Source organism: Echiichthys vipera (assembly GCF_963691815.1).
Source record: "Echiichthys vipera genome assembly, chromosome: 4".
Classification (NCBI taxonomy): domain Eukaryota; kingdom Metazoa; phylum Chordata; class Actinopteri; order Perciformes; family Trachinidae; genus Echiichthys; species Echiichthys vipera.
Genome location: NC_139829.1, coordinates 7,568,813 through 7,712,991, shown reverse-complemented (window position 1 = coordinate 7,712,991; position 144,179 = coordinate 7,568,813). Strand labels below are relative to the sequence as shown.

At 40.3% G+C, this 144,179-nt stretch overlaps 3 protein-coding genes across 8 annotated transcripts; 1 reads left to right on the top strand and 2 right to left on the bottom strand.

Annotated features, from left to right (window-relative positions):
- Positions 1-65,908: 65,908 nt before the first annotated feature.
- Positions 65,909-108,282, top strand: rusc2 (RUN and SH3 domain containing 2). 4 transcript variants are annotated; one of them, XM_083912484.1, is made up of 13 exons: positions 65,909-66,026; positions 82,882-84,612; positions 86,443-87,019; positions 96,969-97,670; positions 98,754-98,969; positions 99,207-99,380; positions 100,720-100,796; positions 101,870-102,044; positions 102,395-102,500; positions 103,010-103,056; positions 103,150-104,215; positions 105,014-105,184; positions 105,551-108,282. In XM_083912484.1, the coding sequence occupies exons 2-13, from the start codon at positions 83,074-83,076 to the stop codon at positions 105,756-105,758; spliced, it is 5,058 nt and encodes a 1,685-aa protein (XP_083768610.1). In that variant the 5' UTR covers positions 65,909-66,026; positions 82,882-83,073; the 3' UTR covers positions 105,759-108,282. The 4 variants fall into 4 exon arrangements, with proteins under 4 accessions (XP_083768610.1, XP_083768609.1, XP_083768612.1 ...); XM_083912483.1 differs by having other exon boundaries at positions 99,204-99,380; XM_083912486.1 differs by lacking the exon at positions 98,754-98,969.
- A 5,773-nt stretch (positions 108,283-114,055) lies between these two features.
- Positions 114,056-117,916, bottom strand: LOC310946055 (eotaxin-like). Its single transcript, XM_083912340.1, has 4 exons — positions 117,777-117,916; positions 115,260-115,383; positions 115,048-115,162; positions 114,056-114,497 (listed from the first exon to the last, which is right to left on the bottom strand). The coding sequence occupies exons 1-4, from the start codon at positions 117,835-117,837 to the stop codon at positions 114,465-114,467; spliced, it is 333 nt and encodes a 110-aa protein (XP_083768466.1). The 5' UTR covers positions 117,838-117,916; the 3' UTR covers positions 114,056-114,464.
- Positions 117,917-124,747: 6,831 nt separating this feature from the next.
- On the bottom strand, positions 124,748-135,746 carry LOC310946180 (C-C motif chemokine 21-like). Of its 3 annotated transcripts, XM_083912557.1 has the most exons (5): positions 126,278-126,289; positions 126,015-126,152; positions 125,727-125,841; positions 125,431-125,538; positions 124,748-125,291 (listed from the first exon to the last, which is right to left on the bottom strand). In XM_083912557.1, the coding sequence occupies exons 2-4, from the start codon at positions 126,073-126,075 to the stop codon at positions 125,436-125,438; spliced, it is 279 nt and encodes a 92-aa protein (XP_083768683.1). In that variant the 5' UTR covers positions 126,076-126,152; positions 126,278-126,289; the 3' UTR covers positions 124,748-125,291; positions 125,431-125,435. The 3 variants fall into 3 exon arrangements, with proteins under 3 accessions (XP_083768683.1, XP_083768682.1, XP_083768681.1); XM_083912556.1 differs by lacking the exons at positions 124,748-125,291; positions 125,431-125,538; positions 125,727-125,841 and adding exons at positions 133,411-133,935; positions 135,484-135,746 and having other exon boundaries at positions 126,124-126,152; positions 126,278-126,353; XM_083912555.1 differs by lacking the exons at positions 124,748-125,291; positions 125,431-125,538; positions 125,727-125,841; positions 126,015-126,152; positions 126,278-126,289 and adding exons at positions 130,650-133,935; positions 135,484-135,746.
- Positions 135,747-144,179: the final 8,433 nt, after the last annotated feature.

Here is a 144,179-nt window from a genome sequence, read left to right as displayed (position 1 = left end):
GGTGGAATAACACCGTGCTCTGTAAAGTTATATAAAAGATCCTTGTAGCCATACTCATGTGCTGTCCCATACAAGAGACGTTGAATTTCCTCAAGATAAGATTGGGTTGGGGAGATTGTAGGGCCTTGATAAACTTGATTTTGCAGAGGTTGTTTATTGATATCAATGGCTGGAGTAGCTGTAACAACAGCAGCTGTGAGTGTTGCTGTACTTGACGTGATATCCTCCTTACTCTTTGGTAGTAAACGATCGAGAAGGCCTTTTTCAGTTTCCTTTCCAGGAGCAGAAGAGCTACTGTCACTGGAGCCTGTTTTGAAAATACTGGATAATAAACCAGGAGACGTGCTACTTGTGCTGGTTTTTGGTTCCTCCTTCCCAAGTTGAGGTGATGACAGCTGCTCTGTCTTTGACAATGGCTCCTCTGTGAGATTAAAAATACCTGAGAAGAAACCTTTTTGAGCTGGACCTTTCAAATTCTTATCTGTAGCCACATCTTGGGAGGAATGTATCTCTACTGGTTTGGTTCTCTGAATCTGTGGTCGCCCCTGTCCTGCACGTGGCTGATGTTGTTGCTGTGTTGTTTGGAGGTTTGCCTGACCAAGTGGTGATGATGACTGTTCCACAGTACCTGAAATCTTGTTCATCAGGCCAGAAAATAATCCCCCTGACTCAGACTGGGCTGGAGTTTGCCCCGATTTAACAGATGGTTGACCTGCCTGCACAGGCTGAGGTGACTGTTGTTCCTGTGTTACATTTTCACCAGATGCAAGCTTGAGAATACCCGAAAACAGGCCTCCACTGGGCTGTTGGGTTGCTGTATGTTGAGAACTTGCCATTTTTTCAGGCGGTTGTTGCGGTTGAGGTGTCTGACCAAACAGACCAGACAAGAATCCTCCTTGCTGATTGGGTTGAGACGATTGTTGACTTGCAGATGGATCAGGTCCAACAATGTTTGATTTATTACCCTGTTGAGAGCCAGTCTGTAGGTTTGGCTGTTGAGTTGCATTATCTGTGGGTGCTAACTTATTAAAAAGCCCTGACAATAGTCCACCCTGCTGTGGCTCTGGTGCAGAGGCAACAGGCTGTGGAGGTATCTGGTTTTGCCTCCGCAGAGGCTGTCTGTTACCTTGTTGGGGTGGCTGCTGGTTGGGGTGACTAACAGGTGGCTGCTGCTGAGTAGGACCTGCTGAAAACAGCCCAGAGAAGAAGCCTCCTTGTTGATTAGGGGGTTGCTGGGTCATCTTAGGGCCTGCTCTCTGTGCCTGTTGCTGCTCTGGCTGACTCCCCACTGTAGACTGTGGGGTGCCTGCATCTGCAATTTTGTTTAGAAACCCAGTGAGCATCCCTCCGGGACTACTGAGGGGCTGTTGTGGAGGCACTTGGTTCTGCTGTTGTAAGTTTGGTCTATTGCCCGGTTGCTGATTAGGTTGGTGTCTGGATGGGCCACTCTTTTGCTGGATTTGTGTGGGATGGCCTTGATTTGAAGGAGCAGAGTCTTGGCCCCCAATTCCAAAAAGACCAGAGAAGAAGCCTCCTTGCTGAGTAGGAGGTTGCTGCACTGGTTTTTGGGTTGTCTCTTGAGCACCAGAGTCTGATTGTAGCTGAGAAGGAGTAGGATTAGGTTCCACTATCTTGTTAAAAAGTCCTGACAACATGTTACCTGATTGTTGATTTGGTTGTGTAGATTGTGTGGCTAGAGGTCCTTTCGGTGGTTCGGAGGTGGTTTCTGTGAGTTTCAACAAACCCCCAAACAATCCACTAGGTTGAGGCATTGTTGCAGTTGCTTTCGGAGGTAGTTTTTCAGTTGTTTGGTCAGGCTGTTGCTGTTGGTTTGATTGTTGATCTGAGATTAGAGGTTGTTTTAGTTGCTGGTCAGGTTGATCTTTGTCAGAGGGAGGCCCTTCTCTTGAACCTAATTCAATAAATCCTGACAAATTCCCTGTTGACTGAATAGGAGGAGTGGTCCCTTGACTCAAGTTTTGTTCAGGTCCTTCTGTTTTTGCTGCATATGGTTGTGAATCTTGACTGGATTGAGTTGGTTGAGACCCAGTCACTGTGTCTGTAGCTTTTTTCAAGAGCCCTGATAAGAGTCCAGTAGGGGGCTGTGCAGCAGCAGGTTGTCCTTGCCTATGAGTTGGAATTTGGCCACCTGGTGATGTTGACAGTGACTGATTTGTAGGAGCAGAAACATTATCAGAGGCAAATTTTAAAAATCCAGACAAAAGCCCTCCTGACTGTTGTGTGGACGAATTCTGTTGTGTTTGGGGAGAAGACTGGGAAGGTGTTGAAAATAGGCCTGAAAATAGCCCACCTTGTTGAGGCTGACCCTCCCCTCCCTGGGCTTTCTTGTCAGAAGACACGTCCTCAGTTGATCCTAGTTTCAACAATCCAGAAAGAATTCCTTGAGTCTGTGATGCTTGTGGTTGTGATCTAACTTGTTCCACAGGCTTGGGAGGACCCTGATCTTTAGATGTGTCATCTGTTACGGATTGGTCATCTATTTTGTACTGGGGATCTTTTTCAGATAATGTTTGCTCTTTAGATACTTGTTCTGTTTTGCCAACAGTGCTCTCTGTGGTTTCATGGACCATTTCTTCAGCGTGTGGCTCAGTTTGACCACCAGGTTTGGTTAGCATCACAGTGGGAGTAATTTGCGGTTTTTCAGGTTCCTTAGCCGGTTCACTTGGAACCACCTTAAACAGGTTTGAAAACCAGCCAGTTTCTGTGTTTCCTTTTGGTAGACTTTCAAGAAGTGCAGCACGACTTGGAGAAGGAGTTCTTGTAGGGCTGGGGGATGGAGTTTTTGGTGGGGCATTGGCATCTTCACCAGATGCAAATTTAAGAATCCCTGAGAGCATGCCTCCTTCAGTTTTTGGTGGGGTTGTTGTGGAACAATTTTCAGAGGAGAGAAATGGGATTTTGAGTTTGCTGCCTAAAAATGATTCCTCTGCAGGCTTGGTGTCAGTCTGTGAGGAATGTTCAGGAGGAACTGTCGATATGAGGTTAGAAAGCGATTTCTTAAAGGGACTGAAGAATCCTGTTTCATCTGAACTGGTTTCAGGTTTTGGTTCAGATATTGCAGAGGTTCTTCTTTGTTGAATATCGGGTAGCTCACCAGATGACTCTGTCTCCGGAAGAAGTTCTACTGATCCACTTCCTTCAATTGATCCACTTGCTGTATCTGGCAAAAGATCAACTGAGCCACTTCCTGAACCTGGTCTTGTCTCACCTGCTAACTGTCGCTCTGTTTGCGAGCCCTCTCTATTAGGACTAGGAGATCTGTTTAATGACCCTTGTTGGGATTCATTGCTTGCAGCAGATGCACTTCTTTGCTCTGATGGCTGAGGTGACGGCGCTCTAGATGAAGGTGCACTTGAAAAAAGTCTCAAAGGACTAAGCCTTCCTAACATGGATTCAAACCCAGATGTGGATTGATTAGCAGTGGTTGCACTGCTTTGTGCCTCTGTGTTATCAGCTGAGGCCTGACCAGCCTCAGCTTGCCGACTGGATTCAGAGGATTGAAATGGCAAAAGAGACTGAAGGGAAAACTTTTTTTCTGTTGTGGGCTCCTGGGAGCCAGGGGGGCCTAGGTCTACTGGGGTTGAAGTACCACCACTTTTGGGGATGAATGAAAGCAGCTTTGAAATGCCAGACTCAGGTTGGGGTGATGATTGGGAGGTAGGTGGATCTGTTTCTGTGGTTCCAGAGGTCTCTGTGGCTTCAGTACTGGCTTTAGGGATCAAAGAGAGCAGCTTTAAAATACCTGAGTCTGCCTGTGATGGTTGGGGGGATGGCGTTGCAGCAGAGGTTTCTACCTCAGTGGGAGACTTTGATCCGGTGATTGTACTGAATAATGAACTCATGGCGTTCTTTACTCCAGCTATGCCCTGTTCAACAGCACTGTCCTCCTTAATTTCAGGTTTAACATCCTCGCTATTACTGTCTCCCAGTTTCACAACTTCAGCATCTGTTGGCAGTGCTGGGAGTTTTCTTCTAATTGGTTTAGGCATTGATTCATAGTTGTTGATTTCCTCCTCTTTTACAGCCAGGTATTTAGACACTGAGTGAACTAAGCTTTGTAGTTCACCCATTGCATCTACATATTCATCACTTGGCTCCTCTACAGGAGACAACATAGGATCTGGTTCATGACCTGTTCTCCCTTTAGTTGAATAGCCTTGCCCTTCAAAAGGTGATATATACTTGCTAGGGTAGTAGTAACTTTCATATTCATAACTAGCATTCCCCTCAGTGAATGTTGGGTAATCTAGTTCCTCCTCAGATCCAAAGGAGTACTGCATTTCATCTGAACCAACTGAGCCATATTCACTCCTCCCCCTGATTCTTGCAGCCTCTTCTCGAGCAGCCTCCTCCTCACGAAAAGCTGCATAGCTTTCAAGTGTGTCCTCTAAGGCAGTTTTTGCCCACAGTCGGGTCTTGTAAAGTAGACCTTCTCTGACTGTCTGCTGTCGTAGCTGTTTGACAGAGGGAATTATGTCAATTTCAGGAGGGGACGATTCATCCTCAAAGCTGCCGGCTTCCTTATAAACTAACCGTACTTCCCCACTGCCAAAGCCATGTCTTTGTCTATGTGGCCTGCCATTTGCCTCCTCCATATCATCAGGGGACAGTGCATCACATTCTACTGTCTGATAGAACCTGCTACCTTTGGACTCATTGTTGTCACTGATCCGATAGATGATGGTTTTATCTTCATCCTCCCACATTTTCTGCTCAGCGTCCAAGTAATCATCCAAGACACCTGAGTCAGGCACTTTATATTTATTCTCCCAGTCCTCCACACCCATACCTGAGTCAACAGGGATTATTCTCACTCCACCCTTACTGTTTGATCGTCTGGATTCAAGAAATAAAAAGGTGCCATGCAGGAAGCAGTGGAACACGATGCAAAGGAAAAGAAGAAAGACAGGAAGATAAAGGAAGATAATTTAAGCATTAGACAATCGAAAACAGCAGATCATGCAAAGAAAGTGGTCATGCAAGTAAAGAAATAGAATAGCAAATGAAAAAAAGCAAATCCACATGGAAGGAGACGTATGTTGATAATGTGGAAAATGTGATATTTCCTATTTTTTTCTTACAAAGTTATGCTGATGCTTTTGCGCATGAAAAATGTGAAAATCAGTCATATTCAATTGTTACATGAAAGTAACTTGCAGCTCTTTGCTGTTAGTATGTCCATATTTCGTTGGCTATTTTTACAGCTTTTTTTTTCTCTTTGTCAGAGCTCATTTTCACTCACATGAGAAAAACATCCATATTCAACAATCTGTAAACGGGCACAAGCAAAGAAAGGATTATCAATGTTTAGTTTAACAATTATCTAAGGCCGTGCCACTTCTGCTTTCAAATGGGGCATTTTTAATGACAGTGGTGGTATTTGTTAGATATAAGTATTTCAAAAACTCTCTCAATGGATTCTGCTACTCTTGTTAAAGAAGCAAAGAGCACACATTCATGAGGTTTGTGAGTGTGTTTACCTTGCCCCTCTCATTTCTCTATAGTCCAGCTCATAGCTTTGTATAGAGTCAGCCTCTCTGGACAAGGTTTGATGTTGGACCCTGCGTCCTATAGGGTACTGGTGCACTGATGAATTTGTCTGAGAAGCATTGTGGAACCGTGGAGGCCTATTCCCAGTTTCACTGCGGTAGTCACTATCGCGGTCATCCACTGCACTGTCATGGTCATCGAAAGCTGGGCAAAGAAAAGAGAAGCAGATTACTAAAACACAAACTAGGTTCTTTCTTTCTCTCTCTCTTCAATAATATTCAGTCCCTGTGTATTTAATGTGATAGAATAGGCCTCTGGTAGACATAAGAATGAGACATGAGTTACATCTGTTCCATTGTCATACAGTAATCTGAGAGGCAGGCTGCTAGGACATTGCTATGATGTAAGGAAAACTTCCAAACATAAAACATGTTTAAATAAAAAGCTCCCTCTTGTGGTAGCAGGCATGCATTACAAAAAGCATGAACACCGAGCTGACAATGATAGGAACAAGACACTGGAATAACAGAAACAATGTACTCAAAATGCCACTTAAAATATGAAAAATTAAAAAAAAAGTAAAATAAGATGACGACAAACAAAGAATACAGATCAAAACATGCAGCCGTTATTATTTAAAAGGAAACGCAAAGAGGAGTCCTTTGCCATGCAGAAGTGATGTGAATGACAAGTCACAAGGAAAAACAACAAGCACTATACGTACTCTGCTGGTCATTCCATCCGAAATAACTCCAACTGCCTGGAGGCAAGTATTAAAAGAAGTGAGGAACAAAAGTGAACTTTATTACTGAAGAATAAAGCCAGTAACTGTAACTGGTGATTGCCCATTGAGTATGAAACATGTAATGGGATTAAAAGCACCCAAATCTGTGATGCTTGATGAAAATTATGAATGTTTATATGAGATTAATAGGAACCAAGTGAAATAGTGTTAATAAAGTTAATTTCACGTAGCACAGTTATGTATGACAACACTGACACACAGTATTCTAAGAAGTATTTTCACAAGGGTTACATCGACGTTAAAAAGTCAGGAGACGCAGCTCTTTGTGATTGCCATTAACACTGCATCCAAAAATCCTCTTTAGTACACAAACAGCCAGCTTAATTTTTTTGATCTCAGTGGCACTGAAAATAGGTTTAAATCATAGGCAAAAAGCATCAGCACACTTAGAGACTGGCTGATATGAAATGTCTTTTCCTGCTCATTAAACAAGAAGAAATGAAGAGAAAAAATATTTTTTGTCCACATCAAAGTCATCTCTGTGGATGAACAAATAAAACACACATGTGGAAAGGTACATGTGAAAGTGCTGTGGCATGAATGTTACTATTATACTCACAGCACTGAGAGGGCAAAGATGCCATTCGTCTTCTTTGGACCTCTTCATGCATTGGATACTGCCACAAGAGGAAAATGGGAAACAAAAAAGAAGGAGAGAACGAGAAAAAGTGATAGGGTCAATGAAGCTGAATCAAAATTATTTAATATTAACAAGTTAGTACGGTATCTATGGATCCATGTTATGTAATAACTATTAAATTCCATAAGGTGGCAGCACAAACTGCAACATTACAAAGAAGACTGCACATTGTGACATACCATTTGGTAACACTAAATAAATAAGGAGAATGCTCTCAGAAGCATACAGAGTCAAAATCTGTGCGTAAAACCCAAGATAAATCCTGCAGACAGCACAGTTGTATAAGGCAAAGCATTTCTTTAATGCTAACTGACCCAAATGAAAACAAAACTTTAGAGATTCAGATGCATTGGAGATTCTTGCTCACATGAAACATACAAACATTTACTGTCTTGATCTTTCTGCTGCATGCTCACTGAACTGCTGCAGCACCTCAGTTCCAGAGGGGGGAATGGTTTGAAAATCGTGGACTACTTTTGCCTTTATTATTCCAGAGAAGTTACAGAGTGATCTGCTACAGTAACTTGTCAGTGTAAATTAACTTCTACTCTCACATGGCTTTCTGCAGTATGGATGGATGCAGGATAAAAGCTGTAAAAGCCACAGATGATTTATATTATGTATTTAGACACAAAACCAGCATGCTATTATCCTATACTGCTTGTAAAATTAAGTTTCAAGGGACACCAAGGGTCCCCATTACCATTCTGTAACTACTTCCACCAAGCAGGTAGCAGGTAGCCAACTACCAACTTTCAAGGTGAGGAAAAGGGAAGTCTGTCTGGGATTCCCTTCTGTTTTCTCAGCATTTAGATTCCCTTTGAGACTCCAGAATGAACAGAGATTTGACGTCTGTCATAGCTTAATAATGTATAACTTATTCACAGGAAATAGACTTTTTAGGACTCTTACCTCATCATGTATCTGCATGGTGTTGATCCGCTCCAGTTTACTGGTCCAGTACTGAGCCTCGTCTTCTGGGATATCTGGACAGACGGATTGGACAGAAGAAACAGACGGATTGAAAGTGAGAAGAATTAAAAAATATTGGGAGGAGAGTGCAAGAGAGGGTGGTGAAAGAGCAGAAGTAGAGGAAATACAGACACATGGGATGGAGAGATATGTGGAGGGATGGATGGGAGAATTGAGGAAGGGGTGACGAAAAGGGGAAGTAAATAATGGAGGAAGAAGGAGAGTGCAAAACACAGAATGTCAGGCCACAGGCACTGGAGCTCCACCCTTCCGTCCGTGCCCTCCGTGCTCCAGATCGTGTCTAATCCTTTTTTCCATTGTTTGATGTGCTCCCATCTTATATTCATGTGTGTTTAATATCTGATGAGGAGGTTTCCTTTTGGGGGCCCAGAAATAGAATAAACATCCACCTTTGGGACCGCACAGGACCTCCCCAAAGCCAGAGAACGACAAGAATTGGGAGAGAAGAAGGGAAAAGGCAAGATCAGGGAGAATTAAAAGTCTGACTTTACTCTCTGTAAAACATAAGTTAGTGTAATATATATATATATATACAGTACAGACCAAAAGTTTGGACACACCTTCTCATTCAATGAGTTTGCTTTCTTTTCATGACTATTGACATTGTAGATTCACACTGAAGGCATAAAAACTATGAAATAACACATGTGGAAATATGTACTTAACAAAAAAGTGTAAAACAACTGAAAATACGCCTTCTATTCTAGTTTCTTCACAGTAGCCACCTTTTGCTCAGATTACTGCTTTGCACACACTTTGCATTCTCTTGATGAGCTTCAAGAGGTCATCACCTGAAATGGTTTTCACTTCACAGGTGTGCCCTGTCAGGTTCAATAAGTGGGATTTCTTGCCTTATAAATGGGGTTGGGACCATCAGTTGTGTTTTGCAGAAGTCAGGTGGATACACAGCTGATAGTCCCACTGAATGGGCTGTTAGAATTTGTATTATGGCATGAAAAAAGCAGATAAGTAAAGAAAAACAAGTTGCCGTCATTACTTTAAGAAATGAAGGTCAGTCAGTCTGAAAAATTAGGAAAACTTTGAAAGTGTCCCCAAGTGCCGTCGCAAAAACCATCAAGCGCTACAAAGAAACTGGCTCACAAGAGGACCGCCCCAGGAAAGGAAGACCAAGAAACACCTCTGCTGCGGAGGATAAGTTCATCCGAGTCACCAGCCTCAGAAATCACAGGTTAACAGCAGCTCAGGTTAGAGACCAGGTCAATACCACAGAGAGTTCTAGCAGCAGACACATCTCTAGAACAACTGTTAAGAGGAGACTGTGTGAATCAGGCCTTCATGGTAGAATAGCTGCTAGGAAACCACTGCTAAGGACAGGCAACAAGAAGAGACTTGTTTGAGCTAAGGAACACAAGGAATGGACATTAGACCAGTGGAAATCTGTGCTTTGGTCTGAAGAGTCCAAATTTGAGATTTTTGGTTCCAACCTCCGTGTCTTTGTGCGACGCAGAAATGGTGAACGAATGGACTCTACATGCCTGGTTCCCACCGTGAAGCATGGAGGAGGAGGAGGAGTGATGGTTTGGGGGTTTATTCAAAATTGAAGGCATACTGAACCAGCATGGCAACCACAGCATCTTGCAGCGGCGTGCTATTCCATCCGGTTTGCGTTTAGTTGGACCATCATTTATTTTTCAACAGGACAATGACCCCAAACACACCTCCAGGCTGTGTAAGGGCTATTTGACCAAGAAGGAGAGTGATTGGGTGCTGCGCCAGATGATCTGGCCTCCACAGTCACCCTGAACCCAATCGAGATGGTTTGGGGTGAGCTGGACCGCAGAGTGTAGGCAAAAGGGCCAACAAGTGCTAAGCATCTCTGGGAACTCCTTCAAGACTGTTGGAAGACCATTTCAGGTGACTACCTCTTGAAGCTCATCAAGAGAATGCAAAGTGTGTGCGAAGCAGTAATCAAAGCAAAAGGTAGCTACTTTGAAGAACCTAAAATATAAGACATATTTTCAGTTGTTTCGCACTTTTTCGTTAAGTACATATTTCCACATGTGTTAATTCATAGTTTTAATTCCTTCAGTGTGAATCTACAATTTTCATAGTCATGAAAATAAAGAAAACTCTTTGAATGAGAAGGTGTGTCCAAACTTTTGGTCTGTATATATATATATATATATATATATATATATATATATATATATATATATATATATATATATGAAGTCACTATATAAAGTAGTGACTTCAGAATTGTCCTGAGATGTTTCTCCCAGCAACTCTTTGAATGAGAGTGTGTGTGAATGTGTGTGTGTGTGTGTGTGTGTGTGTGTGTGTGTGTGTGTGTGTGTGTGTGTGTGTGTGTGTGTGTGTGTGTGTGTGTGTGTGTGTGTGTGTGTGTGCGCGCGTGTGGATACTTAGTGTACTATTTTAGTTGCATTGAATGTACGGTATTACTTTATTTAAATGAAAAAGGAATAATTTCTTCCACATTTACAGGATATTTTAGTTTATGTAGTGAACTGAAATGGTCAAACTGAAATACTCAGCAATGTCACAGACTTAAAAAAATCAAAGCCAAAGACTGAACTCAGACAGCTTCACGATTCCGTGGAGGTGACAGAAAAGTATGCGGCTTAACCAATGACCAAGTGAGAGGCAGCCTGTCAAGAAAAGCAGATCTGACATCGGAAAGCAATCACTATCTGCCATCCAAGGGGGATTATATCCAGCCAAGTCAAAACACTGACAGAGGAAGAGGAAGTGAACAGAAAAAAGCAAACCCTGTAAGTCCTAAACAAAAGGAAAAGTTGCATAAAATGTCCTCCAATTGGCCAGAAATGTACATCATGAAAGAAATCACTTAGCAAAGATGTGCATATCACAGGGTCAGCGTCAACATGGAAAGAAAGTGCATGCAATTGAGCCGAGTGGGTGTGAAAATGACATCTTCATTGGGACAGTTATTATGGAGCATGAAAAATACATCAGGGTGAGGGAGTGTGCAGAGACAGAATGTGAGGAGGAAAAATGGAGTGGAAGCTTGAGAATAAATAAGAAAATTGTGACTTTTACACTGGACACTGTGCACAATACCACAGGTACAGGTTTCTGCATTTGTTGTGTGATTATATCGGCACCAGAGGTTTTTGAACATTTTAAAAGGATTTGTCAAAGTTTGCTAAAACAGGCAAACTACTATCTTATCTCCATCTTCAGGCCCTGGCTTTTTGTGTCAAGACGAGTAGATGGCAGAATGAACCAGGGCCATCTTGACATCAGATAAGTGTTGATAAATAGCTCAGGAGCCAACACTTCAGACAGATCCCCAAGATAAAGAGTTTGCTGAGGAAACACAAGGAGCCAAAGATGGAAAACTATCCGGGGTTTTTTTTCAGCTGCATCAACTCCTGGCTTAATGTGTTTGTGTGTGATTGTCTCCGAGCGACTGTGTCTCTGTGAACATGTGCAGTACCAAAGGGCAGCTCAAAGCGGGTGTCCAGCAGCACTTGGTGTGGAGTCGGGTTGGTGGTGCCACAGATCTCATCCTCCCTCATCAATACCTCAGAGTCAACGGATGTCCACTTTCCTGGTCCCTCCTGAAAAAGAAAGAGACAGAGAGAAAAAAAGAAATGTTTACTTATTGAGAATCAAAGTGTCAACAGGGTAATGGTGGGCATAGGAGGAGCGCCATTCAAAAAACCTGAGAAAAGAGGAAAAGATGAAGAAGCAACTTTAAACTCTCCGAAATATATAACAAAGTCTAAAGGCAAGACAAACCTGTGCTAAAAAGTTGGCAAACTGTGAGAGCAATTTTTAAGACTTAGCTGACAGTTTTGAATAAGTGAGCACTGGAAGGTGGAGTGTTTTTTGAGAATATAAAATGATTTTAGAATTCATGACAAACATAATGAGGGATGTCACTGTGGAAGAAGCACTGATATCTTTTACTGAAGTAAAATTAGCAATGCAACTGTTTTATTCAAGTAAAAGTACAAAAGTGTCAGCATACAAATACTTGTTATGCTAAAGTAATCATTATGCACAATGGCCCATTTCTGAATAATATATACAGTATTATATTGAAGGATTATAATTATTGACGTATTAACGGGTTTATCGCTGTAATGCTGCAGCTGGTAAAGGCAAAGTTTGAACCATTACAATACATAATAATTTATTAGTTCATATTATATTTTGTATCCATAATCTCAATCTGCAAAGTAACTAAAGTTTAAAAAATAATTGTAATGGAGTAAATAACACAATATTTTCCTCAGAGAAGTAGTGAAGTAGAATCATAAAGTAGAGGAAAATGGAAACTACTCAAGTAAAGTACAAGTCCCTTCAAAATTGAACTTAAGTGGAGTACTTGAGTATATGTACACCACTGGCAATGGCAAGGTTCAAGATGACGCTACATTCTTTTTCTGCCTCTCTGTTACCTGTTGCTAAGGTATCGTAATTATGAGGCAAGCTCTGACCTATTATTTGTGAAAATACAACTGCATGAGTGTGGAGCTTTGTTCTGCATACACGTCACATTAAAGGAGCAGCCAAGTGAGAAAAAACGTTCACAATCACCACAAGTAAGAGATATGGAGGAGTTCTAAAACAGGGTTGTACATTTGTACACTAAAACAGTTACTAGTTCCTGTCTGTCTGAAGCTAATATGAGGCTAAAGCAGTCGGAGTTATACGGATCAACTAAGTGTTTTTAGTGTGAAGTTCCCTCTTTGTGTTGCTTTTCCTCTGCTGCAGCTCAGCACAAAGGCACTGTCTGAAGAGGGAACCTCTGGTGTATAACTCCATAACAATATGTATGGTTCAATACACCTTTTCCAAGGTCAAATTCAAGCACTTTTAAGGTCAATTTTCAAGGTTTTCCAGCACCTTACAGCTGTGGTAAATTACATATTCGTACAAATATATACATATTGAAAATGATTATTTCACTTTTTTTTTTTTTAAATCCTGTTAAAAGAGACGGTATTACGTTATAAACAACTAAAATTGTGTCTTATGATACAAGAAGGATAAGAAATGGTATTAAATTCCTACTCTTTAGCTATTTGTTGTGAATAAATGCAGAAACAATTTCATGTACTTTCAAGCATTTTATCCAAAGTTCAAGCACTTTTCAAGGATTTCAAGCACCCATGAAAACCCTGAATATGCCATGTAATGACGAGGGTGTGTTACCTCGTCAGACTGTCGAATGGTGTCCAGAGGTATCAGTGCTGTGCCGATCATAGTGTCCCAGATCAAACCTTTATTCCACAGCTCCACCACCAGACCTGACTCCAGGTGATTGATCTCACTGTAGAAACAGAAGGACACACATTTATTTTTTACAGTATGTTGACACATAAACCTACAATTTTACAAATTTAGCTGACATGGAAACGTGGTGTGGCCGTTCTCACATATTGTTATTTCCTTTACCTTTTTCTGAACATGCAATGGCTATAATTTCCATTTGAAAGATTTGTGAATTCATAAACTGTGTCTGTGTTCACAATTAGTGTTCCTCTGAGCCTCTATGCACGATATCTGTACCCATCATTTGCTGACTCCCTCAACCACAGAATATAAAAAAGTGATGTGATGTGTTGACGGTGGCACTAACGAACTTTACAACTCTACAAACTGTACCTTTTGAACTGTTAATCTCAGAAATACTATTTGTTTTCTTGGATTTTCTGGGTCCAGATGAATCCATCCATAAAGCCATCTGGATTGTTTTCATGCTATTATGAGTTGTGTCCAAATCTGTTTTTTCTTTTGCTACTCCTCCTACAAAGTCTGACCAATCATCACGAAATTTGGTAAAGAAAAAATCTCTGGATCAATCCTGAAAGAGTGACTGTTTCACTTTTTTGAGGTTTCAGACAGATTTTCTACAGCTGACCCTTGGAAACCCTCGCAGTTTTACAAAACACTCTTGGTGCTATTGTAACTACATTTGGTGGACACGTGTATATATGATGTCTGAGTGGCCATGGGTAATTCGGTGGCAAATAGGTGGCGCTGAAGCAGCATCATCTAACTATAAAGGAATTATCTGTGTGTGTGTATGACTGTCGACTTCACACTTGGCAGGTGTATTGCCGAAGACCCAGGGGAGTGCAGTGTTAAATGATGTGAACAGTCCAAAGTAATAAACTCTCCATGTTTTATCTATGTTTTTATACACATGCATATATTTCATGCAGTGTATTGGCCGTCTGGCACTCTGATGCAACACAGTGCCCCTTCTCCTCCCATAAGGTCAGTATGTGGGCCAGTCAATCTAAAGCAGTGAGGGTGAAGGATGACAGCCGCCATTTTCTGACAGTTCTGTCCTAAAAAGAAGACAGCAGCCAAACTGTCTCCCCTCCTCATCTGCATATTCCTATTCACAGTCCCATTCATATTCATATCGCCTCAGATTGGCTGTCAGTCATCTCTGATGGCACTTCACAGCTGGGATGATGGAGAGAAGAGGGTGGGTGGGAATCTGTGTATGTGTGTGTGTGTGTGTGTGTGTGTGTGTGTGTGTGTGTGTGTGTGTGTGTGTGTGTGTGTGTGTGTGTGTGTGTGTGTGTGTGTGTGTGTGTGTGTGTGTGTGTTGGTTGTAGTTACTTGTCACACATTGAAGAAATCAGCCAGCTGAGCGACTAGTGGAATCAAAATGATGATGTTCCTACGTGTTAGCATGATTACTGTTAACCGTCTCCAATCCTGTGTCGGCTTGTTCACATGCTCGTGTGGTTGTGAAGTCTTTGTGAAGATTCAGCAACAATGGTTCTCGTTATTTGTCATAAATTTTTGTGGTATTTTCCTAAATTATATAAGCTTAGTTTTACATTTCTGTTCTCGTTTGCTTTTCTTCTTAAGTTGAAGGAAGGTCCCTTGTATAAGCTTACGTTTTCTTCATTCTACATTATTATTATTTGTCTTCATTATTATCTGGATTGTATGCAGTCATATTTCAAAATAAAAACATTTTTTAAATTGAGAGCGGTCCAGGTAGGTGAAGCATTCCAGCCGATTGTAATCAGTATTTCACCTGGGATAACACAAGATGTCTCGATCTATACCAAAATTAATCACTTGTTTTTCAACCCATAAACTAAATTTCTACCCCAAGATTTTCTAAATACTCCTTCCCTATCCTATATTCCTTTTGTCTTGTTTTTGGTACGGTTTGGTTTTTTGTCTCCTAGTTATTTATTCATTTAACATGACTCTGAAGTAAATCTTCCCATCAAAAGTAACAGTCCAACCTCGATCAGCAGTGTTTTATGATATACAGTCTGATTTTGGGCCATGAGATTATTTAATTGAAACCATGAAACATAAAACCACAAATAGGATTAGAAATAGGTCTGACGTTGTCCATCGCTGCAGTCTGACTCCAACCTGTCTCTGACTCACACATCGGAAATATGTGTGTATGTGTGTGATCTTGAAGTTTGACAACTGACTCTGGCATATGCCCTCCATCAAAGTCCATCCATTATTGAGGGAATGGTTTGTGTTGTTACAGGGAATGAAATGGTGTATTTTTATCACTCAGAAACCACACACACACACACACACACACACACACACACACACACACACACACACACACACACACACACACACACACACACACACACACACACACACACACACACACACACACACACACACACACACACACACACACACACACACACACACACACACACACACACACACACACACACACACACACACACACACACACACACACACACACACACACACACACACCTAGTGTTTAAGAGTAGAGAAAGAAAGTGAAAAAATAAGGATAAGACCGGGTGGGGGTGGGTGAACGCGTATGTGGTCATGCTGAGCATGAGGCTTAATGGAAATTACAGACTGAGAGGGAGGATTGGGGCACGTTTTTGAACAACAGGTGAGGTTACTGGTGAAATTCAGCTTTTTACACGTTACTGTGAGGAACCATTAACACAGCCAGGAACACTGCTCTCCCAGCTCATCAATCAATGCATCAAATTACCAAATTTCCACTCAAATTGTGCCATTAACAACACGTTTCATTTATATTTTCACACTCAGTATTGTCACCTAATGTTGTTTTTTTTGTCGTGCTGCATTAATTATGGATTGGATGCTCTTAAAATCTTGTCACACATGGATGGCCACTGTCGAGAATCAGGCTGGTGAATGTGATGCTTTATGGGTTTTTCTTGAATTTTCACCAGATGTTTTTAAAGGGAGAAAAATCAATTCAAACCGTTTTTCACCTTTTGACTTTTATGTTCCTTCAGAATAAAGCTTTGTTATGTTTCCTTTTGGGAGAAAGCATTTCCACCAAGTCAGAAAAATGATTCAGATGACAAAGAGTGAAGAGAAAAGTTAGGTGATAGGAAATGTACAACCCGTTCTACTCGTCAGATACAACAGCTTGGTCAGTGGCCACAGATATACAATTATTAGCAGTGCACAGTACTTCTAGCCTGGGTATACTCATGCGGCCTTGCGTACGATTTCATTTCGACTCAGCGAGGGAACCAATCATAGAACGGGGAGGGACGGCAGGACGATGACGATGTCTATGTGACAAGCTTGTAGTTTGTTAACATCTATCAAATCTCTGTTTTTTTTTAATAAAAACATGTCTGTAGAGCGTCCTGATATGGCGCTCTTCTTCCCTCACGTTTGTCTCGCACAAACAGCAATAGTCGCTCAACGCCATCGTACATGAATTTCTGACCCATCGTCTTCTTCCTCGTTGAATTTCTGTCGCTCTACATACGTCATCTGGTAGAATTGATACCATTGGTATTGGTATTGGCTATGAGCTAGGTACAGATGCATTTGACAGACATTTGTGGTGCCCAATAAACGGCTCTGGGCAATCGTTAACCAGGCTTTAAATACGAGAAAATGAATGGGTTGTTCCAAGACTAAATATTCTTGAGATTTGGGAGCGTTGGCGCCTGACAGTACTTCAATCCTCACATGAACAACTCTGTAATCATTAAAAACCTTCTTGATAAAGTGAACACTCACAGGTCCTTAACGTAAATCCCGTCTTTACCATCCTGAATGGGATATGACCCACTAGCTACTGTCCAGGGTGTAAATGAAAGAGTCTATGTTGCTCACGTGCGCTAGAAAACGCAAACAAATATCCATGTTATGGAAACAAGTGATAAACAGCAGCACTGAGAGTAAATAAATTGAGACCAAGAGAAAGGGCTGGGATCAAAAAGTAGTGAATCATTCCTGTTATTATAACTTGATAAAGTCATTGGGAGGGGAAAAGGTCACCATTTTTTGAAACTTTAATGACAGAGAACTGGAAAGAATGAGCAGACTATGACTTGAATCACCACAGAGGAAGTCAGACAGAAAAACAGCAGTGATGGGAGTCTCAAGAGAAAGTTTGAAATGTAACGAGATGAAAGTTGAAAGATGAAATTTGTGTGAGTTATATAGGTTTGGACATAGAGTTTTTGCTTGAAGTTGTTTGAAGTTTAGTGTTAAAGTGAAGAAAAACATGTTTAAGTGTCTAATTAATTACTTTATTTTTCTATTAAATGTATCTGGAATTTCCCAAAGTCCCTCATAATAACAAACATAAGACACAGATTTCCGATGCTGATAAGAGTTTTTTTTTTTAGCATGGTTGGAATTTAAAATTGTAGCATTAAGTCTAACTCTAAATTTGTTCATATTGTAAAATACAGCAAAATAATGGTTTTGTTTTAATGACAATTGTCTTTATGAACTTGCAATAATGCTGCATGGTCAACAATCTTACTAAACATACATATAATTATATATTAGTACACAGCATTAAAGGAATAGATATCTAGATTCAGTTACATGTTACCCTATATAGGAGATCCGTGTCAGTCAAGTGTCTGTTACAGCTACACAAAACCTACAACCTGTGTCACGATACTGTAAACCAGGTCAAAAGATTAAGACCTCCAGTGGCGTATGAGGACAGTTTTGAGAGGGAAGGATTAACCGAGACAGCATGAGAAAGTGAGCAGTAAAAAAAAAAGATAAGGCGTGTGGTGAAAGAAAAGCAAGAGAACGAGACATACGGAGAAAATGGATGAGGGTGAAAATAAACAACTGAGAAAGACAGAGATTGAATCCAAGGACGCACGCAGCAGAAACGAGCATGTGAGGCCTAGTGACCGAGAGTGTAGAGGGATCACATTCTCTCACACACACACACACACACACACACACACACACACACACACACACACACACACACACACACACACACACACACACACACACACACACACACACACACACACACACACACACACACACACACACACACACACACACACACACACACACACACACACACACACACACACACACACACACACACACACACACAGTATGTACAACAAATGATGAAAAAAAACGAATGCATATGTTTCAGTACTCTCATGAGCACTGTTCTATGTCAAAATTGCCAGAAAAAAACAAAGGCCGCACACACCTGCACCACTCCCTCCATTCTTACTTTTCAAGATAAAAGCCCTGGACTGCGTAACTAATGATGTAACTGACAGGACGAGTACATCAAAGATATGACTATTCTTTTATTGGTAAGCTCTATTTTAAGTGCTTTTTTCACACTGAATGATTTATTTCCAAGAAACTTATGAGCACATCTCTGGTAAACATTTCGAAAACATTTTGGTAAAGTTTTAAAAATGTGCTTTGGTATAATTCTTTGTGGAGAAACTCAGTACTCAGTAAATTAAACGATTAGTCAAGTGAGTGTTAGTCAATTGAGGTCAGAACTACATTTTTGCAGCATATTTTCTTGTCACTTTTCAATACCAGGTGTTTAAAACGATAGGATATCCACAGTCGATTGTATCTAAAGTACCAGAGCTATACAAAAAAAAAGCAGAGCTACAATCCGAAGAAAACAAAGTGTGCAATGATTTGTGTTCAGTGAAATTCTTTTTTTTTTTAAAGAAAAAAAATATAATATTATTCGTGTCTGGGACTTTTTTTGGGCCGATTTGATGCCTTGGCATGGACCAATCTGTTGGTCAAAGGAAACATTTACCTGACGGTGGCCTTAGACAAACGGTCAAAGGGAATAGTCTCATTTTGATCATTAATAACTACAATAAATTTCAAGGCAATCTTAAAACTAACTAATTAACTACTTAACACTGGACTAACCAGTGGACATTGAGTAAGGATCTGATAAATCTAAGTAAGATGTTAATGTCAACAGGAATGGAAATTGATTGGAAAGGACAGGAAACTCTTCCACTTTGGAAGACAAAATGACTACAGGTGTATATATATACACACACACACACACACACACACACACACACACACACACACACACACACACACACACACACACACACACACACACACACACACACACACACACACACACACACACACACACACACACACACACACACACACACACACACACACACACACACACACACACACACACACACACACACACACACACACACACACACACGTATAGAAAGTATTATTATAAAACTCTCAGTCTTTGTCATTTCACTATTTTTTGTGACTTTCTAAATTAAATAAAAGCATTGTCTCAAACAAAAAGCATTTTCATTATAAAGAGAAAGAGCGACCTTGGAGGACTGTGCGTGCGTGCGTGTGTGCGTGCGTGCGTGCGAGCGTGCGTGCGAGCGTGTCTCAGTCACCAACATCCTTGGCTGAGAAGAAACGAAGAGAGTATTTAATATGCAAAAGAAAATTAACCAGATTAATAGATTGTTTTAGCCTCAGCGGTATAAAAGCTTCTGTCCCATCATGTGGGATTCAAAATATTTATGGGAAAGACTCTCACAGTCAGGAGTTGCAAGTATTGTACGCCATCAGACACTTCAAGGTGGCAATTACCAACATTACCAACAATTAGTGTAATTTACACACTTAATGAGTTGTTATCTAGAGTTGAACTATGCATGTATAGTACCCAGGGTTGGTAATTTAGGGGGAAATAATAGTGTGCACTCTGCGTTTAATGAGGACGTTTGTTATATTAACTTCAAACTACACAACACTACAAACTTCTTTCAGATACTCCTGTGTTATCCAACACCAAGGCATTAGATTCCCAATATACTTTACCACTTGTCAATCTAAACAACTTCACAGGTAGAGAAACGGGTAAGTAGAGGAAACTTCACATTCAACATTAGAATCATTTAAGGTTTTATGATCTAACATGAGCACCCTGGTGGCCTTGGGGTTTAAGGTGCTTAGCAAGAACCATCAGTTGCAACAGAAGTCCTTTTATTTCATGTTGTTCCTTATTTTTCTCTTCCAAGTTTCATCAAAAAGGGACAATACAATGCCTGTTACAATGTAGCATCAGCAGGTTGTTTTAGTGTTAATATCAAAGAACTACGAGGGCGTATAAGGGCCAAGTATGAAAAAAAAATATGGACCTGGGGGAGGGGGGTAATATTTAAAAAAAAATGTTGCAGATTTATGAGATTAAAGTGTCAAATCTACGGGAAAAAACTGAAAGAATAATGGGATTAACAACTAGCAAATCTCCGAGAAAAAACTCACAGATTTACAAGATTAAAAACTAGCAAGGTTAGCCACTAGGTGGCCAATTTACATTTCTCTAACTTTGAAAAAATAACTTATCACAACACATCAATCATGGTTCTAGTGTGACTGTTGCTATTTGTAATAGGTTTTGTTCAGAAATGCCAGATTTCATAGTACTACTAGTTTCATAATAGTAATTGGAAGATTATAGCTAAGTTAATATAAGCTAAGGTAACGATACAGCTTCTGTGGCCTTATCTCTAACGTTAATTATAGCTCTTAGTATATCAATAAAGTAGTATGGGTTGTTGTTCAGTTTTTAATCCATATAATAATAATGCTACTACTACTAATAATAATGGTACTGTGTCACTGACGTTACCTGAATGTTTACGGTAGCTATGGCAACAACAACAAGCTAGCATTTTAACAACAATAAGCCATAAAGATAGAATTCAGCACTTTTGAACAAAACAGTAACAACTCCCAACAGTCAAACCCCTCAGAACCTGAACCATGTGTTGTTAAAAGTTCAAATATCAAAGAAGAAGCAGAAATCCCTCTTCGACAGCACCGTCCGCACAGCTGCTTTACTGTGGAAATGGGAACTTCTGGTTGGAGAATATTCTTTCTAATTTCTTTTATGCTTCTTATATTTTTTAGCGTCTATTCCTTTTTCTTATTTGACGGTTTTTATTCCCTCAGTTTTTAGCTTCTATACCTTTTATCTTATTTTACTGTTTTAGCCCCTAGGTTTTCCAGTGTTTCCTCCAGGGAGTTATTTCTGGTCCACCGATGGGGGTGCTGTCCCGTGGATGGCCCTGGCCCGGGTGGCTTGAGATCTCTGCACCGTGGTATGGAGCCTCCTGTCTGCCTGGGCTGGGGGGGTCCCTGTGGCGGCGCCTCCTGCAGTCATGGACTATGAATCCTCTCGGTGTGCGCAGCCCCCAAAAGTAGATTCTTCCTCACCTCAGAGCCAAGCCATGTGTGTGTGTGCGTGCGTGCGTGCGTGCGTGTGTGTGCGTGCGTGCGTGTGTGTACCTCTGTGTGTATATTTGTGGGGGGTGGGAGGTGGGGGTTTTCATGGTGTCTCTTTGTTGTTCATGTATGTTTTGTTTTTTGTTTTGCTTTCATTTCTGTAAGGCCATTTGTGCTACTGTAAAAGAATGAATAGTGCCATATAAATAAAGATTGTTTTGATTAGATAGTACACTTTAGTAGACAAATAAAAAAAATGTCCTGCTGGTGTCACTGATTACATGGCAATCCATCCAATATTTATTGAGATATAAATTCATTCAAGTCATTCGAGCCACGATGCTGAGGTTAAGACACACGCCTCACAAACGTCTGACTTGAAGTTTAATGTTGTCTATATATACTAAAATTTATGAATAAATGTTACTTTAGAAACATTTACACTGTGTTTAGTTTAAAGAAAGTCACATAACTTTCTCCAGTGAGCTTGTCAGTGGAGGTATGTGTCATCGGTTTAAAACGAGAAAGCGTTTGCTGGCTGTGAATATCTTAGATGAACCCATTATACATGTAATCATAAAATGCTTCATTACGCATCTTCTCTTACATTTGCCTAAAGATGTACTTCATGTTGAGAAGAGACACTTTAAAGCAGTGTGCTAAACACTCCAGCATTAATGGATGGCTTGTCGGTTAACACCAAGCTGCCTACAGTCAGAGAGAGAGAAGGAGTGCTATCAGCAGGGGGGAGATTGAGAGGAGCTCTAAATGCAGCCGGAATGCTGTAACTCTTCTCTACTTTTATTTTTATTTTGGGCTTGAGCGTAAGAGGGTGGCAGGATGAGTGAGCACAAGCCCGGCTCAGACTAAGCTCATCTCTGACTCGGACTGAAAATGAAAACACATTTCACTCTCCATCCAGCTCTCCTGCTCCCTCTGTAATCTGCAGTATATTCGCCCAGGCCACAGTGCAACTGCTAATCCTACAACCAGGAGGCATCTACCTGACCGATACATATATAGAGCAGGTCTCCACACACACATACACGCATATAGTACAGTAAATCTCCTCACACTCAAGCTTAAGCTTAAGCCTGGAACACTGACACACTCCCCTAGTTGATGTTGTGTTCACTGAAAAGAGGAGGTATTTAAAGACACTTGATGAATCCTCAGCTAGGATGTTTTTTGTCCCAATCCCACACTGTACTTCCAACAGGAGCATAGTTTGGGGGCTGCTTTTCTTTTTTTGAACACATTGAACATTAAACTGAACACAAAAAGGCAAAAGGAAAGGAAAATGAGAGTTAAATTTTGATGTTCTGATGTCTGGTTGGTGCAAAGGAAGCAGAGTTCTAGGTTTTAAAAATGGTAACTGCACTTTGTAAAGTAGCATGGGCAGTGATCAGTGGCTTAACAAAGAGAGAAAAGAGTGGCCACCTAGAGAGACTTGAGAAACCCAAGAAAAAGCACGGCAAAATTACACAGAAATGGGCACTTAGCGTCAAAGGTTATCAAACGACACTCTTCACAGTTACTCAACCTGCTACTGCCATAGCATTAAAATAATAGTTGCCTTCATTAGACAGACAGCGGCACTGTGACCCTCCAGTATACAGGAGATCTCTGAACTGTGTCAGTCCACATCTAAAACTAAAAGAGCCAGAAACAATTAGTGCTGCATTCACATGGATTCAGTCAGAAGGAGAGAGAGCAGGACAGTAAAACTAGGTGACAGTAACAGTAGATAGCATTGCCATCCAAAATTTAAAGATCTATCTTTTTACCATTCTCGAAAATGTATTTTACCATGTCCTTCCGCTGCTTTGTCCTTTTCTGTGGTGGTGTGCTTTTGTTTGGTCGGTTGACTCCTTCTCGCCACATAATGACCTATTTGCTAGCTTCTCTCACTATCTACATTGTCGCACACACACACACACACACACACACACACACACACACACACACACACACACACACACACACACACACACACACACACACACACACACACACACACACACACACACACACACACACACACACACACACACACACACACACACACACACACACACACACACACACACACACACACACACACACACACACACACACACACACACACACACACACACACACACACACACACACACACACACACACACACACACGTCATCAGCCACTCTGCTGCTGCAGCTGGTCACCTGCAGGCTAGCGTTAGCGAAGCGTTTTTTTATGATACGACTGTTTTGGTATATTTTTTACTTCTTCTTTTCCACATCATATTAAAAAAAATTTCAAATGCAATCACAGCGCAAACTTGAGCTGGCCCTGTGACCAAAAATGTCAGTCTCACTGTTTTTGTGGCGACCTTTTATTGTGGGAATCAAACTCAGTTGCAATTCCTTCTCAAAACCTCCGACAGCGCTTCAACGCAGCACGCCGCTGCTGCCCCCCCATCAAGCCTGACTGCTGCTAATGAGACTTTGGATCCAATTAGCCACTTAGCGTAGGAGGCCCTGGGGTTTCCTTTGTTTACATTCATCAACATCTTTTCAATCATTATGGTCATATTAAATGCGTTTTACTTGAGCTGAACTCTTGTTATAATTTGCCAGAATCACCTTCTTTTTCTTCAGCAGCGCACATACAGGAGAGAACAGACAAGTGTGATGTGTTCTTTGTCTGAAAGCAGTTATTGTTCAAAGAGAGACGGGACGAAAGTGGAAATAACAGTCTGAGTAGATCTGATAGACGATGGGATAATAGCAGAGATTATGAGTGGTATGGGAAGGAGAGGGGAGGATAGTCTTATGTAATCATGTGGATCCACAGTCAGTCTATCCAATCCCTCTAATCAAATCACTCTGCATGCAGGATAAATCTGGGTCTGTACAGTACAATACATAACTGACAGACAAACAGACAGTAAGGGAGGGATTAGTGTGAATGCTTCATGCTTGCATGTTTTTTGCACGTATAACTATTTTGTAATGAAGTCTCTCATGTAGGCAGGATTTCCAGCGGCCCCATCAGTCTAAATCATGAAGTGGAACTGTCGCCCTGAACCGTGACTCCTAAACTGCATGAGCTGAACTGTGACTTTTATGTACCGCAACACGCCTCTATTTGGGTCCCAAATACACAATGTTCAGTTTATAGCTTCTTCTTCATGATATTATTAGAATACTAAAGAAAAAACTGTTGAAATATGATCCCACTGTTGGTACCTGCAGCTCCATCCTAAAGAGATCCTGCAGTAACTACTGGTCTTTTCAATAAGCTGGATTCAAGAAGAATGGAGGACAGTGAGACACATTTTAGAATATCAAGATATTTTTGGATAGTACACAAAACTGAATTAATGTCCCTGTCTTCTGAGTGGGAATGCAGCAGGAAGAGAAGGTCAAACAATTACGTTTTAATATGTTATGGCATGCAGATTTACTTGTTTAAACCAAGTAAAATAACTCATTCTAACCTGTAATGAGTTAAAAATGCAGTATTGTTTTATATAATATAAATGCAAACTCAAGACCTACCTTTAATCTGACTTTTAATTATAGCAATTCTTACCTTTCTGGCATTTTTGCACTTTTCTTGTAATCTTAAAATGCTCCTAAAAAGCATACGGCACACTAAAATGGAAAAGAAATCCACCAGTTGTTGAAACTCATCAATATTCAATTCTCATATATTTCTTATAAAAGTTTGACCAATCATTTTATTTGGTCCCAATAAAATGATTTACCGAGCTTCTTGTCTGTCATCGGTCACTCTGTTTCACTTGGCTGCTCATGCTGCGTTCAAGTGCCATGGGAAGTCCAAAGTTTTGTGCACTGGAATGCCTGTCAAAGTGTTACCTCCTACAAGCAAATTTGGGGTAGGTCATTCTCCCCCGGAGCACATTTCCAATTGATAGATTGGAATGCATGTCGGTGGAAGGTTATATAAAATAACAATCAAGTAAATTAGCCAGGTGAGTTACTTTCTCTGAAGCACCATGCAAAGCCCTGTCAGTACTGAACAACACCACCAAAGAAAAATTTAGCAGACTGGATCAGACGTCAGGTTACAGACTTGACTTGACAAAGCAAAAAAGATGATATCACTGAGTAAAAACCACCTTCAAAAATCCAATATAAAAGAAAATGAATTTCTCTGCTCCACAGCCAGATTAAACCATGAGTCACGGAATCTGCGAGAAGGAGAAGAGCAGAAGTCTGAAGAGGGACTTCAGAAAAGAGACTGCTGTACAGAACACCTCGCTACAGGCAGCCATAAGAGCAGTCCGCCTTCATTGTGCATCCAACCACCCAGTAAGAATTATAATTCTGACCAAACATTCATGGTCTAATGTTCTGACAATCCGCTGAATTCCTCTGGTCCCACCAAGAGGTTGACGTTCGGAGTGAGATGGCTCACAGTGAGCAAGTGGGCGTGTTGACAAGATGATTTACATAAACCAATGAAAATGTTTTACTGTAAAGACAGTAAGGGCCGACGCTGAAATCATCGGAAAAATTCAAGGAGCAGCAAGAGACTATGTTGTTTGTGACCAAATTATAAACCAGCTACGTGACGGCGGTGTAAATGCAAGGAACTGTGGCTCAGTGGAAGAATGGGTCGTCCTCCATTCGAGAGATTGGCGGTTTGATATCCACCTCCCCCCGGTCCACATGTCGAAGAGTCCTTGGGCAAGACACTGAACCCTGAATTGCTCCTCGTGCTGCGCATGGGTGTGTAAATGTGGTGTGAATGACTAGATTAGAGGGTATGTAGATGTCCACTACCATCAGTGTGAATGGGTGAATGTGACAAACACTGTGAAAGCGCCTTGAGTAGTCAGTAGACTAGAAAGACACTATATAAGTACAAGTCCATTTACCATTTACCATCAAGTCCTGCCTTGTGTACGCTCTACCAGACGCCACCCCTAGCCTAAGCCAAACAAGTATTTCCAGACATGGAGAATCTCCGGTTGTGTGCTACATGTGTGAAAGAGAAACTTTGGACAATGGCAGCACCAGAATCATCAGACATGGTCCAGAATTGTAAGATAACGGCTTTATCTCACGTTTAATTTGTCGTAACATATAACCACTACAATGTCTTTATTTCAAGACATAGTTAGTAATTTAAATGTTATTGAAACAACAGTTATATTTAACCCGGTTTCAACCCAGATGTCTGGACAACCGACATACTGTTCATGTTTGATTTCTACAGTTTGTTCAATCCAAGCAGAGACACGTCACGTTAGACATTGGGGTTTCTGCAAATTTTCCATTTCAAAATTCCAAACTTTTTGGAGGATTTTTCAGTCAATATTAAAAATCTGAATACCAATTGTTAGATGCTTGTTATGTAAATAAATGGTTTTAAAATCAAACTTTTACACACATGTTAAAGTCGGACTATGTATGCCATTATGTTGCCATGTAATTACAAGACATTTCTACCTACTTATTGTAGCTCATATTAGTGAATGAACACCAAACCGCGACAAGCATTTTATTCAAGCAAATTGCTTAAAGAGTGAAATTAATAACTGTGAACCTGCAACACTACAGACAGTAACATAGGGATGGACAATTAACTACAAAAGAAAACATCAGTCTTAGCTTCATTTACTTTTAGATGGAGTAAACATACTTGTGAATAAATAAAATAGTTATAATCAAAATAAATCGTAAATAAAATGTAGATGACACGTCTGGAAAAAAATTCAATAAACGAGAATCGCAGTCGAAGGCGAATGGTAACCATGGTTATCCATTCTACAGTTTATTTTGATTTGAATATATTAATATATTTTATTTTAGGAAGTGAGATAATAGTCTGGAAACAACACAAACACTTTTCCATACTCTTTTCCCTTTTCCATACTTATCCAGACCTGAAAATTACTCAATTCCACACTTTTCCATTCTGACTAGGAACCCTGAGACAATACATGAATAACAGAATAATTTATAAGCCCGCCACTGGTTACATGTACTGACCAAACAATCCCTAAAACATTTTGCCCCAAAACATTTCCTCATGGATGTGGATACAAGGAGCAGCACTACTTCCACGAGCATAAAAAGTGAAGTGGGATTTCTACATCAGCTATACCTGCACTTTTTCTCCCCCCTGGAATCAGACCGGACTGGACAATTCATTAGATTTATCACGCACTCATCCACTTATCTGAGCTCGGCATGTAATTTCACTTTCCATCCATCCTACCTGCTCCAACCACAAATTCCCATTTAGTAGCCTGTGTCAGCCGGCCAGACTGGAGTCCCACAGGCGGCTGACGCTCCCTTTCAATTTCAGCAAGGCCTATTAAAGCCTGCTATAGCAAGTCAGCTGTAGCAGTGCATATGTGGCCTGTATTCATCTGAGGGCTGACACACGCTCCCTGAGCTTCAATTTCTCTCTGCATTTGTCTTAATACATCCCAAGAGGTTGGTCCAAACAAGCTGTTGCTGCTAATATGAGTGCCACTCAACAAGAAGAAAGCAACAGAAAAGAAACTGAAAACCAAGAAAAACATAACTGAAACTCATGTCTTCTCAGTTACACAAATGTGTTGCCACGGATCTGTATTATATTCAAATATGTTTCCTCCCACCATCCAAAAACATGCACGTGTTAGGTTAATTGATGACTCTAAAATTGCCCTTAGATGTGAATGGTTGTCTGTCTCTGTTCGTCTCTATGTGCCCTGTGATAGACTGGCGTCCTGTCCAGGGTGTACCCCGCCCTACGCCCGATGTCAGCTGGGATCGGCTCCAGCCCCCCGCGACCCCGACAGGGACAAGCGGTTGAAGATGAATGAATGATGAATATTGTTGCCACCTTTGAATATGCAAAGACAAGAGCTATAGACTATTCTGAACAGGAGGAACATGTCGTCATTAAGCTAACAAAGGCAACAAAGATGGATTTTATTTTATGGACTGAGTTGCCAAGAACACAGTGTCTCTGTGCTCCGGTGGTATTTGCGCATATTTAAATGAGGTAATATGCATACTTTGGCACAAACTCTTTCTATGCAAATGAGCCTCGTTGCAAAAAGCAGTCTGAGCCCGACACAGTTGAACAGTGAAACCATTAGCGTCTACAAAAGAGTTGGCAGTTACTGACACTTCAACACAGACCGCACACTTACAAACTGGGGTATTACATCTCTCTGTCACGGGGTGGCCGATGGAACAGTGGATAGAGCAGTCGCCCCATGTAAAGAGGCTGAATGGCCGCAGGTTCGGCTCCGACCTGTGGCCCTTTGATGCATGTCACCCCCCCCTCTCTCACCCCATTTCCTGTCTGTCCTATATAATAAAGGCTTGAAAACTGCCCAAAAAAAATTCTCTCTGTCACCTTTAAATTCTTCCCTGAAGTTTTGAGGAATACCTCTGCACTTCGTAAGTCAGGAAATACAGTTTGCCGTCTGAAACGTTTGGCTTTTTCTCTGCCATTGTTCTGCGTACTGCAGTGTTTCCCCTACCATTATATTAGGGGGGCTGAGTTTGCATTGTGGCTCTGTTTATTGCTGTATAATTGTGATCCTTCTGTCTGGTGATTTTTTTTTTAACACTTTATTTGTAATTTTCCAATTATCCTACAAAGCAGTCATAATCTCTATTTTACAAATAACCATACAAAAACAATCCCAACAAGAAAAAGACAAAGACAACCTGACAGACTTGTCACAGACAACAGACGGACATAAAATAAGATCAATAAATAAACAATGAAAAGAATAATAGTAAAACAAAAAATTAAAGAGTAAAATTAAATTGAAAGGAGAAAAATAAAAAATAAAAAAAGGGTGGAAGGTGCACCTCACTTTCCTTATTACAGGATGGACCAAAAGTCAGAGATCCGGTTCCAGACCCGGTAAATCGTTCCCATAAGATATCAGATTTGTAACACCTTTTAACACTAATTCCTTTATCCTTGTGGGGATTGACCTTTAATACGAACCTAAACATTAAATTGTCTGATTAAACACTGACTGGCCCGCTAAGAAAAGAACATTCAGGCAATCGGCTACAGTGGAAACACACGAAAACCATGATTCCTTTAATTTTGCTGTAAACCTGGGGGAAACACTGTACTGTGTTTAATAACATTCATATCATATAATGATAATTACAATCAGACGCAAAAAAGGGGCAAACGTCACAAAGCAGCAAAACTTTATAGGCGTGTTTGTGCTGTCATTTTTTCTAGTTTCTAATGCAAATCTTTGAACCAGGCATTAAAATACATTCATGGAAGCAATGAGATTCAAAGAAAGAAAAGTTTGAAACTCACAACATGAAGTCTTGTTCCCAACATGGCTGGTCCCCTCGCACTGTGATGGTGGTACTCTTCACATTTTGTACCTTTAAAGTGACGTAGGCGTTGAACTTGTCTGGAAAAGAGAAAAGATTAAAAAAAAAATAAGATTTAGCAGCTTGATTGAACAGCTGTTAATGCTTTATAAAGGACCTTTATCATGTGGGGAGGTCTTTTATTTTACAGAATCCTTTCACAGGAACAAAATGGTGTCATTTTTGTCGTGCATACATTTAAGATGTTATCTCATAACTGATTGAAACAAAAGTCCCATGTTACAAAACATAATTTTTCTTTCGTTCTGTCCTGCTCGTACCACCCCGAAGCTCCAGTGACCCGTCTCACTTATGGATTGAACTACAGGAAATATAAATTTCCTCTCTTGCATAACAACTCAGTAAACAGCCATTATTTTTTTTGGAGCGTTGAAGCATCTCTGCAGCTCATGAAAGGATGAAGGGGAGATAAACAAAGACGCCCATGAGGGATTTTCCAGACAGGGGAGAAATAATTAAAACTACCCACACAGGACAAAAACTAGCTAAAGCACGCACGCACGAACGCACGCACACGCACACACACACAATAAAGAGTCAAATATTAGGCCTAAATGCTAATATAAAGGAGATGAAGACTTTATCTCCTACTCAGCGGCAGGATATGATCACTAAACAAACAGCGTAGACTACTTTTGTCCTGTGCAATACATTAAGCTTTTTCCCTTTAAATCACCAACAGTGTGAAGACCATAAACCACAGGGGACAACATATTTGTGCAGAACTGTCAGACAACACTGATCAAGTGCAAGTCAAACAAATGCAGTCAACACCGCAGTCGTAACTCATCAAACACAGTCCTAAAGAATAAATAATTGTAAATATAAAAAGGATCGACAAACAGGTAGATCTGTCATTGATTGCTTCTTTAACATGTCTTCTCTGAAACTAGTGGAAAGAAATCATCCAAAAATCACATTTAGGCTTTTATTTTGCTGCTCTCTTCATCAGATAATGCCTCATTTGCATATTTAAACATAATATTTCAGAAAACTTGTAACACAAAACAATATTTGTCTTAATGTCAATAATCAACTGGGAGGTTTCCATGGTGATATCTCCGCGCCACAAATTGACTCCGCCAACGGTCGCAGTGTGTGTACGCACAGTTTCGCTCAAACTTCTGGTTGATGCTGAAATCTGAGCTAGGGATGTAAGGATGCATCTTGAGACAGTTATAATCGATTAAAATGTGTGATGATTCAAATGAGTCGCGGCAAGCACAACAGGTCGCTCAGTATAGTGAATCGAATCAAATCGTGAGTTGAGTCAGTGTGTCCTTACATCCCTGCTGATCGGGCTGGTCTAGCTGCAGTGTTATCGTTGTTACTGTTATTTATATTTGTTACTGGTTAAAGATCGTCCAAACAAACACGATAATAAAGTAAAAGAAAAGGTCTGTCATGTCCGTCATGGTGCCCAAAAAGTTATTTCAGTCAAATAAAAAGGTATTTCTGCAGATCAAAGGGACCGGTTGGCTCTAATGTGTCCCACATAAATATATACAAGTATAGCCTAATAGATGTCTTAATCACATAAATGTCAGCCCCATCATGCTATAAACTTCAAAACGGATGGTGAATATTCAGTTCCAAGAAACATTGAAGTTTACAAAAAGACATATCTTTGCAAAATGGCACCTATCTAATAAGATCGCAAATCTTTTATTTGTTAGTTTTAATTTTTTTCCTAATTCTGCTCTAAAGCAAATGTCATAATTTTAATGATTATTATTAACATTCTGTCATGTCGTAAGTGAAAAGATGCAGCGCAAATGTGTAGGTAGTTTTCAACCAGGACAAAAGTGCAAAAGAACAAGGACAGAAACGGACAACTGCACTTAAAGTGTGTAGTGTGCCTCTTTAATAATGCTCATTTGCAAAATGGTGTCATGATTAACGGTGAAGCTCTAAACAGGGAACATTTTGTACCAAGAAAAGGACAATTGAAAGTGAATCGGAGTCGTTACATTTTCTCATCACACACTGACTGCTGCACAGACAATTATATGACCCCTTCCCTACTTTCCTATGGCGCTGTTCCTTTTTCTGCAGTGATCCAGACTTAATCTATTCACATTCAGTCATGTTAAAGCTACTTTACATTTGGTTATTCTATGGTGTAAAAGTAATAACCCTCCCTTCTTCCATGGAAAGTCCCTCATTGTTCTCATGGAGGGTCTGAGATTATTATTTCATAATGAATTATGGATCATTTTGATGTTAATGGGTACTGGCTTCTGAATAGCGTCCTAATAGCTCTTGTGTTGATTTGAAATCCGTGAAAAACAAAAATTTGATTGATGCATACAATGATGTTACTGTTGCCTGGTTGTTGTTTCAGAGCAACAGTCGCAGCGGAGCAGAGATTGATAGACAGACAGGCAGACAGACAGGTCACTTGGTTTGCCTGCTTGCTTTTTGTTGTTGTAAAACATCTTTCAGCCCTTATTCAGTTCCTCTTTCCTACATACTGTATGCCCTCATGTATTTTGGCAAACTGTGCTGTATGTTTGCCTTTAAAGAAGGAACTCAACCCAGTGTGCTCCTAAGAGACAACACAGGTTAGTTTAGTTTAGTTGAATGTGTCATGTCCAGTCATATGCAACACTCGCAAAGTGTGCAAAAGACCTGCTACAAAAGTAGGCAATACGCAAAGAAAGGATCTAAGTGATCAGTATAATCAACATAAATACACGTAGCCCTCTGTGTGTGTGTGTGTGTGTGTGTGTGTGTGTGTGTGTGTGTGTGTGTGTGTGTGTGTGTGTGTGTGTGTGTGTGTGTGTGTGTGTGTGTGTGTGTAGATCTCTGTGTTCTCAATCTTACAACCACTTTTTTTTCTTTCTATCAACGCCAGAGTTTGGTTTTCACTACACTGTTTCCAATTTGGATGTTGTTCCAAGTTGGTCAAATACCTGGATTCAGTAAGCTGTTGCTTAAGTCTTAGCACCTTTCTGTTGTTATGCACCAACGGTTGGGAACAAAGCAAGATAAATGACAGGACGCCCTTAAAGAACAGTAAAAATGACAAATGAATACCTAACAGGGTAAGAAGACAATAAAAAGAGGACATCACATAAAATAAAGTCTATAAAAATGAGTTTTAAGAAGTGATTGTAAAGAAATCACTGAGGAGGCAGCAGCCTTATATCCATTGATACTGAATTGAAAGTAACAAACATATGCTTGCTCTGCTTTTTTTAGAAATTCTGATGGGAAATATTTTGAGTTTATATTTTGCACCAAAGTTCTTAATAAAATGAGAAAACACCAGAAAACATGCTATATTGAAATATATATATATATATATGTCATCATAGAGATATGAAATGTACAATATCGGGATAGAAGATGTCACATCGTCCATCCCTAACTTCTTATACTTATCTCACTTTTGTCTAAATATTTTTTATGGGATTTAACTATTGTATTGTTTTTGTTGTGTCCAGATTTTAACACCCGTGTTATTGCTTTTTTTATTTTATTTTGTACAGCACTCTGAGCTGCATTTTATATTATGAAATTTTTTATATAAAATCATTTATCATCATTATTATTAATAAATCTCTTAAATTGATGTCCTCTTTATCCACAACAATCATGTATATTATTTGAATTGGACTTCACTGGTTATGTTGGTCCCTTTCTCTCTACTGATACGTACTTCATGCATTGTGAACAGAAGAAAAATATCAAATCTTTTTAAAAAAATTGGTGTTTGATATGTTTTCTTGCTAGATGTTACATAATATTTTAAAGTACATCATCTTTATTGATCCCAGAAAAGGATTCTATATAATAAAGGAATGGTTTGACATTTTGGGAAATACCCTAATTCTCGTTCTTTAGATGAGACGATTGGTACCACTCTCATACCTTTACAATAAATAGCTTTAATTCGCTTTTTGTAGTCCACCTTCAGAACATTTTAGTTTCATCAAAAATAACATTTACTATTTGTCTGCAGCCCTGTTTTTTTTCCCTATTTTTCATTTTTTCCTTGTCAACTAAGGTGCACCACCACCACCATCTTCAGCCATGGATTTGGACCAGACCGTATCATGTGGGAAATCCAAGTTGGATGCAGTTGAATTTGTTAACGTTGTACCTACATTTCATCCTGATGTGAGACACGTGAAATGTCAACGGTGTGGCCTGTCTGTCACCCCACCCGGCAGACGGAGGCAAAAAGACGGGGGTAAAATGGTTAATCGAGAATAATCCATCATTCACTTAAGGGGGTTGCCAGGTTTGTGATTAAGGGGACAAGGGGACTGGCAGGGTGCAGACAGCCCTATTTACTGCCGGAGCTAATGCTGGTCAGGAAAAAAATTGAAAAGCACAAAAATTGGACAAGAAAGCAAGACAAACACACAGGAAAAATATAAAAGAATTGAGCCTGAGATCTATTTCCTTGGACACCAACAGGGTTGTCATAAAACAACGCGACGACACTCAGAAGACCTCCACACACACACACACACACACACACACACACACACACACACACACACACACACACACACACACACACACACACACACACACACACACACACACACACACACACACACACACACACACACACACACACACACACACACACACACACACACACACACACACACACACACACACACACACACACACACACACACACACACACACACACACACACACACACACACACACACACACACACACACACACACACACACACACACACACACACACACACACCTAACTGTGGTGGGGAGGACATATCCCAGCATGCAGCAGGACCCTCTTGGGGAGCAGCCGGCGTCATTTATAATTAAGTGGTGATGACTTATGAAAATAAATAAGTTATATTCAGTTACACTTGGATGTGCGCGGCCAGGCGAGATGACATTTACTAGGCTGTCTGCAGTAATGAATACTCTATTATGGGAGGGGATGGAGGAGGCTGCAGAGTGAGCGGAGGAGAGCTTTTGGCGGATGAAGGAAGTTGAAGGAGATATTGAACTCGGACTAAATGCTTTTGGTCTCACAAGTGCACACATACAGGATGTGCTCTTTTTAGTTCAGCTCCATTTCTTTCAACATCAACAGTATGTCCTGTTTAAATGATCATTATTAACTTCCTTAAGCTGCATTCAAACCAAACACGATAAGCTGCATTCACACCGAACGCGAATGACGCGAATTGAGCAAGGTGGCGGGAATAGAGCACCTGGTTGCAACAAGACGCGGCACAAATGAAGCGTCTGGTGCATCTGAGTGACGCGAATATAGTTAAAAATATTGAACTTTTCAGGCGCCATTGCACCGCGACAGCCAATCAGCGTTGAGATTGCCGTAAGTGTCATCAAAGTTCTCTGTGATACATCTAGGGGCTTGCCAAAGCCACTATTGTTTCAGTCCTTGGGAGTAACCAGTCTGTTCCTGTGGATATAATGGATATAACTATGAACTGTGGAAGGCAGCGACATGCCTTTAGGCATCTATTCTGCTGAAAATCCAGAAGAAGAAGAAAGTCATCAGTGCAGAGTGAAGCTGAGGAGGAGACCGGGCAGCAGCCTCTACAGCTACGGAGGTTAAATCACTGAAGGCCTGATCTCACTACAACACAACCGGTCTTTTAAGAGCCACACTGAGAGCTCATTTCTGTCCTTTTAGAAGCATTAAGACACCTGGTTAGCACTAACATAACTTCACATAACAGCAGAGTAGGCTGAGCCGGGGGTTAGCTTCAGTTAGTTAGACGCCTCGGCTGCTACTTGCTATAGCTGTAAATGAAGCAATGTGACAAATATGAGCAAGCGGCACAATGCGTCTGAAGTGATTGTATTCGCGTCATTCGTGTTTGGTGTGAACGCAACATTACACCTGCATAAATTCATAAATGTTTTTACTTGCGGCAACGCTATTTTGTTAGGTGTTAATGTGTTAATTTTGTCACTGTGATAGCGTTGCAACCATATATTACAAACATGGATGGATTACTTAATGGGCCTAACGGGCACATGCCAAGGGCGCCATAAGGTCAATAATGTTTCTGAAAAATGATCACAAAGGGATGCAAAATGACCACAAGTATACACAAAAACACTAAAAATGACCACAAAGAGATTGAAAATAGACACAAAACGACCACAGAGACAAAAAATGATGACAAAGACACACATAGAAACATAAAATGTCTAAAACAGATGCAAAACCACAACCACAGAAAGATGCAAAATGACTTAAAATAGGCAGCATTTTATCTTTGGCAGAACACAGTAAAAGTGTTTTCTACAATGGTGAATAAATGAACATGACTCAGGAGGGAATTGTTTCAGTCTGCAATAAGCAACACACAGCATACAGGTCGGATAGCACAGCAGTTCAGGAGGCCTGTCTCTTTTCATCAACACCATTATCTTATTATTGTCAGTGATTCCTCTGCATTCAATAGGCTACAGTGGGCCATCGCAGGCAGGACAGGTTTATTATAACAAGACCAAGTTCTTTACATTCTCCCAGCAGAACCAGTCATCTACTAATACAACTTCAGCTCACCTTTGCTGCCCTTTGTGTTTTTTAATTCACGTTTTCTGTCAGGATTGTTTTATCCACAGCAGCTTGAGATTCAAACTAGTTTCCCTCTGATTAAAATCCCACTTCACAAAGCTCTTATCCAGAGATTTGAAGTATGGTAAGTGGTGGCATGACCCTAATGCTGAAATCACTGAGTTGTATCCCTCAAAGCAGAGAAAACAGTGGAAATACAAAATTAAATGAGCTACTAGCATTGCAACGGAACGGATCACCAACCTCCAACATCCAAAGTGGCCTGACTCCTACATATCCTGGCACAGACCTTTTCCCTTTGAGTGAAAGTGGACACGAACAGTGCGCTGCAACTGAAATATGTGCAACATTTGGCCCAAAGTAGACTAATATTGGGAAAAATCAATGATTTGTGTTGATTAACAACCTTAGGATCATTTGGGGATCTCGATGTCGACTTAAAGGGTCGGTAAAGCCATACATAGAACTTAAAGCCAATCCTTTTCACGGAGAATCTTTCTTTGGTGCAAATGTTTTTTAAGTCCTCCAGATATGTTTTGGACATAGACTGTATAATAAAATGGACATAGTTTCTCTGTTGAGGTCCGTTCTCTCAACTTGATCCAATCGTACTCACTTACGGGAGTCGCCATCTTGTCAGACTATGACTCCGCCTCATCTTACCAAAAAAGGGCATTGATGTGACGTTGTGGGGAGGGAGATACTTCCATCTGGCTGACATATACCTCCGAGGTGAAGTGAGGGCCAGCAGCTAACTGTCACTCAAGAGGCCGCACCCCTAATTATTCTTAAACCTTAACCTCCAATAAAATAAAAACTAGCCTGGTGCAAAAAAAAAATCACCACCCTCAGTGTTGTCATGGAGATATGCTAAACATACAGACTAGAATGTCTTTTGTACCAGGCCTTAAATAGATTTAATTATTAGGGCTGCCCCCAAATAGTCGACCGAGCACTGGTCGACCAAAAAATCATTAGCAAACCAAAATTACATTGGTCCATTGGTCGCAGGAAGAAAACTCAGTGTCAGTGGCAGGTCCCTTGGCTGTACATCACAGTCAGACAGTTAATATTTAATATCAAATCATGTTGGGAAAGACATCTAAAATATGGGATCACTTTGAAAAGAACAAGGATGACCCCAAGAAGGTCACATGCAAACTTTACAATTAAAACTTCACCTATCACTCATCCACAACAAACATGACCTTCCACCTTAACATGTAAGTAACGTTAGCCTAGCTACCTGCCCATGGTCCCACAGTCTCCTTGCTGATTTTTTCAGACAATTCACATTAATTCTGAAATAATTTGTTGGTGTCATCATCAGGCGGCAGACTTATAGCACATTGATGTGCACACTTAAAATATTGGTTATTAATTATGTTTAATTATGTTATTCAGTCGCTGAAGCTATACTGGGGGGGGGGGGTGTATACATTGATCGCTATAAACGATGACCACTGGTGGATCAAGAAAATCCTTGGTCAGGGGCAGCCCTATAAATTATGCTGTGAAAACGGCCTATTTAACATGTAGGTCAATGAGAAACTGCTCTATTATGAAACCTACCCTAGTGGCCACTCAGAGAACTGCAATTTTTGGTGCTTCTGTATTGAATCAACCAGGAAGTGGCTTTGGTTGGGGCTTGGTTTCGAAGTATGTTAAAATACTAAAATAGCTGAACGTTCCAAAAAAATCTTAAAAGGGGCTGGAAACACATCAACTCTTTCTTCCTCATTGATAAATTCTGGATCTGGCCTCGGCCCATGACCATCTATTCCAAATATCACGGCACTCCATCCAACAGAGGTTTTGCTCACAGCTTCGGACTGACAGACTACCTAACATCAACGTCTCTAGAGCCACAGTTATAGCATGGCTAAAAACAGAATAATGTGCCTTGAATCGTCTAATAAAGTGACATATATATCAGCCTACATCCCTCGGGGTCGTCCACCACTGGGGCTTCAAGAGGGCTTTGGGACAGCAGCGAGCTCCCCCAGGCTATGAATCTATTGCTTTTATCTATTAAGATAAATCAGATCATGTTTCCCAAACTGGGGCATTAGAGTGGGACAAACTCTACTAGTTGTGTCTGACCTGAGAGAGATAATCATCACAGAACTGCATTCAGGGTACACTCTCTGTCACAAACAAGAACCTACCGTAGCAAGTAGCTATTGCTCGAGATAAACTCACTCAAGGTCTCCTGATTCTGAAAACCAGTTTCCCTTTACAGTCTGAGCAGTTTGTTTGGGATTATAAATTAGTTAAATGACATAACATCCAAAGAGAGTAACTACAGACACTACAGAGTAAATTAGTTAAAGGGCATTTCTACAGTAGCTCTGACTGTACGGTAGCAACTCCATCACTCATGTCCTGTTTTATGAACCCCAGGGAGGCCAATCAAATCTCTTTCTTCCGCTCTAAAAATCTGCTCTGCCATCGGAGGCCAGAGGCACCCACTGACAAATCATCTCCTGTATCTGGAGTCTGTCTCTGTCTTCCAAAAGACACTCAGGGATTTGTCTCCATCTTCTCCTTTATGCGGAGATGACACGTTGTCATTTCAGACTAGCAGGTGGCCCTTTGTCTATGATGATCTATTGATTTTCTTCTCTCTTCCTCTGGCTTGACTTTTCATTTTCCCACTCGCCGCTGTTGTTCTCCCCTCGTCATCGCCTGGAGAGAAGATGTGCCGAACAGCTGCAGCCAGCAAAGAGGTAAAAAAGAAAAAAAGAAAGATGGACGGGAGGACAGAGTTCCACATTTGACTGGCTGCTGTGTTGCTGATTCTTCTTCCCTGAAGAGGAACTCTTTTCAGCTCCCCTTCTTCTCTGTGACAAATCTACTAAGGACATCCAAGTACATGAGCGAGGAGCACTGCACAAAACAGGACTTGCGTAGAAACAATAACATCTGCAACTGCATTCACTGACCAGTGGAAAGCTCAACTCAATACCATGCTCAAAGGAAGCTCAGCTAAATTGTATGCAACAAGTCCTCACACCTTAATGATAAAACAAATAAAGGTTTAGGCCTTCCCCCAAATAGTCGACCAAGCACTGGTCCACCAAAAAATCATTAGCAAACCAAAATTTCATTGGTCAATTGGTTGCAGGAAAAAAACAAACATTCATAGCATTGTCTTGTCAAAATTAAGTAAAAATATATGTGACTGGCGGCCGGCCTAAAAGGCTGGAGGGCTTTTCATTTGAAGGGCCAGATACAGGAGGTCGTGAGACTCACTCGCTGTCAGGGTTTTTTTTAAGACGGCAGGTCCCTTGGCTGTACATCACAGTTAGACAGTTAAGAATTAATATCCAATCATGTCCTCACTCGTCCACGAATATATATATAGATATACATATCTATATATATATCTATACATATATATATATATATATCTATACATATCTCTATATCTATATATATGTATATATATATATATATATATATATATATATATATATATATATATATAGATATAGATATATACAGTGCATCCGGAAAGTATTCACACGTTTCCCTTTTTCCATATTTTATTACGTTACAGCCTTATTCCAAATTGTATTAAATGAATCTCTGTCCTCAAAATTCTACACATAATGCCCCATTATGAAAAAAGTTTTCTTGAGTTTTGAAAATGTATTAAAATTAAAAAACAAAGAAATCTTATTTACATAAGTATTCACAGCCTTTGCTTAATACTTTGTAGAACCACCTTTGGCAGCCTCTACAGCCTCAAGTCTCTTTGAATATGATGCCACAAGCTTGGCACACCTCTCTTTAGGCAGTTTTGGCCATTCTTCTTTGCAGTACCTTTCAAGCTCTATCAGGTTGGATGGGAGACGTCTGTGCACAGCCATTTTCAGATCTCTCCAGAGATGTTCAATCGGATTCAAGTCTGGGCTCTAGCTGGGCCACTCCAAGACATTCAGAGAATGGTCCTGAAGCCACTCCTTTGAGATCTTGGCTGTGTGCTTGGGGTCGTTGTCCTGCTGAAAATGAACCGTCGCCCTAGTCTGAGGTCAAGAGCACTCTGGAGCAGGTTTTCATCCAGGATGTCTCTGTACATTGCTGCATTCATCTTTCCCTCTATCCTTACTAGTCTGCCAGTTCCTGCTGCTGAAAAACATCCCCATAGCATGATGCTGCCACCACCATGCTTGACTGTAGGGATGGTGTTGGCCTCGTGATGAGCAGTGCCTGGTTTCCTCCAAACATGACGCCGGGCATTCACACCAAAGAGTTCAATCTTTGTCTCATCAGACCAGATAATTTTATTTCTCATGGTCTGAGAGTCCTTCAGGTGCCTTTTGGCAAATTTCAGATGGGCTCCCTTGTGCCTTTTACTAAGGAGTGGCTTTCGCCTGGCCACTCTGCCATACAGGCCTGATTGGTGGATTGCTGCAGAGATGGTTGTCCTTCTGCAAGGTTCTCCTCTCTCCACGGAGGAACGCTGGAGCTCTGACAGAGTGTTCTTGGTCACTTCCCTGACCAACGCCCTTCTCCCCCGATTGCTCAATTTAGACGGCCGGCCAGCTCTAGGAAGTGTCCTGGTGGTTCCAAACTTCTTCCATTTACGAATGATGGAGGCCACTGTGCTCATTGGGACATTCAAAGCAGCAGATATTTTTCTGTATCCTTCCCCAGATTTGTACCTCGAGACAATATTGTCTCTGAGGTCTACAGACAATTCCTTTGACTTCATGCTTGGTGTTTGCACTCTGACATGCAGTCAACTGTGGGACCTTATATAGACAGGTGTGTGCCTTTCCAAATCATGTCCAATCAACTGGATTTACCACAGGTGGACTCCATTTAAGCTGTAGAAACATCTCAAGGATGATCAGTGGAAACAGGATGCACCTGAGCTCAATTTTGAGCTTCATGGTAAAGGCTGTGAATACTTACGTAAATGTGATTTCTTTGTTTTTTAATTTTAATAAATTTTTCAAAACTCTCAAGAAAACTATTTTTACGTGTTTATAATGGGGCATTATGTGTAGAATTCTGAGGACATAGATTAATTTAATACAATTTGGAATAAGGCTGTAACGTAATAAAATGTGGAAAAAGTGAAACACACACACACACACACACACACACACACACGTATATATATATATATATATGTCATTCAGGAAATTAATATATATGGAATGAACCTTGAATATATGGAATGAAACTCTGAATATATTGAATGAACCTTGAATATATGAAATTAACCTTGAATATATGAAATTAACCTTGAATATATTGAATGAACCTTGAATATATTAAATTAACCTTGAATATATGAAATGAACCTTGAATATATTGAATGAGCCTTGAATATATTGAATGAGCCTTGAATATATGAAATGAACCTTGAATATATTGAATGAACCTTGAATATATTGAATGAGCCTTGAATATATTGAATGAACCTTGAATATATGGAATGAACCTTGAATATATTGAATGAACCTTGAATATATTGAATGAGCCTTGAATATATGGAATGAAACTCTGAATATATGAAATGAACCTTGTATATATGAAATGAACCTTGAATATATTAAATCAACCTTGAATATATGAAATTAACCTTGAATATATTGAATGAACCTTGAATATATTGAATGAACCTTGAATATATGAAATGAACCTTGAATATATGGAATCAAACTCTGAATATATTCAATGAAACTCTGAATATATTAAATGAACCTTGAATATATGAAATGAACCTTGAATATATTGAATGAACCTTGAATATATTGAATGAACCTTGAATATATGAAATGAACCTTGAATATATGAAATGAACCTTGAATATATGAAATGAACCTTGAATATATGAAATGAACCTTGAATATATGAAATGAACCTTGAATATATTGAATGAACCTTGAATATATGAAATGAACCTTGAATATATTGAATGAACCTTGAATATATTGAATGAACCTTGAATATATGAAATGAACCTTGAATATATTGAATAAACCTTGAATATATGAAATGAACCTTGAATATATTGAATGAACCTTGAATATATGAAATGAACCTTGAATATATTGAATGAACCTTGAATATATGGAATGAACCTTGAATATATTGAATGAACCTTGAATATATTGAATAAACCTTGAATATATGAAATGAACCTTGAATATATTGAATGAACCTTGAATATATTGAATGAACCTTGAATATATGGAATGAACCTTGAATATATGGAATGAAACTCTGAATATATTGCATGAACAAAAGTGTCCGGACTTCTTCGCCTGGAGAATTCAAGTGCGCAAAGGTTTCAGGTCTGGGACTTTGGTCTGAACAAGCACTTGCAAGTGTATTTATTTCTTCATTACTTAAAATAGCTGCAACCAAAGCATGCGCTGACCGCATCTGCATGGGTCAAAATACAAGATGGTTACAGTGCGTTGATGACATCAGTCAAGGTTCATTCCATATATTCAGAGCTTCATTTAGTATATTCAGAGTCTCATTCCATATATTCAGAGTTTCATTCAGTATATTCAGAGTCTCATTCCATATATTCAGAGTTTCATTCAGTATATTCAGAGTCTCATTCCATATATTCAGACTTTCATTCAGTATATTCAGAGTCTCATTCCATATATTCAGACTTTCATTCAGTATATTCAGAGTCTCATTCCATATATTCAAATATTCATTTCCTGAACGGCATGCCATAATATATCACACACACACACACACACACACACACACACACACACACACACACACACACACACACACACACACACACACACACACACACACACACACACACACACACACACACACACACACACACACACACACACACACACACACACACACACACACACACACACACACACACACACACACACACACACACACACACACACACACACACACACACACACACACACACACACACACACACACACACACACACACACACACACACTTGCTTTTCCAAATAAGTAATCTGTTACTTTTAAACTATTATAATATTATCCTGCAAAAACCACTGAACCACCTGCCTTCAGAGGAGACTCCCAGGGTGACTTTTATGCAGTTGAGACAGAGGACAGATGTCTCAGCGGGCACTGAAATGTCAAAGTATGTCTCTGTCTAGCTTGCTCTCAGATTGTTAGCAGCCAAAAGGTTACACAGACCTGTCAGGTACCCTCGAGGATTTCTATTTAGCCTACTTTCATATACACAGAACTACATGACAGCTGCGGCGCGCTCTCTGCAGACCTCCGCTGCTCCGACCTGTTGGGAGCTCCATTCATCTGCACACACCACCACGACAGAGCTGGATTTTAATCAGCTAAATATCTCCTCAACAAAGAGCTGTAAAGGGGAAATTACATCTGTCATTCATGTTATTAGCCTACAGAGTTACAGATTTTGAGCGGTAGATAATGCCTCCATACATTCAATGGAAGGAAGTACGTCCTGTGGGTAAATTAACCAACATGTGCGAGCAAAGGGGTTTGAACTTTTAGTGATGCAAAAGTGGGTCATCCCTATGTTCCCCGGGTCCTATGTTCCCCGGTCGAATAAGCCTCTGTCTTTGCTGATTTAATTCAGCATTTTGTTAGGGTTAGGGGTTACGGTTTTGGTGAGGGGCAGAGTTAGGGTCTATATACTGTGAGCCTATTGGCCGGGGAATTCGGCACTGATTGAAGAAAAAATACAGACATGGGATTATCCAACATATCCAATGTTCCCCGGTCACATACAAAGCGAGGACCATAAAACCTGAGGAACATAGGTACGCTCCCATGCAAAAGTACTCTCACAAGTTACTTTTCTCAGTAGGTAACGCTTTAACCTAACTAGTTACCTTTTAATGGCAGTAATCTTGTCATGCAACTGGTTACCCAACACTGACCTTTATCCATCTGCAAAAACAGGATTCTGTTTTGCACATGAGAACAATGTCACATTGTCATATTGGCTTGAGAAGTTAACTGTAGAAAAACATCTTTACTCTCACAACAGTTTCTCTTTAGTCAAGCTAGCTGCATGGCTTTTTGAATAGAATATATCAACAACTATATAAAGGAACTACTGTCGGCAGAGGAATAGGAGGAAGCATGGAGGCGTCTTTTGTGCACTTTGTCCGTCGCCTTGCTGCTCGAGAGAACTGAGGATTTAATTACTCCATATTTGTTTTATTTGTAAGTGATTCAATAACAATTCAATAACAACTAACATTTTCTCTTGACCTAGTCAAATGACCATGGCAAACTGTACAAAGTACTTTCTACTCTAATTCTATTTCTATGATGCCAATACACTAAACTAAGATGGTGAACGTTGAGAACATTATACCTGTCCCTAGCATCTCTGAGTTTCATTACCAAAAGCAAGACACTCTCAGTCACTGAACAAGGGAAGTCATAGTTTTTAAATAACTGAATTACACAGGCCTTTTTGTCAGATTTTTTGTTAAAGACAATATACAGTATATCCCCAATGAATAAATTCTCCAACATTCCACAAATTGGAAAGTCAACAATCTCTCCGTCTTGTCTTAATGCCACTACATCCTCCCAGCCACCTACTCAGATGGAGACTACTAATAAGAAAAGAAAATAAAAACATACAGCTGCCCCTCTTATTATGATGACCACGCCTCTTAATGTTCAAACATCAACAGATATTTTGTATGAAGCATAAGCTCTTACCTGGAGGCCCGTGGAGTTTGGCTTTCTTCACTGGAAAACAAAATGAGAAAACACAGATCAGTCTCAAGAAATACATATATTTGTTTTATTTCTCTTGCTTATCTCTTCATGTTGTTAATATGGTGCCATGCATCTCCTTAATTACATTTTAATATCTTTTGTGTAGTTTTTTGGGGTAGGATGGTTTATGAACATTATGGAAGAATCTTCTCCTCTGTCTTTTTTTGCAGGAATGTTTATCTTCTGTGCTAAACTTAACTGAGGTTATTTTAGATACCACAACACAGAATATCTCAAATGCTTTAAGTGAAATGCACAAGACATGATTTTAAGTTTTTGGTAAAATAACTTGCCAGAAGAGCTTAACACATTTGCATAACTGTATTCAGAGACCAATAACTAGACAGATGGAAAACAATATGCACAGGAGATCATTAATATATTTAATTTACATAAACACTTCTACTACAGTATGTGATAAATGTGAAATGTATAAAAAAGAAGGCTTGGCTGACTTAATTGTGACTGATGAATGCATAAGCAGAAATCATTTTAAGCAGTTATCCTTAATTAATTGTTGTAAATAGTCACAGCAGCACAGAGAAAACCTTCCATTCGAAGGGATTCTAACCACAATTGAAGACACATTTTATACTTATTATGCATAATTGTTTAAAGATCACTCGTTCTTCTTGGTATGCCGATGACTGAAAAATAAAACAAGGTGTCTGTATTTGCACAGTGTAGGAGTCCAAATCTATTCTGTGTGAATAAATAAGCAACATGGAAACAAGTGTTAGAAAGACAGTGGACACAGTCTGCTAAACATATAAATGACACTGATTTAAATGTCTGTATAATGTGAAATGGAAATGGTCGCCAACACTGCTGAACCCCTCAAGAGAATGATGCTAACACCAACTACTAATGCTAATGCTACACCATTTTTGGCCCCCAAATGTGGGCAAGACAAAACCAAAAAGTTTTGAAACCACTGCTAGAATAAATGTGTTTGAAGTGCTGTGTCTCAGAAACTGCAATGGGCAAAAAAACTCCACAATATTGTGAAAATTATGTACAATTTAAGAAGTCTTTAAAAGAAGAACTTCACTTAAACAACAGCAGAGAGATCTCACACACAATGGAGCACAAAAAATCTTTAAATGCCAGAGAGTCTTGAAATGTCAGTGTGGCCTGGGCTTCAGGCTAAAAAGTGAGTCACCGATGCAATTAAAAAAAAATTAATTAAGAACCCAGGAGATGTGTTAGAGTCGTTTTACTATGCAGCAGAATCAACGTTTATCGCCATTTTAAGGTAATTAAGTTATTTAAATTAGATTTAAATGTATATTCTCACTAAGGGAGATCAATAGGTTTATTCAATCACAGTCCAAAAGTGTGAGATGTGATGAGAGAGACATACACAGAGGAAGAGAGAGCGGGAGATGGTTAACAGGTCATTTGTCTAAGGCTGTCAGCACAGCTTGCTTTGTGTGTCACTCGTGCCAGCTTGGCAAAGGCTCACAGGAAGCCTGGTGGCCTCGTTGGTCGGGTGCCAATTGGGCTCCGACAATACCTGTGTGAATGGCCTGACACTGTGAAAGAGACTCACAGTGATGCTAGTCACAGAGAGAAAAGAAGAGTCTTGGAGAAAAAGATTGAAAATACACATAAAATCAGTAATAAAGTTGTGTACTGTCTGCCAACAAGCTGAACATCACTATGGGCAAACTCCTGTCTTCTGTAACTCAATAAATTCTTATATTAAGCATTTTCTTTCATTAGTCTCATTTCTTTCATTAGTCTCATATGTGTTTCTGGGGTTTACTTTTCATAGACCTAAGGTAAATGATTTGATGAGAAATCTACTGTAACACTTCCAATTCAAAGTTAGTCAATGGCCCCTGGAGAGGATTTATATTTATCTCATCAGCACAAGCACATACAAAATATAAGAATTGGTCTGAGAATCAACAACTTTCATTTACATTTTGATTCATAACTTTTAAGCCAAATGTTGAACTTGAAGCATGGCGGAGGCAAAGTGCTAATCTTGTCTCCGTTTCACGTTATTATTATTAAATTGTTCAAATGCAAAAAGACAACATGATATCAGTAATATACCATATATCAACTATCTGTCCCTAACGCGGTTGCAGGGGGCTATATTGAGCTTTATTAGTTAAAATGATTTGGCCTTGCCTGATGTTTTAGGTTGCAGATACTTGTCCGATTGCAAACCAGCTCTGTGTCATCTTAGTGTGGGCAGTGTGTGCAGATGAACCTTGTTTGGCTTCCCTCTGAGGAGCAGTGGAGGTCCGCTGCTCCCACACTGCCATAACATAGAGCTGGATTAAAATCATCAAAATATCCCTTTAATTGTGAACAAAACAATTCCATTTCATTTAGAAACAAAAAAAAAAAAATCGTAAATGAGCCACACTTATCTGTTGTGTCTGGTCAGATATCAAAAGGCATCCTAAGGAAATATTGCATTCATTCTGTTGCAGTAAATAATATAAGGGTCAGTGTCACATTTTAGTGTTAGCAGAGGTCACCATCCCTCTAGGCCACAGCGAGAGGAGCCTGATCAGAGGTAGTAAAGCAGGCCACATATCAGACACGTGTCCCTGCCACAGTGATTGTATGAGAGGATGCGTGCTGCTGGTGACCGAGCGTTTGGCCGGTGGGATAATCTCTTCAGGCTAATGCCTTAAGCAGGGCTGAAATCTACCAGACCCTGCTGTATTGTACTGTGGATGAATAACAAGGAGAAAGGAACATGTGGGAAGGCAGAAACATTTTTTTGACAAGCAAGAATTAAAACCAGCTAACCTTCGACTTTATGGTGCATCCAAAGCTCATTTGAGTGCAACATAAAGTGAAGATATTGAGGGTGGTGGCTGTTTTGGGGAAAACAACAGGCTGATAATGACGACATGATGCGTTATGGATTGAATGAACCCTGCTGCTGATGAGCTGTAATGTTTGAGAATTATAATGTCATATACAGATCTGTGAGGTCTTCGTATGGTACAGATGCAGATTTTTACATAAGAATATGTTTTAGCACACAGGTTGGAGTTAGCTTGGCTGTGTCATTGCATAATGGGACTGTAGCTGCAAAATTATCGCCACATCTGCTTCAGAATTTTATGAAATGACGTGAAGTCGCAATGACGTGTCTCTGCGTAGCTATCAATCACTCGCAAAGTCACGTAACAGTACGGGATACAGCATTTAATGCTCAGACAGAGTGGCAAATACGAAAGACTTGACGCCTGTGTTCCCGGGGAAACCTTGTCGTGCAGGACCCGAGTAAAGCAATAGCTTCAGTAGCTTGGAAATGGCGATACTGGGGCACTGAATTTAATGGCTTTACTGTTTCAGACCACATGAGACAGTTTAGCTGGTTAGTGCACCCTGTGGTTTTTTCTGCTTCATCCCCCGCTGCTCGGAGACTACTTCGCTAGAAGACAGACCTTCAATTAGTAGCTGAAGTAATTTGAATTCTGCCAGCTGTCGAAATGGGAATTGGCAAGATTTTAATTATACTAATGCCATCATTGATTCTGCTTATTAGTCCGATTCTTTATTGATTCCCTTAGGATTCCTGATCTGTGTTCAGTGGGGGCAAAAAGTCGGCCTACACTAGACAAAGCAATTGTTTTTTTATCAGAGTCTGAACACATGATCATCTGCAACTGCTTATCCCAGTCAGGGTTGTGGGGTGGGACCCTATCCCAGCCGATGCCAGGTGCCATATTTTGGAGCACTTCTTCCCCTCCCCCATAACTCTTTGTTTGAAGTCATTGTTTTGCAATTATCTGAAAAGCACAAAGACATTGATAAAAGGAATTAAAAAGCCGGATGCATGCCATTCTGGTTCAGATTCCAATCCGGTACCGGTTATCAGATAAAACCAGTTCTCAATTCCCATCCCAAGCCAGTGCAAACCCCAGGGTTACAGTGGGCTGGGGTCCCGCATCAGCTCTGGGTCTAGAGGGAGCATCGCTACCAGCCATCACTATAGACTGTAATTTTAGGCTGACTTTGAAGAAATAATCACAGTTGACTAATAATATGACAAAGCCATAATGATTACATGTCATTTCCACTGTGCATTGAGGACATTCTTCTATTCATTAGATTGAAGCTCTTAAGCACCGCTTAATGGCTGCTCTGCTGGCTCTGGTGTGATCTCTTTTGAAGTGACATGTGAAAGTGAGGCTTTGAAGCTCAGGAGTGGAAATAACCTCTCAGTAGTGAATTTAAGATGTTTTTTTTTTTTTATAACCTCTGAAGGCTTATGTCCTCGCAGAGAAATGCCACACCAGCTTGCTCGGCGGGAGATCACCTTGCTAAAACCAGGCCCCATACAGTGAGAGCCTTGGGAGGGAGCTGAGACATTATTAGTGCGTTTGTGTCCGTCATTTCACAGCTTTCTTCTGCCTAAAGCATTTGGATTAATGATCAAATATTTGTGTTTCGGCTACTAAACAAGGTCAAGTTTAAATCAAGTGAAAGACAAGGGGAAACCAGGTTTTCCCCCTTCTCTGTCTTAGTCATACAGTTGGTAGGAGCGACTAATTAATGAGCAGATATAATGTTTACCATTTTCACTGTCTTAGTTTAGCATGTACAGTAAATATGCTATCATAATTAGAACAAAACCCCCAGTGCACCATTTATTTGTGGTTTATATAAGGGACAGATACAGTATACATCAGATGTAAGTATTATGTTTATAGTGGATGCTAGTTTGCAACACCCGTCCCTCAAAGGGCTTTTATGTACTGCAGCCTTTAAACCCAGGAAAAGACAAACACTAATGTCCGGTATCCAAAAAACTCCTATTTAATTGAAAATAGCAGGGGGAAAAATCAAATGCGGAAACTGAGAAATTTCATTGTTTTTTGAAAATGAAATGTCCATTTTGAATTGAATTTTGAATAAAATCGTGACAGTGGGACCAAAAGACTGGAAAGTTGTGAAAAGCTAAAAAGAAACATCTGGTGGAACATCTCACAACTAATGAGGTTAACTGGCAACAGGTAACAGTAACATGATTAGGTAAAAAAAAAAGAGCATCAGAGTGTTTCTGAAGCAAAGAAAGACTGTGCTGGCAAATTGTTACACAATTTAGTAATATGAATATGAATATGAATGTTTATCAACTTAAAATTGCAAAGAATTCCATGGCCTGCAGCAGCAGTACGATTCTGTAGTGGACATCACTGCACGGGCTCAGGAACATTTCCAAAAACAACTGTCTGTGAACACAGTCCATCGCTGCATCCACAAATTGAAGTTGAAATTCGACCATGCAAAGTCGAGAAGAATCGATAAAGATTTTGCAGATGCCTTTATTACTGTGGTAAGTGGCAGCAAAAAAAACAACCAAAAGTAACTGAATCCCTACCAGCTGTCTGATGTTGACTCTTAATCACTTGATCAGGTACAGTATGCTTGCAAGAAGAATATCAATTCCCAGCAGTTCTTAATAAACTAAAGTAAAACTTTACTTATTAAGCAGCACTCTATTCCTGCGTTCTTCACTGATTCCTTTTTAACAGATGCGCTAAAACGTGAAAAGAAATTATCTGAATGGGGGCAGCAGATCCGACACGCTCAGCAGGCAGACAGGCGTGGACTTGAACAGTGTCATTACAAGCCAGACGGTCGATCTATTTTTAGCTCAAGTCCTTCGACTCATGGTGGGTTTGTGTGTGTGGAGGTTGGTAACCTGTTGGCCGTGTCATTAACACCATCTCACTTCCATTAAATGAGAGACCCTGCAGATCTCACCGAGCCAACTCATAATCGTGGGTCTGCCTGTGTCTGTGTGCGTTGGTCAATGAAAGCTGACTGAAGTGTGTTTAGGCATCTATCATATGTATCTATGCTACTGTCCATCCTTTGACCCTTTTTCTGACAGTGAAATTATTTTGAAGGTTGGATTCCTAATTGTGGAGTCATGCAGTTCACAAAATAAATAAATAATAATAATAATATTGATGCCACTGAGCATGTTAAAGCTTGAGACACCCAAAGTATCAGCTGAAATGATTATATTGGTTGACATACATGTTGATGGATAATTACTAGTTTTTTTCCAACTGTAAAATGTCCTGCTCAGTACATATATTCAATACATAGTCACAACTCAACAAAATTATTACTTGTGTTGTATGTTTTTTTTTAATATCAGTTGAAATATTGCCATTAGATTTCTATATCAATATTGGTATCTGCCTCAGGAATGTATTATCGTTCTAGCTTCTGTTGAATGCTTCGATGGTAAAAATATAAATGGTCGTCTGAAAAGTGAAGTCAACGGTGAACATTTTTTCTAATGTCCAGGAGAGGACGACTCCACTGGCTCCAAAAAGAAGTCAGTTTGGATAGAAGTCAATGAGAAAATGAGCCTCCTTCTCATTTGATTGATTACCTAAGTAAACATTTTGCTAATGAGTTTATGGTCTCCATCTCTAATTTGAAGTCTTCTTCAACACAGCATGATGTCCATCTAGTAAATTATGTTCCCATTTAGAGTCAAATAGACCAGAAAGCAGAGGATGCTTTGGGGCGGGGCTTAGAATGACCTGTCAATCAGGATAGAGGTTTAAAAATACTATCCACTGCACTGTGTATTCACATAGCTGTGAACTTTGTCTGGGTGTTATTTGTGTTAGAAAGCAAATATGGTTACTACTGTCTCCAAAATACCAAGATGGTGACAAACTCCTGGCTTCAAAACTGTAGTCCATTAACCGGTGGGTGAAGTCAAAGTGGCTACCTCTATTATTTTTTTCCAGTCTATGGTTGAAATATGTTGTAGCACCAGGACAAGACCAATCTCCACCAGCATTTGTTGATGGTCTTTTCTTACTCGCACCTGCCATTTTAACCATCTCATTGTTGTCATGGTCCTTGCTCCATTTGTTACCCTACTACTTTGCCAAACCCAATAAATCTTTTTTTTCCACTTACAATTTCTATTTTTTCTGAGCATGTTAAAGACCTAGTGTTTGTAAAATAATGATTGTTTATAGGGTTTTTTCCCCCAAAATTGTGGCCTCTGTATAATCTCTGCATAATCACAAATTAACAGATTTCTCCCCCTGTGGTGTCCCTGCTTCACTGCAATAATAGGCCAATTAGTGACATCTCAAGAGTGATCTATAGGAGGGAGGCACACACAGATAAACTCTTTTAATCGTTACCTTAACTCTTGTCACTGTTTGACTACTACCAACTCTAAAACAACAATGACATTTATGCTTCCACTGCATTTAGCGTAACCAAGATCGATTTGTTGTCCACTGCAAATATATGTGAGTGAGCTTCACTTCATCATTACCACAGCTGAAGATAGTCGACAAAATCAAACAGTGGATCCACAGAAAATTAATTAGCAACTAGAGGCCGTCTTGCAATGGGATCACACCAGCTGCGACATTAAATCAGGACATAGGCGCAAAGTGAGGGGGGAACCCCTTCCCTACTTCATACTCCCCTACTTCAAACTCCCTTGCTCGGACTGAACCCATCTTTGAACTCAACTACATACCAATACAGTTTCCTGACTTTGTCTTGCATGGTTAGTCTCACAAGGTGAAAATAATACGCTGTTGCGACTGGTAACAATTTTGAAAATCATTAGCTCATTTTTTAAGCAAAAAATGCCCAAATGCACTGGTTCCAGTGGGTCAGTTGTGAATAACAAAACAAAAACAAGCAATGTAAAAGTGTCCTACTGGGGCACTCTGGGGAAATCTAACAGGACCAATTGTATTATTTCCCAACACTTTTTAGACTAACTAGTCATGTGAGAAAATAGTCAGTAAATGAATCGATCCAGCAGCAATCGTTGACTTCCTTCTGTCTCACAAGGACAACTGAGTACAGCGCCTAGGATTAACCTGTGGTTGAGTTGCAGCACCTGCTGTGTCTGAACAGTCCAATTCTCTAGAGGCAGGCTCTGTTGCAGGTGTATTCCATGGATGGCTCTGCAGTGCTGGCCCAGCCTTCTGTCGTCTGCACTCTCCCCTTCTCTCACCTTTCTGGATGCCTGCCTTGAAGGCGAGCCTCCACCTGTGGAGGTCTGCAGCTTCAGCAGCCTGCTGGCTTGATGTTCCCCACCTTCAGGTCTCATTTACAAACAATTCTTGTATCGGAGAGCAGGCCTTCCTGCAGGTCTGGATCCAAGGTAAAGCTCACCATATTGCCTGTCTTTGGGAATCAAAGCCTCACTGTACTACACTGTAGCTGTACACTAAATTATTCCTATCTTTAACCAAACCAATGTCCTAATCCTTATTTAGTACCTTTGAAAAACTGAGTGAACCATCTCTAAAAGTAAAAAAAGCTTCTCCCAAAGACTAAAAACACACATCATCAAAACGCATCTGCTTCAGTGGCGCTACAGAGAATAAGGAAACTCTCAGGAGTGAGAGTGTAACTGTGGTAAACCAGGAAGCATGCCGCACACACACACACACACACACACACACACACACACACACACACACACACACACACACACACACACACACACACACACACACACACACACACACACACACACACACACACACACACACACACACACACACACACACACACACACACACACACACACACACACACACACACACACACACACACACACACACACACACACACACACACACACACACACAGTATTGGAACAACCTTAACACAAAGTCCATTGTCTGTTTTCATCACTAATATTTTCTTCTTTATCATCATTTCAAAGTTCCTTTCAGCAGTCAGAAAAGCGTCTAGCAGTGCAGATCAAGTGTAAGGAGCGGCTGTCAGAAGCAGGCGGGTCTGAGACCAGGAAGTAGCGTGATCATGAAAAGGAGGGAACGAGAAGACGGAAGTGAAGTCTCTGTCCCACATGAGTCCCAGCCACACAAACATAAACACACACACACACACACACACACACACACACAGGACAGTAAAAGCAGCAGATGGCCAGGGGATTATTCCCCCTCTATCCCCAACCCCCTCCCTCCCCAGACGGACCGCTGAAGCTTTACCAGTGTCGCTGTCATGCCAGCACAGAGCGACGGTGTGTTCACTGACCTCGTCTGTCCTCACCTGAAGTCCTTACCTGTGACGTCTGGTGGCCTACAAAATTCTTTCAGTTATTTCCTTTTTGCACACCGGACCTTTATCTTGCATTACAAAGTAACACAATCTCCAGTTATTTAAAGCGACTGAACCCCTGGTTGCTATCTCGATATATCAACCAACGGTCCACTTGCATGTATTTTTCCTTCCCATTATTACAGCATAATTTCTTCTAATGTAAATTCTTCACATAGCCTGACTCAAAAAAGTCTGCAAATTATTCACTAGCATAACTGTATGCATTTATTCCACTGCTAATTGCCATCTAGAAATAGCTGAGAGTGGGACTGACTGAGCTGTCAAGAGACTGTGTCCTGCCTTCCTCAGCTTTTCACTCAGTCTCTTCAAAGGACTGGCAGCCACCATGCAGGCTCTGAGGACCCTCCACACAACAAGGAACAAGGAACAAGGAACGAGGAAAATGGCCTTTGAAAAGCTCTTAAGGATCAAGGATGCCACTCTTCTAGTTTGACAGCATTTTCCCCTCAATGCAATGGAAAGTCTGGGTTCCTTTAATCAGGCAGAGTACATCTGCAGAAGCTCTGGCTTTGGTCAAACAGGTTTTTATCAGTTACCAGGGGGATGAGGGGATACAAAAATATCTCTCAATAAACTTCATATCAGGTAGATTGGCAAGGAAAAAAAAACTGGCATAAAGTCAGTATTGGTGGTTTAAGCGAGCTGCACAAAAATGACATTTACGTCAGAGGGACAAAGCCCTCCAGCTGTCGTAGTGATTATGATAGGAGCAAAGGAGGAAGTGAGGTCACGTTGTTACAGTATAATATCTGTGTGACAAATTCAGGCTTGATGGGTCAACATCAGGCTTTCACACTGTTTGTTTCCCATTAAAGCTGCAAATATTAGTCGTTTTTAAGCAACTCCACTCTTGTGCTCTGCAAGTCAAAACCGTCACACGCTGTTATAATGACTCCTCGGTTTGCATTGCTGACCACAGGAATTTGCATAATCAAGGTTGAACAAATGAATTCATAACGCCTCAATTTCACTTACCTGAACTGAAAGGGAGACTAGCAAATATTCTCAGAAATTGGTGCTACTGTGACCGCAATTCATGACATTTTGTGCCCTGAAGCAGGGTCATGGTTATTGTGTTCACAAAGAAATTATTGAGTGGTATTTTTCTAGCCTGTAAACCAGACGACTCTGCCAAACCCATGTTTCATTTGTTCTGGCAGATAGGTCTGGCCCCTCTCCCATTCAGACAGATTTACAACCGACCTGGCCCTGGGCGGACCAATCACATCCATTTACTCATGTAAGGCGGGTTTAAGACGATGACTCAGATCAAACCGTCAGCGCTGATCAAATATGATTCAATATTGTTACTGTTAAGACTATTTCTGTCATAAAAGGTTTTCAGAAACACATTTTAGAGTACTGTTTAGCTGTAATTTGTAAAGGTTTTCTGATTCAGCTGCCAATGTTTCCCACTGAGCATGCACTGCTGTTTCATTGCTATGATTGGGCCAAGATTAATACAATTTTATTTTATTTTATATATAGTGCCAAATCATTACAAACATTATCTCAAGACACTTTGCATATAGAGTAGGTCTAAACACCATTGTATGATCTAATTAACTAACGCATTTGATTTTAGCCTAGTGATGCCGGGCTACTATTCACCCATTTTTAGCAAAAATCTTCTCATAGCCCTGCTTCTAAGGGTTGTGAAGGACAATGTGTCTGTTTTTTAAAATATTGAGCCAATGAAAGTCACTTTAATGACCAACATTTTTCTTCTCCACATAGTCACACAGTGAGATATTTGAGATTCAGTAGCTGTGTTTGAAATCGTCCCCTATTACAGAAGTAGTGCACTATATAGTGTGTACGCCATTTTGTAGTGGTGTTCGAATTCTCCATGGTTAATTTCGTCAGAATCAGAAATACTTTGATAATCCCAGGGGGAAATTATTTTCGTTGCAAATTCCAGCAATACAAACAATATATTAACAACTACAATTTATACATACCATATATTTGATATCATTATTATTATTATTTATAGAGCCCACTATAAAATACCCACAATGCACAGCTAATTTGAGTGTACATACAACGTACACTACATTGTACTCCCGCATACCACAATGCAACACAGTCTTGTTTTACAGGAGGAGAAGAAGAAGCAGAATAGGTGCTAACGGTAGCCAGCGAGCTAACTGCAGTTATTAACAACCGTTATTCACGAGCTTACTGCTGTACTCGCTCGTGAAATAAATTAACCGTGGGCTATTACAGCTCAGTTTTGTTCACAAAACCAAACTTTAACACCATCAAAATTTCAACAATCTATTTGGGATTAAACATTGAAATTAACATCAACATAAAGACAACCCTTTACCACCCTCCTGAGTGCAGGTTTGTATTATAAACAGACTGAAAAATTAGTTCACCTCTCCGTTTGTTTACATGATGCTGGACGCACCCGCTTCTGTCACACATATATCCGGCGCATGTACTGACGCAACGGTTCGTTAGAAAATTACAGTGTAGTGTCTGAAATCTCATTTGGTCAATCCCTATATAGTGCACTATTTAATAAACACTATATAGGGAATAGTGAGTGAGTGAGTGAGTGAGTGAATGAATGAGGTAATAATTTCGAACACAGCTAATGTCTTGCTCAAGGACGCCTCAACATGTGGACAAATAGAGCTGCTGAATTGAATTAATGAGCAGCCCACTCAACCAATGAGCTCCAGCTGCCTTTTCTTGTTCCCTGTATAAGTCTTGAACTAGCAACAGCAATTTAACAACTTAAACCACTGTGTACTTAACTTTCTATATGAAAAATACAACCTCACAAAAAGTTGTGAAAAATCATCAGACTGATTCCTGGTTTGCAACTAAATTAAAACATACTGCAGGTTGTTTTAAACTGTTGAAACCACACCTTGCATGTACAGGAGAACAGAAAAAAAGTTATTTCAAAAACTGCTGTATAGTCCAATAGAGGGCATAATCTCAACTGAACTAAGGTTTACAGTGCAGAAAAGTTTCTTTTAAAGCAGCCATGAGGAGATAAATTGTATTGCTATAGATGCAACAAGACTCAAGAACAGCCTTCTGCGAAACACCCAAGTGTGTGTAGAAGATTCACAGAAGGTTTTACTGATACAGGTGAACACAAGCCACACTCTCTCCATCAATATCTGTGTAAGCCATGAAACAAAATGGTCTTTTTATAATTCCACTTGGCTGAGCCCGCTACTGCGACCCCAGCTGTGCCTCACCCCCCTCACCCCTCCCTCCAGCCGTCCGACCTCACCCCTCATCTCATCATTCTGTAATAGAGGAGTTTGGTGGTGGCTCCAGCCTCAGGCAGCGCTCTCACCAAAGATGAGAAATGGTCAGAAATTATCAGTGAGAAACAATACGCCATAGGCTGAGAGTTAGAGATAGGCAGACAACAGTTTGATGATGTAAAAATCAATCAGCATGTCTGTGAAAGAAGAGCAATTTGTAATCTGGAAAGAAGCCAAAATGTTAAATGAACTGGTGGCAGTGGTTTTTTGGTTGTTGTTTTTTTACACCTTTCACTAAACCTAATCGTTCTGTATACAAATACTTGTCGTCAGCAACAACTTGTTTCTCCAGTAAAACCACAGCCTCCTGCTCCAGGACAGCAACAAGCTTCACTGCAGATCAAGGGACCTGCTCGAGGGTAGCTCGGCAGTACTTGACAGGAGGAAGCAATATTTCATTTAATTTCACCTCACTTCCAAGTACGATCCACTATCTTTCCTCTACAACAAAAGCAGGTGCTGGGTTCCATTGATTGGCCTATGAATTTGTATAGGTAGATATTTATATTTCAGGAAGAAAGAAGTCAGTAAATTGTTTTAACCAATACACACTTTAAAAAAAAAAATACCAGTGCCAATACCAGTGAAATTAAGAAATTAAGTGTAAAAAAAGGGGGGGAAATAAGGATTTTCTAAAATCCCATTTACTTAAACATTTCTTTATTAGCAAATTTGCTATGTTAAAATACCATTTCTATAACAGAAATGTCACACACACACACACACACACACACACACACACACACACACACACACACACACACACACACACACACACACACACACACACACACACACACACACACACACACACACACACACACACACACACACACACACACACACACACACACACACACACACACACACACACACACACACACACTTGGACAAAAGGGCGGGAGAGGAGAACTAAGCAGCATCAAATTGCTTGCTAATAAGCTAACGTTAGCTTTTCTAGCAAGGTGCAACCGAACACTGATAAAGGCATTTTAAGGTGACCGCAACGTTCCAATGAAGAGTGATGAAGTGAAAACACACTGTGAAAGGATCAAAGTCCTGAGACTTTGACACAGATAAACAGCCCAACACTGTACACAATGGCGTCTATCCTGTCGCTAGCACAGGGCCCTCTCAATCACATGGTAGCCACGCCCCAAAGCATCCCCTGTGTGATTGAACATCATGCTGAGTTGAAGAAGACTTCAAACTAGAAATGAGACCTTAAACTCAATAGGAAAATGTTTACTGAAGTGGGCTCATTTTCTCATTGACTTCTATACAATCTGACTTCTTTTTGGCCAATTTTTTTCTGCCTCTTTACCTGCACGCAACTAAAGCCCTGTCAAATGAGATTGGTCGGTACTACTCAGACAACAAACCAAAATCTCGCCCCGTCACCCACAGATTGCAGATCTCTGTTTCCTTATTGGCCAACATAATAATAGAAACATTATACAGTATACTGTAATAAGAATATCGACTCATAAATCTGCCAGCTGATTCATCAATCTACTTTTTGTCTTGTCCATTTTTTAGTATTCAAGTCTAAAATTTTCAAAAACTCAGTGAAACTAACAATATCATATATTTAACAATTAACACACAAATAAAATACACACTCCAAATAATGTTATCCTGTGTTCTTTTATATGGAGGGCCCTTATGAAAGAAAACTAACTGATCACCACCAAGCGTTTGTCACTTCTGATGTTTGGTCTGTTTCTCATCAGCCACTTGTTCGAATGTCAGATGAGACTCTTTACACAATGATCCCATTCAGGAAAGTGACTGTAACACAGTGAAGAGGTAAATACACTGAAAGGGTTGCTGCCCACATGTTTGTGGTGGAATGAGGCAGATAAGACCCCATCAACATGCAGACATATCACATATCTCTAAGTTTTACACTTACATTATTTATCTAGAATATTCCTACAGGCAGCCGTGCTGTTTTTGCTATATTTGTACAAAACCCGAACATATCCCATAGGATTAACTTGTCCAGCAAATCATTAAATTCCAGCAGATCAGCTTATAATATGTCATATATTTTTATATTATTGTTTTTTTTTTCATTTAAAAGCAAACAAACAAAAACCTGCAGCTATGAAGTGAGACCTTACCTCTGACACACAGCAGGGACATCGCAGCGGGATTTTGTGCAACAGTTCCTCCAAATCCGATGAGCGTTCAGTGAGTTTGCAGCCCGGGTGCCTGTTGCACGGCACTCATTCAACTGCTCCTAAATGCCGCTGAATGTCCGCCTCATCGCTCCGTCTCATCAAACATGTACAGGTGAGAGGGCGAGGTGGACTACCCTGGGGTCCTGAGGGTTCAAGGGATGGCTGTCACTGTGCAAAGAGTGACTAACTACCGGCTGAAATCCGGTACAGCTGGGCGGCTCTTATGCTGCATTCAAGGACTGCAGTAAAGGTTGGATTTTTTAATACTCTTCACATAAAAAGGCCAGGGCCATTTTTTTTCTAGCCCTGAATGTGATAACATACATTTTAAACTACACAAAATGGGTAATGGTCAGTCTCGGATCATGATGTATTTTTTTGCATTGATTTTTTCTTGGCAAATTCCTCCTGAGTATGAGTATGAGTAACAGGACTATGTTTTTAGCTTACAATTAGCACCCATGTCCAAGCTAACTACACGAGAACACGTAGCACATCAGTGGCTTACCAAAACTGTCTTAAATTTTAAACACAATAACATATAAGAAATGATTTAGGTAACATGACTGGGAGTTGATATTGACCGTCTCAGTTATACTTACAATATGAGCAGAAACAGAAAACAGAGTGAGAGAAGTAAGTCTTGGTCTTCACACGGCCTCTAGGTGGTAACTCAAGATTTACAAAAGTCTCGCAAGATGGTTAAGGTAAAGCATTGACCTGGAATGGTTAACACCAACCCCATGTAGCCCCTGTATACTAGACAAAACTCAACATGTATTGATTAATATGAGCTTGATGGCGACGTGCATCTGACTAATGATGCAAACACATCCAAGGTCGGTACAATGTGGCTGCATAAAAAATGTGTTGGTGTAATGTTACAAAGACACAAAGTGGGAATCCTCATCTGTGTGGGCCCAGAGAAAACGCGTTTCCTGTAATAGAATACACCGTCCCAAACTGGACTTAACCTGAGCTAGTTGACTGTCAGAGAAGTAAGGTGCTTTATTCCCAACTTCTTTTCTTTGTAGCTGCTCAATTATCAAATCATGGGGGGGAAAACACGGAAAATAAATGTAAAAATGTTTTAAAAGCATCTTGTAAAAGTAATATTTAGTCTTAAAAGCGGCCCTACGTTCATGTGATGTCAGTGAGTCCAAAAATAGGTAATCTGAAGTTTAGTTGACTATGTGGGGGAAAAAACATGGCGCATTTGACCAAACTCTTTAACCATTAGTCAGTTATTTGATGTCACTACACAATAAAAAAAAAAGTGGAGCTACTGCGTGTATGCATCAGGTGGTTGATGAGGCTGTCATGAACTGGTGTGAGTCAATCTCAGGCAGTAAAGTGCTTGTGCAAGTTGAAGTGGTCAGAGGGGGAAACAGAATCTGGAGTTTAATGTCCATCATGACAGATCACGCAGTCAGAGTTTTTCAGTAAGTGCGAAACACAAGTGTTGCAGCCAGCCAGCTGAACCCTGCACAGTATATTCCCTGTACAGGTTCCCCCTGTACAGTTCTTGTAAAATGTAGCGATATCAAAGAGGTTGAACATGTTGAGTGAACTTCCTTCACTTGAAAAGCTGATTTTAATCCTGCATTGTGCAACTATGTTTAGTGGTCCATTTGGTGTAATCATTTACTCAATACCACCACCTGTTGCTCAGAGGAATATTGTGAATCTGTTGGCATGAGACACTCAGGGACCCACTCAAGACTGCTCGAGCCGGGAACCATGGACCGATAGTGGGGAACCTTGGGCTGAGTTTTAGACTTTACATGATTAGTGTAACTGCAGTCTCCCATTTAATGCTTCCCCGATGCTCTCCAATAAGCAGCAGTCATTGCAACACCACACTAAAAAGGAAAGCCTTTAGACAACAATCTCAGTCATTTTAGACAGTCTAAATTTAGTCGAAGTCTTCCTTCCACAGTTAAGCAGTGGAAGAAAATGCAATAATTTGACCTTGTGTTGACAGCCAATCACAGCTCTGGTTCGTTAAAGATTAATTGGAAACAGGTGCAAGTAATGAGGCTGAGATAATCATAATACAGGTTTAGAAGAAGCCTTTCATTTAAATGATGTCAGCTTTTCATCTTTTCAGCTAAAGTGCATTAGGAGAAAGTTATTTGCCCATGATTGCATGTTGCATTATGACTGAAAACAGCATATCATTTACAAATCTAATATTTGTTTCACTCTAATATCATTTTTCCAGTGCCTAAAGCATTTTGTTTACCACCTCTGCATTAAGTGTTCAGTTGAAACGGAAGGAGATTACATGTCTGTTTATGAAATGACGGAGACACTTGTCTCACACTCTGTCTGAAGGATTTTTAACCCAGATCTGCACTTACAATCAACCCAGGTATATCGATCATGTTAATCACACTTCACAATTTTATGATCATCAAAATGAAACCTTTAACTTTTAGCTGCTCAGCTGTTAGGGTTAATTCTCATGGCAGGTGGTGCCATCTAGTGGCAGAAAATTGATTCCTTGATAATACACAATGGTCTGTCTACAGCAGACAAATTAAAGAGACAACCTGAATAAACGAAGGATGATGTTTCTTCCTTCTTATCACAGCTGGGACAGAATTTATCTCAAATGACAAGAGAACTTCTTTTCAAAGCAGAATAAAACAAATTATTTTAAGTAATTTCTCATGTTTTCTCATCTCAAAGGCTCAAATCGCAGATGTACAGATGTCAAATATTTTTCCTTGTGTTTAAACTCATGATGCGAGGCACTGGGAGAGTATTTTCTATTGGATCATTGGCCTCTATTATGCAGCTAGAATACTCTACAGCAGTAACACAAAACAATTAATAAGAGTTTAGGTTGAAAACATGCTCTTTGGTAAATGCACTAACATTAGATAACCAGCAGATGGAACTTGGTCCATACAAAAGACATTTAAGTAGCTGAATGCTATGTATACCTGACCAGGCAGAGGTATTATCACCGTTGCTATAAGATTCAGTAAGTATTAACCTGTGATTTAAAGTGATCCAGTATACATTTTTAAGTGTCACTTAAAATTATAATTTTTTGCCCTTATTACTGAAATAGACTTAGTACACTACAATAGAGGCCAGTTAGTGATCTTTGGGGCAGATCCCTCGTTTTTCTTAAAGAAACCACACAGATACATAACAGCAGCAGCCTGTGTACTAATAAGGAGTGGATTAACTGCAGGTTGCTTCAAAAAATTGTCTTTTGGAAACAAAGCCAAAACAAATACATAAATAAATAGAACAAATTATAAATATATTTAAAAAATAATAAGTATAATAATACAATAAATAAATCATCAAATACAAAGGAAAAAAAACAATAATAATACTCATGTATGAGCCTCTTTATGGATTCTGGCCAGATAGGTTTCTGTAATTATAAGGTTAAAAATTCCTATTAATTAAATATTGCTAAGCCCCTATGAGATGTAGTTTGGTGGATGTAATCTTTTAGTAAAGTAGGTGGACTATTCTGTTCCGTTTAGCTGCTGTTTACATGTTAAATGACACTGATTTGGATGTTTGACACCTCTGAGGCTATGTCTTCCAGTTTAACATTGTTGAAATATTTCAGATAAGCCTCCGCTGCACCAGGACTGTCTGCCTCATCAGCTGCAGCTCCAGAGATCATAAGTGAGGTGTTGAAGTCATGGTTTGAAGCACACAGAAAGTCCCAAACAACAGACAAGAGACGAGAAGTAAAGAATAAACTGTTTAATCCCCAAAAACCAAGTAATCCAAGCAACATTGGCAGAGGACAATAGGATCCAAAAAGCTTCAAACATGGGGAAACAGCAACGGTGAGCAGGCAAGAAACAAAATGGGAAAAGCAAATAAATATACAGGATTCATCCTAGGACAAGACACAGCTGGAGTGGGCAGGCAACAGGAACAGAGAGAGACACACTGATTGGGTAACGAGAGACAAAGACACGCAATGCTGCTTAAGGTCAAACAGGTGTAGAAAGGAGGACCAGCAGGGCTACAGGAAACACAGACAGGAAGAGGAGAGAAACTACAAAATAAAACCGGAAACAACTAAACCAAAATCCAATACCATGACAACCACAGGCTTCCACATCCTCCTCTAGCATGAGATTGTGTGTGCAGAGCTCACAGCTGAGGCATCACAACCTTCAGACGACATACAGTATTTGACCACCATTTTCACCAGTTGTCGTTTTAAGAGGAAGACAAGGGAGTTTAGACCGAAGAGGATTGGAATATTGTGAGCTTTATGTAGGTCTGACCTGTGAATCTCTCTTTTATGTCTTTATCTGTTGGTTTTATTGCCCTCACTGACTGGTGTTTAATTATCTTTAATAATCTGTTATAGTGTTAACTCTAAAGCATTCACTGCTGCAGTATTAATACAGTCTTCCCATAGGGAACATAAAGGTTTGATCAAAATGAGACACTGCTCTGTTAAACTGCTGACTATCAGCAGGACTGAGGGGGAGCAGAGGCACATTAAGTGAGATAAATTGAGTCAAATCAAAATAGAAATGTGATGAATTGAACATTGCAGATGCTTAGATGACAATTTTATAGCACGCTGCTCTGGACAGAGTCAAAATTAATCATATTCTTAATATATTTTACCTATTTGTTTGTCTGCATCAGGACAATATTATTTCTTCTTATATCTTTTCAAGGTGGGATTTCTGTCCCTAAGTTCTGCTTTGCGACACATTTCAAAACATTTGTGTTCAAATGTCAATTAAAGCCTTCTTTTAATAGTTAAAATTTCGGCATTAATCATTTCTGTAGATATAGGTTTGTATTTATTATATCCTCTGCTATTAGGGGATTCCAAAGTTGAATCATGTTCCCATCATTTGTAATGACACTGGATCCTCAGCCCGTGCCTGACTCAATTGCCCAGAAAACATTTTATGAATCTGCAATTTTTGGTTCTTTTAAGCCCTGCTGCATAGTTTAGTAAGGGAGGGACACATGCACTGTAAAGTTATGTACATGAACGGATGGATTACTGAACAGATTACTGAAATAAAATCAGGGACCCAGACTCATAAAATGTTTCTGAAGAAAATCCCACAAAAAGATAATAAAGAGATGCTAAATGACACAAGTATACATCAAACGGCCGAAAAATGACCACAAAGATACAAAAACTTACTACAGGGATGAAAAAAAACACCCAAAAATGTCGATGGGAGGGATGCTAAATGGCTGAAAATAGGCAAAAAATGAGCGCATTAACAAAAAAATATGACAGGGCTGGTATTTAAAGCCCAATTTAGGCTAACACCCTCTGGACTGAAGGCTCCTGCAGGCAGACAGGGAGAGGGAAGGCCAAGGGAAATTCTGAGCCAGGGGTCCCCTGGGCACAGACATGTAAGAGACCCCCCACTCTGTCTACATAGGATCAAGACATCCACATTTAAAGAGTCGACTTTTAGTAACTTTGTGCTCATTTTGTTTGTCTTTGTGGTTATTTTGTGTCTCGTTGTGGTCATTTTACGTCCCTTTTTAGTTGTTTTGTTTGTCTTTGTAATTGTTTTGCAATTATTTTTAGTCAATAATGTTTCTAAGTCCTTGTTTTGTTTGTCTCTGTTGTCATTTAAATCATTTTCTTGTGTCTTTTTCGTCATTTTTTGTCAATATGTGGTCGTTTTGCGTCTATTTTCAGCCATTTAGCATATCCTTGTAGTCGTTTTGCATCCCCATATAATCATTGTCTCTGCATGGTCATTTTTTGTTGTTTTGAGTATATTTGTGGTCATTTATGGGCATCTCTTTGTGATGATTTTGTGGGGTTTTTTCATCCACATTTTACAGTCTGAATTCCCTGAATTAAATCTCTAGAATGCAGGCTACATCATTTCTGTTTTTCTTTTCAGTAAAGCAAAGGTGGCTCACTGGCCTAATACTGAGCCAGCGCGTCCCACCCAGGGTTAGATAATCCAGTCTGGGACCAAAGTGTGACCTCAGGATGACGCGCCGCTCCGGCCCAGCCCATCCCGCGATGCACCGCCGCTGTCTGCCCTGCAGTCTCTCTCTCACACACACACAGAGGGAGGGAGAGACAACAAGATTCCCACAAGTCAAGGACTAGCTGCACCACCAGCGAGGTTTATCTCCAGCTATTTACGCTTTTGTATCGACAACACACCCGCTGCTGACCAACTGCGTCAAGGTGAGTGCGTCAAATGCCGATGTCGGTGGAGTTATTTGGTCAAAGGGAGGAAACGGTAGGAAGCATCGCGTCGGAGGCTGAAAAAAAGATGCCTCGGTCATAACGGTGAAAGACGCAGCCTCGACTTGAAACCCGACATTTGAAGCGTCCAATTGCCGTGTCGTCTCTGAAAAGACTGTCGTTTAAGCGTTTTAAAGGAAATGCATTGGCAGCTTTGTTGGTGGGGTGGTGCGTTTTTAACGCAGTGGCACAAAGGCAGCAGCGATGTGGACACGGGCTGTTTTGTGCGGGTTAAAATGACGCGGAGGCTGCATGAAAATCCGTTATTAGTTATTATCAAACAGTCATTGTTGGTTCATGATTTACTGGAGTGGTTCGACGTTGCCACACAGCGGCCTGCACCCCGATGGCATCACCATACTGAGCCGATACCAGTGGAAACAACAGCGGCCAATACCCCAGAATAAAAGCCATGTGGTTTCCGCTTAAATGTAGCAAAAATAAAAGCCCGGGGGCAAGCATCACCACCAGGCTTCTATTTATTTTTTTTGGCAAACACTTTAAAAACTGAATTAAGTTGTGCATCATTTTGAAATATTAAAAAAAAAAAAAATTTAACAAATCACAAGCAGCGTATCAAAGAAATGTAAAAAGTAAGTTGTATAATAAAAGGAAACTTAAAGGAAAACAAGATTTAAACAGTCAAAATAATATTGACTTTGTAAATAACTGTTTTTTTATGTAGAAAATAAACAATATTTTGATGCTAATAAAATAAGGCATTCAAAACCAATCAAGGATGGAATCATAAAAAGGAGGCCTACAATATTCTGTTTTTTTTCCAAGCCCAGGCTTTTATTTTGTTGCCAGACTGACTGTACTTCCTGGTGTATTCTGGTTGATGTATGCATGTTGGTGTTTTGAGTTGCATTTCATGCAATATGATGGGGATACAGATCAGTCGACAGACACAAACAGCCTGAATACCATCATGTCATCATGTTTACAGCATTAACCTTTAAGTTTTGCTACTTTGAATGAATATGAAATCCATCCTCCCTGTGAATAATCACATAATTAGGGAGAATTTTAGCAGAGATCTCTCAGTGATATTTGTTATATAGTGATGTGTTTATAGGTTCTATTGTTTCCGGACATTTCTACTATATCTTTCATACAGTATCATTATTAGATGACTGCAGCTGTTTTTGCTTCATTTTACTCCCTGCTGGTACAACGTGTAGGAGGAAAACCGATGCTTTTCTACTTTGCTCCCAGGTCTGCACAACTTGTTCACAGACTGAATTAGCTTGTCAACATGTTGGCAACTTACTTGTACCAACCTTATTTCTTCTTATTATTTCTTATAATTACTTCCTGCAGAGACAAACTTGGTAGATGAATATAACAGAGGCGGCCTCTGGTTTATGTCCCCAAAAACCTTTGCACAACCATCTCCTGTATTCAATCAAGCAGAAATTCATTGAACTTGCAGATTAAAGACAGAAAGAGATCAAGGGAGAGATTTTAAGATCAGCAGGCTTAGAGTGACGTTCAAGGTCACAATATTACTCCAAATAAACACCAGCCATCCAAACAGTCACTGATTGTTAGAAGTCACACTGGGATTTAAATCTGTCACTAAATGACAACGATGTGTCAGCAGAACTGCAGTTATCAGTACAGTATACCTTTCCTAAGCTATACACAGATGTCTGTTTGCACCCCTCCTGGTTAGCTAAAACCTCTGTCACTAAATCTGAAAGATCTCACCAAAGGCGATACAGAAATCGAGAGTTGCCACCTTTTCTGCTTTTATGTCTCCCTTTTTAAGTCTAATCTTAACTGAAAAGTGCACTAGAGCTGAAACTACAAGTCAACTAATTGCTAATCTCAGAGCCCAATTAGTTGGGCTCAGTCGGACTGCAGCAGACATTTAGTGCATATACATGCAGTTTAAAATCCTGATTATATTCGTGCATATTCCAGTTTCTCAAACACCATGTAAACACCGTTATCCCGGTAACAGACCTAGAGAACTCCTTCAGTACCCAGATTATTCATGCATGTAAACGATCTTCCCGGATTATTATTGGGTCTCACGTCTGCGTTATATCTCCTCCTTCCCACTCTGCAGCAGTGGTTTCTGAACAGGAAATAGAATGAATCAGTAGAGCAACAGCGCCGAAACAAAGTGGAAAAAAACAACAACAACACGAGTGTTACCTTTAAACGGAGGGAGGACTTTGCCATGGCAAGTATCATCACTACCAAGAAGTCTCGTTTCTGTCGTTATTCTGTCCAAACGTCGGCCATTTCCCCCCCTTCATGTATACACGGGGAACTTCAATAATCTGATTATTCCCTTTTTCGGGTTACTGATGTGCATGTAAACGCACTGACTGTTTACAGTCCGATTGGCAACTTGAGACGTGAGAATGGAGTTGGAGTTGAGAGATTACGTTCAGAAACAAAATGCGGGGAAAAAAATCTGATTCAGCCGATGCGTTCTGCATCTTTTGCTCTCCACACGGGCTATTTACCTGCATGAAACCAAAGCCTGCTCAAACCTGATCGCTTGCTCAGTTGACATGAAATAAAGTAAATACAATTGTCATAATAGATTCATTGTTTTAGCTGTTTTTACACCATCCCTGACAGTTATTTCAATGAGGAGGAGGAGGCAGGGAGGAAGCGGTTTTGAGTGGTATGAAGCGGTTGCAGGCCACGTGAACGTGCACAGAGTTTGCTCTCGGCCCAGAGTTTAACGTCCAGAACTTTGGCGGCAGGTGCTTTTTAAAAAACGCTTTGTTTTTTGGGGGGGGAAAGCCTTTGAAGGTTGGCGGTTGACAGGGCGTTTGCTGCATGGCAGTGTGAAACATCGGCTAATCAGGATCTTATCCAAGATCTGCTGCCTTCAGGAGCAATTTAGAGTTCAGTATCTTATCTATAGACATTTTGTCATGCGGATAATGGTTAGTTGCGTCTTTACTGTGCACTAATATGACTTAATATTTGACCTGAAACAAACAATTATTTCTGTTATCATTTAATTTCTCTCTTAAGATCAGATCAGTTTGTATAAAGTAACAAACATACATTTCACAGATCCACAGAGCTCAGGTTGTCATCTTCAAATTGCCTAATTTGTCCAACTGTCCAATAGCCCAGTGTAGCAAATCCTCACAACTGAAAATTTGGAACAAAAATATTTTCAATTTTGCTTGGTAAATGACTTCAACATTACAGCTAAGTAGTGCATTTTTTCATAGTGAATTTACAGAACTGTATAAATGTTATGTTCTCTAATGAAACCAATGCTGGCTCCACCTGCGTCACCAGTCAGTGTGACGAGGCACCTGTGGGCAATGAGCTAATCATCATGGCATTACAAGTTTAAAGCCTCAACATCGTGCTCATGCACATGTTTTCTAACTAGATAGTGTGTGATGTGGCGTGCCTGTTCTCAGCTGCTCTTCCTGAACTTGGAATGTGTCTGAGTGAGTGTGTTATGTAACCGAGGAGCCTGCGGAGGCCGGATGTGCATAGTTTGTGTGTTTGCATGTGTGTGTTTGATATGTGCATGCTGTGATTGAATCTATATGATTTTTATCTCTGACTATTGTATAAGCACTGTATGCAGATATCAAACAGGTCCTATTGTGTGTTATCTGGTTTCCCTGAATAGACTTTTTCAACTCTCTTTGTTGTTCCTGTGGAAAAAAAGCGTCACCCCAATGCTTTGCTTGGCTTGTTTTGAAGGTTGTCCAATGTTGAAGGGTTACATTTCCTAATTATTTTGAGAACTTTTCAAGGCGTGCCAACATCCCAAAAGCCTTTATTTTGTCTAAACTCTATAATTGAGGTCCTTCAAACAAAATAAAATAACAAGCAGGCAACACAACATGTGCTTGTGTAACTCACTGGTGCCATTAATGCTATAAATATCTGCAACCATGACATTTAAAAAAGCTTTAAAAAAGGTTTGTGGGTTAACATATTCATTTAGAGGGAAAATGTGCAAATGGCACATTATATTTGCTGTCATAATGTTTAAATAAAATTCATTATTTCAATGTGAGTCATTCTGTGAGCAGAGTTCAACTCCTTTGTAAATAGCACGGACCTTTCCTTGAGCAAGGCATTTAACTTCCAATCGCTCCTGTGTTTGAACTGTAACATAAATGTCTCTTTACAGAAACTCATATTGGCTAATTTTGAAGTTTGTCCAAGTGTGGTCATATTGAAAACCATCAGCCTAATCTGCATTGATGATCATGAACTGACTTTTCAATAAAAATGATTTGACACTGCAGGGGATTCAAAAGAGTTGTTTAAGAGTAAAACCTGCAAGTTCCAAAACTCCTGAACCTTATATTGAGCCTTAGTTGTTGACTCTCCCAGTCAAAGAAACCACATTAGTCATGCAACAGTGTGTCTTTAATGCCAGCTGAGCCCACGTGTAGCCTCTGCAGGCCTGTGGTGGTTTGGCCTGGACATTAACCTCCTTGTGATGTTGATGCAACATTTCTTTTTGTTTTGTGTGTGTGAAAGTGTTGTCAAGGTTTTAGGATTTCCACAGGGGATCAGGGTCCTTTTACTTTTTTAAATTCTAGACACATTTACTAGGTTTATTAAGTGAAAGAACATAAAACATTCAGCTTGATGAAAGCTTGATTACCACTGTACCACTACTTTTGATATTTGAGTTCATTTTTAAGTTTATACTGCAGACCTTTTTACCTGTAATGGAGTAATTTCCCTTTGTGGTAGCTATACTTTTACTCTCTACTGAAAAAATTTGGCACATTTTTTTCCACTCCTGGCTTTGTGACTGAGCGAGGACATAATTTGAGCGTCTTATAGGAAAGGAAATATGTACACGTTGGATGTGCAGCTGCCCTTTTTTGAGACTTCTGAGTGAGTCACACTGACAGCTTTTGCCCTTTAGCTTATTACAGTAGTTCTGTTCCTTTTATGGCCCTCGGCCTGCAATGCTTCACTGATTTAAATGGAACCCAAAAAGAGCTGTGAGTGTGTGTCTGTGTGTTTCAGCAGATGAATGTCGTCCTGCTCTGTATTTTGTGCTCGTTTGTCTGACTGTGACACTGGCACTGACAGCTGCTGGGACACTATCAATATACTGTGGACATTTTCACTGTGCTGTCGGCTGGAATTGAACAACAGTCTGGTAATTACAGGATGACTGGTAGTTTCAGCAGCTGAATCTGGGTGGAAATATGGATTGAGAGGCTATAACTTTCTCACAGCACTAAAGTTCAGGATGATATTTCAATATTTAGAATTTTTTTTCAATTATACAAATATAAATCCTTAAAACATCAAGTTGAGCTGAATGCATCGCTGGTTCCTTGTGATTTAGCCTGCTGTCTTTGTTCTTCCAGAGTTACTGGCAGAAACATAGCTTGATGAGGAGATTAAAAGTAAGGCAAGACTCAGCTTTCCTACAGCAGACATTCAAACATGGAGTTGATTAATTCATGTGATTATTGATTCATTGTTTATTAAGCAAAATCGGCACTCAGTCTCTGGCTCTCCAATGTGAGACTTTGCTGCTTATTATTATTTGTATATTTGTAGATTATACTCTCAGTTTGACAACAGGGATATCAGGATTTACCAATTTTAAGAATTGTAGAAGCTAGGATATCTATGGTTTCCTGATTCCTGCGTTTAGAATCCTGAAGCGTTGAGAAGAAGAGCTGTAGAAATGTCAGAGAGAGCTGAAATTCAGCCTTATATCAACCAAAAATCACCTTCATTGACAGCGTTGAGCATTTAGTATCCAAAATGAGCAGGGAGACGGAGATCCAGTTTGCACCTTTTTGATATCCAGTTTGGACCTTTTTATAAAGAACATAGACTTAAATCGTCAGATTAAATGCCTTCTGGCACCCCAAAACATTTAGGCAATCGGCTACAATGCGACACAAAAATGGCGGTAAAAATATGCTTGGCCAGTGGATTCTTTCATCTACCTGCCATCTTGGAGGGTGAGTGAAAAAGTTAATTTGGGGCCCTAGTCATTTCCCCCAAATCATGTGTAAATAGCCTTTAGTTGCCCTTGAGCAAGGCATTCAACCTCCTAATTAATCTTGTGGTTCTATTGGGATGCCTCCTGATGTTGAAGTACTTAGAAAATGAATGAAGAGGTACAACAGTGGCAGTACTAGTGGGGTATCTTCTACAAACTCACTCTCAGGGACTGGGTTGTGAAAGCCACTAAATGTGCTTTGGGGATTGGGAGGCAAACTGGCTTAACCATCTGCAGTAAGTTGGATATTTGAGTGTGCGGCATCATGGGAGGAGAGATAGAGATGAAAGGAGGGAGGAAGAATATTTGAGAGGCAGAAGTGGGAAAGACACATTACACCGCAGTGCACACAGTGGATGGAAGAGAAGCAGAGAGAAAGTAGAGTAGAGGATTTAGTGAAGCTTAGAGGGGGGATGGGAGAGAAGAAGAGGGGTGATGGATCGAATGGGGTGAAGAGAGAGGTGTTTGGAAATGGACCAGTGAAAGAGGAGGAGACTGGGAAGGACAGAGTCAGCACCCGAGAGACATGTGATGGCTTGAAGAAGAGAACTGCAGCTTTGGAAACAAGATATTTGCCTCATGATGTTTTTTGTTGTAGCGTACCTTGTGTATTTGTGTAAATGTGGATCTAGAGCAGCGTCGAGTTATACCTAATTATTAATCTTTTGTCCTCTATGTTTGACCCGCCATAATGATTCAGATAAAACCAGAAACTAGTATGCTCTGAGGACTACAGAACACTGGAGAAAAGGTATACAACATTCAAGTTGTGTTAAGCATGCAAATGTAATACAACTCAATGTTTTTATGAATACATTCGATCAAATATTAACAGAAAATTAAACTGAATTCATTTCAGGAAGGAAAATTAGAAGAAAAAACAGATAATGCTTTCAAATTCAAACTTTAATGACTTGAAACTTGGTTTGCAGCAGAGAAACATGATATCTGCTCCATCAGTTGCTCGTAGGGCTGGGCGATAATTCAAAATGATCGTTTAGCATCTTTCAGCGGAATCATATGTTGAGATATCGTGTTATACAATAATGTCATTTGAACTGATAATAACAAGCACATTAACTTTAACTTGTCAGAAAATGCTATCGGAAATACCTGAAGGAATGTTATTTGACCTCATTACGCTGTGATCATTTCATGTTGTGTTCAAGTTCTTAATAAAATGAGAAAATACTTTTCATTTGTCAGGTATGTAATTCACACAGGAGTATAGAAAAATAGGCATTTACCATTTTATACTATTTATATATTGAATCACCAGAAAACATGCTATATCATGATATTTACATCGTCATGGAGATACTAAATGGCCAATATGGGGATAGAATATTTAATGCCCAGCCCTAGTGGCCCATGCAAAATACAAAAGCTATCATGTATGCATAACAGCTTTAAAAATGAAGCAAATCGGCTGTAAATGTCCTTATTACATTCTTAGCAAACAGCCGCTGCCTGCCACATTCCCCCTGCTGTGGATGTCAGCTAACACTAATACCTGTTAGTGGTGGCAGCGTGCTGAGATGCTATGACGCCAGCGTCTGTAAGCTCTTCAACTTCAAGCAGAGAAACTGGTTGAGGAAAGGAACCGTCACTAAGCCTTTGAGGAAGCTGGGATCAAGGTCATGCGTTCATCTCTAGCCAAAAAAAAACAGGTAGTTCAAAGGATTGACCCGTGGGTTCATGGTTGGAAGGTCACTTAAGTGTTTTTTTCATATAAGAAAATCGTCATCACCTTGTTTTGTGCAGCTAATCAATCAATACGCTCTCCACCAAAGCTAACAGGGAATCTCATCATGTGAAATGCAGCAAAGAGGTCAGTGGAGGACAGAGATCGATGGTGTAATTCCACTAATGACTCAACATCAGCGTGGTCGTTTACTGATGTTGATATTGCACTTTTCAAAGAAAGCGTTTTAATAAAGTGAATCTTAGTCATGTCTTATAGCTGGCTCAGACTTTTGAACCTGTGAAGGAGGCACAGGGATGGGAGCGTTTCTCTGAACGGATCGATAAGGTTTCACATTCCGCTGTATCAACGAGTACGGCAGTTCACACCCGCATAACTGGTGAAAAGGCTTTTCAGTAGAACCCAACACAATAACAATTAATAAGTAGTATTGAGAGCCACATATATCACACTTCTGATGCTACTAATCATATTTAAGCTTCAGGAGGCTTCCGTAGTTGCGTAGGGCTGGGAGATAATTCAGTATGATAATCTACGTCTTTGAGTGAGGAAATCGAGATATCATGATACACAATTACGTCGTCTAAATTGTCAATGACGAGCACATTAACTCCAACTTCTCATCCATCCTCAACCGCTTGGCCCTATCTGGGTCGCAGGGCGGCTGGAGCCGATCCCAGCTGACATCTGCCGTGATGCGGGGGACAGGAAGCCAGTCTATCACCGGGCACACAGAGACCGACAACCATTCACACTCACATTCACACCTACGGGCAATTTAGAGTCATCAATTAACCTAACGCATGCATGTCTTTGGAATGTGGGAGGAAACCGGAGAACCCGGAGAAAACCCACGCAGACACGGGGAGAACATGCAAACTCCACACAGAAGGGCCCCAGCCCGGATTCGAACCAGGAGGCAACAGTGCTAACCCCCACTCCACCGTGCCGCCCACTTCTCAGGCCATGTTATCAGAAAATACCTTCGAATATAATTTGAAAATTGCAGTTTTAGTTTTTTTTCTAATCAAAATCTTTTAATGGGCGCCCAGATATATATGGCAATATTTAGGTCCGTCTGTCAGCAGCGATGTTTTATGTTCTGGTCCATGTTTTGTTTATTTTGCACTAAATTTGTTATTAAAATGACGAAATTTACAAAAAAAATGGGCTTTACCACGTGGTTATCTCGTATAGACTATTGAATGTCCAGAAATGCCCTAAAGCGTTTTTCTTCATTTCATCCATCATTAGTTTTGTCTGACGGCCTCACAGGATTGCTACTGTGACTATAAACCATTCATTTTTTATCCTTGTGCAACACACAAAAACTATATTGTGTTATAAAAACATCTGCTAGAAATATGCTACAAAGCAGTAATGTATATAAGTAGATTTCTTTTTAAAAGAGCGGTGCCTTTAAATTGTGTATATTGTGTTTGTGGGAAGTTTCCACACTGCGTACATGGTTCAGTGCACCGTGACATGGGGTCATTTCCTGGTTGTTTCCTATGTTTCACTTTATCTGTCTTGATATTTTTGAAACTGTGTCCTCCTTTTTAGATACCTGCTTAACAAAGTGTGATTTGTTGAGCTGCAGGCAGTTTATCTGACACAAAAAAAAAACAAAGTCCAAAGAAACTCTCAAGGTCGTTCGGGTTCAGCATTCCTTTTAGCTCTGCCACTCTTTCTGTCAGGCTTCATTTGACACTGCTGTGAGATGCTGAATGTGTGCAACAAACAAAAGCTCTTTTCATTCAGCGCACACACACACACACACACACACACACACACACACACACACACACACACACACACACACACACACACACACACACACACACACACACACACACACACACACACACACACACACTCTGAGCCTGTAACTCAACAACCAGACAGCCATTGACAGTACCACTGGTGCAGGAGACGGGAGACAAACAGAGACTCTCTGAACAGAAAAGTTTTCTGCTGCATTCCTGCTCATGTAAATATCTGTAAGACTGGACTCTATTCACAGAGCATCTCCTAGAAGTAAAATAAAGGCTAAATAAAACAGTATCACCCCCACTCATAATTAAATCAACAAAGCACTGCTTTCCCTTTAGTGCCGTGGCGTCCCTGCTAAATTAATAATCTTTGCATCAAAATAAAACTTAAAATAAGGTTCTTCATTAGAATTCAGATTATCTCTTAGATGCAAAATATAAATAAAATTGTGCTCCACGTTGACTTTATGCAACCAAAGCATGCTCAAAGGTGGTCAATTCTACTCAGACTACAAATGTAAATCAGTGCTTCCTCTACTAACATCGTGTCTCATTACCTACAGATTCTACATTCCTATGTAGATTCTGGTATGGATATTAGTATTGATTAATTGTGCAGCGCCACTATAAACTTAACATACTGATACTTCAGATTGATCAGAACCTAGACATCTACTTTAGGTTGAACAGTTTTGTGTGATTAAGTTGATCTCTCTGATGCATCCATAGCAGTGCCGAGTTTTACAACCTAGGGTTTAGCTCGTAAGAAAGAGAAAATGAGAATTCTCGTTAACATCAGGATTAAGTTCATCATATGGACATAATAAACTGTTTAAAACAGATGGTAGAATACATGATTCATTATCTCGCTCCTCCCGTTCCCCTGAGTTACAGTGACTCAATTTAAGTTTTCTTTTTCCATGTTGTATTTTACAAATAGTCACAATTCAATAAACCTGAATCCCACTGTGAGCGTGGACTGCATCTGTCATCCTCATCTCCTCAGCTGTGTTGTCCGTCTCTGCGCGACTATAGGGTGTGTCTCCACACGGATGTCCTCCTCCCTCGCTGGCTCAGGCTAATTCCTGGAAGTGCAGCCTCGATGATATAAGAGGGAGGATGTCCTTTGTTACAGCTTTGCTCTCCTTTTTCCTCTCAGTGTGTGTTAGTTTCATAAATGGGTCAATTTCCCCACCCTGTATTCTCCAAAATGACGACATGCAGTAATGTGGGAAGAACCCATTGAAGACGGGTTTGTGAGAAAAATCAAAGCTAATTGGCTCTTAGGTGAGCCCTCACTGAATCCTCAGTTATCAAAGTATGGACTTCGATTAAAAACCTTGGTGGCATTTCTCTCTTTTCTCCTTTTCTATTCTTTAAACTGAAAAAAATCTGGGTATTTTTTCTGTGCATTAACAGATGTGGCTCAGAGGAGCAAACCTGAAAATGTCAAAATGATTTTGATTTTGACAAGTGTTTACAAGGTGTGTCACATTCAGAAATTGCATCAAAAACCAGTATCAGAGTAGAACAACAGCCAGCAGTTGTCAAAGCAGACTGACACGGATCTCAGTCTAAAGGCATTCATATGTAAATCTGTATTGTTTTTCCTCTTACTGGCTTTGCCATCTTGGTTGCCATGGTTACTTCAATTTCTTTTTTGGTGGGCATTCATCATTTTCTCCTCCCCTCAGTTCTTTTTAGATGGTTGTTTTTCTCCCACCGCATGGCTGCCCCCTGATTGGCTCGTTGTAGCTAGGGTTTCTGATGTTGCTCGGGAAATGAAACCTGATTGGCCAGACTCTGCTTCTTTTGTTCTTGTTAACCCGTTATCCGATCTGATCTTCAGTAATCTGCCAACAACAGAAAGATCTCAGAGCTGTTATTGTTGGCTTGAAGGGAGGAGGACATGTTTTGTTAAAGAAATCTCTGTATGTGAAAAGCTTGTCCTACTCTGTCAACAATATAATCTTTGAATTGCTCGACTTGATGCAGGGAGATGTGGTGACAAGTTGTATTTTTGACAATTTCCTGCCAAAAAAAAAGTGTGTGTGTGTGAGAGAGAGATGTTTCCTGTGGGAAAATGGCACATTTCTGAGGTCATCTTTCTGCTCAGATAACTTTAAGTAATGCCTTAAAGTTGAACTCCATAAGATGTTCATCAAGTTAATTCTGTCTATCAAAGTATGATGGATCATGCCGCACAGTTACTGGCGCTTTTTACGTTGTTCTGGTTCTGTCTTTGACCTCCTATCAGTCGGAAGCATGTGAAGGCATCACCGCAGCATCACTGCAGGTGAGAGCTGCCGATCGACTGTTCGGTCACCAAAGGAACTCTGGGAGATGAAGTCTCGCCTGAAGTTACATCTAACCGTCAAAGAGGCCGCTAGCAACAACGAATCTCAATTCTTATGGATTACAACTAAGTTTATTTTGACGATTATCGAGATAATATGGCAAATTGCAGTTGTTTTGGTCTTGAAATTGTCCCATGCCTACTTTCCAGTAAAGTTCTGGAAAGCATCCTAGCCAATTAAAAAAAACTCTGAAGGTGGATGCTATGGTTTACAGTATTGTGCTGAAACGTCCTTGTGGCTGTAGTCGACCTTTTGGAGAGTCAGTCTGGTTTGAGCTTGCTCTTCACAAAAAACCTGGGACTGTTGCTTTGTACTGACGGAGAATGAATGCAGCGTATTTCTCTGCATGTGTGCTTGTGTGGTCTGACTTGGTGCGTTTCTCTACGTATTTTGTCAGCAACAGCGCTCTTTCTTACAAAGCTCTGTACCAGCAAAGAGAGAGCAAACACTTTGATCCACACACATACATTCACCACAGAATCCTGTCAAACCAAATGAGTCATTTACTAACAATAAAGGATATCTACAACAGCAGTTGATAAAAAAAGACACAGAGCCAAAGAAAGTGAGAGGAAAGAAACCTCAGACAGTTTGTTTCAGTGTCCTCCTAACACCAACTGTCTTGTCTGAACTCTCGTTACACAACCGAGCCTGCCTGACCCTGCAGCTAATCTCTTAAACCAATTTTAGTCTCCCCTGTCTGGTGTTAACGTTGCCTGCACTCTTCATCCGAACCATTAAACTAATCCTATTAACGTCACTTTCCCCTGGCAGGAGCCATCAGACTTCACATCCATTAAAAGTTACCTATGTGTGCTGAGTATTTTCTGTATATTTACTTTCAATTGACATGCTGGCTTTAATAAGAAATTAAAAGTTGGATGCTGAGAAATAGTCCTGTGTAACGTCCTGTGTAACGTCCTTGCACTGAGATGAGGAGGCCGATACAATAGCAATTTTATAGCTGAAAAAGACCCCGACCGCTGATATACTGACTGATATATTGGCTATAGTGACTTTTTAAGCTGGAAAAATGTACCTTTTCTATGTGGATTTAACTCTACAAAGGTGCTCAGTAGGCTGATTTCTTAAATGAATAACTTGAAGAATATTTAACATCATTAAGCCTTATACACAATGCATTACATTGTCAACCAATTCTATAAATGAACACGGAGAAAATAAATAATAAATACATATAAAATAAATAGCTAAACAAACATCATGTTCAGTGTCAGTCAGTTGCTGAGCAAATTAAATAAAGAATAAATTATAACACATGAAATAACTAAATATTACTGTATGTTCAGTATAAGTCTGTTGTTGACAGTTTAAATAAAAAAATAAAATAAATTGCTAAAAAAACATCTTGTTCAGTGACACATATATAAGAATAAATAGAATAAAATAAAATGCCTAAATCTAAAACTAAATCAGCAAAATAAAAAATCTGTATGGCGAATTTGAATTTATAAAAGCTATGATGAGGTGCCATTGAACGATGCCTATGACCTCCATCTGCAGTGAAGGATGAAGTATCTTATTTAAGATTTATCAGAGGGCTGTTGTGACAAACAAGGTGTAAAAATGATCTTCGCCTTCCTGCAATAATTTATCAAGTCAATATTTGTCAAAGTTCGTATGTGTCTGCCTGCAGCAGGAGGTCCGTGGGAGCTGTGAGATAAAAAGGTTGAGCTCCCCTTCTGTGTAGGTGAAGCTGAAGCCTCCCTGACAGCACATACCATTTCATTCCTCCGTTTTAAAAAGGTCATTTGTCAAGAGTGGTGTCTCAGTTATTACCCTGCGCTCCTGAGTAAACCTGTCCCACCACAACGCTGCAGTCCGAGGCCTCAGCTGGCCTCTCTTCTCTTTATTTAGCCATAAAATCCTGAAGCAGTGCTCACTATACACCTGCTTGATATGTTGATTTTTTGTGCTTGAAAAGGTCTCATTAGAATTCACATTTGCATATTATTATCACCCATTTGAGTCGATATTTGTACACCTCTGTGTACTGTAGTGTCATTTTTTTAGTCCCTGAAATTTGGTTTTCTTTCTATTTCTAATCTGTACCCCCTCGTCCAGATGGCAAACGTCACGACAACGTTCATCGACACTAAAGCGACTGTTTATACCGGTTCCCTCTGGTCGGAGCATTTCAAATTCATCCAGGCTTTCTGTGCAGTTTTCCTTTTTCCCCTCATAATCCAAGTTTGAGAGATGAGAGAGGACCAAATAAAACAAAACGCTTCATGCATTAAGATAAGAATTACACAGGAGAAATTATGCCATCAGAAATAATATAATTAGAGATCAGATAATTAGAAAAAGAAAATATGTTAAAACCCTAAAATATGTAGTAAAAAAAGTAGTGTTTTATTTGGCATCAATCTCATCTTTACGCAGGTATTGTCGGAAAAATAGACTTGAAGCATAAATATTAATAAGATATATAGCATCTTTCATTACATAGAATGCAGCTCAAAGTACTTTCCGAAAAAAACCCATAAAATAACATGAGTGAAAAAAGAAGTAGGAATAATTTTATTAGTAAAACAAGTTAATAATGATAATATACTATTTTAAGACACAATCAAAAAACCAAGTATGGGAAATATTGAATGACAGTAAAAGGGAAAGTTTAAAAAAACATGTCTGACAAGCATGTGGTCTAGACGGGGTTTACTCTTTATTTATTTCTCTCTAGTCTCAACAACAAAAATATTGACATAAGAATCAAAATTGTCATTTCAACTTTGCTTTGAATCAACCTAGTGTGTCTGGGATTATGTTTTTCTATGCAGATATAATCGTGGGATTATTCTAAGTCTAGTTAGCACTCGTCTGGTCCAGGTCTTGCTCCGGTGAGCTGAGGATTTAGAGGACATTTTCATTCCTAATCCAGCTCATATTGTACCTTTCTATGATACTTAACTGGAGAAAATTTAAGACATTACAAAGGAATTATTAATTTACAGAAGTCCATTTTGATAAACCGTCCCATGGCAGGGTGGCTAATAGACACGGAGGCTGCCTCCATTTAAAAACAGTTGCACTGACACAGGATCTTATTTCCACATTCATTTAACAATAGTGAAACCACCACAAAGAAAGATTGTCAGGGTCTCGCACTGCATTTAAATCCGCATGTAATGATGCGTAACATCCAACCTAATGCAAAACAAAGCTCTAAGAGTTCCATGTAATTCTAGATAAGGGAGCGAGAGGAAAGACTGATGGAAAAATGACTTTCAACATGCTTTATCTCCTTCAGTTAGCCAAATAAGAAAACTGTTGACAGACAAAATGACATCCAGCTGCAACAATGCAGAATGCATCTTGGAAAATGTTTTCTTAACGATAAGAAACGCAAGTACTTAACACCACCAGCACGACACGTACGAATTATCAGTTGCACCAAAGTACTAAACCTAATTTAGTAGTTATATATACAGTATTGACATCTAAAACCACTACATGTCACACCTTTAACTTGGCAGAATCAAGTTTAATCGATATCGACTGATGTAATAATTCTGTTGCCCTGTAATTGAAAGATGATAGTCTCAAGGTGTGTCGGATCACAGGGTCCTAAGACTGTTCCAGGGTTTTAAATCTGTTTGAATGTAGATATGATCAGCTAAATACGTTACAAAGTGAATCTTAAAGGAGAAGGTAGGGTTTTTTTAATTAAAGGTGCGACATACAGTATGATGTTGAGGGAAACTGTTGCTGTGCCCTGTTGTGTCTATAGATGTATAGTGTGTGTGTGTGTGTGTGTGTGTGTGTGTGTGTGTGTGTGTGTGTGTGTGTGTGTGTGTGTGTGTGTGTGTGTGTGTGTGTGTGTGTGTGTGTGTGTGTGTGTGTGTGTGTGTGTGTGTGTGTGTGTGTGTGTGTGTGTGTGTGTGTGTGTGTGTGTGTGTGTGTGTGTGTGTGTGTGTGTGTGTGTGTGTGTGTGTGTGTGTGTGTGTGTGTGTGTGTGTGTGTGTGTGTGTGTGTGTGTGTGTGTGTGTGTGTGTGTCACTTAGGAGAGTAATATACGGATGGGGATGAGATCATAGCCCTGTTTAAGAGTCAGCTGCTTGGTGTGTATGTGGATCTTCCACTTCACATATGCTGACTCACGCTGCTCACTGCACTGACGAGACTAGAAGGACTGTAGCTATTTTAGATATCAAGAGACCAACACCAGAGTTGGTGGAGTGAGACTTAGGATTTCAATTTTATCACACATTTTAAAATAGAGAACAATTTACTATCATAGACAAGGGTGCGGAGTTGCACCTATGCTTAAAAATGACACAGAGGCTCTGTTGTCTGAACCAAGACGACATCTCCGGCATTGTCAACAGCAGCGCATTCCCTCCTGTTCTTACCTTTTACAATAAAAGCCCTAATAGGCAACACTAACATGCGCATGTACAACACAACACCACTCAAGTAAAACCAATGTGTCTTGAACTTTTATTGTAGGTCTACAGGATAATGCCTTAATTTGCTTACGGAAAAGTATGTTTGTCTTTAAAAAAAATACGCTTTAGCAGGGGAGACATTTTTTCCCCATTTTCTTTTGTATTCATTCCGTTGATATTTTCTTCTCTTGTCTTTATATGCAAATTTGGTATGGAGGTAATCCAAAAGTATCAGAAAGTAATCAAATTATGTTACTTTAACATTGTGATACTAGGATTACTTTATAAAGAGTACATTTTTTCAACAGGTAATTTAGTAAATGTATTGGAATACACCATACCAACCCTGTGATACACCAAAAAAATAATGAGGCACAAAAAAATTAATGAGATGATAAGCAGGGACTCATTTTTTTAATATAACACACAATGAGGACTATAATATAATCTATAATATAATCGCCACATGATGCAGCCCACCCTGTGTTCTTTTGTGCCTGTACTTGCCTGCTCCTGTAACCTCTTTCCTCTCTCTATGTCTCTTGTTTTTCCAGATGTACCACTCTGACCGCGGTGTTGATTTTCCCGACCTCTCCTTCCAAATCCCTGGCAGCCCTGCAGAGCGGGGCCAAGCCAACAGAGAGTGAACACAACCCTCAACAAACCACACATCATCTTTCCCCTTCACCTACACAGGGCATCCCTCTGCTCCAGTCCCCACCCCCTCCCTCCCTCCCTCCTGGACCATGGACAGCCCTCCTAAGCTGTCAGGCGAGACCCTGATTGTGCATCACATCCCCTTGGTGCACTGCCAGGTGTCGGGTAGGCGGCAGGGTGGCTGCGGGGTCTCTCTGAAGAGGAGCAACGCGTTTATCCCACCGGAGAACCTGGGCTTGAGTCGCACCACTTCCCTCCCCGAGAGAGATGTCCTCCAGAGAGAGGCGCTACTCTACAGCAGCCTGATACAGACCTCCAGCGGCGCCTTGGTCTCCCGAGAGAAGAAGGTGGGTAAAAGAGGAGGCAGCACAGCAAGTGAGGATTCATCGTTTACCTCAAGCAATTCAGAGGACCAGCTGATCACAGCTCACACGTTACCCAGAGCCAAACCGAGGAACAGGAATCCTCTGCGTCATAATCCATTCCTGCTGAATACTGAAGATGAAGAAGAAGAGGAGGAGGAGGATGGTGACAACCTCAGTGGTTACCTTGAAGACTCCTCTTTTCACCTCCACAGTGACACTAACTCTGCCCTCGACGACCGGATGGCTCCTTTCCACTTACACGATCTGGGCTTTGCTTCTGAGCCCTTTCTTTTGCACAGGTCAGTGGGTGGAAGCAGTCGGGAGTCCCTCAGGGCAATAGCCTCGGATCTCTCCACCCACCTGGAGGACCTGGATATTCTCGGACTGGACAGCCAGCTGCGCCACGGCAGTAGCGGCTCCAACACGTCCATGGATTGTGGAGAGCAAGACTGGGGCGATGACGACGGAGAAGATGAAGATCATCCTATGAGGTGTGGGCGAAGCTCCTCCAGCTCCTCCACACAGCACTGCTCCTGCTGCGCACTCTCCCAGAACTACCCTCAGCACTTCCCCGAAGCCTTCTCGGAGCCTTTCTCAGAGTGCCAGCAAGGCTACGGCAGCGACTCCTCTTGCAACAGCTCGGACGGCGTGCTCGTCAACTTCAGCGCCATTTACAACAAGATGAACAACAGTATTCCGGAGAAGCCGCTGGTGTCTGGGCACACCAACCTCAACAGCTCCAACCACCACTCCTGCACCTCGTCTGTTTCTGATACACCAGGAAGCAAGCGAGACTCAACTGGAGGGGCTTTCTATTTGGACCTGCACACTTCCCCAACTGAACCTCCCTCATTGCAGCAACAGCCGTCTTGCCTTGGCAGCACCTTCCCTCTCATCCGTGAACCACACCTGTCCACTTCCTCCACCTGCTCCTGTGCCGTGGAGCACCAGGGGGCTCTCGACCTTGACGCCAACTGCAACTCCTACCACCCTCCACATTCTGGGTCATCCGGAGACCTTGCGTCCTGTCTGCAGAGTCAGGCACGCCTGGTTGTCGCCACCCAGAATTACTACAAGCTGGTGACCTGTGACCTGTCGTCCCAGTCATCCCCGAGCCCCGCAGGCTCATCGGTCAACAGCTGCTCCGATGAGCACAGCAAAGGCAGCCCCACCCCGACCCAGCCCAACGAGTACTTCCTCTTCAGGCAGAGAGCTGCTGAGGAGGGCGTGGAAGAAGAAGACGAAGATGGAGAGGTATCGAGGGTGAGTGGAGGATCCTACACAGTGGGATGTTCATTAAATTGCTAATACATCATTTTACACAGGTCCACACTTAGTTTACTACAGGTATTTATTTTATTTAAAAGTTTGCATTTCAATTTTGCTTATTGATTGCATCATTTGTTATAAGGTAGACCTGAAAATTACTAATTTAAATGGAATAGTTCAGATGATTACATAATAATTACATAATTTTCTCCCTCTTTCTACTCCAGTTCTTTTGTATTTTAAAAACACAGCTTGCCGCAGGCGGTATGCATAATTAATCAAGTCAAGGCAGTACATTTAGTTAGGTTACAGTAATAAGTAAGTAATGCTTTGTTAGGTGATAGAAAATACAGTCTGAGAAGGTGAAGCAAGGAAATGGAGCAAGCAGAGCTCACATTCGACTTAACAAGGATGAGAATAATAACAAACGTGGCATAAATAGACACTAAATAACATTTATTTAGCTGACACTTGTATCCATCTTACAATATAACCAGTAACACGAAGTACATGAATTCAAGATCAAATATGCTGATGTACTTACGCTACATTTACATAAATGTGCTCCATTTAGAGACAATAAATATAATTCTATACTCTTGCACATCTTTTAGACCTTTGCATCCTCCGGATAATAATTTCCCCATTCCTGTTTAACTGTACACATTAAAAACAGACACTTAAATAACATATATTTGCTTATTCCTACTATTTGTCTTGTTTTTCATATTCTATTTTAAAGTTTTATTTCATATCTTGTCTTTATGCTCTTGCCCTGTGAGTATTTTATGCACCACATCACCATCATTCTGTGTATAGGAGCTAGATAAGAATAAAAAATAAATATTTTACTATTCTTTTATGGGTCAAGATGTGGTCTGAACAGAAGACTTTTCAGTGTGCAATGGAAAACGAGTCGAGTTTCTGCTGTTTCTGATCAGAGGGGAGATTGCTTCACTATTGTGGAGCCAGGACAACAAACAGTGGAGACTTTGTGGAGCGGTAGCTGGGCCCCCTCCATATGTAGAGGGAGTTGTAAGCTGATTGGCAGCAGCAGAGCGTAGTGGACAGGCTGAGGGTGTATGGTGACTGTGTCCTGGATGTAGGATGGGCCTGAGCCAGCCAAGAACCAACTAAACTGAATGACAATGACGATAATAACCCTGAACTTCAAATAGCCATGACACTGGTATTAGTGTGGCTCTGGCTCACTTTAGAACACAGCCCCTGTCTGATATCATGTCTGAGGATCATTTTAGTTTTGTAGAGCTGAAGGATATTAGTCGGTAACAGTGACCCTTGAGGGCAGTTCATTACTTTGGTTTTGCAGTGGTGTTATTCTCCTAAAGATTTTTTTTAAAACCCTCTTAAGTAATTTGACCCTTAGTCTAAACCATGGTTGGTAGAGATGGAACGATCAATCAGCTGAACACTGGTTTCGCCTGATATTTGCCATGTTTATCTGCTCTGCTTTTGTGTGTTAAAAGGTTAAAAAAGGCTTTTGAAGCAGTAATTTTTCATAGAAATAATCTTTTTCATGTGAAAGAAGGTTATATTAAAGGTTGTTTGTATGGCTGCATTTGTGCTTCTTAAAAGATCAGGAGAAGAAGATTCATGATGGGCTGAATTATTTTAAAAGAGTTCAGTAAAAATAATTCATCAAAGACAAAAAAGATAACAACAGTATGGGCCGGATTTTTATTTTGAATATAGTTGTACCAGTCCAGAATTTGAATTAATTAATTGATTTGAATCGGTGCACTGCTAATGGTTGATATTGTGTTTTGTCTAATAAATTGTTGTGTTCTTTCTTTCCTCATTCAGCGTGATGATAGTGATGATGATGAGGAAGAGGAGGAAGAGGAGGAGGAGAAGAAGAGTCAGCAGGCAGCTGTCGGCGCTGAGGCTGCTCCTGCCGTGATCGAAGGTCAGGTGTACGTCAACACCTCTCCTCCTCTGGCTGGCCGTGGCGTTATCGGATCCTCCTCAGGAAGCCGCCCCCGCTCTCGCAGCTACGACCGTAACCTGGACAAGTCTCCCTCTCCCCGGCTCGGATCTCTGGAGCGCATGTTGAGCTGCCCCGTCCGGCTCAGCGAGGGTGCCGCCCCGACCTCTACCCCGCCTCATCCTCCGCGGGTCACCTCCTTCGCGGAGATCGCCAGAAGCAAACGGAGAAACGGATCCTCGGGGGGTTCGCCGTCGCTGAAGGCAGCTGCAGACCCTTTCTCCTCCACTTACTCTACCCACTCCCACTCGTCTGTGGATTTCTCTCCCATCCCGGAGCAGCGCACAGAGGTCGACAGTCACAGCCTGTCACCTGTACCCTTCACCAGATGTTACAGTCAAGGCAGCATTGAGCGACACCTGGAAAGAGCAAGGGAGACCAGGGCCAAGGCTGAAGGTACGCCACCTCTAACTCGATTAATTATTAAGTTAGTTCATTTAACAGGACAGTACACATTGATATGCACCAGACTTAGCTAGGAGCCTTTTTTTCATCCCTAGATAGATGTTACAAAGTCACCCTTTATACAAAAGTAGTTCGTGCACCGCAGATACAACGTAGATGTTGAGACTCACAAGTCATCCCCTTTAGGCTGCAGTGGTGGGGGCCGCAGGGGGTTGACGAAAAAAAACTTCTGCGAAAAGTTGGGAAAGATTCCACTTTTGGAAAGCCGCAACCTGACGTCACACTGCGGTGGCTAATCCTGTAACAGGCGATCATACTTTTGACTTTTCACATCATTTTGAGGTTGTCTGAAAGTCTCCAGCACACTCTAGCACCATCTCCTTTATTTTTATTTTTATTTTTCTCTTTCTCCTTCTCCGTGAAATGAAGCTGCCTTCAAGTCTAGTCGGAAATGTTGAGATCATAACAATCTGACGGAAAACAATAATTGTAAACATAAAGTCTACTTGTGAGACATTAAGAAATTAAAGAACACAACAGTGCCATTTACAGTTAGTGAAACTCCACCGCCGCACAACCCTGCGGCGAATCACTGAAGCTGGCTGAGGGTGAGGGCTTATCAACATCAACATTGACATTAATCTGGAGTTGTGTTTCTGTCCACCTGATGAATGGAAGTCAAATATTAACTCTCTTTTTAGCTCTGGTCTGGTCTCCTCCTCTTAGGTGCTGGCCAAAAAAACATAACAATGAGCTAATAGACAGGTTAGGGTTAAGAAAACAAAACAACAACTGTAGAGCGACAGTCTTTAATATTATACACAATCCTTTAAATCTTTGATGATTTAAAAAAACTGATTGGTGGATCTTTAAACTTTACTTTGAAAAATACACCTCAAGCTGTACAGTCTGTTGGAAACCATCAATGCATTTTCTTGCTTCATCTGAGTTCAGCTTCATGTACTGATTCAGCTTCATGTACTCTTTAATTGACTTCTTCCCTTATGTGAAACATAACCTGCCTCGTGACTAAACTAATAATTGGTCCCTCCACCTCTTCTTCATTGAAATAATCCGTGTGGTCGCTGAACATTGTTGATTTTGCTGTTGGTTAAAAGTAGCAAAGATAAAGAGGATGTATTCTGAGGAACTTTCTACAGGGAGGATATTAAATGAGCTTCATCAATCAAAATCCTTCACAGAGTTAACTAAAACATGCTGCCATTAGCTCTGACATTATCATTTTAAATGTTTGTTTTATTTGTCTTTTTTTGGCCAATTTGACAACGAGCCCGAGGAACAACACTTGAGAACGAATTTGCAGTAATTTGTGCAGCAATGTTGAATAAAGCACATTCTGCATAGACCTTTCTAAATGCAGATCGTGGAATAAAAAGTAAAAACAGTATGTTGAATCATTACTTCATCACATCATCACTCAGCCTTACACAAACATTTCCACAATGAAGATATTTGTGGGAGCATTTGATCTCTTTTTGCACAGTAACATGCTAGGTCTGCGGTTGTATGGTTTTGTTTGGTTCTGTGAGAAAACGCTCTTGTTGCCAGCCTGTATGGATGTGATGCAGAGTGTGTGTTCCTCAGCTTTAGAGGGAATGAAGGGTTGAAGTGGGCCAAACGTGCTCTGAATACAAATCAGGTGAGAGAGGAGATAAAGGTGCAGAGAAACACCCCGCTGAGCAGCATTTCTGAGCTGTGTGTGGGTCGGCTGTGTGTTTGTTTGATTCTCGTCCGGAGAGCCCGTAGGTCCGCCTTGTCGCCAAAAACAAGTGACGGTCGGAAAAAATTTTCAGAGGCTTCTTCATGCTGACAGAAATAGAAATGGAGTCACCTCTTTTTGCTGTTGTCATTGACGGATGCTTTGACTTTCATCGTTTACTCAGAGAGGTGATGAACTTCTACACAATCTTTTTTGTTTGGTTAACAAACACGACAAGCATCCATTTATTTGATTTGATTGTTTACCAAAATCAAGAAGCCTGTAAAATGTGAGTCAGCATCTTACAGTGTAAAAATACAGCATGGGGCCAGAAGCAGCTGCCACAACAGAACAGCACTCAGTCATAACAAAGCAATATATCATTTTATTATGTATATACTTTATATATCTATGCAAATTGTATAAATTATGTAGGACATGTTAGTTATTATCATAGAAAAAAATGGACTTACTCTGTAAAGTCACCCATAGGTTTTTGAAGAGCCTGACTGAGGCAGTCTAAATGAAGCCTACAGTCTCCAGTGGCGGCAGCCACCTGTCACTCAATGCTGCACGCACTTAATTATGTAAAACTTTAAGCCTTAATACAATTTAATCAGGTGAATTATATAAAAAGTCACCATGTGGTCAGTTGTCAAGAACGGTAAACATGTTTTTCTCTCCACTGTAAAGTTAAGCATTTTATCTTGGAGGTCTGTGGGGAATGAGTTGCTTTTAGAGCCTCAAGTGGCTGTTTGGGAGAACTACAGTTTTTGGCACTTAGTTTTTCAGCACCGGAGGTTGGTTACTAGTTATTATGAGTACTCATTATAATTTTTAACTCAGTGTCTACTTTCTGACTGTATTATGGCCTGATGTGCAGGGACAGCGCTACACTGTGGCTAGTTCTCATGGGCACGTCAGCCCTCAACCCCAGACATGCCACATTCCTTAAAAAAGGAGAGCCTTGTGCCCATGGTGCAGTTTTTTGGGATCAAAAAGGACGACCTGCGGGCCGAGGTGCACCAAATGCGCCGGCTCTTGGAAAGATAAAAAGGTGAAACAGTCAGCAGCACACTAGAATTTCTGTCTATGCTTAAACCTTACAAAGACTTTGAGGACATCTATAAACTTCCGCTCATATGTGTAACACTGCCTGTGACCTCAGGTTCATGTAAGCACAGTTTTTCCTGCATGCGGCGCGTAAAAACCTACCTGAGAACCAGAATGGCAATAACAATGCCTGCCTATCCATACACGCAGAAAGAACCAAGGCCCTGGATGTCCAGAAGATTAAAGTCATTTGCACTTAACCACAACAATAGATGCATCGTCGTCCTCTAAAACAACTCTGGTGAGTTTTTTCCTGGCATTGCAATCATGGGCTGGTTGTGATACATTTAATGTGAGAAGTTTAATATATAAATCATGAAAAGAAGTAGTATTTAAGTAGATTATATACTGAAAATAAATAAAATACTGGAAATAGAGTTGTTAAGTTTATACAATAAATAAATATATGATGTTCTGCCACCAACAGAAACTCATTTATTTAAAGAACTCGAGAACTCAATGGTTGAAATAAAGAGTAAAATCAAAGGAATAAGATGTCCCAGTTTATTTTTAACCAGGGATCTCTGAGATGTGCTGGAACACCATAAATGATTGAGTATCAGAGATGTCACCGACATGAAAAAAAGAACATGTATCCTGTTGAGGAATATATATACATCCATGTGCAGGCGAGTGCATGAGGCCATGGGAATATCTGAACAAGCTTGACGTGTGAATGGAGCCAGAGGTAGCGTGTGAGGAAGACTGGGTTTGAAACAACAGCATACAAAGAAGCAGTGTCATGGTGACTAACACATTATCTTTGAAAGCCTAATTCGATTAGACGACAGAACGTTTTCCGCCCATACATCTTGCTCTCAACCCTTTGTAGGTACTTTGGGTTTAATTGGATCAATAGTGTGACTATCAAATTAAATATTTGATAAGGAAAATTAATAAAGAATAATTACTAAAAATGAATAACTTCAATTTATTAAAAAACGTCACACGGAGAACCAATCAAATATAGGGCCTTGACTCACGTTCAGATTATGAGATTGAGTATTCTCAATAAACTTATCGTTAATCAAGGAAATATTAGTTATCACCAATAATTATCAAAGATAATAATAAAAATTACTCTAGTTAAACCAGAGTTCCTCGGGGCACCACCGTCATAGACAGAGTGATAACTAATATAAAAGTCTCATTAAATATATTAAACTACTAATTAAGGGTTAAACACAGATAAATGTAATAGTTTAATTAGTTGAAGGATTTAAAAGTTCTTTTCTTAGTAGAAGCTGGCTCATTCATCTTTGTGTAATATTAAATAATCAGACAAATGGTAAACACAAACATTTATTAACAGATTAATAAATGCAACAAACAAGACACAATAAACTAACTAAAGCTAACAGCAAATGTGTGTGTGTGTGTGTGTGTGTGTGTGTGTGTGTGTGTGTGTGTGTGTGTGTGTGTGTGTGTGTGTGTGTGTGTGTGTGTGTGTGTGTGTGTGTGTGTGTGTGTGTGTGTGTGTGTGTGTGTGTGTGTGTGTGTGTGTGTGTGTGTGTGTGTGTGTGTGTGTGTGTGTGTGTGTGTGTGTGTGTGTGTGTGTGTGTGTGTGTGTCTGTGTGTCTGTGTGTGTGACAAAGAGAAGTGGTGGGGGCTCGGTCCCCTGCAGAGAAGGTTTTGAACAATTAAGTTACATGAAGCACCAAAAGCCTGATCTCTCGGTTCTTATGACAAAGTTACAATTGTTTCTAGCCGTTCATAAAGTCCTATAACATGTAGTAATGCCCAGTTGGTGATTAGTTACCAGTCCATGAGATGGGAGATGTTTTGCGTTGCTTGATGCCAGTGGCTGGGTTGAAGAAAGGAAGCTGGAAGCTTGTCTTAGTTGTTCTTAGGCAAAAGAGGACTCGGATCGCTCTGTGCTGTGCTCAGTTGAGGATAACCGGTTGGTTAACCTTCGTGGTGATCCCACGCCATAGGCCAGGTCCAGGGCAGAGGGGACAGCGGGCAGCTGGTCTCCTGGATCCGCAGGAGCACGTCGAGTTGAGTGAAGAGCAGGAGAAAGAGAGTGGGAGGAAGATCCTGGAGAAAGAGGGGAGGAAGAGATGGGGGGCTTCACTTTATATAGGCCCGGATGATGTCATTGCCCGGGGGTCAATTCAGCCAATGAACGGTTTGGGTGCCTTGGAGAATTCACACCTGGGTGTGACCTGTTGTGGGGAAGAAGGCATGGCAGCCAGGCTTTTGGGCCTAGTCTTTGAGGTCTTTGTTTCAGCAGGCTTTGGGCCTACTTTTAATCAAACTGACAGTTCGAGTTAATCCAGAAAATGAACAATCATCTTTGGGTGCCGGTTGCACCTACACCTTCATCCAGGTTCATGACACTGATCAAGTCTTGAGAACCAGGGGGGCCCTCTGAACTATCCATCATATAATTAAATTAAACAGGAAACAGTTTCTCTGAAAATACTTTTACTTAAGTGATCTGTTTACGTACGAGAACAGTCACCCTATGAAGCGACTGAGAGACTCAGACGATGACACAGATGTTCGCTTACTGATTGGTCTCATCAGTCACTATCAGTCAGTCTTATCAGTTATCAGGGCCAAGTTACAGTACATAACATACCTTTTAGTGATTTCATCCTTCTTTTTGTGGGTCCTTCTTTCCCTTTGCCATGGCTTCCTCCGGCGACAGATATTGCTCCCTGTGCCTCTCTAATGTATGTCCCCGTATTTGCTTTGCAGCCTTATACTTCAGTAACCGTTCCTCCGCCTCTGGTCGTGTTTTTTTCCCTTTGCCGTTCTTCCTCCATAGTATTTTCTTTAATTTCAACTGCAGAGTAATGTAAAACAATCTGTTTCCTGTTTACACCGACACGCCTGTGCTCAGTATACGTGGATGGTCGCATCATATGTGTTTTCAGGAGTGATACCATGGACCAGGGGTCAACAACTTGGGCATGTGGTAGCTGAACCTTAGCAATGAACGAAGAAAAATGAACAAAGACAATTCTAGAAAATAATGTAGTGCTTTCTCATCCACATGCCAAATTAGCTTTTTTCACAGCCACTGGCTGGTGCACACAGAAAAAAATGCTCAAGGACTGGTCATTCATTGTGTTTTCAACCCTTTATTGAACAGAGAGTGCGGACTAGTGGGCTCAGAAAATAGAGAAAATGCTTCATATAGCTTCATGAAGCTTTGTTTGGACTTCACTTCTCCCTTTACATTCACAAACACCCGCCCAACTGCCCAGGAAAAAACGCTCTGGGAGTGGACTTGATGTGGTATACTGATTTACAAGAAACACTTAAAATGGCACTTCGTATCCAACATGTTGCCAACCACTGCTATGCGTGTGTGAATGTAGATTCAGTGTCAGCTGCTTGCTGTGTGTGTGTGTCTGGTTGGATAAACACACACACGCAAACAGCGAGTGCTTGGAATTCCTTTGGAGTAAAACCAGGGACAGCGTGCACCATGAGAGGAATGTCCCAGAAAGCTCCAGCTGTCCCCCGTTACACTTCTATACTGTAAACCGCCTTTGAGACTAATCCATGATAATGTTGTATTATCCATTCAACAAACAACTCTCCCTTGGCTTCTTCAACTAATGACTGAAACAAATTGGTGGGAGAGTTCTGTGTGCACCTGTGAAAGGGAATAGACGTTGGTGTAACTTTGTCAGTTTCTGGACAGAAGTCATCAAGACGACCTTCTCACGTGGTCGTCATTTTAAAACAAGATTGAAAGAACAAGTTATTAATAAACATCATCCCTTCGTTTAAATGTATACAGTACGGACTATATGTATGTTAATATACAGGGATGTATGCATGCATTCCTAGGTTGCCTCCACCCGACTGTTAAGATTTAGGGTTGGAGAGGTTTTAAAAGTCAGTTTACTTCCAAAACAACAATGTTCAAACATTTAATTGGCTGTAATCTTGTAATATTGCAGTAGGAAATTCAGTCAGCAAATATTAGACAAATTATAAGGGAACTATTCTGCTTGGGGACTTTTTTATTTCCCATCTGGTGGAAAGCATTCAGAAAGGGAACGCAAACTCAATAACTGGACGCATACTTTTTTTCTCATCATGCAATTTAATGGAAACAAAACAAATATATAAACATCTTTATTAATATTTTTACAATATGGAAATCAATAATGACAATTGCCAGAAATTATCAACATCAGTATAAACCCAAAGCATTTTGTATGAAAAAAATCCTTCTAAACCACTGATTCTTAAATGTATGCAGTTTTCTATGATAGCAAAGTAAATACATATTTTTGGCTTTTGAAGATATTTGAAAAAAATATCAGAAATTTGGAATGTCTTTTTTAATTATTTTCTATTTTCTGACATTTATACCAAGACCAAACATTTAACTCATTAATGGAGTTAACATATTCATTTTATTTTAAGGTTGAATATGTAGAATCTTCATTAAAAGCTATTTGTTTTTAACTAATACACCCACGGGGCGTTTTGAGGGGTACAGAATGAAAGTATTGCTTTTCCATAAAAATAAAAAAATTAGACTGAATTTATATTTAAAGATTTTTTTTGACAGGTTTGACCATGACTTTCAGTCACATTCTGTTCACATTGTACCAGCTCGTAGCGGCCGGCATTGCTGGTTGTCTGTTGTTCGCAGCTACTGTTGGCTGGCTACGTTTCTCCTTGATGGGTAAGCTAACTTTCATGTTTACTTAGCTGTAACAGTAATGGCTAATGGTAACTGTCAGTCAAACTCTTCTACAATACTTGTTTTTATGGTGCAATTTGCTGGAGGGACAGACTTCCAGTTGAAGACTGGCTAACATTAAATACTGTTGTAAAGTGAATTGATTAGTTGTTACTCTGTATGATTCATTACTTGGCATGGAGCAGGCTGATCGTTTGACACACTCGGCAAAGAACCTGGCAACCCGACTGCTGGTATTATTTTTTTTGTTGTTGCGACTACGATTTTGAGACACTAGGTGGCGGTGTTCTTCTCATTCTCCACATTCAACCTTTAACCATTATTTAACCCCAAAAAATCCTGGTGTCCTGTTCAAGACAGGCCGAAACACAAATAACACAGTTTCAGATGTAACCATATAACAATTAAATGGAAACAACCTCTTCTAAGACATAAAAACATAATTCAAGATTCAAAACATCTACAGGCCTTCAAAGTCTTTTAGCATCATTTTGAAATGTTGCCCGCTGCTGCTGAATGCACACATTTGTCTTTCCCCAGTGTTAGCTGAGTGAAGCAGTGAGACAACAATGAAACTATGATAATATGGCAGGCAGGGTGATGGACTGATAGAGACATATGAGGAAATGGGTCATTCCTAAGAACAAGGTGTGTCTCACGGAGGCCTCAGAAACATCATCTTCAGTTTCGAACACAGTCTTGTAGGCTGCGATGATTTAAGATTATAATGAGAGGCTGTGCAGCATCTCAGCACATATATATTATTCGTCAGGCTTCACTTGAGTCAGCTGCGTTGTTTCACCGCAGCGTACAGGCCTCTTTTAAAAGCCTTTGGGAAGCGGCTCGCTCGCTAATGATGCTAACGTTGAGCTGCAATGGAAAAGCTTCGGCCCTCTAATGGATTCAAAATGTGAAAGAGGAGAGGAGCTGAAGAGAGAGAGGGGGGTAGGGAGGCAGGGAAGAAGCAGATGGAGAAGGGAGAGATGGGAAGAGAAAAAATAGCAATTAGAGGGTATGACGGAGCAGATACAAGAGTGACAGAGAGGGAGTGTTTCTGTCCTCCATTCCCCAGTGTGAGCTGAGGGCTGCTGGGTGTGAAGTATCCCTCTCCTCCTCCTGGTTTTACAGCAGCTCAATGTTGCCCTCTGTGGCAGAGAGACGTCACCGCACCCAGCTCAGGTGTCATCAGTGTGGGCTGGCCTTACGGCGACAAAACAGCTTGCGCAACACAGTCGACGTCACACACGCTTCTGTCTGTCCTACACCGCACTGGATACACACACACACACACACACACACACACACACACACACACACACACACACACACACACACACACACACACACACACACACACACACACACACACACACACAGTAAAGCACACACAGACAGACTCTGTGGCACAGAAGAAGTGCAGAAAAAGGCTTCCCTTCGCTGGTGTTCCCTCCTGACGCAGTGCCTTCAGGTTTTGTCTATGTGTGTGTGTGCGTGTGCGTGCGTCTGTCAGAGCAGTGTTGAACTGTGGCATGTCTGTCTGTGATAAGGACTCATGACTGGGCAGTTTTCTGTTTGTTTGTTTTTTTGGTTTCCGTCCTAAGCTTCCTGTTTATACAGTGACGTGCTGAAAGGACGAAGGACTAATCTGAATTATCTAATTGTTTGTTCTCTGGTTCTTCAGCTTCTGAAATGTGAGCATTTCTCGATTTTATACAATTTAGGGATGCATGGATTTATCAGCTGGACACTAGTGTCTGCTAGCATTCACCTTGTTGTCTGCCATCGGCCAATCAGATCATTTTCACCGATTGCAGTGGCCGCTGTTTATCTGCTTTGTATCAGTTTGGCTAAATGTCAAAAGGTTAAAAAGGCTCTTGAAACCGTTATTTTTTCAAAAATTATTCTTTTTCATGTGAAAATTGCTGTATTAAATGTTGTTCCTTTATGCATTGTTTCTCGAAAATATCTTTTGTTTTTGGACTGTTGGTTGAAAGTAAAAAATGTATCAATTCAAGATCATGCCATCTTGGATTTGAGGAAATTGTGATATATTTCATGATTTTATGGACACTAAATGATTATTTGCTGAATCAAAAATATTATCATCAAGAAATTGAAAATGACTTATTAGCTGTACCTGAAAATTAAAGCCCAAACATAAATCCAACATTGGTTATAATCCTCTGCTGTGGAAAATTCCCATTTAAACCTCAGCTGCCAGATTATTTGGTACAACTAAAGCATGCTTATACATCAGGCATGCAAAACATACTACCGTCATGAAGGTCATAATGTTCAGTTGTTGGTTAGAGAGCGAAGACATTTAATAAATGCTACTGTAAATACAAAACTAACCAGATATTTCTTCCTCTTTTCTCTCCATGTGACTCCATCTTTCCTCCATCCCCTCTGTCCTTCTCGTGCTCATCCAGGTGGCCTCTCAACATCCTCAGACAGCCGCCCGGCAGTGGTGCGCTACAGTAAGGACCAGCGGCCCACCACCCTGCCCATCCAGCCCTTCACCTTCCACCACCAGTTCGCCTCCAAACCGCCCCAGCCCAAACCTCTGCTGCCCCTGCTCTCAGGACACGTCTCTGGGATGCAGGCCCACTCTAGCTCCGGTTCTGGTTCTGGTTCTGGCTCAGGCTCCGGAGGTCTGGTGGGGGAGGACTGTGAAGATGCAGCTGAAGATGTGCATAGGTACCAGGGGACTGTGGCTGCAGCTGCCCCTCCACCTGGATCAGTTCGACCCTCACCTCTTGGGAGCTACTCCCCGGTGCGGTTCCAGGGTGCGCCCAGCTCTGGGACCTGCTCCACCTGCACCCCGAGCCCTCAGCCGCCACACAGCCTCTCCTGTCCGCTTTCAGCAGGCCTCAGCCCCCTGCACATCCCGCCCACAGGAAAGCAAGGGGGGGCTTCAGTGCAGCTAGCGTCTACCCCTCCACCTCCATCCCTGGGGGTAAAGAGAGGGACGGTGCCGCCAATGCTGCCTGCAGTGCAGGGACACTGTTTCCATCGTGGAGCTCTGCCCAGTTTACCAGCACTCCACAGTGACTCGCTGAGCCCGCTGGGCTGTCTGGACGATGGAAAGCAGGTGGAGGGAAGCAAAGGACCGGGAGCCAGGACACATAATGGTAGGTTCCAAAATATTTCCAGTGTGCCCTTAAATTATTATTCAGAAGATTTTCTCACAAGAAAATGCAGCTACTCTAAAAAAAAATAAAGGTTAAAATCTTTAACTTCAGGCACAAAGGAACACCAACATTGAGATAAGCCTGTATTAGTAACAAAGTTTTGCTTTATGTACACATCATACCAGGGACCCCACAGCAACAACACAGAAGTCGCTGTGTCTGATAAAGGGCTCATTTTGTGCGGAAATCCCATTATGACAAGCTTTTGAAAGTGTGAGAGCCTGTGGAACCCGTTTGAATTTTTTGTTGTCTAAAGACGAAGCTAAAGATGTCACCAATTTTGTTTCTCTTTCTCACCACGGCATGTTATCTTCTCAACATTTGTTTCTATTTATTAACATTTATTTAACCAGGAGAGTCCCAGTGAGATCCAAGAATCTTTTTTTCAAGGGAGACCGGGTCAAGAAAAACCTATAGCTACACACAGAAAACACAAAAACAAATGTACTGCGTAATGTGTTTTATGAATCTTTAAATCTTTCAGTTTGGATTTAAAATCATCTAACAAGATAAGCTCCCTGAGTTTAAAGTCTTTCTGCAACATATTTCATTCAGAGCGATGTATTCTACATCATATTTTTTTACTTTCAACTTTATTACTTTGTTCATCTTTCCTGTGTTCTTCTTTATCACTGTGTCACTCATTTGCTTTCTTGCAACTATCAGTCTATTGATGATTGAATCAGTCAGCATGTTTAGGAACTAGTTAAAAGTATTTGTAAACAGACAATCGATTACAAAAAACATATTTTGAAATGACTCGTGGTGCACATGAAAAGTTTCAGACCGGCCTTGCAAGTTATTAAGTTTTGTGTAATTGTTGTTCTCTTTAAAAGAAGCTAAGCTCTTTTTCTCTTTCTTCTCTCCCTTCATGCATGGATGTAAATCATCTCCTTCACCTTTTCCACTTGCCCTCCTCCTTCTTCTTTTTTCCCACATATTTCTTTTATCCTTTTACTCAATAATCCATCCTTTAACCGACCAACAATCCCTTCGATCATAACCCTAACACCTCCCCCTCAGCACACCACCTCTCCCCTCAGGCTCTCAAATGGAGGGAGTACCGTCGTCGAAACCCTCTGGGGTTGGAGAGAGTCTCGGGGGGCCACTCCTCTGCAGGATCAGGCCCCCTCTCTGGTAACGTGGAACCCAGGAGGGGCGGGGGACCAAGACCCGCCAGACGGAATGTGTTCGATTTCCCTTCAGTCCCCTCTGGACACGCGCTGGGACAGCTCAATGGTGCTCGTGATCTTACTGACGTTGTTAGAAGGAATGCAGGATTATGAAGATATTTGAAAAGTAGACTTGGGTGCTTAGTATTTTACTACATTTTTAGGGAGTTTAAGGTGCAAAGAAGGCCTTATCTGGGGGGTGGTAAAGATGTTCCTCAAAGTCTAGCTACAGTTACATTCTCAAGAATCCTAGTGTGTGTTTTTATACGTGTGTCTGATTATCTGTGCATGTGTGTCTCAGCAGCGGGCCAATCAGCTAAGCTGCAGCAGATCTACAGCGATTTCCTGCCGGACTACTTCTCCATGACCGAGAAGCCTCCGGAAGAGTTCTGTCTCTCCCCCGACGCGTCCACTTCCTCCTCCTCCTCTTGCTCTTCCTCACTGCCCCACATCTCTGTGGACCTGACGCAGAAGAGAGGTGTGTGTGTGTGTGTGTGTGTGTGTGTGTGTGTGTGTGTGTGTGTGTGTGTGTGTGTGTGTGTGTGTGTGTGTGTGTGTGTGTGTGTGTGTGTGTGTGTGTGTGTGTGTGTGTGTGTGTGTGTGTGTGTGTGTGTGTGTGTGTGTGTGTGTGTGTGTGTGTGTGTGTGTGTGTGTGTGTGTGTGTGTGTGTGTGTGTGTGTGTGTGCGTGCGTGTCTTCTGTTCACTGCTGTCTGTGATTATTGATGCAGTGTCTTGGTATCTTTTTGACAACATGAATTTTTCGGCAAAAAAAGCGACAAATTGCTGCAGGGTAAGACCTCTTCTTGCAGCTCACCCTCTCCCCGCATTGTCATGGAGATGATAATAGTTGATCATGTGATAACAGGTTATTAAGGGAGATTGTTCCAATGCAGCTTCTATATATACTAAGTCATAATGAAGCAGATTGTGTACTACCTCTGAGGCTTTAATTCCTTCTCATAGGCAGAGGAGCCTTTAACAGAATAGCATCTCTGTTATATACACATATACTGTCTGCCTATTATGTTTGTGTTAATAGATACAAGTCAGGTTTGTTCTGTGAGCTCAAAGGATGGCCCAGAATACTGCTGCACTGCAGACAGCATCAGATAAAAAAGCTGAGATTACAGTTTGGAAAAATAAAATTTCCAGAGCATGCATTGTCGTTGACATGCAGAACGGGGAGTGAAATGATGTCGTTGGCAGGTGCTTAAATCAAGTGCCTCTCGCTGCAGAAAGGCTACTTAACAGTGAGGAGGGTAATTGAAGGCCTCTTGAGGCGGCAGAAAGATCATCCTTCAGATGGATCCTCCAGCTTTACCTTCATGTACGGACCAGCAGCTACACTGCTGAAGCGTACCTGAGCAGGACCCCACGGGACAGATTTACAGAACCTTTTCCACCTTTGTTTTAGATACACGGCGTCATTTATCTAACAGATGCACAAGCCAAGAAGTACAGTTTGGCTATCATGCATGTTATTATAATTAAATAAGTAAAGCTAAAATCAGTGCTTAGTAGGCGTTGGATCATGGTCTTTGTCAATGTTTCAGTGCATTTTGTCTGATCAGGCTTACGGCCGGCAAATAGTAATTACTGCCTAAGTAAAACAAACAATGAATTGATGCAGATTGCAAACACAAAGACGGTGAAGGATACAGCAGCTGTTGTGCTAAACTTCCCTACAGAGGAAAGGAAAATAAAGGAAACAAATAGCAGACTATCACAAAGAAAATGACTTTTCATCATGTGACACTCACTCGCAAAGACTGTTATTTGTAACCAAAAATGAAAAATTGAACTCTGTCTTTCTAAGGTTTGGTGAAAGCCGTGAACACAGCAGTGGATCTGATCGTGGCACACTTTGGCACCAGTCGAGACCCAGATGTAAAGGTAGGAGGTTTTTTGATGACTGCTAATCACAAACTGACTGCACACTCGGATGGCGGCATCTGTTTTCTAGCATCACCGTTTATATATGTTTACTCAAGTATGACACTTTTGACCCGTCATACTTCTACTTCACCACATCTCAGAGTTTTTAGTCCTTTGAATTCAAGTCAATATTTTACTTAAATAAGCTTATAGAATATAATGTCTTGTTTCAGATTAAACCTGTGGTCTGCCTGACCCCTTGGTAGGAAAACTCTGAACTTTACTCAGTAAATTATTATTATTTTCTCCTTTTCTGTATTTGTAAGTTGAAATAATATAATCTGAAATGATTAATACAAAACATTGATTTTAAAAGAGATGCTGCTTTCACATTGATGAATCTGGAACATATGGCAGAACAAGTACTTTTGATTAGCTAATGATGCTTTTGTATTTGTAAAAAAGGATTTTAAATGCAGTACTGAACTAGTTTAACATTATTGTCTTTGTACTTTTACTCAAGTAAAGGATCTGAGTACTTCTTCCATAACAACAGCAACAGCAAAGACTGAGTTAGTCTATAAAATCCTAAAACTATGTTTGTCTTTTCAAGGTGTGTTTTTCTTGTGTATTCAACTTAGTGTCACATTAGGTTTAGGACTCACATGTCCTTATTAATCATACAGCACACGAGCCATAAACTCACCGCCACAAACATTTTCAGAAATTTAATTGGTCCCAAATTACTTTTGGACTTCAACCAGGAATCTGAATTTCTGGCACATAATGTGGATATTTACACAGAGTTCATAAAACAGTTAATGAAGTAAGGCTAAGAGAAGATGACAGGCAGGAAAATACAACCTAGCATCAGGAAGTGATTGAAAACAGATCATATATTTTACCTTCTGTTTCTTCATTCTGATGATGCACAGAAGCTTTTGTCCTTTTCTACACTCACAGGTAGAAAAAGGACAAAAGCTGCTTTGGCTAAAAATGGACCAGAAGAATTGCGTCATTGCACATCTTGTCTCTGAGTCTCATTTATTCACTTTCATTCCCTTTATCCCCTAATGTTTCTCTTCTGCCAGGCTAAACTGGGGAACAGCTGGGTGAGTCCCAACGTAGGTCACCTCATCCTGAAGTACCTGTGCCCGGCCCTGCACGAGGTGCTGCAGGATGGCCTGAAGGCCTACGTCCTGGACCTGATCATTGGACAACGGCGTTGTCAGCCCTGGAGCCTGGTGGAGGCCTCCACACATTTGGGTGAGAACGCCACATTTTGAATTAACATTTAGTTAAAGATGGGGCAGTTCAAGATGGCTGCAATTTCATCATATCAACGCATTTCAGCTTCATGCTTAATATGCCTTTAAATAACATCACAATCTGCAAATTCCAAAGCAGATTATTCTTATTTTACATAACCTGTCTTGTAGACGCCCTGAGCCACAACATGGAGGAAAACTGTTATTTAACCGTATTTGAAGATGGACTTTTATACTGAAATTATACTGTAGATACAGTGATAGCAGCCGTATGAGGTGATAGGTCAGAGAACAATGAGGCGCTTAACATGATATAGTGAAGATGTTTTATGTGTTTGTCTCTGTCAGGCCCGTCCACACGTGTTCTCCACAGCCTGTTCTCAAAGGTGAGCCAGTACTCTGAGCTCACCAGCCACAGCAGTAGACTCAACGCCTTCATATTCGGCCTGCTCAAGTAAGTCCTTTATCCCGCTTTATGTATTTTTCACAACGATGGCTCTCATCCTCGTGGTCAGGTTCTTTAAAGCGGCTACAAACTGCTTCTTTTTTAATCCTCTCCTCCTCCTCTCCTCCTGTCATCCCCCCTTTCCTACCCTCTTTTGTGAACTGGATTGATCCTCTGGGATAAATTAGGTTTTCTTGAATCTTGAATCTATATTTTTAAACAGAGCTAAAAGAGAGTGGATATTAAACTTTTATTATTATTTATCCCTTATTCAACCAGAAAGGCTATTTTGAATTCTTTGGCTGACTCATGTTGGTGTTTAAAAGGCGTTTTGATTCAGTAATGTAAGCGTACTGTGATTTGAGAGGACTTTGTTCCACCGGATTCATTTTAAACCATGGCATCGTTGCTTGAAAGACGCAGCTGTGAGTGTGATGATGCCTAAAATTGTCCTGAAGGATAGTGATGTTGCATTTATCCTGCTGTGATTTTAAAATGAGCCTCTCCTTATATTTCAGCCTAAAATCTTTGGAATTCTGGTTCAATCACCTCTACACACATGAAGGCAAGTCTCATCATCTGCCCTTTAGATTCCCAGATAGTGATTTAATGTCCATATGTGTAACGTCTCACTTCTTAATCTTTTTACTATCCATAGATATTGTAGCAGCACACTACAACCCGTGGGGTTTCCTTCCTCTGTCGCTGGGGGCGTGTCAGCCGCTCTTTGAGGAGCTCCTCCTCCTACTGCAGCCACTATCACTCCTCCCGTTTGACCTGGACCTGCTGTTTGAACCGCATCTCCTGCAAAAGGGCCAGGAGCATCTCCGTCGCAAAGAGCAGCTGTGCTCTGCAGGCCAGGGTGTCGACCAATCGACTCGCTCCACCTTCCAGCTCATGAGGGGATGGAGCACCACCGTAAGCGAGATGGTCAGAGACTCGAGCGCAGAGGTGAAGAAAGAGAGGGCTGGGCTGAGACGAGAGGGAACGTGGCCGAGGATGGAAGGGGTAGGGCAGAGAAGAGAGGGAGCGGTAGGGAAACAGAGGTTGAGGAGTGAGGGAGCAACAACTGAGAGCATGACAGCCGGGACCGTTAGCAGACCGGCAACGATGGAAGCAGGGTTTTCCAATCTTTGGAAGGAGAGGGGGATGAATGCGCAGAGAATGAAAGGCGTAGGACAAGAGAGCCAAGATGAAGGTGAGAAGGACAGGAGGAAGGAAAAAGAGAAGGATGTGACGGAGGAGGGGCGTCAGCGGCAAGAGAGACAGGCGGGCTGGTGGTACCAGCTCATGCAGTCCTCACAGGTTTACATCGACCAGTCCACAGAGGGGTCAAAGTTTGTTAAGACTGAGAAGAGGAGGAAGTCATCCGAGAGAAGACAAAACCAGCTGCCGCCCACCAGAGAGGGAGTGGTGGAGGGGGCCGAGTCAAGCCAAGAAGGGGAGGACTTTAGAAGCAGAAAAAGCAGCAGTAGCTCGAGCGGAGAGTCGGCTGGATCAAGGGGAAGGCCTTCGTGGATGGGCAGCCCACCAGACTCTGTTCTCAGCCATGAGAAAGAGACAAAACCTGCCAAGGTCACAGGGACCGGAGCTCAAGCTGCAGCCCAGGAGGAGAGCCCCTCACAGGGACAGAGTCTGCGCTGGAGCAGGCTCTTTGGATCGAGTGTTGGTTCTCCTTCCAGGGTGGAGGCAGCGGAGCAGAAGGCAAAAGCTCAAAAGAACAGGTAAGTTTGAGGATATTCAGTGTTTTTCTCGTTGTCAAGTATTTTGTGTGTATCCAAATCCTGATCACATTCTTCTGTTCTATAAAGCTCCGTTAAGGGGAGACACTACAGGCGAAACTAATAGATATCACCATTAAGCTTCCCCAGTCAGTTACTTACATTTGCACAAATATGTTTTCTCTAATTGTATGTTTAAATATGCATTATTCAGTGCTAACTTTTGGTGAATTTCAGGGAGATCTACAGACACAAACAGATAAAAATACACTGTTACACTGGGTGACACGTTCCTTCATTACCATGAACACGCGTGCGTGCGCACAAACACACACACACACACACACACACACTGGTGATGGAAATCCTTAAAACTCTTTTCACATTAAAACTCTCTTTAATGGGGTGTTTTCAAAGTTCGAGAAGCGCTTGGATTTTGAATGATGCACTTGCTGTTTGAAATGTAGGTCACTGAGGATGCCAAGTGTACTTGTGAACACATTTTGAAACATGAAACTTTCACATGTTTTCCCTTAATTTGTCACCCTTCTCCAGAACGCTGTCACAAAACATCATTTTGGTTGTTTAAAGCACAATAATATCTAATGTAATGTGACAAAGAAGTGCAATAATCAATATATTGAATGTAATATGTTGTGAGCTTCCTGAAAAGCTTCAGAATGCAGTGTGAATAACATCAGCCATATATTTAAAGTTTAAAACACGTCACCCTTTTTTTACAAGATGTTACTTTAGTGAAATACATTACACACTTTTCCATGCTGTGTTTCTCTCCCTCAGGCCACCATCAGGTTGGCTTTCTCTGGATCGCTCTGTTCTCGACCTTGTAGCTCAGACTATTGGAGCAGGCAGTGGGAAGAAGGCGGAGCCTCCAGCCACACCGACTCACACCCAAACCAAACCTGCACCATCATCAACACAACCAACTGAAGCCAGACAACAACCTCCGTGGTAAACAGAGAGCGAGAAAAATTAAAAAACAACTGCCTTTGAAGAACCAAGTGCCCTACTATCCGTTTACTCAATACAAACTCTTTGTAGATTTTAAACTTAAAATCATGTATAATTGGACAATAAAAATATATGATTATGATTTTTGTATATTTATGTTACCGGATCAATCGTTTCCACCATAATTTCATAAAGACCCCGGGGATATCTCCATATTATTTGTTTTGTCAGACTGACACCTCTAAAATGGGCTGCCACAAGTTTGGTATATTTGATTTTTAAAATGGCCTGAAATTATTCATTGTCACCAGTTATTTTTTGTCCATTGACTCATAGATTTTCTCCATGTCCTCTGTCATTCCTCAGTGAAGTACGAGCATTGTGCCACCACATAGCCACCGAGCCAGGCCAGCTGAGCTTCAACAAGGGCGACATCCTGCGGGTTCTGAGCAAGGCTGACTCAGACTGGCTGCTGTGCTCCCTGGGCTGCACCCGGGGCTTGGTCCCCATTATCTATGTTACCCTCGATAGCATGGAGGACAGCCAGGACGCCGCTGGACTCGGGCAGTGCTGAGCGGAAGCTGAGAGGAAAACTGCTTCAGAGACAGCCGCACACCTACTGAAGCAAAAACCTGCACATCGGGCATGATTCCCGAAAAAAACATTGTAGAAAATATGAAGATGATGAAGATTATGTACGGACACATGCAAGGGAAGCATGCAGGCCAGAACCTAAAAGGGTACATCCAGACAAGTATGCATGCATACATCCAAAAACCAAAAGACCAGACAAGAAACCCAAAGACACTCGGACCCACACTTCTCTGCGCGAAGCTGTGCTACTAGCTCAACTATGTGACTGTCCAGTGTATATATCATCCATCTCTAAGAGGAGGGAACTACTTACAGATGGTCAACTTCACAATATAATAATATAACATGCCTAGCTGCACTTTGCTGTACTGTCTGTATGTTCACCTCGCTGTGCCACACTCTGAACACAGTGCTCCGTCAAACGCCGGGGTCTGTTTGATGTCCTGTTGCTTACTTCTTGGTGGCGATTTTAAATTTGTGTAGAAACCAGTGAATCTTTGCTTTGTAAGATTTAAGGTGGTTGATGTAAAAGTTAAAGAAAATCCACATCTGATTGAGCATATTATTAATATTCATATTAGGAGAGAAGAAAACCACAAAGGAGGTTGTTTAGACGGCTGAAAGTTTAAATCTGCTTCCGTTCTCCATCCGTCTTATTTATGGCAGCCTTGAGATGCAGGAAAGATTTTTTTCACCAGAATTAAATAGTTTTTTTTTTCATCTGTGAAAATTAATAAAGCAAGCTAAGAAAAGCGTGTCGAAAAGTTAAAAAAAAAGCAGCAGATACAAGCCTTTACTATTAGAAACATGAAGAATTCATGCAGGGACATGACAGTAATGTTACATAACTTGCTTAAACATAATATATGTACCTCGTGTTTAGAGTGCATGGATAAATTCCAACTCACCTGGAAGAAAACAGGATGCTTTCAGTCCTGTTTAGAAGAGAACAATGGCCGAAATGAATATTACAACAACAAACACCTGGGAAAAAAACTGTTTTCATGGATTAAAAAAAAATCTGATCCTTCTTGGCTCTCAGGGCTTCCGTACTTATTTGATCACTGCTCGTCAAAGCCTGTTTAGATGGAGACGAAAGATTGGATGGATGAATCAATGGCTGACGTTCCTCAAGTGCATGTAACCTTGCAAAAAATGTTCCCTACAATCCTGTTTCCCCTCGGTCTCCCCCTCGATCTGTCAAACTTCAAACGGAGCGGCGCCAGTTTGAGCTATGCAGTTGCTCTAACGGTACATTCTGTAAATGCATATATGACTTACACTTGTGGTGAGTTCTGTTTATTTATTGACCAGTTCAGTTAGCAAAGGATTACAGGAAAGACAGGGAAGGATGTTCAATGAAAGCAAAGCATTGCGGAGGAGAATGTGTTGGGGATCCAGCCTTGGAAATGATTGCTAATTAGTTAAAAGCATTTAGAGAAGAAGTAAATGATCTTACCTATGCCTTAAAGCGCTTGAGAACAGGGTGAATTACCCTGTTGGACACTTAATGACTAATATTTGTCCTGATGTTATATTTTATATATGCTATGTGACATTTTCCCACATTTACGCCTCCAGAGACTTCAAAGAAAAGTATAGAGATGATATAAAGGTGATATTTTTTGATGTTTAAAAAGGGAAACCCCAGCACATTTTGTGATGGTGGGTAGTCCTGTGTTGGTATGAACATGCTACTTGTCAATGCCCGGGTGTAACATGTGGCTTTTAAAATGAGTTGACGAAGAACTAAAATTAAGGCTATATACAGAATACCTGGATTGATGTTGAGTGGACTGTATACAGATGCCCAATCCAAATAGTTCCCATTATAAAATGGTAAAATCAGAGTACATTTATTAAATAAATGAATGCTTGTGAATTTTTTTTGAAAAACATATATAATTTTACCATTTAAAATTTTATTTTTGTTGCATTATTGTACATTTTTTAATGTATTAAAACGTTTAATTTCGGCATTCATTGAGCTGTAAATATATTCAAAATCCTTTCTGCCATAGAGCTACAGGTATCAATGTTATTACTGATGATTTAATGATGCATTTTATGTTAAGTACAGGAAGCAGGTAGTTTCACATACAGCTACAGTGGAAGTGTGTGACGAGTGGTGTCCTTTTGGGTCCTCCAGGCAGTTTTGCTGTTCATTGACATCCTGCATAGTTCACAGTGGGCAGACAGAAACAAACACATAGTAGTAATAAAAGCAGAGACAGAGGCTCAGGGGCAAAGAGGCAAAAAGAGATTCACGTTGATTTGGTATTTGATTCGCTGAGATGTTGTGCGAGAGAAAGAAAAGAAAAAGCTTCTCTAATTTTTTGATCTGCTATTCTCCCCTCGGCTGCTGCTGCCTCCGCCTACCTGTAAATACCTTTAGCATCAGTGACACTGCTCTTTTCTCTGTCTCCAGGCTATATGATGTGTACGTATGACATTATCAAACTACTATGGATGTTCAATAACAAAGTGCTCATGTGATCACAGACTCAATGGCTCCTGTGTCTTTTTTCCTTAACAGTGCTTTTGTTGTGCATTGATTTGCCAAAAAATTGAGGGTTGTGGAGATTACCAGAGCGTAGGCAGAAAGGTTTCAAACTAACTGTGAACTTTCTACCGGCTGAATCATAGATGGTATATAAAAGGGCTAAACAGATTCTGCGCCCCCTCATTGGGTGATCTGACAAAACCAATTTGTTTGTAAGTGTCAATTCTTGTTTGAGGTTTGCTGATTTGTTTCCATATAATGTACATCATTCCATTACTTTCTCAAAATACCAGATAACAATTTCTCCTGTTGAATGAAAGAGCAAGAAGCTCATCCTCAAATGTGCACAAAGCCAACAAACACATGTGCGAGCTGAGACGTTAAAACAGCACATGGGTGAAAAGCAAAGACGTAGTTTGTTTCTGTGGATGTTTTCAGATGTTTTTCCTCACCTTAGCACAGCCACTGTTACTATTACAGTTGCTTTTGAGTATTGAGTGTTTTATCCTCAAAAGACTAACATATTTTGTATGCAAGGAGTTGCTCACTATCTCCCCTGAAAGATAATTTATTTTCAGCAGCATTTTTCTGTTTTGCTATGGCAGAACGGAAGTAGATAAATGAAAGAAAGCAAGATGCCCCGCCATGTATTACAGTTTTAATATAATCATACTGCCTTCATCGTGTCTGTTGGTGAGGATGCACTTCAGCCCCCAGATGGTGCTGATGTTTTAAAGATGATCTGGATCTGCTGAGTTCACTGAACTGCAATATTCAGGCTCTTTTGAACTGTGCCAACTCACATCAGTACAGTCACACTGTTAGTATATATTTCGTTTCCGTTTTATTTATTGTCTTATTATATTAGCCTGTAGTGTCTGACAGTCTGTACCCTCTCCTGTCAGACTGAATTGCCTCCAGAAGTCACCTTTGCGTTTACAGGATCACGGTGACTCGACATTATGTGCTATTGTAGCCAATAGGTTTATTTAAAATGCATTTTTCAATGAAGGAACTATTTCAAACTTGCAAAATCAAGCTTGCCTAAATAAGATTTGTACAATTTTTTTATAAAATGATGCACAAACAGCAGAATGGGGAATATGTTTAATTGGTGTTACCAATTGGTACCGCTGCAGCCAAAAGCAAATTTAAGCATTTGGTGTGCAAACATTTCACTGACTGTTAGCTTTGTATTACCAAAATCAGCAGGAACACCAGTTACATGAAAGTCTGTGTTGAGAAATCTGAGGTCTTGGCTGGGGTCAGGTAAGTCTGCCTGCTGTGTTGGCAGGTAACCAACCATCATTGAATCTTAACTCAACATTTTTTGACTTTGCTCTTGGAGAAGACCCTTTTCCTGTTTCACCATGACAATGTCCCCTTGCGTGCACAAAGCCACCTCCATGAAGAAATGGTTTTCCCAGTTTGGTGTGAAAGAACTTGTCTGGTCTGCATAGAGCCCCTGACCTCAGCCCCATCCAACACTTTAGGGATGAACTGAAACGCAGTCTGTCAGCCAGACCTGATCACCCAACATCAGTGTTGGACCTCACTAAAGCTCACGTGGTAGAGTGGTCTCTCACAATGTTGCCTCCTCTCTCTCCCCCATTCCATTTCAACAATCATCAACCTGACAATTAGAGGCATGAAAAGCCCATTTTTTTCCCGGAAACTATCACATATGGTTATTCAAGTTTCCACATACTTTTGGCTATGTAGTGTATCTGAAAATGATCAGACTTTCCAAGAAAAAAGCATCATATTTCTGATAATGTTTCTATGAATCTGTGCAGTAGCGCCTCGTCCAGACCTGCCTTAACCAACACACTATTCTGCGAATTGTATTAGCGTCACAGTTCATCATCTTTCATGCATTTGTCACAAGGAACAAAGAACTACATAAGATCTTTTGGAACAATTAAGTCATGTGGAAATCCATAAGGTGTGGTGGATCATTCAGATTGTGCACAGTCACAACTGAGAGCAAGCTCAGGAACTTGGCAACGTGGGGAGAATAGCGCTGCTTGCATCATCCTGACAATCCTTTATTCCAGTACTTTCCCTCACCTTTGTTATAGTGCTGTTCTGGTATTTGCCATTCAACGGTTTCCTTCAGTTTCTTGGCACTTATTTCATGGATTCTACTTGTGCACTTTAAATTTTGAATAAACAAGGATTTTAGACATTTATTTTTGTACAGTTACTGTAGACAAGGGGCTCTGCCCAACAACCTAATTGTGAAATGTACTCCTTTTTTATCCAAGTGGATAGCATGATTAAACAATGAGTGTGTGACACTACACAGCCTTTTAACTTCTCAGATTAAAGATGATCTGAATAAATAGGTCTGTTGTGGTGGTGGGAACTTAAATTTCAGGGGAATCAATCATCACTCATTATCTGAAAGTAACAGGTTCGACTCCTGAGCAAAATCTAGAGAAGAAAACGTTATTTCACTGAACAAACAAGTTTTCTCTCTGATGACACTTCCTGCAGATATCATGTGCACTTTACCCTGTTGGTTATGGATACAGAAGTCCCTCAACAGAGAAGCCTAATTAACGTCTCATGCACTTAAGGTTTTAAAGGTTTCAAGTTACTTTCGAAGTTGAGTTATGCAAACTCACAACTCAGCTTTTCAACAGCCACAAAAGCTCAAACACAATGGAGCTGAGGGATCTTTAACTAAGGGGAGCATGGGCTTCACTCACAGGCTCCTGCTACTGTATTCAAATCTGCAACATTAAGTACATCCGACAAAAATCTGACAAAAGTATGAACCCAAATTCATATATTAATTCATTCATCCATGATCTAAAGAAGCAGGTGTCCAAAGTCAAAGAAATGTAGCTTGAAAAAGTGTTATTGAAACCATATTTTATTTCAATTCAAATATTATTGTAAAAAAAAATAAATCTGGTGGTTTTTGGAAGTTCCTCAAAGATTCCAGAGAACCCTCAACCCTAAACCATCACGGACTTATCTGACTTCCCCTGCAAAGTGCTTGAGTGTGACAGGCTGCATGGCCTTAAATGGTATAAACAGGAATGGGACAGCAGTGTACAGCGACATATCATGTTACATTGACAATGACACAACATGGTGTGTAGAAATGTGAGTTTTGGACTTTTTGTTTTACCTTCTGTAGGAGCCATTTCTGTTCATTGCTGGCATGCCATTACTGAGTTTACAACCATCTTGCAATATTATTTTTGGACACTTGGTGGAGGTTATTGGGAGCCAGAGGTGTGTCACATGATTTTGACTCGGGTCAGACTCAAGTCATGAATTTGATGACTTTAGACTCGACTTGACAAAATATAAATATCAATCTTCCTTCAACATTTGAAGTTGAATGAAAAACGGTAAGTTTTGAATGTAAACTAATGTTGGCTAACGTTAAGTAGCTTTTCTTTGCTGTGTAGTTAAATCAATGCAGCTGTAAACTCACTGTAAACGTTACAGTGCAGAAGCGACTTCACTCCCTTATTCATACTTTTTAAGCATATAAGCATGGCGGCATCATACTACGTCCTCATCGTGCACAAATGACAGACAGACTTTTGGCCAATTTAGTCTTTTACAAATGCAACGCAGCGTAGGGCCCTGAAATATAAAAAGCACAACCATTTTCCTTGTTATGTTCATGTGTCTCACATGTACACACACACACACACACGAACGCACGCACGCACGCACGCACGCACACACACACACACACACACACACACACACACACAAACACACATACACATACACACAGGCAATATGAGATGCGATCAAGACAGGACAGAAACTGCTGTGGAACTAGTTAAATTGCAATATGTAATGGAAATACAATGTTAGCACTTTTGTACAAATAATTACAGTTAAGAATGTTAAAAATTACTGGTTAATAGTGTAATGTCCTGCAATTTCAATTTCACTTGTTTTAATAAATATATAAATAAATACAGATTTTAAAATTATGCATCTCATCTCATCTCATCATCTCATCTTTATCCGCTTATCCGAGGTTGGGTCGCGGGGGCAGCAGCTTTAGCAGGGGACCCCAAACTTCCCTTTTCCGGGCCACATTAACCAGCTCTAACTGGGGGATCCCGAGGCGTTCCCAGGCCAGTGTGGAGATATAATCTCTTCACCTGGTCCGCGGTCTTCCCCGAGGCCTCCTCCCAGCTGGACATGCCTGGAACACCTCCCTAGGGAGGCGCCCAGGGGGCATCCTTACTAGATGCCTGAACCACCTCAACTGGCTCCTTTCAACGCAAAGGACTCGAAACTCAAACTTTAGGACTCGGAATTTGACTTGAGACTCGTCAGTCTTGCTCGGGACTTGACTCGGACTTGAGGGAAAAGACTTGAGACTTACTTATGACTTGCAAGACAATGACTTGGTCCCACCTCTCTCAGGAGCACAGGCTGGTATGAGTAGGGGCAGAGGTGACATGAAAGGGCAGGCCCAGGTAAAGGATGCACAAACAGTTCTCACCAAACGGGCAACACACCACGGCTGCAGAATGGACAAAAAAAACTTGTGCTCGTACACGTGCGCTCGCTTGTGCCCGTACACATGCATCCATGCTTTACTAAAGTCCACCTCTCTCAACCGGGCCACGACAATAGACTTTTGCTGTGAAGCGTGCTTGGGCACGGTACGGATGGCCAGTATGAGTGTGCCCTTTTTTATCAAACAGCATCATTAAAAAAAGTAGAAGAAATGTTTGATTAATGAACTGTTTCATGTGTTTTTATGAACCATCTTAACCTTTTCTTTTTAATCTTCCCCTGTTAACCCTGTGTTTAATGTACAACTCTCTGAGTTGTAGGTAATTCCCTCAGGCAAAGCCAAACAAGCCACCATGACCTCGACTTTACCTTGACTCTGACACTGTACCTGCCTGTATATGTCTTTCTTCATTATAAATCATGGAATTGTATCAGTCTTTCTGCACATCTATACAAATTTAAACCCCATGCAGGTTACAATCCCCAAAAAGCTAAAGCAGCTATGTTTTTCATCCTTCAATCCTTACAGATTTATGGGTGTTACATTAATATTTAGTGCCTTATGTTCAAAAAGTAGACGCTTCTTTGTTATTTCTTAACAAGAAGGCACAGTCAGTACAGCAACTGAGACTTTGTCTAGTAAACACATTTGTTATGATTGCAGTGTGAACATAAACAGACCAAGACTACAAGCGAAACCAAGATTTTTTTGCAGCTGCTATGGGGTTCAACATAAACAAAAAGAAATTTTGCGATTTCACCCATAAGAGTGAAGAGTCATCGACAGAGAATACTAGTCATGCTCAGGATTTGGAAAAACAAGACTTTATTATGAATTATATTACAATTTATATTTTTTATTCCTTGACAGGGTTTAATGGAGTATTTTCTTATCTGGATTAGGGGAATAGCGGTTGTCAGACTACACCCTCTTTCAGAAACAGTCAAACTCTTAATGCAAATGCATTTTCAAGTGAAGGTAAAAAAACAAAACACAGATGTGTATTTAAACCTCAAACATAACCCCATTGAGAAATGTCCTTGAATTATAGTTGGTTCTTCTGAGACATGTCCGGTTAACATCATTGTTATGATTTCAGTACAAACCAAACAAACCAAAACTAGAAATGAAACCAAGATTTACTTTTGCAGCTGCATTGAGATTCAAAGTAAACAAAAAGAAAAACACGGATCCTTTACTCCTTTCACTCGTAACAGAGTGAAGAGAGTCATCGACAAAGAATGATAGTCACACAAGGGATTTTGGGACTTTTATTTTTTAAAATAAATCAAGTAAACCCATTCAACGAACAACCAAGTGCTGCCTGAGCAGTTCAGTTGCTCACAGTAACATTAATGAGCTGCATAACTCTTACAAACATTCCCATTTTACACTCTTTCTATTTCTTTTACAATTCAACAGAAATACCATAAAATATATATATATATTAAAAAAATCCTTCAATATGTTTTAATTGAATTGCGACTCCAACAATTTTATAAAATACAATGGTAAAATAGGGAAAGCTCTCTTTTTATAATAGAAATCAGTTTTTCATTCACTTATTAGGTTTGATCTAACCCTTCTCATCTCCGGCTCTGTTATTGTTGTTGTTGTTGTTGTTGTTGTTGTTGTTGTGGTGGTTTCTGAAGGGGTCCCAGGTCACTTTCAGTTTACCCATGCTTCACTCCATTGCAACGTTTTCCCTGTAGACGCACAAATAATTTAGAAACCAAGCCATTTATGTAATAATTCTTTTAAACTGACACTTCTGCCCCAAAGTGATGAGAGATGAAGACAGTTTAGAGTATGTATACTCTCATCATGACTCAAAGCCAGTGGCGGTGTTTGTGGTTTCACGGTTGACTTGCACCATACTTAACAACTCAATTAGGCTTGACGAGGACGGTTTTGGTAAAGATTTTGTGTGACACTTACAGGTTACACTCTACTAAAATTGATTCAATCTCATGTAGTGAGAGTATTCTCAAGTATTGTGTTGATTAAGATGGCTGGTGAGCATCATGGTTTAAAATGACTTCAGATTGTGTCCAACATTGCAGTAGGTGGGACAACATCAAACTTTCAGATCTTACCATGAACATTTAAAGTAGTAGTTTGATTGGAATTTTAGCATTGAGTTTATTTAACACCGTGCCCTTTGATTAAGTTGCAGAATCAGCCCTGCGGTTGACTCCCCCGACTTTTCGCATAATCCTTTGAACTGGTTGGTGAAAATATGTTGAGATAAGTTACCTTGTGGTGGAGTTTCTTGCAGAGTATCCTCAGGTTGTCCACATGCTTCACCACCTCTTGGACCCACAGTTCATCAGAAGGCACACAGAGTTTCTTGCCACGTCTAGCCACAAAACTGCAAGAACACCAAATCATCCAGGTCAGGGTACGAATGTGATAACCTGTAGTCTGTCCCATCTACTGATTAGAACCACCATTCACCTAAAACTTACATCATCGCATCAATAGAGCAGCCACGTCCACCGATCTGTCTACTGTAGTCTGCAACCCTGGACTTTTCAATTGTTCTGTTACTGACACTCAAGCAGCAGTCAATGGGTATCTCCGCCAATGCCACTGAAAGACAAAGAAGATCAAATTAGTTTAGCATAAACTGTCCCTCCTCATCATTCAGTACATAGGCTTCAAAGGCAGATATGAAATGTGCAAATATATTAGATTTATATTGCTTTCCATGACTTAAATATATCAGTAAACACCCAACTGATTTTTGATGGATGCAAACAAGTGGCTTAATGAGACTTCAAACGTTGTCACACCAAACGTGCACATATCAAAAATAAAAAGCACATACTGGAAGCTACAGGTGGTGACGTCGCAGGCATGCAACTGTGGTGTAGTTGGTTATATAGCCTTACATTCGCTTTTTACTCCTGGTCATTGCATTTATGCTTCCAAAATCATAAAAGTGGTCATTATTTGTGAAGATCATCTTGCAGAACAAAACGTATAAGTATCATAAACCGTTGATTTTCTGCAATAAAACAAAAATTCAATAGAAAAATCCCATTTGGCTTTTTGTCAAGGGAACTTGGGCGATGCTATCTAACTTCTGGGTCATCCTAGGCAAATGCGTCATCCCTGCAAAACTTGAAATCAACTGAAATCCACTGTAAGCAATAATACAAAACTGATTACTGCTTTATGATGACTGTAATTATACAGTCCAGTTCAAGCTATAACTTGATTTACACACAAACAAACCAAACCAAAGCAAACCATCTTGTGCAATTCAAATCTGCTGCAAAACAGAAGTTTTATTTACTGCACATGCAAACGTTCTTTTGTTTATGAGGATATTATGTTGTTCTGTATGTGTGTGGGTGAATAATGAGGTGTGGCAAGCTGGCACTTTCCAGCCCATCAAACATTTGAGTGATGAGGATTTATAGCAGAAACACAATAAGGACATCTGGCTCAAATTCAAAAGATCTATTGGGTTACGTGAGGTTTATTTGGAGTGACTTGTTTGACAACAGGCGACTGGGATCTCTGCAGGTCTACAGAAAGATTCTCATTTTACTTTTTCCCCCCTGTTTTCCTCTTTCTTTCTCTTTTCTTTTGAAAAAACTTAGACTTAGACTTAAACTTCTCTTTATTGATCCTTTGGGATGACGCAAGGAAATTAAATTTCCAGCAGCTTACAAAAACATGAGGGAGGTATACAAAAAAATACAGTATGGATAACCAATAAACTCTTAGCTAAATAAATACAGAAAGTATACAGTATTTACAGTAAACAATAAACCCTTAGTCAAATATTTATGAGGTAGATGTAAGAATACGGGTCAAATAAAATTCACAGAAAGTTAAATCAGATAAGTAAAATGTAGAGTAAATGTATAAGATAAAATATGTATGACTGTATATGACAAAAATGAGCAGCAAGATTAAATTATTGCACTTAAGTGGTGCACAAAGAAAATAAGGTATGTAAGAGTAAAACATCAGCATTTGTAGTATTTTTGTCTTAATATCTTAAATAGACAGTATGTGACTCTTCTTGATCACATAACAGTGTCGAAACGTTGTGCTTGTGCTCAATAAATATTCATTATAGGACCTTTTTGTGTCTGCAAACACATCTGATATGTTTGAGTATGCATGCACGGTGTTTCAGCATAACTTTATTACTATTTTTTACTTGTTTTAAGGCAAAAAACCCATAATATTGTAAGAGTACAAAATGGAAATTTAACTTGTGCGCTCTCAATAAAGTTTAAAAAGATATCTAACTCTCTCATAAAAGTATAATAAAACAAACATATTGTCAGTGTTTTCTGCAAATTGCCAGCTGAACTCTGGACGCTGGAGTTGACCCCTCAGGAGGAAATTCAGGGAGGAAATGATCATCACTAAGGATGTGGTCAGTGTCCCCTCTGAGGGACAAGTGCAGGACACACACAAATCACAACAACACTCCCTGACTGGGATTTTCAGCCGTTAATCATTAACTTTAACTACAACGTAGGAGCTGCATAGAGGGAAATACCAGCAGCACGCCCTCCCTGCACTCTTACTGTGTTTACTCTGCTCTGATAACTAATATTCAGACAAGCAAAATGTTTTAAAGGTATTTGTTTCATTTTCCTGTTAGGTGTTGCATAGTTTTTAATATTAAACTGGTTAATAGACTTATTTTTTACTTAATATTTACTTTATATTATATCTTATATAATGTAATTTACCCCGATAGGGACAAGCGGTTGAAGATGGATGGATGGATATTATAATTTACTTTCTATTTAATGAATACTGTCGTTCTGTTTCTTCAAATTGAATAATAATCCTATAACTCCCACCACTGCTTAAGATCTGCTCAAGTAAAAAGCCCACAGACGTGTATTTAAAGCTGAAATGTTGAGGAAATTTCCTCCTCTTCCTCTTTTGCTCACTTTTGCTTCCTTTTGAAGCCAAATGCAAAGGATGCTGGGAAGGAAAAGACTCACCAGTGCAGCAGGTGATGAAGAGGATGCAGAAGAGGAGCTTGGTGTCACCCCACAGAGCCATGTCCGGTTGCTGAGCTGGTGAAGTCGTCTCTGGAGGCTGAATGGCTGAGCCTGTTCTCCCTTTTCAGCACCTGCAGGAGTACAAGGACGAGGAGGTGACTGCCTCTGGCTGGTCTGGCTGCTCTTATATGAGATGTCCACTCAGTTTCACTTTTCCTTTTCCCAGGTCACTCCTCCCCTGGGTCACTTCACTCAGAAGTCAATCAGGTCCATCATGAACCGAGAAACAAGTCATAACACTTTTCTTTTAAACCCCCCTCCCAGAGTTTATCGGCTCATATTTCAATTCCCATCCCACGTCAGACTTTCTTCTTCCAAGGTAACAGGAACAGTTGGTCACACTTTGAGTCACAGGCACACTTCTCTAATCTCTGATTTAACCCTCACATAACCACTGATCAACATTCACACTTGAACAGAAGCAGCGAAACAGGTGCATGACCCTGTAACTCAAGTTTACATTTTGTATTGTACAGTAGAAAAGCCTTGTTTGTTTTCGTGTCCCACAGGAGTATTTTGGGATATTTTTGTCTTCCACTGTAAGTTCTATCTAGGGGGTAAGAAAGCTCTGTGGGACAGCCACTGTTCAGTGTAAGAGTTCAGTGCTGTTTTTTGGACGTCATAGGGAAAATATATCACAATCCATGTTCAGACTAAAACCTTCAAGCAGAACTTTTAAAACATCAAGTATTGAGATTAAGAATGAGGTGAAGAAGTCTGTTTGGTTACTTAACAAAAATTAATCCCTTATTTCCACTGCGCTCACCTCGCCTCGCCTCACTTGGATCTGTTAGTTTTTTGGTTTTCAATGAGCAAAATTTGTGAATAGTACCTGGTACTTCTTTGGTACTACCTCAGGAGAGTTGAGGCGATACTAGAAGGCGGAGTATAAATACTTCAGACTGCCGATTGGTCAGAAAGCATTTTCACGTGTATGACCGGGACATCCTACACAAACCTGACATTTTTTAAGCTACCCAATCAGTAGTGACCGCAATTCGCAAACAATTGACGAGTTTAGTCAGGACGGTCTCATTATCGGGCCTTTGATATTGTACGAAGAGCAATGCACATCATGTGATATAACGTCATATTTCAAAAGACATCACACAAACCTGTTTATGAGAATACGGTAGTTTGGTTACTGATCCAGCAAGAGAGTAAACTGTGTTTGTGTAGAGTTAAAGAAGCAGATGTAATTTTGACCAAATGTGTTTTCCAAAAGGAAAAAAACAAATATTCCTTTATAGTTGCCTTGAAGGATCTACACTTTGCTGATGCCTTGTGTCTCCAAAATCTCAACTGAGTCGAGGAAGTGGCTTAGTTTTCACAGTAACTTTTTATTTTTTGTCTATTTTTGTTCTAATTTGCAACTTTTTTTCATTGGTTCAACACCTTGATTTCATCGTGTTAGCGGTTAGAGGGTGGGGACAGATTGAGTGGATTGGGAGGGAACAAGGAAATGTAGGGGGAGAGGGGCAGCAGGTATCAGAATAAGTGATATTTCACTGTGCCTTTGTTATTCTCATGGATATAAAAATGTGTTAATTATTATTTTTTCTGTTTCTTTCTGGGTGTAAATATGCTTTCTCTCCACTGTGTAAATAATGAATAGATACATTTTTAAAAAATGATCACAAAAAAGCAAATATGTTTACATATAAACATAATATCACCTGAATAATGAGGAAACATTTATAATGAACACTAACATGATCATATATCCGCAAAATGTTCACTGGCCACATACTTTATTTGTGTTTTCTCCTACAATATCTACTTGTAATTACATTTATGCAACAAAAGCATGAAAATATAAACTACTGAAAGGCAAACTCCATGTCTGCATCAATAAAGAAAAGGACTGAACAGAGAATTATGAGGAAGGTAGTGGGGTGTGGACATTCATGTTGGTTAGGTTTAGGTAACAAAACACTTTGGTTAAGGTTAGGGAAAGCTTGTGCTTTAAGGTAAATGTTGAGAAAGTAAAGGCATGCTATCCTTTAAAGGCATGGTTTCTGCAGCAGCATTCTGCAGATTAAAATGTCGCTTTCGCATTCAAATATAAAAACATAATATTTTTACTGTAACAGTAACATATGTACTTTGATGCTTTAAAAACTTTTAAAATGTAATTTAGCAGCAAATTTAATTTCCTCAGAAACCGTTTCCCACAAAATCATTGGTTTGATCCTTCCCACTTGAGTGCTTGTAACTTGTTGAGACCAAATGTTTCACACTGATGATATCAGAAGATTATTAGCATCATAAATCTATACCAAAGTAACAACACGCACTTACATTATTGCACAATTTGACTGTACTTTCTTTGTTGATTTATTCCCATGTGAAAGATGAGTGACACAACTCTGGAAAAACATTGCTTCCAGTGAAAAAGATACCACCGCATTGACATAAAGAGTCACTTTCTCTTCCCCATTCACTGTTCTGGGGCTGAGCTGTGGTCTCTTTGTGTTGACATAAAATGGACCATTATTCAATTTGACCTCTATCAGAGTAACTTCTGTGGTTGACCTCATTGCTTTGTCGGGCCACAGGTGCACATATTTGTTTATTCACACACTTTAAGTGCCATTGTAGCATTTACAGAGAAAGTTTCATTTTCTCGTAAATCTCTGCTTGGATGCTTGCCTTATCTGTCTGCTTTATTTACTCTCTTGCGGAGTTTCCCTTCTGAAGCACTTACTGGAAAATAAAAAAACTTGATGAACCTGCAGAGGAAAACCTGGCAAGAATCCAGACAGAAAAACATAAAAGCATTTTAGGAATGAGCATGTTGTTACATATCCAAACCTGGACTGATGGGAAAAGACATGGTTTACCTTCACTGAGTTGTCTTTGAAGACTTTAAAGGGAGAGTTTGTATTTTTTGTTGTGCTGTTAGTGTGTAAACTACATTAGATTTAGAGTTTAGAGAAGCAGACGGAGTACAGACACAGAAACTATGCAATGTGCTGCTGTGGACAGGGGCAGCAGCTAAGCGCATTTTATACACCTTGAAAGAAAATAACACCTAAAAAATTCAGTATCAGATTAATACTGTATAGTTAGAATATTTCTACTGCTTTGATATCAGACAGCCCAACCCCTTCTCAACCCAGCTTGTTGCATATAGGACTCTTTGGTGTGACTTGTTAATGCCCCGGGTAGCCCTACGCGTCAAAGCAGGACGCTCCTGGTCGCTTTTTTAAGTAACTAACTAACCAATCGAGACAGCTGTAGACTTCTTTACTTAACTTCAACTCAATGTGACTTTATATGTTGTTGTCAACTACATTTCAGGTGGAATCATTGTACTTTATACTCTATTACATTTATTTGTGTGTGATGAGGTTTAACAAACAAAAATAATGTGAGTTTTCAAAAATATAAATAAAATGCTTAATTATGCTGCTATAGGCCTAGTCTACCGGGGGATAATACTTTTCCTGATACTCTGAGCTTCTCTCCTCTCTGTCTGTATCATTCATGTCTCATCAATGCATGTTACTAATTCAGCTTCTTCCCCGGAGTTGTTTGTGCTTTGTCGTCTCGCAGGTCTCTGCTGATCGTGGTGGTGCCTGCTGCCGTGGTCCTACATATACTATCACTAGTTTAATAAACTATAAAATTTGTAGCCATAAAAACACCATCAGTGGTATGTCTCGCTGTATCGTAGCTGCTATTGCCACTACTCATCACTGATCATGTTTGCCACCATAATTATTATCATTGTCATATTCTATCACCTTAGCTGTGCTTGTTTCTACTATTCTGTTGTATTAACTGTCTTAACATATACGTTATATTCACATTACTATAGATATTATTATAGTTACTGTTAGGCTTTGCTTGCTTGCATCTCTGGAAGTGTGTCTGTCTGTCTCTCTCTGTCCATCTGTGTGTCTTTTCTCTCTTTCTCTCTCCTTTTCTTCCTCCCCAACCGGTGCAGACAGATGTCCGTCCTCCACAGAGCTGGGTCTGTCTGACGTTCATGCCTGTTATAGGGAAGGTTTTCGTTGCCACCGTACTCTACAGAGGAATTGTTGGGTCTATGTAAATCATAAATAAGTCATAGAGTGTGGTCTTTACCTACTCTGTAAAGTGTCCTGAGATAACTTTTGTTATGATTCGACACTATAAATAAAATTGAATTGAATTGAATTGAAAATGCTTGATGTTTTTGTATTGTTTTGTTCTGTCGTTAGTCATGCTTTTATCATTAATGAAAATAAGTGTGAATAACACAAGGACGCAATTACTATTTAGTTGTGCTCACACAGTGACAATAAAGTTCTTGAATCTTGGAATTATTATTAAGTAGTAAACATGAGTTTCAACCAGCTGCAACCTTCAAATGTTGCTTTATGACAATGATTCATTCGTAGTCATAATGATCCTGTAATATATTACTAGATATTATACAACACCACATTTACAGTGAGCACTTTTACTTTTGGTTACTTTGCAGTGCATTTTTGACGAATTTTGCTTAAAAAGGAACAACTACAGTAAGTCTGTTCTGAGCAAATGAAGTTGTAAATAAATGCCCAGAGAGTCAACTCTGTGGTCACGTAACGCAGACCCACATGCATTGTGGGAAACCCCACAGAATGCTCTTGGACCTTAGGAGAGTTGTTCTTTGGCCCTGAAGGCAGAGACCTTGTCCTGTCAGAGGAGGTCAAATAGTCAAATGAAGTTCGAAGGACTTCCCGTTCCCAGCTTTCAGCAACAGTTATTCTCAGAAAGGTTGGGAATTAACACAAACAGCAACACATTCATGATTAAGTTGACAACCAAATACACAAGTCTTTACACCCACGTCAAGCCTGTGTTTTTTACCTTGCGTCATACAAAGAAAAAAGTAGTTTTGTCATTTTAGATATAATTAGATATCCTGGGAAAATAAATCATGCATATGCACAGCCCTTTGCAATAAACCCTTATATCTCTATGTTTAATTCCTCAAACGTCCCTTAAATGACCAAAATAGGCTGTTAGCTAATCTTAAATTATGGTATCAATGTTGGTAATAATTATGATGAGCACAGACTGGAGAATTGGCTATATGTGAATTTATCTGGTTTGGTAAATATCAAATACATTTTTTACCCTTCACAGACAGTCATTCCATGTCCATTTTCAACTTCTGAACTTTGTAAGGAGCTTTTCATGCAAAGAAATCTGCATCCTGTTGTAGTTCCTGTGTGTGGACGCGGCCTCCCTGGACTCCAAACAGGGAACAGAGTCCTGTGACAATTCCCAAATGGGGAAGTATCCTGGGTACTGAAAGAGCTCAACACACTGCAGCTGAAGAAAAACCACATACATATAGACAAAACACCAGCTAATGGAATAAACATCTTTAACCACTTTGACATCACACACAAGTCACAGTGAGGAAGAAAACACATGCAGATTGAGAAATCCATTATAGTCTAGCAACCACTTATTAACAGTGCTGGAAAATGAGCTATTGTTTACTATGGTTTTAGTTTTCCTGGACTTTGGAATCAGTTGACACAGAACAATATCAAGGTCTACTTACTCTGCTTTTTCAGGGCTTTCGACCGCACTGCACAGTTTTCATCAGCAGATGTAGAGAATCATGGAAATATTAAACTCACTTTATCTGCTGATGAAGACCATGTGAGATGTTAAAAAGCTCCAGAACAAGCAACGTAGCATTTAGTTGAGATTGTTTTGTCATATTTTTTATTTTATTTTGACCATTCTGCATGATTTCTACAGTATATGAGTGGAGCTATGGGCTCTGTTTTTACTTGTGTTCTCTGTGGTTTCAGTGCACGCCTTTATGTTGTGTATGCGTTGTCAAATTGGCATTTTGTTTTGCATGTTTTTTGTTCATTTTCAGTTGTGTCTTTTTTTCTAAATGTGACACAATTGGTGAGTATTTGCACTGAACATCTTATTATAAAATACAGTATGAATGCAATACATATTCAACGCTTTAAGCAAGTGCTCCAGGATTAAGGGCACCAAACTCGGTGTAAGGAGGCAGGTTTGGAAGAACAACAAACACAGACTTTCACCATGGAGAATGCTTAAACTCGAAACACACTTATTTTAACCCAACCCACGATCTTTTCCTAACCCTTACCAAGTGATTTTGTTGTCCAAACCCTACCACATAGTTTTACCTAAGTTCACAACTGCAGCAGCGTGTAAATCCTGCATATATAAATGCCTAGCATAGCATGTACAAGACTTGCAGTACAGTACAATGAAATGCAGAATAAATACAGTGAAACCTTCCCAAACCAGGAGTTGAACCCAGGTCACCTGAAAACCAGAAATCATAACCACTAGACCACATGGGACCTGGTGGGGTTAATTGTCAAAGACTGTCAGAGTCTGTTTCTCTGTCCTTTCTCTCCAGTCACATTCTCTATTCCTCAGACCCAGTTGTTGCTATTTTCCATCCAACCACCAGGTAACCACATTTCCCCGTCACCTGACTGCCCCACCCATCTACACACCTGTTTCCACCCACCCATTCACCTGTATCTCATTCTCTAAGCCTCTCAGTTCACATATCAGCCAAGTTTAATTTATTGCTCATCAGACCAGTTGCGATCCTGCTTTCTTGCTGTGTGTTTTTTTTTTTTTTTTTTTGGCACGGAGCTTCTGTTACTGTAGATCACTGAACTGATCCGGTCAGCCAGCCTTATTTGCATTTGTTACCTTAAATTCAACACAACATGACAAAGATTTAATGTTCATAACTGTATAACCTTTCCTTATATTAAAACCAATAACAGTGCTGCAGAAAAAGTGCATCCATTTCAAAGGTTTGTAATTCTGAAAGATTAATATTCGTGTTTTATCTTTTTGTAGAAACTATGCAGATGATGCAGCCATGTGTTTTTATGACAAGTGGCAACTACAAATTCAGAAAAACAAAAACTTTATTTTAGAATAACTCAATGTTGACATAACCAAATCATCTCAACATTTCTGCACAAATTATCCCAAACATCAAACTGTATATTCACTGAAATGTTTAGGACATTATCATAAAAGATACACACATCTTGTCAAACATTTTGTGTTTTACAAACGTATGATTAAGACAAAAAAAGAGTCACTGTTGGTCCCAGACTTGGCAAGACAAGGCACATTTCCCTCCTGGGATAATTATTTTTTTAAAAAGGAAGAAGAAGAGCTATTGACAAAGGGATTGGATTTTACACCACAGTCACCCCAAATGAGAAGCAACACACAGAACTGTACATTTATCTACTGCCTGATTCACCCGCATGATTGCTCAAACAACATCAAGGTCAACAACGTCAAGTGTTGATTACTCAATGATCATACAGGTCTGATCTTTTGGTTTTTCCAGTACAACAAGGCTGTTCGGAGTCTGACGTCCTCAGCTCTCGGGTTAGATCCGTCCTGATCTTCAGCCATCTTTTCCTCTCCTCTTCACACCTGCAGAAAGGAAGTGCAGTAAGGAGCCATTGTTAGGTAAAAGCATTTACAGTGAGTACAGTAAGAAAAATTAAAAGCTGCAAGACACCTTTAGATGGGCAATCTTTGTTTTAAAGCACAACATATATATAAGATTTACCTGATTTAATGAGATTGTCTCTCATCCATATGTTTGATGTACTTTCTCACCCATGCTTTATCGCTGGGGTGGGAGACGCACAGTGTCTTTCCGCCCGTTGTAATGAACCTGAAAAAGCAGATAAGAGACACAGAAGTGAGATCAGACTGCAGACTACTTTTTTTTAAATGAGGATGTAGCAAAAATAAGAGAAACCAGCTATATTGTAAACAGTCAGAAAAGGATCTAAAGAAATGACTTTTCTTCGCCTAATGAATATATGTAATATTTTACAGCATTTTACATATGTTACTCACGCAGTAGCACTGATGTCGCAGCCTTTGCCTGCTTCCTGAATGGTGTAGCTTAGAAGGATTTTGAGTGGCAAGGGCTTCTCAGCAACCTTCAGACAGCAGTCCACTGCAATCTCAGCTGCAGGGAGATGAAGAAACAAATGCAATGTGTCAGAAAGAATGGGACAAATCAACAGACAGATGGATTTATCTATGGAACCTAAATAGCTAAAGTGACTGTTTTCGTCATGCACCAGCCCTGACAGCATTTTGAAATCTGTTTTCCTGCTAATGCAATGCAAAGTATCTCACCTGTTGCAAACCCAACACAGATGACACCCAGCAAGAGGAGAAGTGCAATTCGAGAGGCCATGTCTTGTGTTTCTTCTTAGCTCTGAGCTCAGGTTTGGCTGCTTCAGTGAGTCTCTTCAGGAATGTGTGAAGGTTTTGCTGTGAGGAGGAGAACTGCAGGTGTATTTATACCGCTTTGTACAGAAAGTGAAAGTTTGATCTGTGCTCACTGACTGGAAATGGGGAAAAGTTGGCACCAGACTCCCATTTGCCCGGCCAATTACCTCTACACTCCTCTTCTCCTTTGTTTCTTGCCAACGTTTTCCTGCATGTCTTTTCAGATGCTTCCTTGAGGCGGATCTGTATCAGAGCATACGTCTTTCATGAGAAGTGCCTTTGTTCAAACCATACATGCGTTACAAAGAGACAGTCCATTCAGGAGCACCAGCATAAATCAGCAAATACTGTGTTCAACTCACTAGTTTGCAAACATTCTGTGTCAAGTGTATGATACAGTGCCTCATGGACGTATTATGAGACAATGGGCCTTTGGGCACAAGTCTACTTTTAGAAATTTTGCAGCCATTTTTGGACATTTTGTATTGGTTTTGCATCAATTTTGCAGAATTTTCGTTTTCATTTTGCATCTTTATAAAATTGAATTAAATTGAATTGAATCTTTGTGTTGTGGCTTTGCATCTGATTTTAGTTGTTTCTTTGTGGTAGTTTTGTAGTCATTATGTGTTGTTTGCAGTCAGTGGCCCTCATTTATCAAACGAACGTACGGCCGAAAAACATGTGTGTGACCATTTCCAAGCAAACTTTGGCATTTATCAATCTGGACGTGAGCGGGAGCTACGATCAAATCTCACGTCTGGTCTGAGATCGTGTACGCAAATTTCAGCCTGTGTTTTTGCGGTGCAGCACAGCAAAATCTGGCTGAAAATAATTAACAAACCTCAGCTATCATCAAGCATAAGCAGTCACATATTAAGAACAGATCAAAACGGATTCTTAAAACGAATAAAAAAAATAAAAATTGTGGTTGGAGCAATTGATTGTACTCATGTGCATCTGAAGGCACCATCCATGAATGATTACGCATTCATCAATCGCCAAAACTACCACTCGATAAATGTACAGGTGATTTGTGATGCCAAGCTATCGCTTTTAAACGTGGCGGCCAGGTGGCCAGGGGGGGACACACGATTCTTTTATATTTCAAAACAGCTCGGCTCCAGCCCCCCGCGACCCCGACAGGGACAAGCGGTTGAAGATGAATGAATGAATGAATGTGTTGGCGTACGGCTGCAGGAAAGCGCACTGCAGAGCCACAGTCATCTCCTCGGTAAGTGGCTGCCCTCGATAAATTGCATTAAATCAAACAAGGTATCAGATGATTAACATTTTGGTATGGTTCTAGGTGACAAAGGTTATCCTCTAACGGAATACCTCATAACCCCGCTTGCAAACCCTGCTACAGAGCAGGAGCGCAGGTTCAACAGTGCGCACATGCACACGGGTCACAGTGGAGCGCTGCTTCGGGTTGACTGCCTCCGTTCTTCTTTTCCATACAGCGTTTTTATGGGCCCCTTTTATTTCACTCTTAAGACTGACAAAAAGCACATCTTTAATTTGCTCCATCTCGGATGTCAGGATGCCGATCTGTGTGTCGGAAGAGTTTCTTTTCTAACCAGTGTTTCTCCTCTCCATGTTTGACCTCAGTGGGCGAGGCCTCCGAACCAGGAATATTTAAGGGCGTAACATGTTAATGACGATCAAATTCAGCCACCGCATTTATCAGGGCCTGCTCATTCGTACGCTGAGATTGGTCAGATGAGAATGTTTCATACATCACACCTGTGTCCTGTCGTAGGACCAATTCTGCGCTCAGATCTGCGCCCGTTTTCACACAAGATTGATAAATGAGGGCCAGTATGTACATATGTTTTTGATAATTTAGTGTATCAGTAATTTAGCATGTCTTAATGGTCTTTTACATCACTGTACTAATTTTGTATGTCTTTGGGTCAATCATTTTGTTTGTGTGGTCATCAAGCGTCTCTTTATGATCATTTTGTGTTTCTTCATGATCATTTTGTGTTATTTTCAGCAACATTCTTCAGATAATCGATAGGGGCCCCTATTCTGTGCTCGGTAGACCTGTTTAGTGGGTACAGTAGGAGTCCATTTCTATCCCCCAATGTACAATATACAGTAATAGGACACACACACAGTGCTAATTATTGGACCTCAAGGAAAGTATATATACATTTTTTAGATACCCAATGGTACATATACTGCATGTTTCCAAGCCAGTGTCAAGGGTTCAACACCTGTATATTAAGAGGGTACAGCCCCAGTAACAAGCGGTTGTACCCCTAAAGGAAAAATGATGTGCTCATTTTCTGAGAGTGATGGAATTGGAACAAAGCACTTGGTAATTTAAGTTATTACCTTTTTTAATTTAGTTTTTTGTTTTTTTGCTTTAAGCTGCTGTGTTAGTAAGAAATCCCACTGAGATTAACTTTATAAAGTACTCTCTATTTATCTAATGGTAGAAAAACTTGGTATCAGTGAATAACAATATAACTAGATAATGTCTCAAATGTTAAAACCATGCTTGTGTAATGCTGCAAAGTACACAATGTTGTTAAAAGTATTACTTTAAGCATGAAGAGGAGCTGAAGTATCATTTGAAGGAAATTAAGTCTCAGTTGAACAGTGAGACATAAAAGTAGTAGAACTGTCAGTGCACATGTAAGCGCTGGAAGTTGAAGTGGCGCCCTCAGGGATAGCTGAAGAATCTCCACTTTAAGCAGGGAAGAGTCAGCTGCTTTGTAAATACTGCCAGCAGTGTAAGAGCAGAAAGCCAGTCAGTTGCAGTCAGTTTGAAAGATGTATCTATGGCTGCACATCATGTTATCTTAAAATAAAGAGCCAGTGTTCACTCAGTGTATCGATCTAACACTTGTCAGAGGCCTGCGAGTGTAGTTTAGGGTTTTAGTATCTGAGGGAGCGAAATACAGGTATAAATCTGAATTTAAAGTGTCAGGAAGTGAAAGGTCGTACTGTAAACCATGATATCTGATCTTTTTCTGAATTTTTCTCTTACGCTTCATCTATGTTGTCTTTTCAGTAGTTATCCCACATTCAATGTCAACATGGTCAGAGTGTGCTTTGGGGATTTTTCCTGGAATGTGTGTGGGCAGTCTTACCCTCTTGGGTTTGTCTGCTGGGATGCGGTCCGTGTGATAGTGTTTATACATGTGTGTGCATGTACCCAAATACTAGATTACAATCTGTAAGTGTGGGAGTTGTTGAGCAACAGGAAACTAACTTTTCCCGCCAGAGGCATACGTTTTGGCATGATGCAACTGTCATAAGGGGGCAAGCACGGGATGATAAACTTTCAAAGGAAATATTGTCTATAAAGAGGAATTTGGGTTGATTTCCTGTCAGTCTTACAGTTATTGTCTTTCCATTCTCTGCACAGACTATGTGCAGTGCTCCAAGATTCATCTATATCTATTTATTAAAGGAATAGTTTTTTTTTTAAAGATTATTTTTTTGGCAGATTTTCAAGCCTTTATCAGATAGGACAGACAGGAAATGGGGTGAAAGAGAGAGGGGGAGACATGCAACAAAGGGCCGCAGGTCGGAGTCAAACCGCGGTCACTGCCTCGAGGACATTAAGCCTCTTTACATGGGGCGACTGCTCTAACCACTCAGCCACCGGCCACCCCAACATTTTAGGGATTATTACTTATTTGCTTTTTTCCCAGAGTGACATGATCAATATCAATCTCTTTGGCTTTATAAAATGGGTAGCTCAAATCAATCCGATTTCTTCATAGCTGTAAATAACAACCACATACCACATTTATGAGAAAAACAGTAATTTAGCCTCGCAGAACAGCTGTTCTACCGCTACCATATTTACATTTAATTGTAAAGGTCAGTGTATCTATTCTGTTTAGGGGGAAGTTACAGTTGAAAATGGAGAAATGGCATTCCAGAGAAATGACTGGGACAAGTCAGCTTTTTGGATTTTTTTTTACGCTCGACTCATAGAACAATAGAGTTGTTTCTTTTCATCATTGTGAAGCATATTGCAATCATTCGCACCAAGGTTTATATTTCAATATTGCTAAGAGATGAACTTGCACATCTTGTTCATGTAAAATCCGGACAGATATTCAGAGATATTAAATAAAAAAAACTGAATCAATACCAAATATGAAGTTCTTTAAAACATAAAAAACAGTTTCCATGACAGCTTTAAGTGCTTATTTAACGTCCTTCTCTCATTGCCCCACTTATGTAAACTAAACCGTCATCTAGATACACAAATTTAATCCAGACGTAGCTGCAAGGCTTGAGGCGGATCATGAATACTCAGTTATGTCAACGACAGTCTGTGAGGCGGTGTGATTGTGGCTTTATTGTAGATGGAGGTTAACGATGTGAAACGGGATGTTTCAGAGAAAGAGTAACTGAACGCTTGTGTCAAAGCACATTCACTTCTTTTTACTTATATCACCTGGCTTTCGGCACTGCTCCTAATTAAACAGAGCGTCAGTTTTGATTTTCCAGTCGGTCATTTTCTCTTTACTCTTGTAGGATTTAAAACAGTTTATTAACAATGTTAATGTTCACTTCAGATGAAACATTCACTACAACACAATTTCAATGAGCTTTTATATAAATCTTGGTCCTCCGTCATTTCAAATACTTCGAGAGAAAGAAAGAAAAAGTTATACAACAATAAGCAGAAGCTGTTCCCAAAGACATGTTCATGTAGTGCTTGTGTGTGTATGCATGCATCGACATCCTAAAGACAACTTTTAATTATCTGTATCCTCATTAACAGCAGTAATGTACTCTTTACATGAACATACATACAACTTTAAAATGCATAGCTCAAGACCCATGTTTTCATTAATAAAAACTTTTACTCGTCAGGATCTGAATTTGTTTACTCTTGCCTTTTTTGGTGTTCTTGTTGTTGTCCAAGACGTAAAAACCTTGATAAAGTATTTATGTTATGAGGACTGTACGTTGACATTTTGCACCCCTCATAACTATCACAGATTAGTAATAGTTATGAGGGATACATGTGAATATCAGATCTTATCTTTTTTTTACATGCAATTTGAATTGAGGCTTCTACTTTCTTCATCCTCGGTGAGTATGGCCAATGTTGACGCTACAGCAATGACATTAGCTACAGTACAATGGAGAGCCCCTCAGCTGAATAATAGCTAGCTGACAAACATGAGAAATACAGTGGGGTAGAAACTAAAAAACAATATGGTCAAAAGATCAGGACTGTTGTGATTAACACAAGTGATACTAACAGGACAGTCTGGATTTGACTCATGAAGACTTAATACAAATCTAAGAAGGCTGCAGCTCGCTCATGCTCATGAGGAATAATAATTGTATACAAATACGTGCATCTATCACAAATATTTAAAAAAACGCGTATGAAAACATTCTATGTGAAAAAGACAGATTTTGGAGGGGAAAAAAACTTAAAATCAACAAGAAACTTTAAACATCAATTTCTAAACATGGTTGTAATATAGACAACGTCAGTGTCCTGTCATTGGTTTGTTTGTATCTGATTTATCTGCCCGACTGTTATCGTGAAATGTGCGATACAAAGATGGCATTTGGCAAAAGTCAGTCCTTTTTATGTTTCGTTTTGGTCAGTTGATTTCGTGGCCCCTGGACTAGAAGATAAGAGTTACAAGCACAAATTTTGGCCGTTGTTTCGCCTGAGCTGACTAGCCAATCACCACATTGCCCACTTACCAGCCAATCAGAGGCAGTCCCTGCAGTCAAGTCAGCCACCATTTGGTTTTTGGTGCTCGTCTGTCTGGCTGTTAAGTCTGACGTAACACGCTTTCAAAATACGACTTTCCTGTCTTATTGAACATTAACGGCCAAACCTGTGAACAATTACAACAATTTGTTTCTTCAGTGAGACATCTTTTCATTGATAGGATAGCAGTAAAATTACAATTACGTTGTTTGTTATTTTACGTAGATCTGTTCAAACAACGGGCAAGCTCACTGCAGCACTGCAGAAGTATAAGGCTTGGACCGGCTTGGGCTCGGAAACAGTACTTTGAAAGGGCGTTATGTCATGACTTAACAGATGGACTTGTACCTATATAGCCGATCAGAGTAATCAGAGTAAAGTTGTCTACTGAAATGCGACTGCTCGCCTAAACCTAATCTGCAATCCGGAGCCTATTTCGGTAGCTGCCCTGGCAAAAGCCTCTGCCGGAACAACTCCTCCAGGAGAACGCTGCTGTGTGACGCTCTCATTACTTCTTCCCTCACTTCTCTCACGGACACCTGTTGATTGTTGACTCTAACTGGGATCCAATCAAGGATGTCTCTATGGCAACTTGCTGCCTTATGGCTTTGACACTCTGCGGACTATATGTCAATTTAAAAGAAGTCAAAAAAGTTGAGTATTAAAAAAACATTGGGAAAACAAAATCATAAGCAGTGGTAAACAGACAACACTTATACATGTCTTAAGTTATATAAAGAGGAAACATGACATGACAATTAATTCACTTCAAAAATGTAAAGAGATTGCATGGATTCGTTTTGCGATGACTAAATCCTTTACAAATTAGTTCCATTTAGTTGAGAAACACAAAAGAACTGAGGTTTTGTTTCATTAGATTTGTGAATGTTAATGTGGCTTCTCACCAGTAAAGGTTCTTCTCACATGGACTAACAATTCATTGTATAAAATGGTTTTCATACGATGAATGACGTATTTTCCAATTATATGGCATCTCACCTGTATGGGTTCTCATGTGGATGTTAAGGTCAAAACTACGAATGAAATCTTTCCCACATGTTTTACAAGAATAAGGCTTCTCACCTGTGTGGATTCTCATGTGCCTTTTCAACGATGAAAGGTCACACAATGTTTTCCCACAGGTCTGGCAAAGGTACGGCTTCTCACCTGTGTGGGTTCTTATATGATAATTTAATGACGCTGATTGATTAAAATCTTTCCCACATGTGTTGCATGTATACGGTTTCTCACCTGTGTGGGTTCTCACATGGACCTTTAGCTCAGAACTACGTAAGAAACCTCTCCCACATATTTTACAAATATATGGCCTCTCTCCTGCGTGGATTCTCATGTGGACATTTAGGTTATTATTATGTTTGAAACCCTTCCCACATGTTTTACAAGTATACGGATTCTCACCTGTGTGGATTCTCATGTGGACATTCAAGTCACTATTATGTTTGAAACCTTTCCCACACGTTTTGCAAGAATATGGCTTCACACCTGTGTGTGTTCTCATGTGTCTCTGAAAATATGAATTATACTCAAAATCTTTTCCACATGTGTCACATTTGAAAGACTTTTTACCTGTGTGAGTATCACTGTGTATCTCTGATGAGTTAGGGTTGTTTACATTGTTACTGGCACTTTTCTGACGTCTCTTCTTTGGTTCTGTCTCTGCATTTCCAGTTGATCCTGAGTCTCCATGCTTACCTCCTTTCTGATCTTGGCTCTCAGCTTCATGAGAGTTGAGAGAGAGGAGCTGGTGTCCACTGTTTGGTTCGGATACTACAGAGATTATAACTGATGTGATGTTTAGAAGATTTTCCTCCACTGCACTCTGAGTCTCATAGATAAGTTCAGAGTTCAGAGTCTCCTCTTCGCTGTGGTCCCTTTCCTCTTTAGCAGGAGTCAACATAAAGGCATCAGTCTCCTGCTTCAGTTCAAGCTGCTCTCCCTCCTCACTGGTGCAGAGTTCCTCCTGCTCCTCCTCTTTAATCTGTGGAGGCTCTGGGTCCTCTTGGTCCAGACTGGTGTTTCTCTCCTGAAGACAGAGCTGCTGCTGGTCAGAGAGAACCTCCTCCTCCTTACAGACATGTTGCTGTGGGAGCTCTGGAGGAACAAAGAACAAAAGGACACAACTGTGATGACAGAGAAACCAACATCTGAGCAGAAAAACACAGCACCATTGTCTCTAAACCATTAGGATCCTATGATTCATACTCATAAAGACCATTGAGATTTGACACACCTATCCTGTGTAACTTTATTTCAGGTTTCCAAACTATATCCAGCAGTCTGCGCTGATGATCGTTCTCTTCCTCATACTCTGCGATAAAAAAACTGAAGACATTGTTGCTTTATGACAACTTAAGTTATTATCTGCGCTAAAACTACAATAAAATATACCCGCTAATTCAATATATGCATGCTGCTAAATTTTAAGCCGCTTGTGTTATTTACTTCTGCTCGGTGTCACACTGTTAATCTCAGTCGGTGAAAGTGCAGGAGCTTTTACCACAAGTAATTTGGTTCTATGTAATAAACTACTCATCTTTACGACCAGCCATCTTTGAGCTTGTTTTTTTTGTGTAAAAACACAAATAAACGGGGGCAGAAGTAATTGATTAACCATTTGTATCTATTAATTCAAAATGAAAAAAGATCATGCACACAGATGAGGTGAATTGCAAATTCGACAAAATGTAAATTTACATCTAACATGATTATATGGTGATATTAAACAGAGATGATAGTCACTCTCAAATGTAAACTCTGAATTCTTGCAGAGCTGTCTCGGAGGCTTCATACAACCAGCATCACTACCAAGAAGACCCGTTTCGGTCGTAATTCTGTCCAAAAGTCGGCCGTTTGTGATTTTGACAAAGGTGAACAGGGAAAAAATCATATTCAAACTAGCTGTATGTTGGCGGAGAGCCACCTACGGTAACGGAGCAAGAGTTACTCCGTCATTTTCCCATTCAACCCCTGCTCATTTATACAAGGGGAACTTCAATAACCTGATTATTCCCGAAACGGGGGTAAGGCCGTTTTCGGGATGTGCATGTAAACACACTGATTGATGATGGCTTTCCCAAGAGACATCGAGAACATGATGTTGGGCAATAGGGCTGGTTAGTCCCGCCCCTGTAATACGGCTTCGAGTAGACCCCATGGGACAGCAGCTCCCAAAAATTGACATTAGTGTCTATTAAGATTAATCAAATATTTCCTGGTCATAGTCATTATCTGTCGTTAAAAGATCATTTTTTATATTTAGAGTTTGACAGTTTATTGTATTGTTCAGTTAGAGGCTATGGAAAAAGCGTAGTGAGAATGACATACATTTCATGTTCCCATGTGACGCCAAGTCATCATGGACGACAAAGGACATAGATAAATGGCCTAGAAGGCTGCTGTGCAAGTTTTTATAGGTTTGCTCCTCCCTTGAACTATCGCTGTCCTCGCCTGAACCAAATGTCCCCACCCACAATCACAATCGGAATCAGAAATACTTTAATAATCCCAGGGGGGAATTATTTTCCTTACAAAACTCCAGATATACAAAAAACAAATATTATACAGACAGCATATATTAGAAAAACAGAATAAATATGGATATATTCTATAGGATTTTAAACACATTGAGTTCGTACACACCTATCCTGTGTAACTTTATCTCAGGTTTCCAAACGATATCCAACAGTCTGCGCTGACGATTGATCTCTTCCTCGTACTCGACGATAGTTTTTTCAAAAACTCCAAATATTTCTTCAGCAGCAGCAGAAAGTCGCTTGTTGACAAACTCTCTCAAAAACTGAAGTGAAGACATTGTTGCTTTATCATAACTTAAGTTTTTATCTGCGCTACAACTACAAAATAGCGTCTCGCTTATTCAATAGTCTTACGTGTACGGTGCTAAAGTTACAGCCACCTGTAGTGTTTACTTTTTTCTTCCTCCTTTCTTTCTTTCTTTCTTTCTTTCTTTCTTTCCTTCAACTTATTTGGCGGTTGGAAAACAACTTTGTGGTGCATTACCGCCACCATCTGGTAGGGAGTGTGACTCAAATAAGATTATAACTTATATTAATAAATAAAAACAAAGCCAAAAAAAACAACCTGACTACATTTTTTAAAATGATAATATTAATAATACATTTTCAAGCAAATTAGTTTAGTTAGTTAGTTTATTAGTTAATTCGGAAGCACTTTTTTGAATTATATTGTAAAATATATATTAGATGAAATTTGACTTTTTCTTTCTTCCTTATACCTCTCACAGTGTACAAAGACATGTTCTATTGTCTACGATTGCCCACAGTATACACATCTGCCTACTTGCCTATAATAAAAAGGTGTGCTCTTTAGACCAGTGTGTCTAAAATCTGATTCTTGAAATAACTGCCTCCTCTTTTCTGTTTTTTCCTGCACATCTCATTTCTCCCACTTTCCTTTGGACTCTGTAAAAACGCTGTCCCCTCCGCTCTTCCTCCCATTGCATTTGCCACCTTTCCTTAAGTCGTTGCTTAATAAATCCTTTGATTTCAGTGTTACCTACAGTATGTCAATATTTAAATCAGTCTTACTTCTTTTTGTTAAATCCTTTGCTGCCTTATCTGCCATTTTGTTACCTCTTATGCCAATGTTTGCAGGTTACCATAAAAATATGACTGTAAGCCCCATCATTTGAATTCTGAATAGTGTTTTATGTATTTCAATCAAAATGTCTGGTCTGCTGTCTGAATGGCTGTGCTGCAAACTCTTCATCGCTGAACTTGAATCTGAACAAATAATTGTCATAAATGGCCCGGTGTCCTAGACCCATTGTACCGCTAACAATATTGCAATCATTTCACCTGATCACCTATTGATCCTCTTCCCTAATTTGATGTGAAATTCTCGTAATATACAGGCTTTTCCTACTTTATCTACTATATCGTTTGATGCATCAGTCTAAATTTGGACAAAGCTGTAGAAACTGTCAATGTATAACAGAATGATTAATGAATTATACATACATGATTGATCCTTGTTTTTATTTACCTATATTGTAAAGTCTACCGTTGCATCTGTTAGTATCCAAGGTATAATTGAAGGTAATGGGACGGTTGGAACCACCTTTAGTTAAGCTATGTTGAGTCGTATTGTTCTCTGAGTCATCGTCCATCCAAAACTTTTAGTTTCCCTTCTCTCCTTTTCCCAGCATGGTTTGTCAATGATTCGTGCTGGGTATTATTCCAGTAATTCAATTAAAGCTGTATCTCTCCCGTTTCAACCTCTTGTGTTGCTGTTGGGAGTTGTTTTTATTGTACCTGTGCATATTCTCAATGGCTGATATTAAATATTGTGTATTTCTTAAGAGAAGTATTTGCTGCTGACCCATACACCACAACCATAATCTCACACAGATCTAATTAACCCAGTGTCTATGGCCTTCAAAGCTGTTCTATCTATAATCACATCCAACTACATATCTCATTACATTAAGCACTTTCTTACATTTGTCCACTACTTTCTGAATATAAGCCGTCCATGTAATCCTCCCATCAAATCATAATCCTACAAATGTATAGTATTTTACTTTGTCACTTTGTATTTTACATTTTATTTCAACCGTATTACCATTGTTTTCCTAGTATTGAATTGAAGTCGTGAATTTATTACAGACAAAAAAGAATACAAAATAGCAGAACTATAAACAACTAAATTAGTTCACAAATGAGAAAAAACAAGCAACAACATACAATTAACTATGCCTGAAAAGGAGTTCGAAGAAGTTTACACTTTAAATTTTAAAGTTTAAATCCTGCTCCTTATTCACAATTCAGTAATTGTCTTTTTTACCAATTTACTTCACTTCCTGGTGCAGTGTAATTTTGTAAGCTATAATCTATGTAATTTATCTACTGTATGTACAATTTGTTAATCTAACTATACAATAATCAAACGTATACAATTTTATAAATAATGTAAACAGATCTAATATATATAATATATACAATATACAACCTTTAATTCTCAAGTTACCATGTTTGACTAATAACCCTCCTACCCATGTCATATCATATACTTACTCAATATCAAAAAATACAGCTTCACTTTCTCAGATTATTGTTGTTTTCCTAATTTCATGTTCTGAACACAGAGCTGGATCTAAGGTGAATTTGTGTATCTTAATATGTTTACCTTTCATTTACCCTTTTTTCCATACTTGGCATGTGTTGCATGTTAAACCAATAGGTCTACATTTCCCTGGGTTTGTCAAATATTTCCTTTCATATTGGAATTACTACTGCCTCCTTCCAGCTTTGCGATAATTTCCCATCCTCCAACACTTTATCATACAATTCTATCAAAATATTCTTGGGTTATGGTTTAATATATCTGGTTTTTACCTGGTGCTGTCATCTTGGTTTTTTTTTTGTCTTTGTGAATGGCTAGTTACCTATACTACAAGTGCCCTCCTCATGTTGTATTAACTCTCATTCTCTGCTATGGTATTTTCTCATAATTTTCTTCCTTCACTAATATTGTCTGAACTGTGAATTTTAGCAAATGTTTTTGCCAACATATCGCTTTTTTCATCTTTCACTGCTGTAATTTAACTATGAATTAAAATCGGATATTTGCATTATGTTTTAATCCCCTTCATTCTCCTTATCATTCCCCAAACGTAGCCTACTTTTGTCTCTCTTCCCACTGAGTTTAAAAAATCCCTCTTTACTTTTTGTATTACTCCACATACTTGCTTGAAATTTGAAATTTATGATTTATTTTCAAATTTTTACAAGCTTTATTTCGACACTTAATTGCTTTGTCCCTGTCCTTGGTCCACTATGGTACTGGGCTTGGTTATTTTTCTTTGAAGACATTTCACCTCTCATCCAAGGGGTTCATCAGTTCATTTACGCATCTGACAAGGTTGGGACTGGTCCAAATGTCTGGTGTGAAGATCCAGGTATTTAACCTCTAGGGAGGGCGTGCACAAGGCCGATGATGTCACTGAAACCCTTTCTGCTCCAAGTGCCAACGACAGTCGTTTGTGGGAAGTTGGTTTTCGACTTTGTTAGTGCTCTACTGGGTTATAACGACAGTCATTGAGTCGCAGGTCAGTCATTTGTGGTATGAAATCTTTCCCACGTTTAACAAGATTAGGGCATCTCACCTGTATGGGTTCTCATTTGGACATTCAAATGATGGCTACGTCGGAAAGTTTTCCCACATGTGGCCTCAAGATCTTAGGTGCCTCAAGGGGCAGTAACCCTCGAACACCTTGGTCGACACCGGTGGTCAGGGAAGCTGTCCGCCTGAAGAAGGGGGCCTTCCGGGATATGTTATCCAAGAAGACTCCGGAGGCAGTTGCAAGGTACCGATGGGCCAGAAGGGCTGCAGCTTCTTCTGTGTCAGAGGCAAAGCAGCGGGTGTGGGAGAAGTTCGGAGAAGTCATGGAAAAGGACTTTCGGGCGGCACCAAGGTTTTTCTGGAAAACCATTTGACAACTCAGGAGGGGGAAACAGGGAACCGTCCAAGCTGTTTACATTAAGGACAGGACGCTTGTGACCTCAGCTGATGAGGTAATCAGGCGGTGGAAGGAGCACTTTGAGGAACTCCTTAATCCAACTAACACGCCCTCTTTTGTAGAGGCAGAGCTGGAGGCTGATGGGGAATCCTTGTCAATATCTCTGGCGGAAGTCACTGAGGTAGTCAGACAACTCCACAGTCACAAAGCCCCAGGGGTTGATGAGATTTGTCCTGAAATTCTGAAAGCTTTGGGTTGGGAGGGGCTGTCTTCATTGACATGTCTCTTCATTATTGCGTGGAAGTCTGGGACAGTGTCAAGGCAGTGGCAGACCAGGTTGGTGGTTCCTCTATATCAAAAGGGGGACCAGCGGCTGTGTGCCAATTACAGGGGTAGCAGCCTACTTAGCCTCCCTGGTAAAGTCTACTCCAAGATTGTGGAAAGTAGGGTTCGTCCTATAGTCGAACCTCAGATTGAAGAGGAACAATGCAGTTTCCGTCCTAGATGTGGAACAATGGACCAGCTCTTCACTCTCGCAAGGATCCTGGAGACGGCCTGGTTGTATGCCCATCAAGTCCACATGTGCTTTGTGGATTTAGGAGAAGGCATATGACCGGGTCCCCCGGGAGATACTGTGGGAGGTGCTGAGGGAGTATGGGGTCACTTCTGTGGGCCATCCAATCTCTGTACACCCTAAGCGAGGGTTGTGTCCGGATCCTCGGCAGTCAGATTCGTTCCCGGTGGGGGTTGGTGTCATCGGTCACTGACCTTCAACACTCACTGGATCGGATCGCAGCCAAGTGTGAAACGGCTTGGATGAAGATTAGGGTCACCTCTAAATCTGAGGCCATGGCTCTCAGCAGGAAACCGGTGGATTGCTTACTCCAGGTAGGGAATGAGTCCTTACCTCAAGTGAAGGAGTTCAAGTACCTCGTGATCTTGTTCACGAGTGAGGGGACGATGGAGGGGTGAGTTTGGCCGGAGAATCGGAGCAGTAGGAGTGGTATTGCAGTCGCTTTACTGAACCGTTGTGACGAAAAGAGAGCTGAGCCGGAAGGCAAAGCTCTCGATCTACCGGTCAATCTTCGTTCCTACCCTCACTATGGTCATGAAAGCTGGGTCATGACCGAAAGAATGAAAACGGGGATGCAAGTGGCCGAAATGAGTTTTCTCAGGAGGGTTGTTGGAGTCTCCCTTAGAGATAGGGGACGAGGTGGAGAGATTATATCTCCACACTGGCCTGGGAGCGCCTCGGGATCCCCCAGTTAGAGCTGGTTAATATGGCCCGGGAAAGGGAAGTTTGGGGTCCCCTGCTAGATGTAGTGGAGTAGAAGTAAAAAGTAGCATTAAATGGAAAACCCCAATCAAAGTACAAGTCTTTGGAAAATGTATCATTCCATCAGCTTTTTGGGTTACTTGATCATACCGTCATTTATCAAACGAACGTACGGCAGAAAAACGTGCGTACGACCATTTCCTGGCAAACTTCGGCATTTATCAATTTGGACGTGAGCAGGAGCTACCTTGAATCTTGGAGAACCTTTTTCTCCTGCTTTTAGCTTGTTTCCGTGGCTTGATGACATGGGGTCTTGTAAATTGCCAAATAAAGGGTGAGAAGTGATCCTTGCCTGCTTGTCCACAAAGCTGACTAAATCAGTGAACCTTGCTCTCAATCTTATCTTTTCCTCTGTCAAGACTCGGTTCTGTCAGTATCCTCCTCTCTTCCTTTTGTGTGAGTTTGTCTCCCTCTGTCTGTGTTTCCCTGCATGTGTCTCCCTCTTGATTTTTGTCTCCCTACATCATCCTCATCCTCGGTGGGAGCCGGTTTCTTCTTTGTGGAGAAAAGGGACAACACCCTGCTCCCCTGCATCGGCTATACAGGTTTGAATGACATAGCTGTGAAAAAACAAATACCACCTCCCTCTCATTGGCCCTCATTTATCAAATGAACATGCGGCAGAAAAACGTGCGTACGACCATTTCCTGGCAAACTTTGGCATTTATCAATTTGGACGTGAGCGGGAACTACGATCAAATCTCACGTCTGGTCTGAGATCGTGTACGCAAATTTCAGCCTGTGTATTTGCGGTGCAGCACAGCAAAATCTGTCTGAAAATAATGAACAGACCTCAGCTGTCATTAAGCATAAGCAGTCACATATTAAGAACAGATCAAAACGGATTCTTAAAACGAATAAAAAAAAAAAATTGTGGTTGGAGCAATTGATTGTACTCATGTGCATCTGAAGGCACCACTAAATTTACAGTGGCTTGTGTTGTTTACTTCCGTGGAAGTGCGGGAGTTTGCGTTCCGCTTTCAACTGATGGCCTTTTCATCTAAACTGGTGTGTTTAACATCTGCATCAAAAACAAACTTCTATCTTCTTCTTTCCACAAGTACTTTGGTACGATTTTGTTTCCTACTAATTTGTACTACCAGCCATCTTTGAGTTCCTTCACGGACATATTTTTTTTTGCATTAGAAAACACAAATAAACAGTGGTGGATATAATTGGTTAACCATTTGTATTTAATATTAAAAAAGGAAAAAAAGACCAGACACACAAGGGAGGTGTATTGAAAATTGGAAATGCATATTCACATTTAACAGGGTTCCTTATATGGTGATATGAAACTGAGATGACAGTAGCTCTCAAATGTACCGTGTCCCAGCTATTTTGGAACGTGTTGCAGGCATCTAATTGAAAAAACAATCACGTTGATCAGTTTCAACATTAGATATCATGCCTTTGTAGTGTACATAATTGAACATATGTTGAGAGGATTTCCAGATAATTGGATTCTGGTTTTATTTACATTTTACACATCCCAATTCATTGTGAATTTAAGTTGTAATTGATAAAACATTTATAATGAATAAATAACATTTGAAAAAAAGACCACTCACAGATGAGGTGCATTTAAAATTGGGAGAAAATGCATAATCACATTCACCAGGATTCATTATCTGGTGATATGAAACTGAGACAACAGCTCTGGATTCTTTCAAAGATTTCGAGGAGGATTAATATACAACCATCAAGTACAACATCAGGTTCATGGATTTTTAAGCCTTTGTCAAAATTGAAAAGGGAAAAATTATTTGCAAAAATTCATTTGGATTAACCAACAACCATCAAGATCAGACCGTTACTTTAACAGTGACGTCTGTGCACTCACTGTGAAATTCACATTTTCCATGATTTGGGAGATTACAATATTTATCCAAGAAATACAGTTTGCTAACAGAAATATCAGGGATTTGGTGACATGAAGGCAAAATTTACACTCAGATATTGACAAATCATCTTAGAGGAACATTTTAAAATCAGTTAAAGTGATGTAGTTACTGTAAAGTGTATTTGGTTGGGTCAGTGAACACATCTCCACAGGAATTTGAGCTTGATGGTTTCTTCTGTGTATATTGATCCTCAGGTCTTTTCTCAAGTATGAGATTTGAGTAAAACTTTCCCAAGTGCTGCAATTGTGTAAAAATGACTTGTCTGTATGGACTCATATGCCTTTGCAGAGGTACTGCATCTCAACAGTGTGGGCTCTTCTCATGTGGGCTATCAATTCATCACAACATATGAACTCTTTCCTACCTTTTAGAAGTCTACGGATTCTCACCTGTGTGGGATCTCGTGGACATGTAGCTCACAGCTACACCTGAAATCTGTCCCACAGCTCTTGCAAGAGTATTGCTACTCACTTGTGTGGGTTCTTTATGATCATTTAGAGACGATACCTGATAAAAATCTTTTCCACATGCTTTTCAAGTATACAGCTTCTCACTCGTGATGGTCAACCCAAATCAATTTCAGGATTGGGAATTATTCTGAGTCACTGACTCATACGATCCAGGTTGTGCGAGTCACTGGAGTCAAATTCACCCGATCGCTAATGAAACCTGTTCCTAGTCCACTGTTTCTAACCCCTGACATTGCTTAAAATAAAAAGCAATGATTCTATTGATTTACACATCACACAGGCTGTGCACGCAGTGGATCAGAGGGGAAATTTATCAGCCAGTGGACTCACTCAAAATAATGTAAAGCAAATCGCGTGTGAAAAGGGCTCCTGTAACCTGCAATGTAGACGTGTGGACCGGTTATCCATAATACGAGTGCCTTCATCTTGGGACATAGACTAGGCTACACAACTAAGTATCATGCATAAAAGCAGAGCACTCATTTGTCAAAACAGACATGCATGTCTGTGGTGAATAAACCAAAACATTAAACAAAATAATTTCAAATTCAGGCTGCTTAGTTTAATTTCATAACAACCAACTTTACCAACACCACGTTTAATAATAACCTAACATTAATTCGAGGATGTAAGGCATGTACTTTAAACAGTTGTAGTAGCCTTCTACCCAAAGCACAGTCAAATATTGCTCAAAATCAGTTACATGAGTGGTGGGCTAATAACTTGAGGAAGTGTTGGTCATTTGTCCGGGTGCAGCAGGCTCTTGTGAGCCACGACTCAGACTGTCTGTCAATCAGCCGATTTACCGTCTCTTGTATGATTTGGCGTGTACCCGTTGTATCCTGATGGCCCATCTAAGACTGACTGGCTCACTCATTCCCCCAGTTGTCATTTCATAATACAAATGAACGTGTTGCTACAAGTTAAACAACATTTGACAGCCAATATAGATTTCTATGTTCTTGTTGGATTGTGAACATTTCGAGGTTTGTTTTTGACTCAATTTCTCATTTAATAGTGGAAAATTTGTGAGGACTCAACTGACTTGAGTGAATGGCCACCAAAGATCCATGATTCTTGGGTTATTTTAGGGAGCCAGGTGGTGAGTGAACAGATCGTTACTACTT

What these genes read in the sequence shown, in the direction of transcription:
- LOC310946055 (XM_083912340.1), bottom strand. Translation starts at nt 117,837, where the DNA reads ATGGCTCTGTGGGGTGACACCAAGCTCCTCTTCTGCATCCTCTTCATC. An exon ending in CTTCATCACCTGCTGCACTG is followed by an intron (nt 115,384 to 117,776) that starts GTGAGTCTTTTC and finishes TTTGTCTTTCAG; the next exon opens with TGGCATTGGCGGAGATACCC. An exon ending in GCAAGAAACTCCACCACAAG is followed by an intron (nt 114,498 to 115,047) that starts GTAACTTATCTC and finishes GTGCGTCTACAG; the next exon opens with GGAAAACGTTGCAATGGAGT.
- LOC310946180 (XM_083912555.1), bottom strand. Translation starts at nt 135,655, where the DNA reads ATGTCTTCACTTCAGTTTTTGAGAGAGTTTGTCAACAAGCGACTTTCT. An exon ending in GATAAAGTTACACAGGATAG is followed by an intron (nt 133,936 to 135,483) that starts GTGTGTACGAAC and finishes TTGTTCCTCCAG; the next exon opens with AGCTCCCACAGCAACATGTC.
- rusc2 (XM_083912483.1), top strand. Translation starts at nt 83,074, where the DNA reads ATGGACAGCCCTCCTAAGCTGTCAGGCGAGACCCTGATTGTGCATCAC. An exon ending in GGGAGCCAGGACACATAATG is followed by an intron (nt 97,671 to 98,753) that starts GTAGGTTCCAAA and finishes CCTCCCCCTCAG; the next exon opens with CACACCACCTCTCCCCTCAG. An exon ending in GCCAGACAACAACCTCCGTG is followed by an intron (nt 105,185 to 105,550) that starts GTAAACAGAGAG and finishes GTCATTCCTCAG; the next exon opens with TGAAGTACGAGCATTGTGCC.